Source organism: Amblyomma maculatum, chromosome 8 (genome assembly GCF_055883805.1).
Source record: "Amblyomma maculatum isolate TAMU_Amacu chromosome 8, ASM5588380v1, whole genome shotgun sequence".
Classification (NCBI taxonomy): Eukaryota; Metazoa; Arthropoda; class Arachnida; order Ixodida; family Ixodidae; genus Amblyomma; species Amblyomma maculatum.
Genome location: NC_139351.1, coordinates 104,589,813 through 104,693,687, shown reverse-complemented (window position 1 = coordinate 104,693,687; position 103,875 = coordinate 104,589,813). Strand labels below are relative to the sequence as shown.

At 45.5% G+C, this 103,875-nt stretch overlaps 3 protein-coding genes and 1 long non-coding RNA gene across 11 annotated transcripts; 2 read left to right on the top strand and 2 right to left on the bottom strand.

Moving 5' to 3' along the window:
- Positions 1 to 2,749: 2,749 nt before the first annotated feature.
- On the bottom strand, positions 2,750 to 24,815 carry Csp (Cysteine string protein). Of its 2 annotated transcripts, XM_084577083.1 has the most exons (7): positions 24,484 to 24,815; positions 23,990 to 24,071; positions 23,540 to 23,596; positions 19,961 to 20,113; positions 11,303 to 11,434; positions 6,924 to 6,965; positions 2,750 to 6,284 (listed from the first exon to the last, which is right to left on the bottom strand). In XM_084577083.1, exons 1-7 carry the CDS (start codon positions 24,507 to 24,509, stop codon positions 6,063 to 6,065), a joined length of 714 nt encoding a protein of 237 aa, XP_084433209.1. In that variant the 5' UTR covers positions 24,510 to 24,815; the 3' UTR covers positions 2,750 to 6,062. The 2 variants fall into 2 exon arrangements, with proteins under 2 accessions (XP_084433209.1, XP_084433210.1); XM_084577084.1 differs by lacking the exon at positions 6,924 to 6,965.
- Positions 24,816 to 41,479: 16,664 nt separating this feature from the next.
- On the bottom strand, positions 41,480 to 57,097 carry LOC146182086 (uncharacterized). 7 transcript variants are annotated; one of them, XM_084577079.1, is made up of 11 exons: positions 56,820 to 57,091; positions 52,694 to 53,591; positions 51,766 to 51,928; positions 51,251 to 51,404; positions 49,980 to 50,020; positions 49,786 to 49,879; positions 47,003 to 47,180; positions 45,246 to 45,298; positions 42,273 to 42,310; positions 42,139 to 42,182; positions 41,483 to 42,014 (listed from the first exon to the last, which is right to left on the bottom strand). In XM_084577079.1, exons 1-11 carry the CDS (start codon positions 56,823 to 56,825, stop codon positions 41,992 to 41,994), a joined length of 1,692 nt encoding a protein of 563 aa, XP_084433205.1. In that variant the 5' UTR covers positions 56,826 to 57,091; the 3' UTR covers positions 41,483 to 41,991. The 7 variants fall into 7 exon arrangements, 5 of the variants coding, with proteins under 5 accessions (XP_084433207.1, XP_084433205.1, XP_084433206.1 ...); XM_084577080.1 differs by having other exon boundaries at positions 41,862 to 42,014; positions 45,270 to 45,298; positions 56,820 to 57,089; XM_084577081.1 differs by lacking the exon at positions 45,246 to 45,298 and having other exon boundaries at positions 41,480 to 42,014.
- A 137-nt stretch (positions 57,098 to 57,234) lies between these two features.
- LOC146182085 (uncharacterized) lies at positions 57,235 to 66,792 on the top strand. The gene is made up of 3 exons (XR_014700334.1): positions 57,235 to 57,393; positions 58,106 to 58,213; positions 66,588 to 66,792. It is a non-coding gene; the product is annotated as an uncharacterized LOC146182085 (long non-coding RNA).
- A 12,568-nt stretch (positions 66,793 to 79,360) lies between these two features.
- LOC146182084 (protein KRI1 homolog) lies at positions 79,361 to 101,402 on the top strand. The gene is made up of 17 exons (XM_084577075.1): positions 79,361 to 79,523; positions 79,714 to 79,790; positions 79,862 to 79,967; positions 80,787 to 80,886; positions 84,459 to 84,554; positions 85,528 to 85,618; positions 86,503 to 86,583; positions 87,681 to 87,899; positions 89,300 to 89,395; positions 91,696 to 91,866; positions 93,623 to 93,701; positions 96,375 to 96,505; positions 98,580 to 98,673; positions 99,640 to 99,770; positions 99,847 to 99,911; positions 100,149 to 100,250; positions 100,643 to 101,402. The coding sequence occupies exons 1-17, from the start codon at positions 79,406 to 79,408 to the stop codon at positions 101,283 to 101,285; spliced, it is 2,400 nt and encodes a 799-aa protein (XP_084433201.1). The 5' UTR covers positions 79,361 to 79,405; the 3' UTR covers positions 101,286 to 101,402.
- The last annotated feature ends 2,473 nt before the right edge of the window (positions 101,403 to 103,875 follow it).

The following is a 103,875-nucleotide window of genomic DNA, read 5'->3' as shown; positions in this document are numbered from 1 at the left end:
AAAGAACATAAAGGTTCTAATGCAATGTTTTGCAGCAAGGAACCTGCTTGCTAGCTGTTTCTGTCTTAAGAAAACATCAAGTGCATTTTGTTTGTCATTTTACTCTCACTGCTATATTATGTCCAAGTCACCGTGCATTGCGGACTAAGTTAATGAAATGTGCCATTTTGTTCTAAAGTGCAGTCATACTGCCCACTAGTGCAAATCTTTAGCATGTATCTGAGGGCTCTTGTTACAGATTACTAGCAGTTCGCACATAGCAAATCTCCCTACCTTTATTATGTAGTGTGCAATTAAGGTTGTAGGGCCACATTCTGCAATATTGACTTCTGTCCACTTTTTGCAGTCTAAAGAACCAAAAGGCAGTGGTAGTGTAGTGGTAAGCCGCCGAACTACTATGCCGGTGTACCCGGGTTCGGATGGAGGCGAAACGAATAGGCATCCGTGTGCTGTGCGATGTCAGTGCACATTAAAGATCCCCAGGTGGTCGAAATTACTCTGTACTCTGCAGCCCTCCACTACGGCTCCTCTTTCTCTCTTTCCACTTTAACTCCCACCTTCCTCCCTTCCCTTGCAGGGTGGTTCAGGTGTCCACAGGAACAAGTGTGACCGATACTGCACCTTTCCTTTCCTGTGAACCAATTATTATTATTGTGCACAGTTACTTCACATTTGCAGGCATTGGAAACTGTGTCAAGTTCCTGCAAATATATGCTGGACATTTTCCTTGTTCGCAATCATCTTACAATAATGTGGCACTCATTATTTGCAACGTTGACACCATGAAGGTTTATTCAAACTATATTTTCAGCTTATCAAGTTATTGTTAACAAGAACAATTCACTAATATTTACAATGGAAACAAAAATGCCTCCAAGTTGGTTCATACTTCAGCCAGTGCAAACTGCCCAAAATAAGTGCATGGCTACTACACATTCTTTTAAATGCTTTCTTTCCTTTGTATGCTTTGGCACCATAGGTACCTGGATAGTACCCATGTCAGTCCAGGACAGTGTGTGTTCCAGTTTCATTTCAGCCTAATGTCAGGCAGCGTGCAATGTTCTTGTTCGCTACAAGGTTTCAGAACATAGCAGGTCGCTAAAGCTACCTGTGTGAGCACACACGAGCAGCACATACAATCTGCAGTGCTTGTTAGAAAAGTGGATGCAATGCAATGGACAGTGCACAGCCTGGCATTTGCTTTGGCTTGTTTTTGGTTTGGTGCTGACCCATGAGCAGCCTAATAAAGCCATTGTGATGGAATGGGGCCACCATCTAGTGCGTCAAGCCAAGTGTCCCGCCTAAAATGCAGATTTCACATTTACTGAGACAATGAAGAAAACAGAATCTTTCTGGACTGTATGTCCAGGCCCTAAAGATGTATTTGTGGTCATGGCTGTCTGCACTCAGTTGAAACTGTAGTGAAAGTTTTGTCTGCAATTTGTCTAATAAACTGTGGAGGAATGTATAGTCTCGGAGTGCAACACAGTTTGGTAAAATGGCTGCCACAAATGAAAGCGAGAACACGAGAAGCGAGCAGACTGCTGCAACTGCTGAAGTACTTTTGTCAGCAAGTTACACTTTCTATTACTAGCGTCTAGCCATGTGAGATTTAAATGTGCAAGCCAGAACAATTGCACTAGGTTTTGGATCAAATCAGTTCAATTGCCAGGCTTGAAGTCTAGCACACTTTTACCCAGTTAATACATATTCGCAAAATTGCCTGGTAGGAGCGCACTGTGCACAATTTATGTTCTGGCCATTTTCCCGCACCACTATGAATGATTAAGTGCGAACAACAAACACAACCTTGAGCACTATGCACTGCCCGCGCATCGTTACCTTCGGGATCACCAGTGGCACCGTGCTCACCACATGTGGTGAGCTGTGGTCAAGTGGCCATAGATTAACACCCTCAGCCATCAACAGACCAGTGAATGAATTTTCCATGCCTCTGCATACAGAGTATGCTTTGACACGAAGTTCCATACTGCTAGGATTTTTTTTTTCTCAAAGCAACAGGGCCATCTTACATATGTGTACTCATTTTCTCAAGATAATCCTCTTGCCTGCAACATTCAAGTGAAGGCACTGCAAAGTCAGTCACAAAATGGCCACCATGGTGGCTTGTGTCCAAGGTTTTTTTTCTGCATGGTGACACACAACGTTCAGGTCACCTTACTATTATGCCCAGTGCCATGGAATTTCCGTAAAAGGCCATGCAGTACCCTTGAGAACAGAACTGTTTACAACAAATGTGATGCTCTACAGCACCTAGTGGCTTTGAATTTCTTTGCATGGAGCCAAAAGGAAGCTTGCAGCTTCTGATAACAGTTCCCATATGGCACAGAATTACAAATCACTCATTTGCTCTACTTTGTTTCACAAGCTGTTTGCAGCACCACAAAGTACAAGGGCTATCTGGGCCAATCGGGATGGCACTTCAGGATACACTCCTCGATGGCAGGACGATCACCTAATGCATTCCATCCTAATTGGCCCAGATTAGCCTATTTGTAGAACTTTAAACAGCTCGCAAAACAGTTTAGACAGAGTCATGCTAAAAAAAAGTTGTGCATGCCTGCCGCATATGGCGGAACTGCACTACAGCAGCTACACATGCAGTTACTGTTGTCTTTGAAGCATCAAGCACCACTGTCAAGCAACTGCTTCTGTAATGGGTAAACAGTACTAAACCTGTGACCCATGAAAGAAACTGATCAAGTGAAAAAAGCTGACACAAGCACAATGCTAGCACCCAAGCACTTTTAATCTGCTACACAGTACTGGTCTTTAAGTACCACTGCACCACATGTGCACAAACAATGCCAAGGCAGCTCCAGAAGAAAAAGGTGTAGACCACGGCAGTAAGGGACTGGAGGACACTGCTCCAGTCCAACCCTTGTTCACTTCTAAGTGTGGCGTGGCCTTGTTGACAGCTTGCTTCATCGGAGCCCTGGTACAGGCAGTGTTTGGCTGACCAGCCAACATTCTAGGCAGGTGCTAAAACACTGAATGTGTCCCCGCACCTTCTGCTAGGTCACAGCCTGCACAGTGCAGGTGCCCTTGTGGTGCAGGTTCACCACCACAACTGTACAACCTACTCATGTAGCCACTTCACAACTTGAAACACCAAAAACATTTGGAACCCCCAACCCGCCAGCAGGCCCATGCCAGTGATTGCATTTCAAGACAGGCTGCTCGAACAGGACTACAGAGAATCAAACGGTGCAGTGAGCTTGTGAGGCCCATTCATCAAAGCCACAAGGGCCTGCCGGTCACGTTAGCTGCACTGCCTTCAGAGGCAGCACAGCTTCACGATTGCAGCCGACTGCGTACCAAGCAATTAGTCTGGGCCATGAGAAAAAGTGGCTTTGTTACAAGGCTAGAGTGTGCCACAGCATTGCAGCACTTCCAGTGGCAGTCCATGATGCTCGTAACGGGGCAGTGGCAATTGTGCCTGCACGCACTAGCATGCACATGCACTTTCTTAGTGTCATCATGCGAAATACAACCAGGAGATGAGACAGACACAATGCACGTTTACTGCAGTAACTTTCCCAATTTGTCCGTGACAATGGCTGAGAGTAAATCTGACTGACTGAAGCAGTACACTATGCAGCCGAATAGTGCAACAGGGTTCTCAAACATGCGGTCTGCACAGCTCCGTGATGTGGCCCCGCCAGCTTCAAAAATGCAAAAAAATTTCAGGCTTTGTTCCGAAAGTGTGTGTCAGCTTCAAGAGCACTTTACCACCACATTCGGTTAACCACTTCAGTCAAACCCCAAACGTACACGCTCTTTGTGGAAATAAACAGGCATTTGCCCCTTAATCTGCATACAGTTTGGACAGGCATAAACTGCCCTCAAGAGTGATGCCCTATACAAGCCAACCTCTCTTTCATCGCAGTCTGTATTTTTTTCTTTTAAGGATAAGCAAATGTGGCATCAGATGATGTACCTTTTCAGCACCTCTCTCCGAGCCAGTCTGAACTGGCACCCAGCCGGCATTTCTGTATACACTCGGCCCCTTTCTTTTTCAAGAACGTATGGCCTGGAAACGAAACATTTTGGTTTAGCTTTAGTTAAGAACTTTTAACTTGATCACTGTATGTTTTTTTTTCACCCCTGGCTCACATAAGATAGAATTTTGTAAATGCGGCGCGCACAGCTATAAGAGTTTGAGACTCCTACCTAGGGTGTGGGACATCAGTGTCACTTTTTGTTATAAGAGACTTCCAGGCATCATTAGAGCGCCAAATTTGCACACCGACACACTTGACAACATTCACTATTAGTTGCTGCACTTGCATGGTACCACTAAGAAAACCAAAGAACCCCTTCACCCCAAAATGCCCCTAATCTGCACACCATATGACTATGACCAGGCCATGGTGGTACATATGCACAAGAAATGTGGTGCAATCAAGCGGGTGGATTTAGAGGCAAGGCAGCAAGTGCCACCAAGACGCAAACTAAATGAGTGCCTGCAACGGTTAGGGTGCCGGTGGGGATGCATAGCAGCACAGAAGCCAGGCAGGAGGCCAGTGCGTGTAGGGGGAAGTGGAATGTCGCACTGAAACTCAGCATCAGGAACAAAAAGCATCAGCTTGGCAAAAAAAGTGTGGACAGCAACTGCCCATGTGTCATTCACACAGGCTGTCCTTGGTTGACTGGAGAACACATCTGTAGTTGCCAGCAGGGCAATCTGTCATCCACTCTGGTTGCAGTGCTGCTCCACTTCTGGGTTTGCAATAGCAGAGCTGCTGATGCGTGCCTTGTGTTGGATTCCAGGCGGCAGCTGGAAGCAGCAGCTTAGCACCACTACTGCAGAGGTGTATTGCCAGGTGGCAAGACACAGGTGAAGCGGCTTGGACCAAGAGCCTCAAGTCCACCAGCACTCAGATGCCGCTTGTTTACTAAGCTCTGGCGCAAGAAATCAGCCCTTCTGGTTAGCCAGTGTCTCAGTATATGACTAGCAACAGATGTACCTCACAGGCACTTGCCCCAAACGGACCCTGCATCAACAGCCTTGGCTCCAATTTTTCTGTGAAACATGTCTGTGCCATGCCACTGAGCAGAAACTACAATCACACTGGTTCACACGCATAGTTCAACAGAATTAACCCGAAAGACAGTAGTTGTCCGTTATGCAGCACATTACAGCCACTAGGGTTTCTGCAAGGCTAACGAGACAGTATATGGCAGGCTGCTTTTCACAGCTGACTTGGCATGCTGGTTCACTTGCAACGTTCACTGCTAGGCTAAATAGGGAGCTCATAGAAGAATGATACTAAGATGGCTGCCAGCAAGCCCCCAGAGACAGCATTATAGTGGGACCCACACAACCGTTTGTGACAAACTGCAAACACACAGGCTACGAGCCGAGAGGAAAAGAGACCAACACGTGCTTTCAGGCATGGTGCACAGGTTTATAGACTGAGAATGCGTGCACGCCTTTGGTGTGCGAGCTAGCAAACAACACTGAGAAAGACAGCTGCTCCGACATTCATGCGTTTGCCGAGTGATGGCCCGAAAATTAACAACTCCCAGATTGCTAACCCGCTATCGTGAAAAACTATTTTTTTACAATTAAAACAAGCATAACAACCACATACAGTATTAATAATTCGACCTGCACGTTACAAGAGAAACAGGCACAGGTCTCCTTTGATCAAATCAAAACAACGAACTTGTAGGCAGAACTGGAAAGATGACTGATAACAACCGGCATCGCGAGTACTAAGTTCGCACTCCGTTTTCTTCCAAGGAGATGAACAAAGAAAACGGGCAAGCCAACTGTACAAACAGCAAATAGGGATATATCATGCCTCCCACCATTTCCACAAAGTCATGCCAGTCGGCTAGCAAGCATGCCCTATAAGACAGTCATATGTGTTGTGCACACCACTGGCTCACATGAGAGAAGCCCTAGGAGGTGTTCTCATCAATGAGGACAGGTTTTAAAAAACGAAAACATATAAGAGTGGAGGAGACACAAGCACAGCCTTGGAGTCTCTTTGGAACGGAGATGCGCACAGCCCCTGCTCAGGGGTGCGCGTCTACTGCAGGTTGCTGGCAGGCAGGGGAATGGCGGTGGCTTCCTGTGGCTGTGTCATGTACGTGTTATGCTGGCTAGTGCTGAGGTTTGTCGTCTCGCTAAGGTTGCCCGCACCTGGCGGGGGAGGCATGGCCAAGGGCACTGAACCTGGGGCATCTATCTTGGCGCTCGCCGTTGGCTGCGTGGTCACAGGGCTCTGGCCTTCCTCACTGCTGTACTCCTCCTGAAAACAGAGATGCAATGGGAGCAAGTAGTATGTACTTGCTAAGTATGCAACCATGCTTCTGCCCACCAGCATTGCACAAGTCCACTACAAAACCAGGGCCCAAGCCCCAGTACTCGTAATGAATTGTCACATGCATTACTCATGGGAAGATTTACGTTTACTTCATTTTTTACACTATGATGAAACTGACCACTTGACATCAGAGGTCTAACACAATATCGATTAAACCATGAAGAGATGGGAAGTTTTTTGTGTGCAGGACAAATATTTTACTAGCACAATTTTTTTAGCATTTGGATTCGTTTTACATTCAAAGGGCGTGCACTAAAAGCTTTTGCTTCCTAGACATGGAGCTGAAGCTGTCTTGGCCCATAAGGTTGGACAAGACCATACTCTTACTTATCTCAATGCCCCCCGTAACAAAAGGCAAGGCTGCCAAGTATGGAAGGTGCTTGAATGAGCACACCTGACATTCTTCCCAATTGTGTGCTGCTACTACAGCTTGCTTGCCTTTCAACGCTACTCTACGCAGCAATACTGCTAGGCCTCACAGCCACCACGAACACCATCCGGTCGTTGGCACACGCAGAATTCAAAGCATACACACAGTTCAGTACACTGCAGCCAGCCTCTCACCTTGGGTGTGCTGCTAGGGTTTGCAGCTTTGCTCTGCCCTTCCTGGGCCGACAACACATGCAGGACACAAGGGCCGCAGGTCAGGAACATCATGCACCAACACGTGCAAGGGTTGGAAAGCAAAAAAAGAAAAAAGAAAAGAGGCCAGCGCTCAGAGGAAAGCAGTTAGTCCAGCTGCAAAGGCAGGAATGTGCAGTGACCACACACAGCATGCAACACATCCCGGGCTTCTCTGCCGTTTAATGGATTGGGACTTCTGTGAGCCAGTAGGTATCCATCTCACTGACGGCAGACTATACTTTCTTCCGAGACTGTCAAACGCAGCACTAATAACAAAACATTACAATTATGGCTGTGAAACACTCAGACGTTAGTACACTGCAATGCTAGTACGTATAGGGTCATTCCATGCGAAACGTCCCAGGCCCCAAAACCGACCATTCCCAATTCTCTTAAAAAAAAAATGGGGCAATTGCCGATCGTGTGAATACAGTATTGGTAAAATATTTTGGCGAAGAAAAAATTGTTTTTACGTAAGCGACTTTAGAAGTTTTCGCGAACACGCAAAAGTTGCTTGCAGTTAAATTTTTAAATCAGGTGAGAAATCAAATACAATAACAAATTCTATTTTATATTATCGCGTATATGTTGTTCCTTGATGTAACATCTTTACAGCCTCCATATAAGGCTATTCTGAGTCTCCTTCATTCAATAAAGAAGCAAAAAATTTTGCATTTTCAGTATTTTTTGGTTTGGTTTGTGGGGTTTAACGTATCATAAACTTCGTTCATGTTTCGGTCCCAATAAATTTTTACAGCATTCACCCTTTGGGAGAGTGTACGGCCTAATTTAAGTCTCAATTTAGCAAAAGTGTTGCTTTTTGCCAACTTTGGGAGTGATTTTCTAAAAACATGCTTGTTAAAGGTGAGCGCTGTAAAAATTTATCGTGACCAAAACATGAACAAAGTTTATGATAAAAAATACTGAAAACGCACAATTTTTGCTTCTTTATTGAATCAAGGAGATGCAGAATAGCCTTATATGGAGGTAGTAATGAAGTTCCATTATGGAACAACATATATGCAATAATATAAAATAGGATTTGTTATTGTATCTGCTTTCTCACCTGATTTAAAAACATTTAACTGCAAGCAACGTTTGAGCCTTCTTGAAAACTTCGAAAGTCGCTTATGTAAAAAAAACTTTTTTTCCTTCGCCAAAATATTGTTACCATTGCCATCGAGCATCTTCTCTCTGTCCTCTGTTCTGTTGTCATGGCTTGCCGCCGCGTTAAAATATTTTACCAAAACTGTATTCAAACAATCGACAATTGCCCCAATTTTTTTCAAGAGAATTGCGAATGGTCGGTTTTGGGGCCTGGGACGTTTTGCGTGGAATGACCCTATACTAAAACTAAAAACTCCAAGCAAGCACGCAGTGCTGCATTGTATGAAATGCACTGTTGACAGCGTGCGTCCATGTGTAAATGGCTCAGCATTTGGATGTTGGTACCCCAGTACACAAAAACTTAGCATGACAAGCCTCAGTGTGACAGAATTCACAACTGTGTAACAGACTGCCCAATGGTCTTATTGTTTCCTAACAAGATTTCAATTCTTCAATTTTGCACTGCAGATTGTTTTAGCAATATATTTACATGCATACCATGCATATGATTTACAGCTGTACAGCAAAAAGAACGACAGGGCGACCCCAGTGTTTTGAAATATTTTAGTAGGCACTACCATTACCATAGTGAGAGACCGGAAAGCGTGGCGTGGTATGGTCCATAGGGTCATGAAGAGTCTGACATGACTGAACGACTGAACTGAACTGAACTGAACCATTACATTCAATAGGGTTTCTCTCCAAAGCAAATTACGCCTTACATGGTAAATCATAGCCTAGCACTGTGCATCTTCATTTTATTCGCTGATGACTGCTTACTGTACATAGAAATGAAAGGCATGGATGATGTGCTTGTTCTGGAATAAATCCTAGAAAAATCAATGAATAGTGTATAAAATGGCATACGAGGCATATGTTACTGATTTTAATTAATGCTGCCTGCACGACACTTACCAAAAAAAAAAAATCCATATAGGAGCAGTTATTATCTAAATGATATATTATTAAATCACGTTTCAGAATAGTATAAATACTAAGGTGTTGACTTGATTACACTGCATCCAGAGCTGTGAAAAACTTTGGACCTTTTGAGTCAAAATGCCAAATCGTTTCAGTTACCAACGAAAGAATTATGTACAACACCACTCTTATGTTAATTCTTGAATATGCGCAATTCAGAACCCCCCCAGCAGTATGGGACAAGCCAAATTAGAAAGTGTTCAGAATTAGGCTGCTCGGTTATTGTCAAGGATTTATAGCAGAGGTAGTTCTGCCGAGACTTTGAAAGAAAGACAGCAAAGGCAGCACTTAGAAATCTGTTAGCATCTTAGTATAGCTCTGACCGCGTAGATCGCAGCGACAAAATATGGGAAACTGCCTCAAAGACTGATGTATTTCGATCATCTTTTTTTCCACAAAACAATATGCGAATGGAAGAAATTTCCTTCGGGCACTGCTTGTATTATGTCTAGTGATGTTTCCTTTTCTATGTTACACAGACCATTGCAGTTCTGTGGCACCGAGAATTTTTTTCTTCTCTTTACAATATTACGAGACGTTAAAAACCAACACACAGCTGTTATAAGTGCATAACTGTGGCCTAAGAGGGGCTGGCCATTTTCACTCTCGATCTCGCCAAATTGCTTAGCAGGCTGAAGGCCCCGTTTCATATAATTTCAGTGTATAAGGTGTTTTATAGTGTGTTGGCTTAAACAGCTACTCCTCTTTCATCCAATGCTTGAGTGCTGACAGGCTTTTAATCATACACTGACGAAGCTGGCAGCGCACAGGCGTGCTGAGCAGGCCATCAGTGCTCTTGTCAAGGGTGCACTGGGTGATGGCGCTTTGCCAAGCTTGCCGAGTGAGCCACCACCACAGGAGCTCTTTCCAAAAATTAAATGCGCCTTGATGTTATCAGCATGCAGAATCCGTGCACTGCCAAGTACTGCAGACTGGACCAACAATGGCATGAAACTGAAGAACATATATGTTTTGTAAACAAATTTTTAATGACAAAAGTGTAGGGAGGGTTTATAATATGAGAGAGTGCATTACATGAAGAAATACGGCATTTACCATTACAAAAGGAAATGAAAAAAAAAAAAAAAGTATAAACCAAACAAGAAATTAAATTTAGGCCAAAGACAGCATTTTCATAAAAGGGGAAGTACATGTTAATGAAACTTCCTAGAAGTGCCATTTAGTTCAAGCAGGCACTATGGAGTGCGTTCTACGCAGATGGTGACAGTCACCAGCTATGGTCTTAAATTTAAGAAGGCTTTGTACATTACATACTACAACCTACAAGATGCCTCTACTCTACCACACAGAGCAAAGCTGCACATACACACATACACAAATGTAAGCCCACATAGCTGCCAACAGAAGTAGGGGAGATTCCATTAAGCACATGCATGCAAATGTGTGCGTGTAGCATACGCTTACTGGCTCAGCTATGACGATGGGTGAAAGGGGCATCGGCAGCGTGAGAAATACGATATCCAAGAAGCTGATGATGGTTAGTCAACCTGTTACCTGGCAGCGGCACTGAGGGCATTACTGCACAGTGTCAAATTGCAGCTTGGCCCACCAAGAAGGCTTCAAAAGGCCCTCTCATCCGTTGTGAAGAAAAACACATACACATTTTAGTATTCAGAACACAAAGTATGCACAGTTTGTGGAAGCACACTATTGCCTTTCATTAAAAGTGCTCTTTAAATGACTCTTCCCAAAGACAAAATTTTCCTAAAGGACAAAATTGCATTTACCAATAACACAATGTCTTTATAAGATCAGTTTCCAAGCCCCTAATGCCTTTGTGCTATAAGCAGTAGGATGCTGCATTTAGATTACATGGTCTGGGTATTTTTCACCCCAAACTTCCACACCAACCATGCGCAAAACTCGACAGAGGAAGCGGACGATGACCTTCACTTCCATCCAGCACAATAACTGAAGAACTGATCTGAAAGTATAATAGCCCGAAACCTCCATGCAATTCACTCACTTCACTCACAGTGCATCACATCCTTTAAAAAAATGACCTACCACAGCAGGATGCTGCAGTTGTCCAGAGGAGCCAACACCACCGTGCAAAAGAAATGGTTAGTGCGAAACTCGAGCTGCTGGGAGCACTTGTCTCATCTTCTGGCAACTCTATCACCCTTCTCAGGGAAGGAAGCAGAGTGACATTTACAACGCAAACAGCCTGATCCAACTGCCTTCCCCTCTTCAGGGATGACTCAACTCACGTGCAAATTGGCGTAGTCGCCGGCCTCCTCGGGGGGCTTGGGCCGACACTTGCCGCAGCAGAAGTTGCAGCAGCAGCAGAAGCAGCAGCATAGGTAGCAGCCGGTTATAAGCCCGCAAAACACGAACAGTGCCTGCAAAAACAGACACCAACAGGTTTGTTCATGACATGGGCATTGCCAATAGATGCCAGCACTCCAGCACACCTCCCTGACACTGGCAATGAGATTCTCTTTTAGACGTAGCTGGCCCTAGCACCACCACTTTTCCGCGATGCAAGATACTAGTGACCACTTGGTACCATATTAAAGAAACTACCCAGCCAGCTTCACAACCTAGGTCGGAAAACAGCAATGCACCTTGAGCAATGTGCGGTGTTCTCTAGAACAAAGGTCTAATGTTTTTATTCAACTATCATGAGGGCATTAACAAAGAAACAATGAGATTCTTCTAACAGAAGGTAGCACTAAAAAAAAAAATTTCATTGAAGGGGGCAACTATGCCCCATGCCTTAGCTGCATGTAACCTTTTTAGGGGTCACAAGCTGTCGTGCACATATTGAAATGCCAGACCAGAAATTACTGAAAGCACAATTATTGAAAGTTGAGGAAATATGTACTACAGCTACACGATTAAGCCTACCTGCTTTGTAAATTGGAAAATAAAAAGTGTTAGGGGAGGCGGGATTATGGCATGGCCAATAAAGGTGACACAAACAAAATATCAGGGATGCGATGATGTGGCAGCAATTTTATGTTTTTCCCCAGGTGTTCCCATAGCATACAATCATAGACCTACATTCGTATGAGTACAGTATTTGTGTGCACCGATTTAATGTCCATGATTCCTCCCGATATGTGCTACACGAAACTTTTTTTAAATGTCTGCCACAAGGAACAAATTAAAATGCATGCCATTAGTTCCTGTTGCTGACATCAAGAATTAAAGGCATTGCTCTCCTTTATATAAGACTGGAGTAATAGTGTTTCAAGGCGACCATTTGAAGAAAAAAAAGAGAAGCCTCATATTTTATTTCCTGGGTAATATTTTAACACCCTTGTTGAAACTGCAAAGCACATTCCGCTCCTTATAAGAGTCCAGGCGAGAAAAACTTGGAAATAAAATATGGTGAGACGAAACCACACAGAAAACTTGCAAAAGGCAGAGTGTTTTGGTATCAAACCACTCCTGTAGCAAAGGAAGTGCCTCACTGCAAAAGCAAGTACTTTGGACAGCACTAGACAACTAATCTGCACCCTGTACCACTGGGGGGTCCAAAGGTTTCACTAATCGCAGATAAGATCAATGACTATGCATACATGTCGGTTTGTGCCTCCCATTTCAGTTGTATTCATCTCGGGTCTAGCAGCCTCTTTTTTGGTGCCTTGCTGTTTGTGGTACGTACTGGAAGTTAAAGCTTCAAAAATCTGTGTGTTACACTGCTGATAATTTAAGGTGTACTATGTTGATTATGGCACGCGCGTCTCATTTTTGACATTTCCAACACACCTATCAATGCTACAATCCCTCCACTTCTACTCCGCCATTTTTCAGAATGAAAATTTTTTTTAACATAGTGGCACACACACGCATCTCCGACCAATAGCAAGCACCGAGTCTGCTACATGATACAAAATGTGCAATGGCTAGCCTGTGTCTAGTTTTTGTTTGGGGCATTTTTGTTGTCTTACACACGCTTTGGCAGGAAAGAAAAAAAAACAGCTGGCGAGCAGCATTCAAAGAAAGGCAGAACTGACCACAACGCCTGCTTTTCAAATATGCATGCATGTATATTTGTGCCTGTGCTGAGTCACATTTTATTCACCAACATTTTAAAGAAAGGTAGATTCTCAGCTGTCAAACCTCACCTGCAAATAAAAAGGTAATTCGAGAATCTTATTACAGTTAAACCCGGTTATAATGAACCGCGTGATTTAACACGATATGTTCAATATATGAAGTAGTTCACTCTAACCAAACCCCTCTATTACGAACTTAAGCATCAAATTTGTTATGGATCATTTCAACTGCACCTAACAAATTTATCTTAAGCTCGTCATTCACCTACAATTTCACCCACAGGCACTCAATGATGCGCTTCCGGTAGCCTTGCTTCAATGCCCGTATGATTCCTTGATTAAGGGGCTGTATAACTGCTGTGGAGTTCGGTTATAAGGAGCAGAGCTCGAGGTTTTTGAGCGAGATGCCAGAATGGTGCAGTTGTCGAGGAGGAGGCAAATCTTGCATCCGCTTATTCAAAGTTCCTCATCCCAATCCCGCAGCCAAGCCTCAAATAACATCCTGGTCATCCTGGCCTTGGAATTCGACTTGTATGTCACTGGGAGCGATGTGAACCCTCGCAGGCACATTGGAGACTTGAACTTGCCTATGACAAGCAGGCGCAACTTTGCGGACCTGTACATGTTCATTGTGAGAAGAACAGTGACTCGGGCCTTATTCATTTTGCCTCCATGGCACTTCTCACTTTTGAGCACCTATGTCCTACTGGGCAGCAGCTGCCAAAATAAAAGCAGACTCATCGGTATTAAAAATGTTGCATGGCTTGTACCTCTCCTTCACACCACGCCATATGTCCTGCACACACATCTCAGCGCTTCCTGCATCCACGGCGTGGCTCTCACTTGCTACCACTTTTCCGGTGATAGAGTAGCGGTTGTTAAATCTTTGGAGCCAACCATTTCCAGCCCTACCCCTCGACATCAAGGATGCAGGGGAAATATTTTGCCTTCTGTTGCATCATGGGGCCAAAGACTTGTAGATTTCATGCGCAGATGTCCAAAAACCACTCGTATAGGGCTTTTTCCACTTTGTCGTAAGCCGGCTTGCGGAGGCGACGGCCATCCGCTTTTGAGCGGTCCCATGCACCGTCTCTGATGGCGAATTTGTTTTTCATGATGATGCTCAATGTGCTCCTTGGAATTTTGAAATGCACTGCACTTTTTTTCGCCACGCTCGACACAGCGAATTATCTCAAGCTTGTCGCAAAGCGGCAGAGCTTGCCGCTGCTCCATCGTCACCTTGCAGAAACGTCAACGCAGCTATGGCCGAAGTCGTATGGGCAGTACATCAGCACACTAGAGCGCACGTTAAGTCCCAAACACAAAGAAAGCGTGGACGACGCAGGCGACGCAGCGCGGAAAATTTTGTCTTCTCCTTCTCCCGTCATCCGAGGCGTGATAGGTCCGGAGCTGTTTGCACATACTTGATCACGTAGTAGGCAGCTGCCGAATAGGAATGCTGCAGAGCAAAGCTGGCAGAAGGTGTATTTAAAGCCAGTCCCACTCATGCCTTACAGGCCCCGTACATTACCTTTCATTTCTCCGATAGTCGCAACAACAAAGTTTCATGGAAGCACTGGCAGATAGTGCCGCAGCCCAGAGGCTACCCGGAGCCGGCCCTAAAGCGCAATGGTGAGCGTTTGGTGATCAATCGTGTGTGCTCAGAGTTCGCTATATCCAATGTTTAGTTCGTTATAAAAAATACATTTTACATAGATAATGTCAGAAGAGCTTAGAGTGTTCTCTATATGGCATAACTTGCTTTATCCGGGTTTGTTATATTCAGGTTCAACTGTATGATAAAACAGAATTATTTTTTGCCTAATTTTTTTTCACCATCACTCACTTGCACAAACATTAATTAGAAAAATAAACTGTTTTCTTCCATTAAAAATTAAGACTAAAAGGAGCTTGTGGGATTCGGGCTTGCTGCGGCTGCCCTTTGCGCGGCCGCCGCCCGCTTCCCAGTTGTTCTCCTCGTTCCCTTTCTCCCGCCTGAGGCGGCGGAGAGAGGCTCGGACGACTTGTCACTGTCGTTCGGGCCACAGCTCCGCCCTGGCGTCCCAGTGGCTGTTCCCATTGGCGACTTTTGGCGGGAACACGGCACCGCTTCGACAGCCGCGCTCGCGCGACTGTCCGAGCGGAGCCCAGAGGGAGAGACTCCTCCGAGACATCGCAAGGTGCGTACGTTACTGTTCTTGTCTGCCGGCCTTTGTCCGCGCAGACCAGTGTGTACTCGAGTTCGTCTGCTCCGGGTCTTACCTGAGAGCGAAGCTCGAGCCTGTCGATCGTGATCCAACGATCCGCGACAGGCGTACCTTGCGGTGGTTGCCCACACTCTCTCAAAGGAACCCTTTGGTCACTGCGAGAGAGATCACAGCACGCCCTTGCGTGCTTGCGGCGCGCACTCCGTGTCACTTGTGCGCGCAGGGGAGCCTTGCTCCTCGCGCGCTCCCTTGACACGGTGACTGTGTATGTGTGTGTGTGCGTTTGTAAATATGCGTATGTGCGTTTGTAAATATGTGTGTGTGTGCGTGTGTGTGTGTGCCGCTGGAGGATGGCGTTTCAATAAACGTCTCCTTTGTGAACTTGGAGGTTTGTGTCCCTGCAGCGCAGTGCTCTCCTCCCTGTGGAGGTTGAGTGCGCGCTGCAGTGTTTCAGTGCGCGCGCGGTGACGGCTGATCGGGGCTTCGGCTCGCGCGACGCTCGAACCCGCGGTGGTTGGTGGCCTATGTCCACGTTGAAACCACAACTGGCGCCCAACGTGAATTGTCCCTGGCTCCATGAGTCGTTGGACAGCACATCGGCCGAGCCGATCGCCTTGACGATCAAGCTCATGCGCCATGCCTGCCGCCCTCTGCGCGGCACTCGGCAAAGGCACTGAAACACGAACATGGTTCTTCGGACCACCCGGCGGTGGGACCGTTGACCATATGCCTCCGCTGTTTCAGCTTTACGCCGTTGCGGAAGCAATGTGCGCGACGCCGCCACTGCCGGCATCTCCGCACAACAGCACCCGTACCCCGCTTGCAGTCATTTCTGTTCGGGGAACGGCGAGGCGTCGGCCGGGCTCCCTCTGGAAACCGCACCGACAGCGCACTCAGTTGGCTGATGCGGCTCCGCGAGCTTGCGAGCCGGCTGGCGCGCCATTCTCTCTTGGTACAGCATTTCGACTTTTCGGTGCAGTATCTACAGGGGAGAACGAACGTGGTAGCTGACGCGCTATCCCGTGCCCCACTCGCCCGCGGCGGCGTCTTTACGGACGGCGGGCGAAGGGGGCGAAACAGCGGACGAGCCGCAGAGCGGCACGGAGGGGACGCCCGCAGACGGGTTCCCCATTCCGCTATCCGGGTAAGCAGCGCTTCGCAAAGCAGGCGAGGGTGAAAGCTCTTTGTGAGCACATCTGAAACGCCGATGCCAGCGGAAGTTTTGCTGCGAACCTGCGGGGGGACGAAACCAGGCTCTCCTTTGGGATGTCTGGGATCGTTTTCAGCCACGAAGAGCTACGACGGTCCAGCAAAATGACCCGTTTTGTCGCGATGTCAGCGACGGTCTCTGGGAGACGAAGCGCCGTTACGCTGCTTGTATTGCAGCGGGCGCAGCGCCGGTACGCTACTTGTATTGAGCGGGCGCAGGGGGGCACGAGCCAGCGTGTGTCGCGGCGTGCCCCGGGGATTCATATTTGCTGGGCCATGACGGGCTCGCGCTGAAATACATAGCCACGGATGATGAGTCCATGAACCATTTGAAGTGGCTATTCCCCAATGTCTGAGCGGCGCTCTGTTGCGTTTCTCTCATGACAAACCATTGGTTGGTCATCTGAGTGGCTCCAAGGTTTCAAGAAACTGAGTCAATCGGTGACTGCAGCCCGGCATGAAGCGCGACATTTTCCGCTGTTGCCGTTCCTGCCATGTCTGTCAAATGGATAAGTCAAGGGGTGGCAAGCCACCGGGCATGACGACACCCACTGACAGTGTGCGTCCATGGCAGATGGCCACCTGCGATTTCATGGGGCATTTCCTCAGTAACAAGCAGGGGCACATTGCTGGAGAATCCCCCTATGGGGAATGCCAGCCGTGCCTACATTGCAGACCTGAAGGCCTATGCGTAACGGTCTGACAAGCTTGCGCTGGTGCCCATTGTCTCCACAAGCAAGCGCCGAGGCACACCCGATGCGGTGGAACGCAGCCGTGCCCCGCACCGGTACAAGGTGAGGCGACGTTCACCTATGTGACTGATGCCGGACGGCGGGCCTTTTCCGCAACCGAAGGCATACCGCTTCACCGAGCGAGCTTGCTCGTTCAACCCTACCCGGAAGCAAGGTTGGTCTCTACCTTTTCTAGCTCGCTCAGTTCCAGCCTTTGTATTTTATTTTGTTTTTGTGTCTCTTTTCCCATTTTTCGCTTTCTTCTGTTTCCGTTCATGCTTCTTATCTTGTAAATATTGTACAGTGAGTGCCTTATTTTGTACAGCGTGTCTTCACTCATCTTTCTCCTTGAAATTGCGAGGGTTGCTCATTAGGCAGGCCCGACGCGCGGCTTTTCCGGTGTGTGTGGAGATGAAGTTGGGGCCGTTTGGGGACGGGGAACATGGACGATGCCCCTTTCACCCAAGGCCGCCGCGGTTGCGAAGGTGCTCGGCACAGGTTCGTCGCTGAAGGTCGGCATCACCCTTTGTTTGGTGTGTGAGTGGCTGTGCGTGTGCGTGCCTGGGCGTGGAGGCGACGACGTCACGCCATGTGTGTTTGCCGGCGTGTGCGGAGCGCGGTGGAAAGGAAGCCCCGCGCGGTCTTCCGTGCGCCTTGGATCGCCACGGAGTCACGGACTTTCCACACCCGGGGCCCCTTCCGCGTGTTCGCTGTCCCTGCACCTAACCTGTACCACCACCGACCGAGATCGTTTGCAGCCAAGGATGAACGTTGGCCACCCAGAAGTCAACGAGCGGTGAGTCACCGCAGGCTCCCTGAGCTGCACCGACGAACTTTGGAACTTCTGCACATAGTTGTGTTTGTACATAGTTGTGTTTGTACATAGTTATTCTGTACATAGTGGTGTTCTGTATATGATTGTGTTCTGTACATAGCCGTTGTTACTTAGCCTCCGGAACTTTGTACATTATTCTTCATGTCATCTTGTTCATTTTTTTTTGTGCGCCTTGTCTTTCTTGAGTGTCTGTCTTTTCGAGATCTTTCTTGCTGGAACTGAAGTGTAGTTGACTTGTTGCGTGAGGATAGCATTCTTTTCCTCATGCTGGGGACCTGCCGCGTGCTTTCACTGATGGGTAGGAGGGCAATTAAGGAGAGGAGGATGTGGGATTCGGGCTTGCTGCGGCTGCCCTTTGCGCGGCCGCCGCCCGCTTCCCAGTTGTTCTCCTCGTTCCCTTTCTCCCGCCTGAGGCGGCGGAGAGAGGCTCGGACGACTTGTCACTGTCGTTCGGGCCACAGCTCCGCCCTGGCGTCCCAGTGGCTGTTCCCATTGGCGACTTTTGGCGGGAACACGGCACCGCTTCGACAGCCGCGCTCGCGGAGCCCAGAGGGAGAGACTCCTCCGAGACATCGCAAGGTGCGTACGCTACTGTTCTTGTCTGCCGGCCTTTGTCCGCGCAGACCAGTGTGTACTCGAGTTCGTCTGCTCCGGGTCGTACCTGAGAGCGAAGCTCGAGCCTGTCGATCGTGATCCAACGATCCGCGACAGGCGTACCTTGCGGTGGTTGCCCACACTCTCTCAAAGGAACCCTTTGGTCACTGCGAGAGAGATCACAGCACGCCCTTGCGTGCTTGCGGCGCGCACTCCGTGTCACTTGTGCGCGCAGGGGAGCCTTGCTCCTCGCGCGCTCCCTTGACACGGTGACTGTGTATGTGTGTGTATGTGCGTTTGTAAATATGCGTATGTGTGTTTGTAAATATGTGTGTGTGCGTGTGTGTGTGTGCCGCTGGAGGATGGCGTTTCAATAAACGTCTCCTTTGTGAACTTGGAGGTTTGTGTCCCTGCAGCGCAGTGCTCTCCTCCCTGTGGAGGTTGAGTGCGTGCAGCGGTGTTTCAGTGCGCGCGCGGTGACGGCTGATCGGGGCTTCGGCTCGCGCGACGCTCGAACCCGCGGTGGTTGGTGGCTATGTCCAAGTAGAAACCACAAGCTCTAGTGGCACTGCAAGTAAAGCCAATGCCATATCTCTGTGACTGTTTTGCTTTATTTGCAATCTGCTATTGGGAAATGCCCCATGTAAACTGCTGCTACAAAAAGTAACTGCACTAGTAAATATCGTGCCTCACTAAGCCTAAAAGCAAAAACAAGAAAACAACTTCCTATACTATTCCTTCAGTCATGATTTCAGGCCCTGTCACAGGCACACTGACGGAAGGAATAATAGGTATGATGATGGCCCATCTCGGTGGCTCAGAGGTTAGGGCAGATTTCAAGGACGCCAATTCAATCCCAGCCATGGTAGCAGTTTTACAATGGCAACGGAAAACCAAGGTACCTGTGCATTGGGTGATGTCAATGCACATTAAAGAACACTAAATACAGAATCCTAGATGGTAAAAATTTACGGAGCCCTCCACTAAGGCGCGCTTCATAGCCCGGGTCACTTTGGGACGCTAAACCCCATAAACCAAACCAAACGAATTCAGTAGGCTAATGCCACGTCCACTTTACGTGCTTTCATCCGTATTTTTTGGTCTGGCATCCGCCAGGAACTACAACTACCAATGCCAGTGTAGAGTGTTTACTACCACTACTACTGGCATTGCCAGTATTGCAGAGGCAGTCAACAGGCTATGCTTTGGTGCCGGCAGTTTTAGTCTGGCTGGTAGACAACCCCATATTTCATCATCCCTCCACAAGAGCACAGAGTGCGCCTACCTTGCACCAGCCACTGGTGAGCACAAAGTAGGTGTTGACGTTTTCCTCGCCAAACTGCTCTGCCACGTACAGACCCAGGGAGCCATAGTTGTCATAGATGTTGCGCTTGGTTAGGTCCGTGAGAATAGAGTGCGCCCTGTTGATCTCCTTGAACTGCGCACACAACCATACAACACACTGCAGCAACTCCATTCACGCCAACGTCACAGGCCATGCTACCACTCTAGTCATCGTGCGTGCACACTGGGTTTACAGCAGCTCTGCAGTTGATTCTAACGAAAACGCTACAAAAGCACTTGCACTTCTTCCTCCACTTGTCAAATTTTGCCCTTGCCTTTTCCCTGTCTGGTAAACTTTCTTACAAGACGCGCTAGTCGACCAAAGAGACGTCAATTTCAACATGTTCTAGTGATGCAAGCTTCTGTAAACTACAAATGAAAGCTCAAAGAGCCGTCTCACAAAAGGCTGCTCGAAAGATGGCCAGAAAAGTGTTCTTGACTCTGCAATAGATGCTGGAGATGATTAGAGGCGAGCAGCACTAACAAAACTGTCAACAGGTAGTTAAATCTTCACTAACAAATACCCGCCTGCAATAGATGCTGGAGATGATTAGAGGAGAGCAGCACTAACAAAACTGTCAACAGGTAGTTAAATCTTCACTGACAAATAACCGCCTGCAGAACACGATCGTACCGCACACTCTTAAGGCATTCCTTAAAATCTAAAACGATAGAGTAACATGGCAATCGAGGAGCAGATGCAAAATGACAACTTCCCTGCTTTGTCTGCACAGCTGTGAAAACCGTTAGAGTAGTAGCACCCCAGATTTCATATACTCGCTGAGAGGAGTGATTGACATGGCTAGGCAGAAAATAAATGACACCAAAGCAGCAAGCACACACTAACAATGCACACATCTTGCAAATAGCATATGATGGCCTGTGGCTAAAGCCACATGTGCCATGTCAGACCCCTGCTTGTTCTTGCTCCTTTGCCAACGTCCCTACTTGCCGATATCCTTCAACTCTATTGCAAAGCAAAACAGCCAAGGCATCAGGCAACAAAATTTACAAAGCACAGTTTTGGACACGAAGAGGAGAGAGGGGAGGGACAGTTCCCGTAGCTTGCACACCAGCAAGAGAACATGCTTCTCAGCAGAAATGATGCCCACACTTCTCGTATGCACTGAGAACCACTACAGTAAGCATTTTAGCATGGCAAATGAGCCTACTGGTGAATGTGTTTAATGTGCAGAATGAATGCTTTTGAGCATCCATCTAAAGTATAACTCCTCGAAACAGAGCCAGCAATTTATGTTTATCTTTGAAACTATTTTTGCAATTCGCAGGCCAATTCGTCAGAGCATAATGGTGGTTATTGGAACTAATTTACTACAAAGTATATCACTATGGTTACGCCAAAGTGAGCAAAAGGCCACCAGAGGCTGCGTTTTCTGCAGCTATGACAGCTACAACATTGCAAACACATTTTCGATAGCTGCGAATAGTCTACCTGTGTTGCTGCGCGAGCCCCTCGTCATTATTCGTTGCTAATGAAGCTAGCTCAAGAATTCTTGCAGTGGAGTAATGGACGACTGAATGCCTATTGCTTGTCTGCATTACTTAATCGCAGCAATCACTCTTCCTGGTTCCCTTACTGGCTCTAGATCCTCTGCTCCAGAATAGTACAAGAAGAACTACCAAGACCCAGAAAATAATTCAGCCCAATGCTCTAGCTTGCAGAAGATAGGAGGGGGGCTGCTACAGTTACACATATCAAAAGAAAGGTTTTCCAGGCCTCTTCCTTTAAGTTGAAGTAAGAACACTGACCATGTTCACCACCTTTTTTGCGACACTACAAGTATTTAAAGCATGTGGCTTAAGGGCAACACACTACAGTCTTAATCCTAAAGCAGCAAGGTCCTAAGTAGGTGCACAAACATCTTGAGAATTTTTTTTTTCCCAGCTTACAATATAATGGCCACTAAACCAATCAGCAGCAACTAATGAGCCAGAGATGAAATTTGACATATACCAGAGGTAACAGTTTGAAGCCCGACTTATATATCAGTCCTCCAGTCAGCTACTCTGAACAAAATGAATATGTACTACTGCAAATGCTTCTGCACAATGCCCCAATCATTCATATTCTGTCCATAGTTACAGCGCAGCAGACAGGGCAAGAGATAAGGGTGCAACACAGTGCTGCTTGAAATATTTATCAGCAATCCAGCCAGTATAAATACCCTACTGGCATAAAAGAGACATGGTACAATTGATGCATAGGAAACAACGACCTTTAAAACACAGCTGGCATGTGTCAACATTTGCATTTGTGATAGGGCTCTTTCAGCTCTATCTGTGCTTTGATGATATCTCTTGCAAACTGTTTCTGCCTATCACAATACAACCCTGATAAAGTAGCTTCCGATGATTGTCATCACCACTCTTATCTTTCTTGTAGTCCCTGCAGTACTTAGGCTTTTTTTTTTTTTGCCCACACTTGCATGTCTATCAAACAGAGAAAAGGCATTAAAAGGCATTAAAAAAGGTCTGCACAAGTCTACAAGGTTGTATGCTGGTTATGATGACAACGCAAGTAAGGCATTTGCAAGCTGATGTGATCCTCAGAGCATGGGCAATGCTACTACACCCTATAAATCACTGCCAGCAAGTCAGTGTTGCCACATGGCAAAAAGTACATGAGCAAGCTTGCAAACTTTACTGCGTAACCAACCGCCAGCGGCGAAACTTTCCTTTACAAAATGCGCTCCAAGCTTGACGCACCTTCCATCTGAAGCATTCTCTGATAATGGCCCATTTTAACACCAGTTTCTACATAGCTAAGACTTTTCACTTGGAGGACCTTCTAAGGTTTGTCGTCAATGAACAGATATGTACTACATTACCTTATGTTTGCACGTTTCTGCTGCACACACACTGCAGTTGTGTTTACATAACAAGGAATAAGAGTGAATAAGTTGTCCGACATGTACAGTCTGTCAAAAATATATGGCTCAAGGGTTTCGCTTCTAAGCCCTGCAACACAGCGCCTGGCAACAATACTGGAATATGAATGTAAGCAACAGCAGAATGAGGACGAGCTTTGTCATTTATAAGATTTTGAACAGCAGTGTTGTGATAAGAGCCCAGTTACGGGGCAAAGAAGGAAAACCCCTGGTCCATATACTTTTGACAAAGACTGTACCTTTCATTGAGACAATGCATAAGCCTTGGATGTGGTTTTCTTCGACTGTACAAACTCGTATGTGCAATATGGAAGTTCCCATATCCTTGACCCAATGCAAATATATAATTCATAACACATTTTGTACTTGAAAACTTACATATACAAAACAATTAGCAAAAAATTGTGGGAGGCACTCAAGCTTCGCCTTTAAGGAGCAATAATGGTTATTGACGTTCTGAATACAAAATGATCAGTAAGCTCACGTGTTGCTCATGTGCTGGGTGAAAAAGCAACGCACCTGGAATGAAAGTACTGTACCGGATAACAAGAGCCATACTTCTCGAATGACTGAAATCATGTGCCAAGCATGACAGATCAGTGGTTACTCACTTTATCTGCTGCTTCTGGGTTGTCTGGATTCTTGTCAGGGTGATATTTGAGGGCTAACTGCAAGGAGAAAGATGGTCGGGAACAAATAAACCCAATTTTTTTCTAACCAATCTATTTTATTAATACCAACAAGGTCTGTGTCAAATCTGTCGGTAGCCTAAATGCTGTACTCTCAGGGCGATTTCGGCAAATATTTATTCCAGCTCCAAACTGTTCAGACGGTATATAGTTCTGAGGGTTTCTCTCTGGTCACCCGTAATCATGCAGCGAGGAATGCTCTGCTTAAAACGCGGTATATCGCGAGTCATTGCAGCTAGCTCACTACGAACGCGCCTTTATCAAACCGTCAAGACAGGTAGACAGATAGTACACACATGCCTTATCTGAAATGATTCAACCTGTCAGAGTAAACAGATTCGCGTTTCGTTGCGACAAAGAGAAGTGGCTTACCCGCCGATATGTCCTCTTGATATCGTCCGGCGTTGATGTTTTCGGCAGACCCAAAATTTCGTACAGGGAGTCTCCAGACGTGCTGTAGTCAACAAACACAAACCGCGTTTAATAACAGCATCGGCGCGCAAGTAATCCACGACAAACACAGAAAGGCTAGATAAACACCACATCGTTAGCGTGGTGTTGAATGCTGTCGCACTTTCACAATAAATTGAACGCAATAACCCCAAATCGACTGTTGCGGTGAACGGACACCAGCCGGGAGAACCGCACAGGGCCACCGCCGGGACCCCCGCCCCTCTGCAAACGACGTAGCAGCCACCGCCGTCTCAAGCGGATAGCATAAGCGCCGCTAGACACCCGAGGCCGCCGTGCCGGTAAAAAGAAAATAACCGAGGAACAGAATGTCGGGCGTAGGTCGTGGTCCGCTCCAGATGCCTGATGCAGTTAGGCTTATAACGAAGCAGCAGGGCCGAAACAGTTCTACTCACGATAGCTTTCGGCCGGGGTAGTCCATGTCGTAGAGTCCCAGTGAAGTCCCGGAGACGACGAGCGTGGAACGGCCGTGCCGCAGTACCTCAGTGTCGCTATCGCACAAGGCACTTTGCTCTGCTCATCGCCGACTGGGTTCCTACTTCCATATGACAGCCACAAGCTACCTCCGGCAGCTGCCTGACGCCTACCCGTCCGAATCTAACCAGTCACTACGCTACGGCTGTATAAAACGATAGTATTGCGAGCGAAGCGGCGAAGTTGCACCACAGAATCGGTGAGCCAGCGAACGCTACCACCCACTTCTCTACAGTAAGCTTCTGTTTCTAAAGTTTGTCGACAGGTAACGCAATATGCTGCCAGTGACTATTATTATCATCATCGTGCGCAAAAGGACGCGGCGGTAACGTGGCGCTGCAAGCGCCTTCTCTGTAAAGATCCTGCATGATGCGCCGTCGCGCCGTTGCCTTTGTGGTGGCTATTTTGCCTTCGTAGGATGCTTCGGCAAGGTAGGCCTCGATGCGCTCGTACACACGTTACTGCGTGCAGCTGTCGAGCGTCGTCATGCAGGCCGGGCCCACAGGCAATTCAGTGGTGTGGGTAGAGTGTACTATTCATCTACAACCCCAAAAATAAGAAAAATAAAACAGACATAAAAATAAATGTCGAAAACTACCCGGTCCACAAGTAGAGGAAATTAGAATCTTATGACTGGTCCAAGCAAGAGGGAGAACACAAACACCATCAAAAAGTTAAACTGTCCAACCCAAATGCACGGGCCTGCTACTGGCACTGTATCTGAGCCACGTACCTCTGCTGCCTCATGCGAACAGAAGATAAAATACAGAAGAAAAAGACGTGCGTCGCAACAGCCGTCGTCCACCACCGAGACGGCAGTGGGTGCAATGACGGCCTACAACAGATAAAAATGCGGTGGCTGGCTAACACCCGCCGCAAGCGGCAGTCCACCACCAGTCCTACCAGTCCAAGCCCCGTAGAGCCGGGAGCAGCTACCCCCACAGTGGTTTGGGCGCCCGTCTCGGCTGCGGGAGGTGGTCAGTTCGAAACCCGCCGCCGGACACCCACCGGTAAAATTGGGTACAAGCGTCCCTTTTTTTTTTTTTCAGCACGGCCTTTGCAGGCCATGGTTGTTCGAAACTAAGCCCCCGAAGGGGCACAGCAGGGTTAGCAGAGCCTCTTTCAAACGCACACCCCTAAAAGAGCCGGGCGCCGGGCCGGGGGACGCTTGTACCCAATTTTACCGGTGGGTGTCCGGCGGCGGTTTCGAACTGACCACCTCCCGCAGCCGAGACGGGCGCCCAAACCACTGTGGGGGTAGCTGCTCCCGGCTCTACGGGGCTTGGACTGGTAGGTCACGACTGCCGCTTGCGGCGGGTGTTAGCCAGCCACCGCATTTTTATCTGTTGTAGGCCGTCATTGCACCCACTGCCGTCTCGGTGGTGGACGACGGCTGTTGCGACGCACGTCTTTTTCTTCTGTATTTTATCTTCTGTTCGCATGAGGCAGCAGAGGTACGTGGCTCAGATACAGTACCAGTAGCAGGCCCGTGCATTTGGGTTGGACAGTTCTTTTTGATGGTGTTTGTGTTCTCTCTCTTGCTTGGACCAGTCATAAGATTCTAATTTCCTCTACTTGTGGACCGGGTAGTTTTCGACATTTATTTTTATGTCTGTTTTATTTTTCTTATTTTTGGGGTTGTAGATGAATAGTTCTGACGTTTGCGGTGAACAGGATCGACCGCGCGTTCCGCAGCGTACTCGCAACCACCTTATTTGCAGCAGCCTGGAGTTCGTTCTCTATATCTGCGTCGCTATACCTTTATTTATCCAGATTTATGTCATCTAGCGTACATGCTAAATTTTAAGTCCGGTATTTGCTTTGGTTGTGGGTAGCTCCCTCACCTCGTGTCGTTCCCTTAATTGCTACCCAAGGTGACTGTGGGTGATTTGGTGTTTTGGAAGTTCATGGTGACTTAATTGTGAGGAAGTCATATAGGTTCCGATTCCAATCTCTTGGAGACCTTCGAACGCTACCTTAGGCTCGACATTGTAGAAGGCTTTGGAGGTCTAGTCCGAGAATAGTCTTTGTGTCCGAAGATTCACGTGTTAATTATGATATCGTATCTCAATCTGAGCATCACGTCCTCTGTGTTTAGTCCCGGCCTGAAGCCCACCATTTCGTGTGGCGCCAGAGGTCCTCTTGTTCTATATGTATTTGGTAAGTCTCGTCCGAATAACAACGTGTTCCATTAGTTTGCCTACGCACGAGGTCAGCGATATGGGTCGTAGGTTTCTAGTTTTGGCGGCTACACCCCGGTTTGGGTACGAGGACTACCTGGCGTCCGGCCTGCTGCCCGGCGTCCGGAGCCCACCTTCCTTGGCGGACGCCCTCCTCTGGCAGCAGCAGCCGCCGCCGCCCCCCCCCCCCCCCCCCCTGGCCCGGCTCAGATGCCAAATCACCCGACCTCCGCTCCCCTCCGAACCTTTGCCAACCCAATCATGGCGCGATCCCCCAGAAATCTTAGTACTACACTGGCATTTTTCCATGCCTGCGGTAGTTTTCCAGTCTCCCATACCTTATCCATGAATTCTGTCAGGGCTGTGATTGACTCGTCGTCTAGATTTCTGAGAATCGTGTTCGTGGGGCCGATCTTGTTTTTAATCCAATAATCTCAGCTCGGACTTGAGCCCTGGACACCTGAACCGCACCGTAAGGGAAGGACGGAAGGTGGGAGTGAAAGTGGAAAGAGGAGCCGTAGTGGAGGGCTACGAAGTAATTTAGACCACTTGGGGATCTTTAACGTGCGCTGACATCGCACAGCACACGGACGCCGCGCGCTTCGTTTTGCCTCCATCGAAACGCAGCCGCCGCAGTCGGGATAGTGATGGGGGCGTCGAAGTCTAGGGCCCGTGTATTCCGAGTTTGCGTCGTTATCGCTATCTCCCAAACCTCGAGTCATCTGATTGGTGGAAACGCCGAAACATGATTTTTCCACCTCTTCCGGTTCCGTAGTGGCAACACGCCCGGTTCCGGCGTTTCGATCAATCAGATGACTCAAGGTCTCGTGAGATAGCGATATCGACACTTCGATAACAACGCAAACTCGGAATACGGGCCTAGGTTAGGTTTCCCCTCATATATGCTGGTAGCGTTTCTGTTTCCGCGTTTGTCCGATGTAGGTTTCGATTAATTTACTCATCAACTGTTCGTGCGAACCTTCGAATTAAGGCATGCTTAACTTTAGTTTGAGTCAGGTTGACTTGTGTTTTAGATTTGTCCGGATCGAGCATGTGTCGTAGAATGTCCCATGTTTTGGACAGGCTCATGCCTTGTTCCATTTCATCACATGTGCTACACCAGGGCCCGTATTCCGAGTTTGCGTCGTCATCGAAGTGTCGCTATCTCACGTGATCTCGAGCCATCTGACTGGTGGAAACGCCGGAACCGGGTGTTGCCACTACGGAGCCGGAATAGATATATGGCAACATCATGTTTCGGAGTCTCCACCAATCAGCTGATTCCAGGTCGGGGGAGATAGCGACACTTTCGATAACGACGCAAACCTACTGAAAAAACTGTAAGGGGCAATAACCTCACATTTTCTCGCACAATCTCACACAATTCACATAAGAAATCACGTACAAGTCGCATATAATTGCACAAGTTCTCATAGTTTCTTGTACATTATCATAAATTATGTACGATATTTTATGATAATGATGTGCACCGTATGAGACCCTATGCGATTAAATGAGATTTTATGAGGTTATTGCCCCGTAGAACTTTTGATTTTTCAGTAGGCTGTTTATTTAGTTTGATTAATTACGTGGGTGACGTCACGTCGCCCCATCGCGCGATGGAAACAGCCACATTAGTCTCCACATTAGTCTATGGGTATAAGAACGAGGAGCAACCGCGCCTCAATTCAAGGATGGAGAGGGGGTGGCATGCTCCTGGCCTTACGAGGCTGGGACTAGTAGGTCACATTTGACCACACCGGAAGAGAGGTGACCATCGGTCAAGACCAATAACTACATAGAAGATATGCAGAGGAAGTTGCAATCGTCTTTGCAGTTACTACCTAGCTAGCATCCCATTGGGACCAGTTGGTCCCCATTGAGGCCCTTACTGGGACCATTTACTGAGTCAATGGGGCCAGTTGATTCCCCATTGGTTTCGAATGGGGATCCATTGAAACCAGTTGATCCCAGTTAATCCCAGCTGCATTCCCCATTGAAGATTTTCACCAGGGTAACAACCAAGGAAGAAAACATGCATAATACTCAGCGATTCCCAAAAGGCCTGTCGTGCCTTCTTCCTGGGACGCGTATGCAAACAGGCCCACCAAAATGGAGCAGGAAAAAAAGATGGGCAACTTGAAGCACACAATCCTGTGGACCCCGGTACACGAGATCGACGGCAACGAGGCAGCCGACAGGATAGCATACTTTCCGGGCACCTGCGCCGGCTGCCCCCGAGCCTTCAACCCGTCTGACATACGGGGAACTGATGCAATACTTCAAAATAGGAAGAAAACGATACGCAGAATCGCACGAAGACCGCAGCTAGCAGACAGGAGGCAGTATAGCCTGGAGGAACATACAGGCTACATTCCCAAACCTAGCAATTAAAGTACCACACAATCTACCAAACACATTTTCTTTCCCTCGCAGTACTCTTCGATCTGCCAATCATGCGCCAGTACCAAACCAACACTATACCACTCCACATGGGCGTATCCAAAGCCGCAAGGCTTCCTGCCCATTCCCCACCTCACCCCACCGTCTCCTCTTGGGAAGCTTCTGTCTAGCTCACACCTGCAAGATCAGCAACGGCTGATCGAGCGGGCGCGTGGGATAGCAGCGGCTGCCGGCATCCTGGACTGAGGAGGCCGCCTGAAGAGGACACGATCACCTAATCACCAGTGCCTATGTTATTGGGTTTAAATAAAAATTCGAAAATAACACATGCACTGCATGCGGTGAAGTCTCGGATATCCTGCACATGATATGGAACTGCAAAGAGCGATTAGAGAAATATAAAACTCGAGCACTCAGCCAAGCGGAGTGGGAGGCAGAGATGGTAGCCTATACGGGTGTCTCTGAGCAGCGCAGCTTGCTCACCATGCAGGGCCCGCAGGAGGCAGCCCAAGCCAATGTATTCTGGACTAAGGAAATCACCCAAGCAATTCCGTTAACCAATTAAAGTTTGCTCTCTCTGCCCCGCCGAGGTGGCGCAGTGGTTACGGCGCTCGACTACTGTTCCCAATGACGCGGGATCGAATCCCGGCCTCGGAGGCAGCTTTTCGATGGAGGCGAAAAGCAACGCGCCCGTGTGCTGTGCGATGCCAGTGCACGTTAAAGAACCCCAGGTGGTCGAATTTTCCGGAGTCCTCCACTACGGCGTCTCTCATAGCCCGAGTTGCTTTGGGACGTTAAACCCCACAAACCAAACCACCTTTCCCTCTCTCACACGGCCGCTAGCGGCGGGGGTTAGCCTGCCGCCGCCTTTTTATTTGTTGTAGGCCGTCATTGAACCCGCTACCGTTTCGGAGGTGGACGACGGCTGTTGCGACGCGCGTCTTTCCCTCATTCTTTCTTCTCTATTTTCTCTTCTGTCCGCACGAGGCAGCGAAGGTGGCTCAGCTACAGAGCCAGTAGCAGGCCCGTGCATTTTATTTTCCTTCTTCCTTCAGTCTATATTCTAGTTCACTATACTTCAGTCGCAACAACTCAGGGAGTAGGGGTGGCTGCTCCCGGCCTTACGGGGCTGGGAAACAGGGGTTCGATCCCCACTGTATGCGGCGGGGCCTCGTTTACCACCGGCGTTTTTACCTGTTGTGCAGGCCGTTGTTGTTGTGGCCCGTAGGAAGAAAAGAAAACGCACGGGCCTGCTACTGGCGCTGTAGCTGAGTCACCTTGTGGCTGTAGGAAGGAAAAGAAAATGCACGGGCTTGCTACTGGCTCTGTAGCTGAGCCACCTCCGCTGCTTCGTGCGAACAGAAGAGAGAAAGTAGAGAAGGAAGAAAAGGTGGGAGAGAAAGATGCGCAGCTACTCCACATATCGAGTACAGAGATCAATTATTCACGTACAACGAGCTCACATAAGCACTTTTATCTAGGCAGACGAGCATTTCCCCTCCCGGATATGAAATTAACCCGCAGCCAATCAGTCACGTTACGCCTGCTCCAAACGAACTCATACCCCAACCCCTGGCGCATGAAGCACATCGACCCAGACTACGACGGACAACATGTGTGTGAACGGTGCAGTGACCATGTAGACTTAAACCATATGCTGTGTGGTTGTGCATCGAGCGACGCCTACGCCAAGAACAAGGAACATTGGGACAAAGTGTTAAAAAGTGCTTCACTACATGATCAGCTTCGGGCTGTCCAGGAGGCCCGCGCGGCGGCGGAGAGCTTCGGGCTCTCTGTTCCGACGTGGGAGCTGCCCTCTACACCTGGCGCCCAGCCGAGTGTCCTCCAGGACCCCTACTGTGGGAAATAAAGTTTTGCCAAACAAAACAGCCGTCGTCCACCACCTAAGCAGTGGCGGGTGCAATGAGGGCCTACAACAGATAAAAATTCGGTGGCTGGCTAGCCCCCGCCGCAAGCGGCGTTGACCTACCGTCCCAGCCTCTACCGTCCCAGGGCCGGGAACAGCCACCCTCAGCTGAGCCACCTGATTGATTGATATATAGGAAGGGAAAAGCGCGGTAACTGTCTCTCATGTTTTCTGTGGACACCTCAACTGCGCCGTAAGGGAAGGGAGGAAGGTGGGAGTGAAGGGGGACAGAGAGAAAGAGGAGCCGTAGTGGAGGGCTACGGGGTAATTTCGACCACCTGGAGGTCTTTAACGTGCGCTGACATCGCACAGCACACGGACACCTCTTCGTTTCGCCTCCATCGAAACGCAGCCGCCGAGGTCGGGTTCGAACCCGGGTACTCCGGCACAGTGATCGGGCGTCTTACCACTGCACCACCTCGGCGGGGCAGTTGAGCCACCTCCGCTGCCTCGTGCGGACAGAAGAGATAGAGAGAGTAGAGAAGAAAGAAAAAGAAGAGGGAGGAGAAAGACGCGCGCCGCAACAGCTGTCGTCCACCACCTAAGTGCATGATGGCGGGTGCAATGATAGCCCACAACAGATACAAATTCGGCGGGTGGCTTGGCTAGCCACCGCCGCAAGCGGCGTTGACATACCATCCCAGCTCCGTAGGACCAGGAACTGCCACCCTTCACCACCTCCACCCGCCGCCTACTGGCTGACGAGGGTCATGCGACTTCGCATCGCCACATCCCTTTCAAGCGTACGCGCGGAATACGTATTTGTGCCAACTGTGTTCAGTGCGGCACACGCAGACAAATCATGTCAGGCTGCTGTGTCTTTGCGTGTGGCAACAGGAAGTAGTCAGGATAGGCGTTTTCTCTGTTCTGGAAGGAAAAACTAATCTGCAACGGCAGTCTCCAGGGATTCAAAGAATCGGCCTGGATGGTGGTGGTGGTAGTTGTTATTTATTGTATATACAAAAGGAAAGAAAAGATGTTTGCCAGCCCCGGTATCTGCTATCTGAAGCACCTGAACTGGGGCGGCGGAAATAAAGGGATAGCGAGGAGAAGGTAGAGGAAATCAAAGAGGTGAGTGATAGGGAGAAAGAAAAGGGTAGGTAAAAATAAAATATATACGCCTGGAAAGATTCGTGCTTTTGTGCGATACGATGCATGGTTCACTGATTTCACATTTTAAGACGAAAACCTTTCTAGGCTCGCGGAGCAAAAATCTGTGCACAGGAGTTGTGCACGTGATCTGTGCGTCGCATCCAATGTTACTAGACTAGTCTACTAACATTGGTCGCATCTGTGCGCTGGTGTGTCGCTCCCAAATAGCGGACCTGTGAGGAGGGAGATTAAAAATATAAACAATTGGTGGTAATAGGTAATGAAAAAAATTGAGACATCAATAGAGTTAATGACTAATAATGACGATTAATATGACTAAAATGACATTGTAAAGACGAATATGTCAAACTATGACTTGTAATTACCGCAACTGATTGGAAATGAGTAAAAATGCTTAGCTATAGTGGTAATAACTGGGCACGACTCAGCATGACTACGAAACGACCAATATGTCAAATGACTTGAAATAGCTGCTATTGATTAGAAATGAGTAAAAATGGTTGAAAGTGGTAATGACTAAAGATTAGAGAGTTTCTTAGATGTCTCTTAAGAGGAGAATGACGAAAGCCTACCCTTTCTCTCCTAGCATTTGCCTCTCATTATTTGCCTTTTATCGGCGTTCGTTGCAGTGCTACATATAATTATAATTGGTTTACAGGAAAGGAAAGATGCAGTATCTGTCACACTTTCTCCGACAAGTGTGCATTTAGACGGTACACCATCGCTCCTGTCGCGTGGCGTTTTTTGGTCCGCATTCAAGTGTGGAATTGCCGATGGCAGGAACTCTAGAGACTAGACGAGACTTCTGGTTGGTCGCTTCGAATTTGGCGGCTAGTGACGTCACTTCTCTGTCGAGAAATCAGGTGCGCCGCTCGCGCGGACAGCTTTTTTCGATGACAGTGCCATTAAAGGCTTTCACCTTAAAATCACTAGTCATTACTCATCATGAGTACGAAACGACCAATGTGTCAAACGACGACTTACGATAACGGTAAGATAAAAACGATGAGGCAAATGATATAGGAGAAGGGTAGGCTTTCGCAGTTCTCTTAAGACCCACTAATTTTTGCAGTAGGATGACAAGTTGGGCTATGTTCATCTTGATAAAATATACAGCGCGAAAGGAAACGACGGACGAGAAGTGCACAACACAAGCGTCTCTCACAACAAAAGTTTATTCCACAGGAAGATACGTAAAACGCCCAGAAAAGCAGCGCATGTCTAGTGAACATAAGAGATCAACGCAGGATTACACTGTTTAAGGGGACATCTGCATGAAATAATGCACATCAAGTGTTTTCTAAGAGCCAGATCTCAGAATCATGCAATGCAATAGAGAGCCGACTGATGCACGTGCTTATGTTTTGTGGATGAAGAAAGCTTCCATAATCTCCCTTGTGCGCTTATCACGGTGCCGGTACAGGACCTCGGTTTTCTAAAAAATTTCCTTACATTCCCATTTTTCTTTCTTTCCGCATTCAGAGCAGTGTTTTGACGCATCTGACAATGGCTTCTGATGTTCTCTAAGGCGAATATTTAAACACCTTCAGGTTTGTACGATATACCTTTTGGCACGTGAGAGGGATCTGATACACCACAGACCGCACACAATCCACTAATCTTTATGCCGCACTGAATACTTGAAGGGTTGCACTTTATTTTTTCTTTCCTCGATATCTCTCCCTGTCTTGGCACACAGGCATTGAAGCTTTAGGGGTGCGCATACCACGTCAACATTGAAACGCCGAGCCTCATTTCTCAGATTATGCGCTATGTGATGCACCTAAGGAACGGCCACTGCTTTCCTTTGCCCTCGATCACTTGCTTTGGCAGTTCGGAGACCCCCGACGATAGCTCTCACATGTACGGTTTATAACAGAGAGCGGAGAACCTGCGGCTGTGAGCCATTGCACCTGCAGGGAAACACCTTTCATGAAGTAAGCATAGGACTTCTCTAGAGCAGATCGAAGGCAAGAGAGGGCTATGCCGTTTTTTACAAGTTTAGAATGCCTTGAAGCAAAATTTAACAATGGTTTTTTGGAGCATGGCTTGTTGACTCATCAAGTGTGGCCCTCCTGAAATCTTAAGCTGCGATCCAGAAACTGAAGTTCACAATTTTCTGGCATTTCAAATGTGAAGTTCAAACCCATAGCACTCTCTTTAAAAACATTCAACATATCAGTCACACGGCTAACATGTCCCCCTTATTAACTAGTACAAGATAGTCATCTACATATCTCCAGATTTTAAAAGCAAGACCGTTCAGGTTTTCACAAATTGCCACATCTACTTTTGCGAGAAAAATACTACTGAGAATTGGGGCTACTTAAGAACCGATGCAAAAATATAGTTCCCCTCCATTCTACAAATGTTGAGCACAAGTAAAAAGACAGCAATTCTAAGAAGGCTTCAACTGTGATACCACTGCGGCCTATAAAATCTGCTTCATCGTTCATTAGTGTGATGCAGTATTTCACGGTGGTCAAAAGCTTGCCATGGCGTAATATAAATCCTCAGCCTCAATGCTGAATCCAAACGAAGTCCCTGGGTTATTAACTTGCAAGAACTTGACGATGGACTCCGAGTTAGGAACTACAAATGGGTCAACCAATGCTAAGGCGCTAAGGTGCTTTTGTAGATATCCAGATACTGTATGCTGCCAAGTGTTGTGCTCCGAAATAATTGTGTGGAATGGGATGTCTGGCTTGTGTGTTTTTGCGATAAAAAACACTTCAGGACTTGAAGCAGGGGCTTTCTTTACACCAGAAGCAAACAACAAAAGGTTTTAGCATCTTGACTACACGATCCCTCATTTGTTCACATTTATTAATAATTTTAAGTTTTTATCAATTGCCGCTTTCGCCTCCCTAGAGTATATCGCTTCTGAGAGCACAACAAAAAACCCTTCCTTATCCGATACTAAAAGGCGCAAATAATTTGTTCTGAGAAACGCAGTGAACGGGCGCAAATCTTTAGAGTTCCGTGGCCTACCTAAGGATCTTTCGAACGCGTCGACGCACTCTGCAGCACAGTGATGACGGTCTTCCTCTGTAACTCCGTGGGTATTCCCCAGAGCCACCTTCTCCGGCGGTGACAAAACTGGTTCAAAGGAGTACTTGGGCCCAAGCTTCAGCAAATTCGTGTGGTGCTGCGGAACCTGGGCGTCAACTAGCACAAGAATGTCTTGGCTGGCCTTTGCTGTCCGATTCTTTTTAGGGAGGTGAGGGCAAACAGAAGCCCACAGAAACTCGATGGTTTGGCCTGCAGTCTTCATCCAGGACCTAAATGCTCTCGCTTGGCATCGACCATCACTTTCTGTGCCACAGGCGATGCGTATACACAAAACAAGCGCAGTGCACGTGATCGAAACAAGTGTTTACATTCCAAATCAGTGTACTGCAGCCGCGCAGGAATACACCGCTTCCATTTTGATTGTGGAGTTTCTCAAGAGCTACCATCTTAAGTATGAAAGAGCACTGAACAAGTGGGAAGCCTCAGTTCGCAGGTCGAACTGAGGCTTCCCCCCCCTCTACCCTAGTTCAGTGGTCTTTCATACCGTGTAAGCCGCCTTCCTCTCGTTCTACCTGCATCCCATTAAGTGAAATATATATCTTGCCGGCTGGTAAGAGATACATCTATATTCAGTTGTGCATAAATACTTACACCTTGCTCTTGCATGCGTCCAGTCGCATGCTCGTCTGCGGATTGATGTGCACCGCCTCCCTTCTTTTTGGATTTTTATTGCGAAAGCAATACTACTCTAGGTTTCGAGCCTTCAGCGTAGCACGGCCGGTAGCCACGTCTTACCCACGTGACGCTGTGACGTCACACCCCACATGACACTAGGGTGAAAGCTGGGCTACCAACTCAAGCGGTCGACAGGAGCTGCCAACTTGGGCCTCTCGTTTTACATGGGACGGTTATGTCAGAATCGGCCTGCTAGGACCCTGGCAGACGTTACCCCTATAGGCCACTCAGGTACGTTCATATGGCTTGGTTAATGCGGGGCTTTATATGTGGGCTGAGGAAGAAGAAAAAGAGAACGCTCAGTTACCCACAACTAACGCTTTCGCTCAATATTTGGTTCAGCAGCGTTGAACCCTTGTAATTTTTTTATTGCTAATATGAATGTACCTGAAATTTATATGTGAAGATTTATTACCTGTTTATCTATAGTTAACTGTCATTGCGGTTCTCAGGAGACTGTTACAGATTGCAATATAATGTTACATTGACTAGAATATCTGGCGCGAGATTTGTTGTGCCCTCCCAACTAGTAACTTTTGGCCAGTTTGTGTCAAGCACATATGAAAGCAACGTGCTATGTCGTACTTGTTTCTGACACCAGATAATCAGCGAGGTTCTAGCAAATGGACGGCACAAGGGGGATAGCAATGAAAGTGGTACCACCCATTAAACGAGAAGTGCAATATCTTCAAAACCGCGTGAAGAAAGATGATGTAGCAAACCTGATTTTGTTTGTTTTTTTCAGGATGAAAATAGGAGATCAGAGCGTTACCGTTACTTTCCTTTCACTTTATGACAGCACTGAAAAACATTTAAGGTCAGACAAAAAACTGTGTTTCAACAAGATAGCCCATTCTTAGAACAGCGAAAGCAATGCAAATGATACTGATACTTTCAAAGACATTACTACAATATATTTAGGGTTGTTTACGTTGTATCGGTGAACCTGCCTCACTTTGTGTTGCTTATATAATGCGAGTAATCGTTTTTGAGCGTAATGAAGTAATCAAATTTCACACCCCATCCTTGGTGTCTGGCGCAGCAGTGTCGACACACGTAATTCGTTCATGCGATCTTTGCGGACATGCTCTTTCACAAACAGTCACTTTATAATGTACCGTATTTACTCGCATAATGCTCGCACTCTCGTAATGCTCGCACCCCCAACATTGGGCGTCAAAAATTTAAATTTTTTTTCCTCGCATAATCATCGCACCACATATAGCAATGCAAGAAAAAAGTTTTGTTGCTGTGGTGTTTAAAACAACATCGGATATGAAGAGTTATTTAATGAGCTTACTGAATGATGAATCAGTGTAAATGGGTGTGTGCACTGCGAAAGGAAATGACCGAACAAGCACGAGTCGATTCAAAAAATTATTGTGAGTAATCACAGGAAGTTGTCACTTTAGTCTTAGTCACGCCCTTGAGAGAAGCCCCATCCCACCTTTACATGCAGAGAAAAAAAAGAAGCAACAGTATAATTTTACTGCTTGTAGAGGAAATTCGTGTAATTTCAAACTAGCACTGAACTGCAGCTTTAAAATATTGAAGGTATATCTACAGCACTGCAAAGGGTGTTAGAAAAATTAGCTGAGGCTTAACTTTAGTTGAGCCCGGTAGGTTGAGAAAGCAATAATAGCATGGCTACGCTATAGTTCTATTGCTGTTCCTCTTCTGTTTCCTGAACACGTCGTTGCCGCCCAGTTGCATTCCTAAGTTCTTGACTGCTGAGTGAACACATCGACAAAAAGTCTTCACTGTTCAAAGCGTCCATTACATTCCATTAGGAGTAGTCACCGGTTGAGGACGATTCAAGAGAAGCGCGGCGCGCTCATTAAGCTGCATCTTGAGCGCGCCTGTGAAGTTCTGTGAACTTTTGCGCCATTTCGTTTTTCGCACAGAGCGTACGAACCGAGGTAGATACTTTGAGATGAGCACACGTCCCCGGTCGAAGGGTTACCAAATTGGTGGAACCACGGACGCACGACGGAGGGCAGCTCTATTTTTGCCGGCGCAGAGTGCTCTTTCCCTTTGTGCAGTGTTCAGTGTTGAATGTCATATCGGGGACCAGCGGACGTTTTCTTTTGTATGCATTCTGGTATTGCTATGTGCGCGACTTTCCCTCTGCTCATGTGCATACAGCCTTTGTGGGGTAGCAGGTGTGCGGTGGCTGACCAGTGCGCGATGGGTCATTGAGCTGCAGGTGCTCAAGAAAAGGGCTTGGTCAAGTTGGAGTTTCCACGTAGTGTTTGAGCCCTCAGTGGCAGCTTTCTGTTTTTTTATAAAGAACTTCAGCTGTTGTTCACTCGGCAAACGTTGGTCCCGCATGCATGTGTGCGAAAAAACAAACAAGGGAAAGCAGAGGTTCAAAATGCAGTGACGTCAGTGCCATTCATATGTTAGCTTGGGGCCTCTCCTTTCCCAAGTGTTTGTTTTGTTAATATCCTTTCTCCAGTCTTTGATTGAAGACAAAAGTTGCCTGATTGCTTATTGGTTGCTGTCCCCGCCAAGGGCGGAGACAGATGGCTTAAAAGTAAGCGCTCTGGGTTAAATGAGGGCTGATTTCATCTGACCAACGAGTCAGTCGTGTAAATAGTTTTCTCCTTACTTGTGTCTTCTTGTTTTATTTATATGTAAATAAATAGTGAATATTTCTGTCATGCCATCAAGTAACGTGATTGTTGCGAGTCTGAATCTTAAAGTTATCAAGAACATCGATATCATCAAGTGTTTCACCTGGCCACCTGAAGGGGAAACTCAACAGCACCGTCGAGCGAGATGCTGTTCCCATTATTCATCTGTCTCTATAGCCCGCTGTCGTTTCCTGGCTTCATCGAGAAGGCGTGACTTTTTTTTCTGTTTATCAGGATGCATAGCTAGTGCCTCAGCTGAGCAAGCTCAAGCATTTATATACCCATCGTTTTCCTCCTCCTCTAAACTGCGAGAGGAGAGGTGACAGCAGCGCCTCCACTCGGTAGCAGCGCAGTTCCAGCTGCAGTGCGCCATGTCTACCGACCGCCACCACCCGACGACTTGACTTGGTAGCCCATCTCTCACAGCTGGCATGAAGTCACAGCCATCTGGGGTCATTAAAGATCAAACGTGCCTATCGACTGTGGCTACGCTAAGGGCTGAAAATGGTGGTAGCATTGCTTTTGCAATAATATACTTCCATTGAGAAATAAATGAGTGAGCAGCAGAATCCTTTATTGTGTTTGGTGGGAAATGAGCATTAGCATGCCTGGCTTCCCCTGGCCATCTTTTGTTGCATTTCATTTTGTATTGCTTCAACAGCAGAAACCATATTTGCAAGGAATGCACTTCAATATGTAAATTAGGAGCTCATATGCTTGTTTGGTAGCATATCTTGAGCTTATTGAGAAGATCATACCCGTTTGTGCTTGCCCACCTCGCAAACAAGCAGTTAACCTCACTCCAGGCAGGCGCTTCACGTGCAAGCCCATTGCAAGTCTGGAAGGCCTTGTAGACACCAATCTACACCCCCTTCTGAGCTCTTTCAGTGCTTATCGTTCAACTGCGATATTTCTTTTTTCTTTTTCTTGTCAGCTAACAAAGCTCGCAGCATGAGTTTTTTGCACCGCACGCTTAGTTATTTTGAAGCTGTTTCAATTTTGTTATCATCTTGCTTTTTGAATTTTTCTGCAGTTCTTAAGATGTCTCACCTCTTTGCATTAGCTATGAGTTAAAAGCCCCATGCACAATCTCGTTTGATTGACCTGCTTCAGAAGAGCTGCTACATAACCAATGCTCAATTCACCTGATATGAGTACTTATCACGCAACTTATAATAACTATTGCTGTGACAACCGCTCATCGATGACAAAAGTTTTCTTAACAACGAAATTTCCCCACCCTTATTGCTCGTCTGTTTCCTCATTGCGAAAATGCTCCAATTTCCATTGAATTGCTGGTATTGCGACGAACTCAAAATGATCCAGATTAAAATTCGTTTGTGCAACTCAGCTGTCCGGTTTGCACTACGTACTCTGATAGGCTCTAGGAATCTTGCAAGTTCTCCTCCGGCACTGCTATCGAAACACACGGGGCAGTGCGATTATTTGAGATTCTCTTCGGTCTAATGCCTTTTGCGTTTGAAATATGTGCTAGCAAGGAAATATAGAGCTTCGCTACACAAACTACATGACGAGCTAACTACTTCAATAGAGTTCCTCTTCTAAATGTAGATCAGAAATTGTTCACTTTGAAGTAAGTAATGGGTCTTTTCTGGGCAGAGTTTGTGCCCACCCTTTAACCTCGAGGGAGTTTATCAGTGACCCAAAGAAATGATGGACTGCCAAGTAATCATTTCAATAGGTGCTACTATCCCCCGGTACAAAGCATGCAGGCCAGCATGAGGAGGCGCAACGTTACAAAAAATATATAGGAGAATTCTTAAGCTTCATCTTAAGAGAGGACACGATAGCGCCTTTAACATCGTCACTTCATTCTATCAATTTTTTGCAAGAGGCTGGAACACAGTTTGGCAAAGCACTAAACGTCTATTTAGTTTGATTTCAAAGGAAAGACGCAGCATCTTCTCGGTGCACGCCCTACGTTCATAGTGAATGGCGTAGAAATATTGGAGGCACACAAGTCTGCGGTTTGAATCCCTGTCACAAACTAACCTCTACCTTGACTAGTAGATGGATGCTACATAAGAAGCAAAATTGCCTGGTACCACACCGAACGCTGTGCAATGAATGGCTACACCACAATTTAATACAAAATGACGTCCATATTTTTCGGATAAGTTTTTCTCAATTCTGGGTTACGGCGACAGCGACGCCTTTTCGCCTGAACGAGCTGCATATAATATCGCGTAATAAAAAGAAATGAAGCCGAGAAGCAGCCAACACGCAGTGACACATGCCCAACATTACTGGAACATTGGTGCTGGTAAGCAAGTCGACAGCGCTGTCACATTTGTTTCATGGCATTAGTAAGTGAATTTCTCATCACCTAAATGCATTCTCCAAGATAATACATGGTTTAGAAGTCAAAGCTATTGTAATGTAATTAGTATAATTTTACTGCAGTCATGTAAAGGCAACGGCAGCAAGCAACAGCTATGTGTGCCAGCCGCTCCATAATTCCGCGCCGCGTGTAACAGACGACACGCCCGGCAAGGAGTAAGAGTTGACTTCAGCGCCGTTAGCTCTCGTGACAGGCACCGAGAACAGCTCTCCGGGCAGAGCTGGAAAACATGTTGGTAGTAATAGTGGCCCCAACAACCACACGTAAAAAGAGGACCTCCAACCTTTGGGATTGCCGTCTCAGACAAAGATTTTGCCATTAGGGCCATGCAGCAAGGGCATATAGAATATCGATGAGAAGCAACTGCCACCTCCCAGCTACCTGCTCATATCTCTTTTGACTTGGAGGAAGGGCATGGAAGCCTTCACACTATCAAGCACATGCTGTTACTATTGCTGTGCTCACCGTACTTAGTTGAGTTCACAAGGTGCGTCATAAAATGAGGAAGCCAGCCATTTGGCACGAGGAATTCCCTGATTGTACAATTAAAATACACCATTACTTTTCCTAATAAGCACCATGGCACCTGCTTTTTAATAGAGTGCACTGTCCTATGACAGAAACACCACTGATGGACCAAAATTGTTACTCCGGTGTTCTGAACGTATTGTACAGAGGTGGAAACCCTGCAGGACACAGATTTGCATGCATGAAAAACAAAGTGCGCCATTGGCACCTTTCAATAGCCACCTTTCAGTCATGCTTTCGAAAGCCTATGTCCAGTTAGGGCCTCTAGGAAGACCCTGCTACTTACTATAATTACCAAAAAGACTTAGTCGATAGCCTTCTTCAGGGGCACACCTCACTACTATGTATACTGCTATCGTGCTAGAAGCACTGCCGTGCAGATCTGCCATGGATCATCACAGGACAAAGAAATGTCGAAAATACTTTGATATTTTTACACAAGGCACGTAGCAGGCAGACATTCTAAACGTAATGCTCATCACTGAAGCAGATGTCGAGCCAAACAATCTTCACCGGCAGGCCACGCCTGTTTCCTAAAAGGTCTCCTCGTAGATGGCTGCAAGGAACACAGGCTGCAGTCAGGGGCTGATCTGTACTGACAGCTGAAAGCAGCCAACCAAGTCCCGAAAGGACATGGCAGTAACCAGAATCGAGCACCAATGCACTAACAGTAAGCTTACCTTCTTCATCACTTTCATTCTGCACAGCGTCTCCTCCGTGCTTCCTAGGAAGGACAAAAGCAGAGCAAACATGTAGCTGCACACTTTGGAAACAAAGCTAAGGGGATGGCAAGAGGTGGGTGTTCAACACTCACCTTGCGTTTGTGCAAGGGCCCCTCTGAGATGTCATAACCTGTGCCAAAGGAAGACTTCATTTGGGGACACACTCTCTCCCAAGCACACACATACATGCGCTCACGCACGCACGCACACACACAAAGATACAGCCCAAGCAAGTGTGCCTGGGCAGCTCTACTCAGTGCAAAGCAAAAAGCAATACGGACAAAGTGTGCCGTCCTCAAAGGTGCTCATGCACGGCAAAGCGCGGAGTGCTTCGGGCAGTTTTCATTCACCATGCTAACACTTTGCCAGTCTCGTTGCCGGATGGCAGAGCTGCAAGCATTGTGAGGCACGAACTTACTTGAGCGGGTGCATAAACAATGAAACTGAATTGAATTTGGATTTCTAAAACTGCACTCGGAAATTAGGATTGGGCAAAAACAAATGAAAACACGAGTTAAGTAGTGTAGAACTCATAAGCATTTCTTTTGCAGCAGAGGTAGAGGCTGTGTTAGGCATTAATTGTGAAAGCACTGTGGTATTTTTACTGCCCCTATACAGACCTTACTTCCATAGTCGCACTAAATCTATAGTAGCGCACCAACTACATAGCAATAAAGTGCTAACTCATACTGAAGGAAATGTGCCTTTCTAGCAATCTGGGTAATCTCGGCTTCCTGCTTATGACATCGAGTAACCTCACGCCTTTGAAATTCCCGAAAGGGTCTTTAATCTTTCAGCCAATGTAGCCAAGCAAACTGCAGGGCCTGCTGTCCAAGAGAACATAGTCACTCCTCTTGTAAGAGCAATACAGAAAAGGATGAGAAGAGAAAAAAATTTTTTTTTTTTTTTCGCAATATAACTATAAAGAACAACAGACTCTAAATAGACTGTGAGGTATGTCTATCAACACCAGCATCACCTCCACTAGGCCTGCACCACTAACTTGTCCCAAGAACAAAAATGAGCTGGTAAGTACAGTGCATAATTTACCACAAATATACAAGCATAAAGACACTGCTTGACAACGAAGCCTCATTAAAAAAAACTACTAGCGTAAGGGATAAACCTGCAGGCTCCGATTCAAACTGTGTGAACATGATGCTGACAAATACAGCATGCACTGGACTCAAAAGTTAAATACCTAGGGATGATGCCTCTTCAGGTGAAGCAAAGGGCTATACTGGTTAACAAATTGCTATTTTTGTGATTATGAAAATGTGCTTTTGACAATGGAGTATGGTCAATCTGTGGCAACAAGTGGTAGCACCGATAGAGGTGCAGTCCAAGTGCATCATAGTAGGAACTTTTATGTAATCCAAATCAACAGCGGCAGTGCACGACGACCTGAGAGATTTACAAGTATGAGCTCACAAAGGAAAGCTCACCGTTCAGCAACTCACAATTAACTTTCATGCACCCCACCATTTTTTTTTTTTTTTCATCCCATCATTCTGCACACACCAAAAAGCACCCAGGCTCAGCCCAGTTCTACACTTGGGGCAAAATACCACCAAAAGAGCAGTGTGTCATGCAAAGCAAAAACGAATGGAGCAGTGCAGTCCAAGTATGCGTGGCATGGTGAACATGGACAGGGTGATCATCAATTTGTGCCCCCTACTGTTGGCTCGTAAGCAAGATGGAAAAGACAGAGGCACCTGCTTGTTGAGTGCCCAGGGCAAGAGGAGGCGGTGCCACATGTGTACTGCACGGCCAATGCTAAACATTCGGAAAAAGAAACACACCTCACAGTGGCCATTCGACAGCTCCAAGCTCTTGCCTCTACAGCCTAAGCACTGGCAGTTGCTGAGGCGGTGTTCATGAAGAATACAGCTGCCTGCCGTTGAAACATGCCTCCAGAGAGAGAGCCGTGAGCGCGTCTGGAGAGGTCAGTGGTGTTTTCATCAGCCTTAGTTAGTGACGAGAACTAAGAAATGACTGAATTTTTGTGCAACGCAAAGGCAGTGTTTTTCACACCATGTGCAGAGGTGCTCAATCTGGACCGTCCCACTGACCTCTCCCTGCACGGTTGTCACGGCTCGTTGCCAAGCCAGATGAAGAGAGTTCTCAGAAGCAGAGAGGAAGGGGGAGAAGTGACATTTAAAAAGGCAGAGCCAGCCATGTGGTGAGGGCCAAGCTAACTTGCCCGACACAGGTAGTCAATTTGGCCAACCAGTGGCACGGGCGATCGGGACTCCTGTCCAAGCTTGCTGAAGGCGCCTACAAGGGGGGTGACACGTACGCTCAGTCCTCTGCCAGCAAAGCGGGAGGGAGTTGCTCCCCTTCTACGCACTGGCAGCACACGCACCACAAGACATGAAGGTCACGGCGGTCATTCTCGCTGGCTGAAGGTCACAAACAGCTCTTTCACGACTTCGAGCATACCTCACTTTACCAATACGATTTGAAGAAATGTAAAGGTAACCAGCTGTGTCTCCACCAAATCAGATAAATGAAGCTTCATAGGTCTGATGATTCTGTCCACATATCTAAAGGCCACTGCATACAAGTTCAAGAAATAAAACCAAACTACAACAGCTCAAAACCACCTCCTCAATCCCGATTATAACAGTGATGGTGAAGTGATTCAGCTTGCAAAAGCTCACTGATGTCACTAGCAAGTTGTGACCACAGCAATGAGTTCTTACCACTCTTGTGCAGCAGTGCAACTATGGTTGGCACTTTTTTGTTACTACTAACTTTTGAACTAAAAACTGCTTTGCCCCTCACCTGTTAGAGGACTGACTGAAGCATATTTAACGTGACTCCAGCTCAGCGTCCTCTGTGTTTGCCAGTCCCAGTGCCCACACTGCTTTTCAGTTACATGCCAGTAAAAACTGTTGTGGCTATAACACACACCCGTATACCATAGCTTACTTCTATTCACTCAATTCTAGTCCACTCTATAGTTACATATCCATTCTCACGTGTGCATCTTTACAAAGAAGCCAGTAGGAAGCAATGCTGCAGAGGAAGGTAGGAAAATGCAGAGCAGCAAAAGCACTCACTAATTTGATGGAAGTGGGATCTACCTCAATGTTTGCCACGTCAGCATATCCCACTGCAAGTGAAAAAAAGAAAAGGAAAACAGAAGCTGAAACACAGCTGCACTGAGAGACAGAGCCAAGCCCCAAAACAGCCCTGTTAAGCAAATATGGGTGGCTGCTTACAGCAACAACAACAAGTGATACAAACACATGCAGATACACGAAAATAACAACAATACATGCACGTCTACACCTCAACACTGTAAATGGGTCAGAAATGAGAGGAGCTCAAATATGTTCACGATGGAGGATGCAGTACGTGCAAATATGTCGATCACTAAGCAATGAAGAAACAGAGAGGATCTTTCGGGCCCAAATTCCTGTACTTCTAGCACCAAGGAATGTCTGTGCGCATGCCCTCTGGTATAACACTGATTTCTGAGCTTCAATATAAATATCTCAAACTAAGTAACTGAGCAAACAACAGTAGGGAAATGTCTAGTTCGCTACGACATACATACCGAAGAAGTGTCAATCACTGAAACCAAGGAAAACATAGGGAAATGAGTTTTTTTTTTTGCCTCTGGTGATGAATGAGAAATTAGCAGCATATTAAATTATTTGACAATTCAACTAGAAAATAAAAAACGACCACATGCTGATAGTAGGATTTGAACCTAAAATTTCCGTGTACTAAACAGGATGCTCTACGAATTGAGCTGTCCAATTCTCTAGTCTAAATAATATGCTTTAACTGCTATTGTAGCCACAGTATCATAGGCTCGTCCTCATCTGATTGTCACACCTCACTCCACAACAGGAAATCTTTGAATTCAATAGTACCCCGCTCTTCTGCATTTTTTGAGAAACACATGACGATGCTGCATGCCTCCTCTCAGTTCAGTGCGACTTTGCACGCTGCTAGCTGTTAAAGACTTATAACTCCAAGTGAACTACATAGCGTGCACACCCTATGTGTGATGTTGCCCATATCAAAGAGTGTTGATGCTCTGTGTCTGCTCTTGTAGCCATAACACAACCAGGTAGGCGCCATGACACCATTGCAGCTGCATCAAATATACTAGGCCACTAACACTGAACAGAGCACTGAAGGAGAGAGACATCACATATGATGCCATCCTGCAAGCTCTTTCCTGGACATGAAAACCTTGATGCTTAAACTTGAAAGAAAAAAAAAAAAGAATAAAAATTTTCACCCCATGTATCTTTTTTTCTCCTTTTACCTTCACTTCAATAGCTGAGTAGACCGTGAGAGTGTCTCTGTCTGCCCTTAGCAGCTAAAGAATTCCAAGCACCCTCTTCTTCGGCTTCTTCTTTGAGACTGAAGGGTGAGAAGAATCAAACTCTTTAGTGCACTGGGATCTGGAGTCAGACATGCTACTTTTAGGCCCCACGGGCACAATCGTACAGCTTTGTTAAAAGAGGCTGTATATTATCCGTGGCGGGTGGTCCTTTACATAATGTGGTAGCTTAAGATTATGAGAATGAGTATGCATGAAGTAATGGAGGCACAAACCATGAATAGTGACTAAGCAAGTAGCAAAGCGCAGTTACATGAATGAGGACTCGCAAGGAAAGCCAGAGATGGGAGCCCATACATATCCCTGAAGCTTAAGTGCCTCCTATATTTTTTTTTAACGAATCTTTGCTAGCACCGTGGAGAGGCAGAGCGCCTATTTTGCAGGCACTCAAGAAATATGTGCTGTAGCCTTCCTCCAGTCTGTGCTATTGGCATCCTGCAGCATGAAAGCACTTGCCTTCCCATTGGCTGTTTCGGACGAGCCACTTCCCGGGCGGGTTGTGTTCCATGCGCAGCACATACACAGGTTCCCCCCGACGCAGAGGGAGGTCGAGACCCCTAGGCCCGCCACCACTGCTGCTGCCCCGTGCACGGCCCGCGTCCAGGGGTTGTTGCCGCTCCCAGCCACCCAGCAGCTGTGCAAATACCGCATAACGTCATCATCATCACCACCATCATCATCAGCCCATCTACACTTATACCTACGCAATTCGGCTAGGACATGTGCGGAAGTTTTTGTATGGATTACCCATTAAAAAGGGGAAACCCCCATATCCAAATCGAAATTCATAGCAGTACAAAGGTCTCACCCGCTAATCTCCAATGAACCCTGTCTATAATCGGCCGCACCAATAGTTACATCCACATATGGTCTGAGCATTGCAGAGGTTGCGCCGCCTTTCGTCCGCGCCACAAAACACATACGGGGCTTTCGATGGCCTTGCTCCTTGCGTTACTGTGCCGTTGAGCATTGTGACGTATGAAAAATGCAATCATTTGGATGTTTTGTTTCACGTATGACTTGGGTTGTGTCCAAAAATAGCAGTCGTATAGTGAGGTGTTCGAATAGGTGTGAAAGCTGCTCCGTAACATGTTTCTACAGTTTCCTGGCTGCCCTTACGAAAGGGAGCGAAACCAACAATGGCATTTCGAGAAAAAAATAGAGAGAAAGAGACAGCTACACATGTCTGGTTACTTTCGTAATATTTACTGCATCGCTTTACTGCGCTGCATTGTAGAATATCATTAGCCGTATTTGGTGCGGCCAGTTTAGCGCCGCTGGTGCATTTTGAATGTTGCTTTTACAGTTGTATGCGAAAGTAGCACACTTCTTTTACTCATCACAACTGATAAGTGCGGATCATTTTTGCGCTGCCAATTTATCAAAGTGAATGCAATATGAATCGCACCATGTTTCACACATGGCTTCGGATTGTTTGTGAACTCTTTGTGCACATCTGTGTTACATAGACAATGCACGAGCTGTGAAGTAATATAGTGTGTGCGTGCTACTTGTTCTAGGTTTTGCCCAGCTGGCTCTTAAGTTTTTAGTTAATTGTAGAATATCATTCCGTGTGTGCAACTGCCAAATGGGTATGCTGCAACATTCTTATTTGTGCAATAATGCTGTTTATAACAGGCATGGAGCTGGAACATTGCCAAACATGTAACACCTTTCTAATGGTTGAGTACTAACTCTATGTCCCAGAGACTTTTACTTAGGTCGACCTTAATTAATCTTCCCTTTTGTATGTAAACAGCAAGCTTTTGGTTGAAAAGTTATTTGGCAGTTGTGATATTACATTTGCTCATTTCATAACTACTAATAGCATCTTGCAGCTTGTTTGACGCACACTTGCTTTGCTTTTTCAAGTTCAGTAAAGATGGGAGTTGGTGGAAGCCAACAAAAACAGCAGAGTTTGCAGCCAGCATTTTGTTAATACTTAGCGACTAGAAAAATGACCCAAAGAAGCCAGCATACCTACCTACAATATTTAGAGCTTTTACATATGGTCTACAGTAGAAACACCTAAGTACTAACAAATATAAATTTATTTTTGGTGGTTTATTTCAACCTGGCTAATGCAAGTTAGGTAACTGCATGGCATGAAATTTTTAAAATGAAGCTTTTTACCTGCTACAGATGAGGCAAAAATCCTGTGATGCCAGCCTTCTAACAAAAAAAAAATAAAATAAAGCTGCACTTGAAATGCACACTTTAGCATGCAGGTTAAAGAGATCAAAACAATTACTGAATGAACAATAGCTGCCTTATTTCAGACCTGGCGTGACTTGTTATATGTACATGCTACGCGCATGGGTATAGCGAAAAATCATGCTAGTGTTGGGACTCTGTAGATAAGAAGGTACCTCTGAGCACAGCTGAGGCTGTCATACTAGCTTCTCAAGCTTACAGTAAAATATAGTGTTACAGCAGTGATTTCATGTGCGATTTTTATCCGTCGCGGTGGCGGTCCAGTTATGTGCAGCTTTCCACTATATTGTCCCTAATCTTGTGTTCCCTCCCGACTCTGCCATCCCAAGCTACATTTGCCTTCTTTCGGAATCCACCAGATTACCCGGAAGGACTATTGGGTACCTGTTCTATGCAAGACATGGCCTTCCTGCCAATGCTCATTTCTTCTTTGTCTTCTCAGAGAATGCTTGTTCCTTAACCAACTACACTCTGTTCTTTTCACCTAAAGGGCCCATGAAAAGCTATCTACTATATCTAGAAAAAGTGCACTAGCAATAGGTATCTATCAATCGTCTCTGGACCCAAAAATTTTGAAACTACCTTCATTAGCACCGATCATATGGGTGATCAAAAATAATGCTCCTCCTCTCCCCTTCAACTCAGCCACCACTAGTATGTAAGAAAAATAAGAAAACAGGTCATGGCATCACCCCACCCTGCCTCGTCACGCCCATATAACTTGGAATGTGGGCATGCCCAGTAGGTCCATGTGACCTCATGGGGAAAGATTGGGCGCAATGCGCACTGGGATGTGTCACTCAAATTGGTTACGAGCAGTCGCCAGGAGCATTTTAAAAAAATTATTTGTAAATTACAGACGCATGCAAACATTTCAAATTTCACTCAAATACTCACAAAGACCACCTGCATAGATTTCTTGCATTGGACTATTACTGCAAGTAGAATTTGAAAGGCCCTTTAATATTCCCCTATCATTTTCTTTTCTGCAATGCTCTCAGTTTATTTCCAATCTAACTGCTCACCCCAAATGCTTTGCACAGTCTATCATATTCCTGCTTGTCCTTCCTAGGAAGGCTGTCTCTGCCCATCAGTGGAGCTGGTGAAAGAGGCGGTGGTCTGCAAAAAGAAAAAAAAAAATGCAAAGAACAAAAAACAGACAGTAGAACAGTGGCTTAGCCCAGTAAGGGCCCTATCATTTCAAATGGCGGTCACTCACAGGTCATCTGTGGGCATCTCTTCGTACAGCTCTTCTAGAGTCTGGAACAGAGAATAAATTCACTTTTGTCAATTCATTTTGCAGCTGAACCCCTTCCAAGAAAACGCTGCCACCATTTTGCTGATCATGTACAGGAGCATCACTAGAGTAGCAATACTCAGTATAGGAAACCCAAGCTCAAGTTTCGGAGCGTGACTTCAGCACCACACCTCCCCTGGCGGCGAGCCGTCGAGGCTATTTGGGCTTGACTAAGAAAGAGCATAGCGGGTGCTGCCAGCCAGACACCGGTGGTAGCAGCAGTAGCTCACGCACGTACGCACCCTTCAGTCCAAGCGGAAAGTAGGAGAGGAGCGGCACTTCCATTCAAGAATGCTGGTCTCCTTGCCGGCTATGAAGGGTGAGATGAGTGGTGAACAGGCTAATGGTTCGTTCAAAAAGTGGAAGCAGCCCATTAAATTAAAAATGAACTGTTGCTCGCCGGAAAGCATTTCTCGTGGGTTCTGAATTGATCCATTGATTTTACCAAAGCACTGCATTTATAGCATGAATGTTTTTCCAACTCTCAGCAGAAGAGGTCAAAACCTTGAATATTGTCCCACTGGTGCACGAATTTACTTTGTAATAATTTAAATGAAGGCCATCACAGCTTCATTTTGAAATGAGCGTAAGTTCCAGCACTGCAATGGCATCTTCCATCTGCGCGGAGGTTTTGCCAAGAGGGTGCTGATGCACAGAGCAGCGCAGCGCCCTCTGGCCCAAGTTGTCTCCCTTATACTGAAACGGTCACTTTCGCACAGGTCGATGCGTGAAAGTTATGCGGATGCCTAAGGTGTAATAGGACAGCGCCATGAGTAACGTTGCTACTAGAGGTTTCTATCACTGCAGCTCAATTGAGATTCTTGTAGCATTTAATTTTTTTTTATTTTATCACTTATAGTGAATGATGGAGTCCACCATTCACTTATAGTGAATGGTGGAGTCCACCAAATGCCACTGCTCTTGGCTATGTGATGTGACCAGCACATCTGCCAGACGCCAATTGCCAGTGCACCTGCAAACTTGGCCATATCATGTGGCCTCATCAATTTAACACACCAGCAAACAATGAGCACTGTCATCAGCCATCTGCCAGAGCTTCTGCCAATGTTATATGACCACGTGATGTCATCAACCTCTAGACCAATCAGTGAATTTCCTGACACGAACGGGTTTTCCTGCTCGCGTGGAATCTACTGCTACTGCATTAAAGCGCTGAGCCGGCAGACACTCACGTCCTGATACAGCTCATCTTCTGTTGGCCGTGGAGGTGCTGGAGGGGTGCGGGCTGGAGGTAAGGAGGGAGGCTCATCGTCCAGCTCAGTGTCTGCGTACGGCTCATCGTCGCCACACCCACTGCCCAACTCTTCATCCTCCGTGTACTCCGGGCTGCAGCCACAATATGAATATACAAGCGCCACCCGGCTTTCAGCTAAGTAACACTTGGCACATCACAACGAAAGCAGTACCAGTGGAAACAGGGGACTTTTCTAAATTTCAAACAAATCTCGCAGCAACAGCAATGACCTACCCAACAACAATGATATGTGAGCACCAAGTACTACTTTAATTAGTGCCTGCACAACCACCTGCATTTGTTTTTTCATTGGTTGTGTGCTGCGCATTTCAGGTTCTTTAGTAAAATAAAGAAATAATTTAGAAGTCAACATCATACCAGAGTATTCCTTACTTTACCAAACCCTGCTTGCCGAGCACTCTTCCCATGTTGTGATGGAAGAGTATGACTCACATTGGGGAGGTTGGCTGCCTGGACTCTGAGGCAGCCTCATCTTCACGAGTTTCATTGGCTGATGTGACAGGCAATGCAGGCAGCGTTCGCGGTGGCTTGGGCACAGCAGGTCGTGGTGGTGGGGGCCGTGACGGGGGCACAGGAGGAGGACTCCGGCCAGGCACTGCACACACGTGCAATGACCTTCACTGCTCAGAGCAGTCTGCTTTTGCAGCAGAACATGCCACTGAGATCTCCAATTCCCTTTATGACAGGAAAGGGTTGGGACAAGTCACCTTCGTGACCCTCAGTTCTCTTGCTGATCGGCAAATGTGGAATTGCATCAACCTTTCGACCCTGAATTCTCTTCCTGATGAAAAAAAAAAAAATTGAAAATTAATCAATATCTTGACCTTCCTCTTCTAATGCGGAAAGTATGGATGAACCAGCTAGATGATTACCAAGGTATAGGTGCAAAACCTTTTTATCGAATTTAGCAGGCCCAGACATTTCAGGCCAGGTACCAAACTGAAATGCTTTTCACTCCTCAATTCACTACAGGCTGCTAAGTGGCTCCTAAGCTCTCTCAAGCAAGTGTCTTAAAGTAAGCTATAAATGGAGGACATGATAATGTAGTGCTTAAAAATTCAGGCGCATCATGCAGGAAGACATGTCACACTAATATCCAAACACCACACCATTGCATGACTCCCTATGCATTTTAAGAAACTACGCGTTGTACACTCGATCTTCACAAACAATACATGGTGCAGCAGTTAGGTAAGTCTCCATCCTATGCGGTCTTTTGAGGTTCTACATTGATCATGCTTTTAAAAAAAATAGAAAGGTTAGGGGTAGTCATTCATGCAGACAAGTAGAAGGTCTATATGAAATTGCAGTTAAATACGTCCATACAAGGTCTGTGCAAACACGGGGCACCAGTACATACGGGGAGGCCTATAAGGCTGTGCTGAAGTGCTTGGCGCGGGGTCTAGTGGACTAGATATGGATGGTAGGCACATGCCAGTGGGCCGGGATGGCTTGGGGGGGCAGCTACCAGTGACTGGAGACAGCTCGCGCCTCCGCCATCCGTGCATCACAGGGTAGCGCACCAGCTGTGGGGGAACATAAAGTGGTGGCTCGGGAAGCTTCGGCTTTTGCTTTGGTGAGGGTGCCGGGGACTTTGGCAGGCACGGTGGCACAAGAGACGGTAGCACAAGACATGGTGCCTCCTCGCTCTGCTGAGGTGATGCGATGCTCCCTTTCCGGCTAGACACCGGCGGTGCTTTGGACAAAGAAATGGGCGTCACATAGTCCTCCTCTTCTGAAAGAGAGGAAGCATCGCAGCTTGGCTGCTTAGAGGTGCCGTTCTCATCTTCTACGGCTGCAGCCTCAATCATGGGTGAAATTCTGTGAGCAGCAACAACGGCGATGTGTTTCTCTGAGGTGGGGCTCTTTTCTTCTGCCGCTTTGGCCTCGCGTTGCAAGACCAGCTGTCCAACACGTTGTGCTATAGCTTCCCTGTTGCGCTCGAATGAGGCCCTCCCAGAAGCGTTCCCTGCCCTGCGCAAATTCACGCTACTATCTTGAGCTGCTACACCTTGAGATTCCCCGACGGTGCTGCCGAGAGGAGACTTCTGCTGTACTTGAGCAGATATGCTGGGTTTGTTGGGTGGCTTTGGTGCGAGGCTGGGGCGGGGAATACGCACTTCGGCTGAGCCGTCTTGCTTTTTGAGGCTGCCAGCGCGGCCCCCAACCTGGAAATCCTTGTCATTAAACAGGTTACGGAGAGTCTGGACATTGGGTCTTGGAGTCGCCAACTCCAAGGCTCTAACCCTCGGCTCATCCTGCAAAAACAACCAGCCACAAGCAGGTTGCAAATCCGAGGACTGCTTGTAAATAGATGCACACTACTTCCTTTAAACGCTATGGCTGTTCCTGCCACATGATGACCATTCATTAGCAATCACTCAAGCATACATACAAGGAGTCAAGTGTCAAATATATGTGATTTTTAGCATTTGCTGTGGATTGAAAACTACTCACAACAACTCTCCTCTGCAAATGCGGGAACAGTCATACATTCAGCCTCACAAGCATCAGTGAACTGTACCTGTAGATCTCTCAAGCTAACATCATGCTACAGCTATGTCCATCAGAAGTACACATGTTGCCACATTCATGACGCTTAGCTGCATCCTCCAAAATGCAATAATAACAAAACTTCTCTACCACTCTCGACTGCCACTATGTGACAGCGTATGATTCGCTGTCATCCAACTATGCCACATGCAACATATGACAGGGGAAACAAAGGCGTGTTTAAAGTAACCAGCAGAAATTCAGGCTGCATTTCTTGGTAAACCTTATAAATACAAAAAAGGGATAGTATGGACAAAAAAGAACATGCAACATTTTGTGTGGTTATGAGCACTGCCACTTACATATTCCATCTCTTTTGTTTATGCAAATGCCTCTTGAAATTAACTACATAAATAATTCTCATTTCCAGGATTTTCTGCTCAGAGCATTACAAGAGTGCAATGCAGATTGCATTTAGGACCCCTCCTCATCAAAGCTGAACTAGGAAACAGCTTCAAGCATTGAAAGCATCTTGTGGGCCACAAGCACACAACAGCCGCTTTCTTTCAATTCCCGGGCTGCGCAAGTGGTTGCAATGCAAGACGGGGGGGCCACACAGTTCTTGGAAGATGTGAGTCTCCTCCCTCGTAGTTGACAGGAAGGGCCCTAATCACATCCAATTGAGCAGCCCTCCCCTCTCTCAGGACACTCATTGCATGAACTCCGCGCCTGCAAAGTGCTGCCTCACTTCATCTCTATTTTGCTCGTGTAAAGAAGCTGAGGCAGCCTCTGTTATTTAAGCAGGAAGGATAGTGCTTGAACTTTCCATGTATGCCCTTTAATGAACACAACAGATGTTTCCTCAGTCTGGAATTACCAAAATTATGTACAGTCATCCAATGCCGAAACCTCTAAGTAACAGTTGACAGTAGCAGAGTTTTACTCATAGCATCAACTTCAGTGCTGTGAGCAGTAACCAGAATGCTGCCATATATGCTTCAACTGCTCTCTTGTGTAATGTGGGCAGGCCTGCTCAGCAATTAAACCCTGGAGTATAATAGTTGTTTTCAGAGCTTTCATGCTACCTTCAATTGCTTCTGGTGTCATTAAGAACCACAGGTACACTCGTGGAAGTGTGGCTGCCCAGGATAAAAACTTCCGCTTTTAAAAGCACAGGCTCATATAAGGAACGAAAAGAAGCCTTGGTCTGGTTTGTAGGGTTTCATAGACTCAGGCTGAGAAAGAAACACTGCTAACTAAAAGTGTTTCATTATGCCCCGAATTCTCAACTTACGGACGGTTCTAGCTGGCATGTTTTTCACTTTTTGATGGCAAGTTTCGCTCGATGTAACAAAGTTGAGGGGAGCCGTGAATTATTTCGTTAAATCGAGAATTTCGGTAAATTGAGTGGGGCATTTCTCGGTCCTATAATTTGGTACATTCGATTATAAGGTGCGGCGGCACCCAAAAAGCTACCGCGGCATCATACTTGCGAAGCCTCCCAAAATGAAATGCACCCAGCGAAATTTACCGGCGCCGTTAGCGCACAAGAAACAAAAATTGTTGCTCATCAAGAAGTGCCCGAGAGGACTACAAATTTATTTTCCAGCAATCAAGTTGTTGATCATTGCCTGTGTGCGCCTTGTGAACAATGACCGCACCGATTTCGCGTAGAGGTCTAAAGGGCTATTATAGCACTGTAGGCCTAACAAGCTCAGCTTAAGAAAAGCATGCACTCAAAGGCACGGGGAAATATCCGCAGAAGCACAATCTCGATTGATTTCGTTATTTAGAGTTAGTCAAAGCATTGAATCCTATGGACGTCTGAGGGGGGATTACGATATCTTCGTTAAATCGGGACTTTCGTTAAATCGGGACTTTCGTTAAATCGGGTTTCGTTAAATCGAGTTTTAAATGCCATCAGTTAGAGCGAAGAAAGGCATCATAGTGATGTCATAGGTTCTATGCCCTCTGCCTGGGAACATCGCAAGTTGTTAGAGAGCGAATTCTGAATTCATAAACGTGAACTCAAAAAATAAAATTCCTTTCTTTGTGGGCAACCTAACTGTCCAGCGGCGGAACCATGACGCTCAACACTGGCTCGCTCATTCTTGCTTGCGCAGCGCGACCGGACCACCCGCGGCTTTACGCCACGGGACCCACGCAATTTCTCCGATGCGTCACACACGGGATGTGGCCCATGAATTCATCTTTTCCGTGCCGATTACGCACTGGAGCGATAACAGGCCGAACAAACGCGCAATAGAGAACACACGCACAGAGACAAAAAAAAGAATGCGCTGACGGATACGCGCGCAGGGCACGGACGCGCAGCTTTCCGCTCGGCATCCGCCGATAAACGCTCTGACCGGGGCAGGATGCCGCTCTCCGACGCCGTTCCGCCGGCCGGGCAGGCACAGCCGTGCTTCGAAAAACGAAACGAACCGGCCCGCCGCCACTACGGGCTGGGCGGCCTTCGCTCCAGCAATTAATTTTTGCTCTTTAGCCGGCGCTGCCCCGCCGCCGCGGAGAAAAAAAAATCGGGCGCTGTCGACGACGGCATCGACCCGCGCGGAGGCGAAACTTTCTCCGAAGAAAGTTAGCGCTGGGCCGGCTGGGCGCTGCTGGCGCCTACATGCGACGAGGAAGTTGATCCGCAGCACGCAATGCGACTTTGAACCTGCGCGAGACATTGCGCGCACAGCTGCGGTTCAGAGCATTTTGGCGTATTCAAGCAGTGTGTGCATACGACTGCACACGACAATCACGAAACTCGGCACGTTTCAAGTCGGCGGGCGTTCAACTGAGTCGGGGAAGGGGAGCAGATAGTAGAGCAGCTGCGGGCGGCTCTTTCGACTTACCGAAAGCACCGCCAGCCGCTAAAGCTCAATCATGCTACTGACACCTATGCCACAGTTGATTATTGACCCGAATAGCTCCGCAAACGCAGCGTGGCGCGTGAAAAAACAAGTGACTCATGAGCAAGAACTCACCTTCATCGGACACTACACACACTTGCACCTTGCGTGAAAGAGGAGACAACGAGAAGGAAAGAAACCAGTGTGAAACGCTATGACACAGTCACTGACTACACTGAAGTTACTAAAGAAGTTCGCGAAACCACAACTTGGAGTGTAACTTGCACAAACAACGATCAAAACGAACCGCCCACATCATACCCATGCACACGAGCAATCAACTGATGACAAACCAGCTAGAGCAGTCATTGGAGCAGTGACGAGCGAGACGAGGAGGAGACGCGTTCAGCACTCTCTCACAGTGAGAGAAAGGGAGAAAAAGAAAGAGAGAGAGAGAGGAGATGCAGTAGTAACGTAGTAATCCGGCGCCGTCTGCTGCGACCCGGTTGCAGTAGCGAAATGCTTCCTGCAACCGGGTTGCAGGAGCAAAATGCTTGCTGCAACCCATGACGTCTTATCCGGTTTAAGAAAAACGTCACGTCCGGCTATTGTTTTGTGGGTAGGTGGTTGTTTTTAGTAGCAGAATGGCTGGTCGTCGGAGCCGTGGGAGCTGCGTCGCCGTGCCAGCCGTGCGCTCTCGTGTTGTACGGTACGTAAGCAATTTTTTCTATTTTTTAGATATTTCAGTATGCATGTATTGAGTCATTGCCCGCTGTCTGGAACTCTACATTTAGTTTTCAACTTCCCTGCGCCCAAATGTTCTGTTGACGACCATTGAGCCTGCTTGGCCGGCAGTGGGCCCGAACGGCCCAAAGGTGTATTATAGAAAGTTTCAATCGAAAGCTCAACGTAGTTCTACACCAAGGAACATACGGTTAAATACCGTTTATTAGGCCAACCGCACGAAAGTCTCAGTCATGTAAAACACGCCTGACTACCAGTCTTGCGTGCGCCTAAAAAGGGCGGGAAACTTGGGTGAGCTTTCCTCAGCGGTCTGGATGAATATTTATTGATTGTAACGTCTTTGAGCTGATGGAGGGACTTAAGGAGATACTAGGACATGACAAAACAACGCGTAGAAGCAGGAAAGGCGAGGATCACACAGGCCTGTGTGGGAAGCTTTTGTTTCGGTGCACCACGACGTACTAACCATTTGTGCGACGTGACCCTTTGTGTGACCCGCATTGTAATGACGCGGTGTAGAATAATGATTTCATACCTCATTTTATGACTGCGCACTGTCAAGTGTATGCAGGGCCAGTTTCTAATTACGGTGAGGTAAGCGATTTCGCCTTGTACTTGTCTTAATTTCTTTTGTGTGTGTAAACATCGCTTAGCTGACGTCTAATATTTGTACGCAGGGACCTTCCTGATATGTGTTTTGGAGTCTAGCATGGGCTTGCTGGTTGCTGAGGCTGAACAAATGGGACTATGAAAGGCGGAGGCAGCATATGCTCCAACGCCACAAGGTGAGCCCTGTACTTAATTTCAAAACAATTGCTGTGCCACCGGGACTGGTCATTTGTTTTAATTTTTACATGGGGAACATGGCACAGGTCACCAGTTTGCATAGAGTGCATGAAGGATTCAAATAAGCAAGCATCCCTGCAGCTTGCTGCAGTTGCGGTGTCCAGCTTGTAGTTCGCAGCCTTTCTTTCTCGGCTGCAATTAATGCATCGCAAACAGTGTGCAATGTACCAGTTGATTCAGACTAAGAAAACCAGACTAGCTCCAAAAACAAACAAATGTTTGCACGAGATGGAAGATCAAACCACGCTATATTGTCTTCTCAATTCGCTGTGAGAAACTAGCAAAGCTGCCTTCTTTAACGAATGGTATTCCTACACAGATTGGTTGTGTCGCTTTTTTGTGCGTGTGACAAAGTTGCTGCAAGAACTTTATTTATTTATTTATTTGGTTACTATCAGGGCCGTTGAGCAGCTAAAAACAGTGACAGCTTCTCCGGGCACTGATATGCCTACCAGCCAATTGTGGCAGGGTTGCTTCACATTAATCAAAGCAGCCTAGCAAATGAGGCTCACTGTAGCAGCAAGAATTGTGAGCATGCCCTCGCACTCACGTGCTTTGTCATCTCCTGCATCTTCTGGCGCAGCAGCGCTGGGCAGTCTCTTTCCACTCATCAGAGATGATCCTTTTATGCCAGGGGTCTTAGAGCACGGCCAGCGAAGCTGCGTGATGCAGTCTGCCCAGCTCAATTTTTAGCCGACGTTTTGAAAGCATTACCACCAGCCCTAATTTCGAACTAAAATAAGCTCAGACTTAGTACCCAGTTAGTACACATTCATTTTTGATAAGGCGTTGACCACTTAATCAGCATGAACTTTCATTTGACATCACTATGCCTTCAAAAGCAAGGAGCCGGACATCCTGCCTTTTCTTTTATTTCCAAGTGTGCGTTTTTTTTTTTTCTTGCTGAGGATTATAAGTGTGGTATTTATTAACAGGTATGTCATTTCAGTACCTCTCTCCGAGTGATCCTGAAACTGCTTTTGTCCGGCATTCAAGCGGAAAGGAGCACACGTTGCTTTTCTTTTGCAATAATGGAAGGGCTTGGTCTGGAAAAAAAAAGTTTTGCTTATTTTTGTTCATTTTATCATTATTTATTGTACTTTGTTTCCTGTTGTTTTGTTTTCTGGCTCCTGGGTCATGACAGAAAAGGCTTTGTCAATGCGGCCCACGTAGCAATATGAGTTTGAGACCGCTGCTCTATGCCCATAATGGCTTGGCTATCAATGGATTTCATAATGAGTTTGTCTGAGGTAATTGTCAAGCAAAAAACTACCATATGCCACTGGTCGGCCCGGAAACACAACCTCCGCATCATGGTGTTAGAATAGAAGTGCGTGAGCGGGCTGCTCCACACCAAGCAGTAAGTGGCGATACCGATGCGCTGATTTCTGTAGGCTGCCGAGAGACTGCGTTGACTGTTGGTGGCCGCGGGTTCGCTGGTTGCCGCAAGGAATTGCAGTCAGTTCTCAACTTTCGCTGACGCCCCCGCTCCACGCCTTTCTTCGATCATGGTATATTCTAAGTTGTAATGTAATGTGGAAAAAACGTGCATTGTTCTCCACTGCGATACAGGCTACGTATTCTGCAATGAAAAATGTCAGCTTTTTTCGGTGCGAAAAGATGTCGAACAGCTTCAGCTATGGCGGCCGGCATACCAAGATAGGACCGAGCTATACAGTCACTCTTTGTGAGGGGCATTTGAAGCCCAGGTTTGTGTCCAAAACATGGATGACAGAGTTAAATGGGCATGTGCTACAAAGCGTTGCTCGTTGCTAGCAAAGGAAGCGGTCCCCACGATATTTTCTGCCGGCCTTGCCTACCTTTCAGACTTCGAAAAGTAGAAAGCGACCCACTGAAAGGCAGCCCCAGGAACCGAAAAAATAGAAGATCGTCAAACCTTGTGTAGAAGTGTCGGGTGAAGGTAGCACGTGCTTCACACGACACTGCGTGGGCATGGGCCGGCCCAAAAGCCGGGTGCGGCTCAGCCCACGGGTCGTCTGGGCCGACTCGTGAACATTTTTACTGGACCCGGGGTGGACTTAAACGTGCGGGCCCGAGCCGGATTCGGGCTTGTACACAGAGAGCTGATGTCCGATTTATAGTCACTTTGTCAGAGTAAAAATCCGCGGCGGCGCAGCAACAAAACGGATGAAATAACTGGTACGCTCCGAGAAAAAGGTTTAGTCTTCATAGCTTATTTATTTACTTATTACGGCACTGCGGTGGCTTAGTCATTAAAGCTCTCGAGTACTGAGCTGGGATACCCTAGTCTGATCCTAATTGGGAGACAGCATTTCGGTCGGAGCTGAAAGCATGGCAGGCATATGCTTATAGATGACAGTTTCATTGAAGAACCCCATGTGGCCGAAGTGATCCGAACGCCTGTGCTACAGCATCCTCATACCTTGAGCCGGTTGGGGACCATTACTCCAGACATAGCTCTCTTGTTTTTTTCATGTCATGTACACTTTTTTTTTTTTTCGTTGTGAGAAAATTCAAAACCAAACGTAGGTATGGTTTTCATTTTTAGCTGTTGATTGGAACGTCTCATAACAGAAATAGCCGCAAAGGCTTGATAGAGTTTAGAAATCTCCTTGACGTTGAAATAAGATAAATCTTGAATGAGCAATGTTTAAATGAGTCAATTAATGTTGTAAGCAATTAGATGTGCGCGGGCCACATTGAACGATTCAAACGAATATATGAAATTACTCCCCTCTGTGACTGAAGAGCAGCAGTCAGACACCGCTCTTGCATGTTTTAAAGCTTAAAATGCCATGTGCGGGTTACTCTAGTGTGGTGCAGCGTGGCATTCGCCTAATAAATTAGAATAGCGCTGGATGAGGCTGTTTCAGCTATCAGCGAGCACAGACAGTCTGGTCTGCGATAAGGTGCTTCCGCATATGATCAGTTTTGTATACCGCTGGAGACTAGGAACTGGAAACCTCATACAAACTACTGGGAAGGGCCAACGTCTGAACGCTTTATGAGGTTTGGCCTTTTCCAAGGTTGCTGTTCAACACTCGGGACGCCTCAGCCACAAATACAGTCTTGCTGCCGCAACGGCGCCATCTTTCTCGAAAGGGGAAATTGGAGGCGGGGGGGGCCCTTCTACATGCAGAATCAGCGAAGAGCATTGCAGCCAGAACACATGCCGGCCCTGGCGGCGGTGCGATAAATATAGCTATGATATAACAGCGCCTCTCGCACACCACAGGGCGGGCACGCCGCCTGAGCTTCTTGTCTTTCTTCTACCACCGTCGCCTCCAGTTCACAGATACACTAAATTGGGAAGAATATTGGTTTTCTCTTTCTTTGATGGAGGTGATACCTACGCTTGACTAACGGCCGTTTTGGCATGGCGTGAAGACTACATACACATGCAATTGGCTACCTTGCGTTTCCTCGAGATTTTAATGTTATATTTTGCTGCACGCGGTGTCTAAATATTAAAGCCTCCTCACAAGAAATCCGATTACTTTCTCTCTCTCTCTCTCTCTTTTTTTTTTTCTTCTTTTTTTTTTTTTTCGGGGCCCCCCTCGAAAGTTTAGACTTGGTGGGGAAGGAGGAAGCCGCTGTGGCAGTGTAAAGGGCAGCACACGAGGAGCTCACTGACTGCCGGCGTCTCACAGTCTGGCACACACCTGCGTCGATGTCGGGGGCACTCCCGCGTCGAACCATGTCGAACGCGCCACTGCGCGCTGTCGGCAAGACGAATTGGAGAAGCGTAGGGTAGATGGCTAGCGAGGACTTGGTCTGGGCCACACCGTCTGCGTCGCAAGGGCCTTTGCGCGCTGTCAGCCAGACGAAGGGGATGACCGCGTGGCCGGCTTGAGGGTACTGACCCAGGTGGGGAGACGCCGGGATGCACTTGAACCTTTTTGTTTCCCGATGGCCCGACTTGGGCTGCTGTCGCCGTCTGGCCAAACACCCCGCGTTCCTTTCCGGTGGGGAATTCTTGTCACAATAGTTGAAAGCGGCAGCTCTCGCGTTTGTCTCGTTGTCGCCATCCTTAACAGGGGATATGGCTCTTAAAACTATTTTTCCTACGTTTTTCAACAAATTGGATAAAACCTGGTATTCTGATTTAGTTTCTTGCACTGATTTCAAATATATAATTATGTTTCCAATTGGCCAATTAGTTCAAAAGATAAAATGAAATTGTTCATAATTTGCGGGAACAATGAAAAAATAACCGCACTACAAAAAATTCACGTGAACACTTTGCTAGGTACTAGAAAGCATAACAAATACAATGTTACGTGCACTTTTGTATAACAAATATTAGCGATGTTATAGCAGTTTAAAATTCACTGCTCCAAATGTGAGTGCCTTCCTGTCTGATTTAGAGCAAAATTGAAAACTTTGAACTGCTATAACATCGCTAATATTTGTTAAAAAAAAAAAAGAAATGCTCCTAACATTGTATTCATCATGCTTTCTAGTACCTAGCAAAGTGTCCATGTGAATTTTTTTGTAGTGCTGTTATTTTTTCATTGTTTCTGCAAATTATGAACAATTAATTTCATTATCTCTTGAACTAATTGGCCAGTTGGAAAAATGGTTGCATGTTTGAAATCAGTGCAAGAAACTGAATCAGAATGCCAGGTTTTATCAAATTTGGTCAAAAATTGGAAAATAATTTTAGGAGCCATGTCCCCCTTTAAGCAGAAGCGAAATGCAATACAGCTGACATATTTCGTGGTGTGTTTGGAGACTGTAAACGGCCTAAACTAATATATTCGTTTTCCGCTAATTTCTAACAGTCTAGAGTCATCATGGGAAGACAAAAGAGTCACACTGGCCGTACTGCCCGAATCCGTGGGTCTCACTGCCTGTCGGAGGTTGGGTACACTACGAGCAGTGGCGTGCCACGCCGGCGTGGCTCGTTCATACACAACCCTTCAGACACCACGCTTCACATCATGTTCTACTTGGCACTTGCTGTATTTCATTTTAAACCAGCCAAAAGACGAGACAGAGAATAGAAGCAAACGAGATGAGGCTGGCTTCTGTGTCTCGTCTTTTGGCTGGTTTAAAATGAATGATTACCAACTCGCCTAGTCGTTAACCTTATTGCTGTATTTACAGGGCATTCCCACGTCTGCTGCTGTGGTTTAGTTTAGCACTGATGAACTCTGTCTATGTTGGGATACATGCAACATAAATAGCTTGAAAGTAAAAGATTGCACAGCCATTATTGTAGCTAGTTTGTAAAGCATGGGATGCATAATGTGGAGGTCTCGGACCTCAACAGTGGCATGTTTCTTGTTTTTGTTTTGTTTTCCTAGTTTGTAATGAGTTATTTCTCATTTGAGAGTAGATACACTTCTAATTGCCATTCATCACCAATGCAGATTTTATTTTTATTAGTTAATTATATGCTTTCCTCAATTTTTTCCTTTTCTGCTAAATAGAAGAACATGAGCCTCTCATAGCCTGTGTTGCTTTGGGACATTAAATCCCATAAGCCAGACCGGCATGAGCCTCGTTTCTGGCAGTCATAGATCTATTTCATTGAACCTCTTTGTTAATAATAAGCTTGTCAAACATACGTCAGACAAAAACATACAGTATTATGGGTGTGACACCATGAAGGTGTCAATAATTAGAAATGTCACAAGTGTTGGGCAGGCATGGAGGGCCCATCATTAACATGTTAAAATTAAGGAAGCTCCGGTGCCACTCAAGCGAAAACATGAGAAGCCACTGACAGAAAGCCATGGAGTAGGGCATCTGGAGGAGGAAAGGGCTATCCTTGAGTGCAGTCTATCCTCACTGAAGTTATTACTGATCAGTGACTTGGAAATTTTATCAGAACAGGCATGGATAAAAAAAATTATATGCTCAAGATAGAGAGTGGAAATGTGCTGCTTATTGATGTGAACTCCGAACTAGTCTAGTGGTGCTTGAGCACATCTTAGTGGTATAGTCCACATTTCTCAAGCTAACAAGCATTGCATTTTCTACTAGTTTGTTCCAAATTGTTGCTAAGGTCATTTGTGTTATTTTAAACATCTATACATGTTTTGGCTGTTAGTCTTGCATTTTCAGCAATGCATTGATCTTTGAATAAAAAGGAATCAAAAAGGTTATTTTGGTATGTCAGGTATAAAAAATTCAGCTAATAAAATCTTTTGACTTTAGAAACGTGCTTCAAAACTCCCGTTTTATAGCTTCAAAGTGCTCGAGCCTGCTTCCACCTCTCCAAGTTGGTTTGTGGTTCAAGTCATTATTGACAATTCTGCATGACTGAATTGATGTCTTCAATTTGGAGTTTTGGGGGAGGGTTGCATCCATTGGGAAGAGTGAAAAATGCTAGCCGAAGATAAGGAACGCTGCATTATGAAAATTCCGATTGCTATTGGGCAACCATCTCATGGATGATGGCACTTGAAAGCGTTTTGACTCGAGGTACTCGCACTGCTTGGGCTAGGCCAGTGCAGCACTTCATCTTACAGGAGCATATGCACCTAATTTTGGTCGCATTTTGCTTGTTAACGACATGCAAAACATTACTCTGTACAGATCATCACCTGGCTTTTATCTTCAACTGCTAAATAATTTATAATTGAATTTTTGTCATCTGTTTCAGGGTGTCTATACTCCATTAACACACTGAATGTTAGTAGTGCTGCTACTGCACTTAAAATCAAGTGTTGGTCTCTGTTTGCAATATTTTTTAGCTGCTTTGAGAAGTATGATGCTCATGGACAGCCTCCTTAACAACATGAACTGGTGTATTTGTGATGAGGACCATATATCAGACAGCCAGAGGTTTTATGATGCTAGCATTGTAGCAACTGTTGTGGTGCTGTAGTTCGGTGAGGGATTTGGCCATCTTGTGGTTGTTGCCCGTTTGCTGTGGCCACCCTCAAAGTAAATAGCTATGGTCCTGTCACATAGTTTGAGAACTTCTTGTTACTTGTATGGAAATTACTGTTTGGCACAAAATGACTTATAGCTGCCATCATGTGCATTATAGAGGGCGAGCGACTACATTTCGGTGGAACAGTTCCTCATTCTTTTTCACAGCCCATAGGAAGAATTTCGCAAGTTTAGAAAAATGAAATGTTCACAGCTGAGTTAGTCGCAATTCTGGAATCATGCTGTGTAGTCGACAAACGCTACAATCCGAGAGCAACGCATGTCGTCTAATGAACAGTGCAAGCGAAACTTCTTGGATGCAGCAGCAAATGAAAATGTGCACACATGGTTTTCAAGATGTCTCAACGTTTATTTATATGCTTCACAACCTACCAAAGTACAATCAGCTGTCTGTTCTGATGTCTGCGGCCAGTGTTGATAAAGTTCTTTACCACCCATGGTGTCCATTTCTGCTGTGCATGTGCACTGCAGTGATACATTGTCACACGCATGCAGAGAGCACTAGTACTGGCCTTACTTAGGGTAACCTTTTCGCTGTTTTGGCTTTTCTCATTCTTGGGCTATGCTACAGGGTGCACACTTTTCTTCTTGTCTGGTTCCTTTGACGAGTCATGAATTCAGCATTTGTGCTTCTTTCCTTTTTGAGGGTGTAGTGACCATATGCTGGAAGTAGTAGGCGAATATGTCTACTTAGGACAGGTAGTAATCGCAGATCCGTACCATGAAAAGGAAATAACAAGAAGAATAAGATTGGGATGGAGCGCATTTGGCAAGCACTCGCAGATTATGACTAGCAGCTTACCGGTATCGCTCAAGAGAAAAGTATACAACAGTTGCATCTTGCCTGTACTCACCTATGGGGCTGAAACGTGGAGGCTAACTAAGAGAGTTCTACTTAAGTTGAGGACAACCCAGAGGGCTATGGAACGAAAAATGGTAGGGGTAACATTAAGAGATAAAAAGCGTGCAGAGTGGGTCAGAGAAATAACTCAAGTTACCGACATTCTAGTGGAAATTAAGAAGAAGAAATGGACATGGGCAGGACATGTAGTGCGAAGAGAGGATAACCGATGGTCGCTGAGGGTAACAAACTGGATTCCAAGGGAAGGAAAGCGTAGCAGGGGGCGGCAGAAAGTTAGGTGGGCGGATGAGATTAAGAAGTTCGCAGGGGTCAAGTGGATGCAGCTAGCACAGAACCGGGTTAAGTGGAGAAATATGGGAGAGGCCTTCGCCCTGCAGTGGGTATAATCAGGCTGATGATGATGATGAGTGACCATATGCAAATCCACTGTTAGAATATATGAGCTGCTGCATTAGCTGCAGTCCTGCTATCTTTTTATTTAAATTTGGTACATCTCTGAGTTTCTCTGGGTGTTTTGTTATTGTTCTGAGCTTGCATTCTTTTGTTTTTTCTCCCTATGACAGCCGATCCTGCACGGGACTGATACTAATCGAGAGATCACAACAGTTGCCCACCTTTCAAAGCATGGCATTCCCTGGCCCAAGTTGACTGCTCCCTGTGCTACTGGCTCAACAGTGTACTCACAAGTCTGCACTTCACTTACGAGCGTAATGGCAACACACACACGTTGGCCATAGCTTCTGTGTCAAAATAAAGTATTCCTACTTATGTGCCTTTTCATTCATTATTAACGCACATGATTGGAGTAATAAACACTCCAGTGCCAAAACACCATATTGACACACTCATTTATGTTTAGACTGCCTACCTTCTGCATTACTTCCCTTTTGTAACCCACCTAGAAAGGTAAGTATTTACTGTATGTGTCATAGAACCACATGTATTTGTTATTCCTTTTGAGACTGGAAATAATCCGCAAAACCAGTGAAGTAAGAAAAGTTCACAGATATGTTTCGTAGACAATTTTTAGAGGTAAGCCCAATGAAGATGTTTCGAACTGCAGGCAGGGACTGATGATAAAATGGCAAAGTGGGCGGCGTTTGTTGAATTTCATAAGATTGGTTTAATTCAGTATTTTGCAGATGAGCAGCAACTTAATTGCAATGCCCTTGTCTGTGGGATACGCCCATACTGTCACCTCATGTAATGCTCAAACATTTGGCAGTGCTAATCACTTTACTAAAATATTGTAATCTTGGCCCTTCAAAGTGAATTGTGTTCAATAGCGAGGTGACATGCTTGTAGCAATGAGATTCTAACCTTGGATACCCTCTCAATACGCTATTGCTGTGCCTCTATGCTACTGGGATGGTGAGGCAGCATACTAAAAGGGCATAAAAAAAAGCGTGTGCAGTGATTCTTGCCATGTAACAATAGTTGAAGCCCTCGCCTAATTTAATGTGATTGCATTAAAAGGGCCATATTTACCAAAAAAGGGAATTTGAGCGACAAGGATGACTGGCAGATGGTATGACCGGATGGATTGGTCTGGGTGATGTGGGGACCATGGTATGGTCCAGCTGCCTACCCAAGCAGCTCCTTTGACATGAGAAAAACTCATTCATTGCCTTTCAGAATCCCAAGTCAGATGTGTGAGTTGCGAGTTCATTCACATCATGTGATAATTAGTAAACTTACAAATTGGCATGTGTGATAAAAGCGCAAACTAAGATTGGTGAGTCAACAAGTAGCCAACTAAATGTACAGGGATGAGGATACAGGAGTCGTAAATGCTGTGGCATGTTTTCCTTAACAGCGGTGCAGAAGTGCCCCCGAAATATTTGTTGCATTTGCTCAATTTAGGTGTATTTCAGTTTCTGGTATAACCTTTCCCACACCTTTAACCTTTAGGCACAGTAATTGTAAGTAAAATCAGCAGTTAAAAAAATAGCATTGCCAAGATGACAGCGTTCCAAAAGATTGAGAAATAGTATTAAGGTACGTATAGCAGCAAAAGTTCAGCATGCACCTGTGATCCCAGCCATTTTTGGAACCATATTAACTTCAGTAGTTTATCAATTCAGTTTCGGACTATCCTCATGTTTGACAAGATTTTAATGATGAAACCTTCAGCTTAATGCCTCTAGTAGCCTGAGTATTCTGAAGCATAGCATTGTTGCCTTACTTAATTGCTTGGTACACTTTCCAATTTTGCAGTGAGAAATTTCTTAGCCTAAAAAAGTGAAAAATTTGGCAGTACTGTGTCAGGGACAAAGCAAGCTTTTGGAAAAGGAAAATAGAGTAGATGTCTCTGAGTGGACACCCCATGTGCACTGTGAATGAAACTAATGAGCAAAAAAAAAGCATATGCTTTCAAGCAAAGTATTGCAATGCTTAATATTACATAGAATTCCTCCTGGCACACATAGATTTCATATTTCAAGCTGCCAGTTTCCGTCATGTAAGGACGACATCTGCTAGTTTCTATACAGCACCTTCGTGCTTTCGCACTGGCAAGCCATGTTTTGCGAGAGGGTACCTTTCTAAGTGGACTCAGCTAGGCTTAACCTGATTTCCATGAAATATATATGGAAGGGTGCTTAAACCAGATGCTATCAGGCTTTACGTATACCTGCAGGTAAGGGCCCTGCCAACTACTATTTTTAATAAAGAAAATTTGATATATCTAGTCGTCACTTAGTGTTTGTCATATATACTTCCTCAAGCACAAATAATAGTGGTCTGATCGAGCTGCTTGGTTGATACTAAAAATGAAAACGCAGCACTGACACCAAACATGGACGGGCTACTGCTCAATTAAAACGCCTGGAGAGAGTGCAACGTAAGTCAACTTAATCGCTTTCACTTCTTTCTTGTCGACTGCGACGTAAAGTATCGGCAGCACTTGTGCAGTGGTCACCTTTACAAGCCAAGCATGCTATGCGTCTGGTCATCGACTGTCAGCTGTCGGCCGGCGCATCGTCGCCGTCGATTCTCCCAGCGACGCCACGCCCTCCGCGGCACGGATTCAACCCTCTTTCCAGTTTGGTTGCTAATGGACATCAATTTTCGCTGATTATTGTACTAAGCAGGTAAGCCCAGCTCTACTAATTGAGCACATAATTAAAATATTTTATCGAGTTCAGTTTATAGCGCAGCCCTATGGCAGTCGCGTAACCAGCGAAGCGAATAAAGAGCACATCAGAGGAAGAAAGTTCGGCGATGCACTCTGATGCATATCTTACGCATTGGATTTGTTAGAGACGACCATGGAATAATTTAAACAAATTGTTCGATATACACGGTCATTTGGCTGCTGGATGTACCATTGCTTCTAAATCCGGCCGCGCAAAATATATAGTAAAAAATTTTACTTATTTTTCCATATTTTATGTTCACAACAAACATATGCATAACCACGCACTGAGATCAAGTGCCACATGAAAATTCGCGCTTCCACTTCAGTTCGAATAATAGCTCTCGAGGTCAAATGTTCGAATGAGTCGCGTTACATATGCTGTGTATGCGAGGTGGGTACGTGGGGGACGAATTAAACTGCACTGCAAAAGATGGTTTGGTTTATGAGGTCCCGAAGCAACTCGATCAGGCTGTGAGATACGCCGTATATAGTGGAAGGCTCCGAGAATTTCGACCATCTGGCTGGGTTTTTACCGTACCGCGCAGTACACGCGGGCGCCTTGTTAGTATTCGCTCCCATTGAAAAGCAGTCACCCCAGTCAGGATTGAATCCCACACCCTTGGACACAGAAGTCGAGTACGTCAACTGCACCAGCACAGCGGGGGAGGGAGAAGACGTACACTGTTGCGTTGTTGGGTGCTTGGTTTTGCCCGCGGCTGCTACGTTTTTGTGACATGGCCATGCAGTCCCGTTCCACCTAGCTTCCACTGGGACATCACAATTCAATCTCGACTTCCTATAAAATCGCAACCATGCAATTCCTGGCACGAAGTCGCCTCCTGGTCGAATTAGCATGGCTTACCCTGCTCGAGTCGCCAGACAGTTCGTTTATACACGCTGGCCAACAAAGACGTACGGGATCTGTTGGCTCTTAAATGATCACAACGGTGCACTGCAATGCCGATCGACGCCACGTACACGCTTACGGGCGGCATGCAATTCGTTGCAGCCTCCGCTGCTGCGGGTGCGAGTTGTGAAAAAAGAAACTATGCCGGGACTGCGGGCATTGCAGAATTAACATGCAGTTTCACGGGTTGGTTTGGCTGGAGGCTTTTAATTGTGCCCGTGTATGCGCGGTGCGATAACAATTAATTAAGCAGGCGCTGGTATATAACTGATAATACTTTTTAACTAGTCATGCGCACTAGCGCCTCATTTACTAACAGCTATAGGTTTGCTGAGGTCGCAATTATAATATCTATATCAGCCTTTTAAATTTTGGAAACACCATTATCGTCCCCGCTTTTAGCACACGAATTTAGGCCGCGTATGGCAGAAAACGAAACCTCTCGGTCGAGGATAATTTAGTGCGCGCGGCATATATATGTACGGGTGCACGTTGTACGATCGCTTCGCTAGCCATTCCTCCCGGGCGCTCCCGAACATTATGAAAGGAGTGACACCCGCGGCCGTGCGTGGCGCGTATTGAATCGTAAAGATCAGCATGCATGACTAGCGTGGCGATTTGCGCTCACCCGCTGTATAGTTTCGGTTTCGCCTGTGTACGGCCGGAACTACCCCAGCAGGTAGCGTAGATGGCAGCGTACTGCTCCGAAGTTGTCACTTGCTCCTTCTTAGCACACAGGAGGGACGGCAAGCTTCGAGAGCAAGGTATACCCGCACATATGAAACGGGCTCATAGGAGAGCCAGGTCGAAAAAATAGAGAAGGTTATGGCCAGGTACGCGCTCGATCATCACAGTGGTTTCAATTTAGCCCGCGCATAAAAATTTCTTGCGTTAAATACACCAACAGAATTATGTTTTGGGAAAGTTTACACTGATATAGATACTGACATGGGCGTCGACATGACCCCCTGCATGGTGCCAACAGATTCTTATTCACTGAAATTGCATTGTCAGAACACTTAGTGACATAATTTGTTCATTCTAGAAGGACAAACTCGTGGAAGTTTAAATTTTGAGTCTTGTGCTATTAAATTAAGGAAAAAAGTATGGGAGATGGAATAAACCCCACCCTTTACAACCCCCTTTTACTGATACAAGGTTTGATTTGGTTGTTTAATCTGATGCAAAAATTCATAAGAATAGCAATAAATGGACAGCAGAAGACAATTAAGTAGTTCAGTTTGGTAGTTAAAATCTTAGGGGTCACTGTATCAAATGCTTTTTGAAGATTAAGAAAAGGTAGCTAATTTTATTTGAGTTGAACATGGCAATGCTTCTCATTTAGTGAATCAGTATATACAAAGCATTCCTCATCACCTGATGGGCCAGCCCATCAAGACACTTACAGTAATTGCTTAACTGTGGCTGCTTCCTCTTTGTATGAAATAAAAACTAACTTGATTTTGAGGCAAAAATTTCTAAGAAAGGAAAAGGCACGAGTACCGAGTCATCAAAAGTGCCTTAAAATTGAGATACTCGCTTAAAATCAAGAGACTTAGCTGCAGTATATGCAGCCAAAGAAGAAACAGAAAAAGGCTTTTGAAATGTCAAAACAAGTGATTTTAATAGCACCCCCAAAATTCAGCAAGAGTACTGGGCAATTTTAGAGTGTATGGTTAAAGCAGAATTCATTTTACCCAAATTTAATACTCAACTTGGCTGTTCTGCCAATGCCAAATTTTTCTAAAAAATTGCAACACTTAGAAGCACAAAAAAAGCCTAGCCCTGAAGGCTTTTGCTTTCTTTTCTAGAATGCATTCATACCTTCAGTTAGAAATGTTAAGGTATAGAAGCACGATCAAAAGCGACCATTCAGAGCTTCTTTGGAACTATCCAAAATATAAGTTATGAACTGCAAAATAAAATGACCCACGTTTAAGGTCTAATTGTGTTTTTTAAGTTTCGCTTTCAGCTATGCTGGTGCCTGTAGACCTTTCCTCAACTCTTTAAACTGTACTTCAAGACCTAGTAGAAGTAGTAGTAATAACTTTATTTGGCTACAAAAATGAGTGCCAAAGAGGTTTGCAACTTGTAGAACCAGGGCCATCTGTCACTTCGACATGGAGGACTCCAGCCAGGTACACCAATTAAAAGGAGGAGAGTCAAGATAAATGGGGGACTGAATGGCAATGGTGCAAAGGAAAAGCAGTGTTCTAGGTTAATGCAAATGAGAGATATAGTTGGGACAAGATGCTTTAGGTGGAAACGGTAACGAAAGAAATGCACTGGGAGAAGGAGGAAGAAACTTTAATGACACGGAGTATTAGGCACCGAGAATGTCCTGAGTACGGGTCACCAAGGCCAACCAGTCCGTCAGCTGATGCAAGACTAGTCAAGCCCACCAGGTCGGGAAACAAAAGTGAGGAAAATGAAATGTGCCGGGATGGTGAGAAAATTTGTTCCCATTTTACGTTTGACATGAGATTTAGTGACAGAAGAAAGGAAGAGGAGTCAAAAGAAGAATGAGATAATCTCGAAAATGCCTGGAAAGCAGCTTCATTCATCAAATTGACAGGTTGAAAGAAGCCGGCTATCCGGAACATGGTGTCATCTCAGTTGCTAAAGGAACCTATAAAAAAATGAAAACAAACAGCAAGGATGCTATGCCTAACACAGTGGACAGAATACAACAACAAAATCTGGTTGCAATACCTTATCTGCACAGCATATCGCATGATTTGAAATGAATAGGCAAAAAAGTAAATATCGAAGTAGTTTTTACAGCTTCGGAAAAGTTATCGAAGCTTTGTAGGATCACTCAAACTTGTGGTGTGCAGCGACGCGCATGTAGCATAGAACACCAGACTTTATTTGTACCCTGCAGCACAGGTGTGGTGTATGAGATCCCATTAAGCTGTGGGAAACGTTACATTGGACAAATGGGTAGATGCCTCAATGAACGGCTCTGAGAACACAATTATACCTATGAAAAACTTGCAAAAAAGAAACATCTGCAAAGGAAACGTTGCTTTGCACTGCAGCAGGTGCACAGGTTGTATGCCCTGGCTTCTACAGGGCTTAAAGCCAGGGGGTGTGTTAGAGACCCCCCCCCCCCCCATAATATTTAAGAGGGGTCCGAGATCCCCACAAGCTTGAATTCAAGCATGAGGACTGTAAGAATACAAACCAGGTAACCATTGTTTTGTTCTTGTCAGTGGTGTAATTGGAAGATTTTTTCTCTACCGTTTCAACAGTTTCACATTGAGTATTAATAAAAACCAGAGATGGAGAAAAGTAATGGTTTCTCCCCTTTGTATAAAACGATTTGCAAAACAGGCAACCAGCCACTTTCTCTCTTTATTTCCTTTTCCACCAATGCTCGAATCACTACAGACCCCCTCCGATTGAGCCAGACTTTAAGCACTGGGCTTCACAAAACAAAGATTATTGGTAGAAGCAACAAGCAAATTACAAGAGAGATTCTGGAGGCAAGAGTCATCAAATAGAAAAAGGGCTTGTGCGTCAGTGCACCTTCAATAATGCTCAGTGAAAAAGAACTTGAGATCCTGTAAGTAGCGTAGGCTTACTCAAAACGCTTAGTATGTTATATCTTTTCTTGTATGGCAGTTTTTGGTTCTATATCTGGTGGCTTTTAAGGCTAACGACACGACTTAATCCTGCTCATTCATACTTTACATTTTGACAACAGAAGCCCATATACAGCCCAACCTGGCTTTTTCATTTGTCTTCATCGAATGTTTAGCGGTGAGGTATGTGCTTGCTCATGGTGTATACTACTTCACTTGCGTTTTGGATTTTTGTGATTTCTTGTTTATTGTTACTTTTTTTTTTTTTTTTGTCAATGCTTTGTTAGGAGAGAAAACTGGTATACATGTATAAGACGTTTTGACTTCGGCTGAGTCACATGTTATGAAAATGTGCATAAATTCCTCCGTTTTCCAATAAACCTCAGTTGACAGTCAGTGCTGTGTTCATCTCCCTACCTCTGACCACATCTATCTCAATCTCAAAGACCTCATTCCAAAAGTAACATGCACAAGTATTGATACAGCCATAAATTTATTACAATGAATAAGACTTTGCTGTCAACCATGATGAACTTGACTTTCTGCAACATCTAATGTCAAAGTGAAAGTGATCGCTCCTTCTGCTTATATGCTTCGCTTATTATTAAGGAGATTATTAAGTTGGTTGACCTTAAGGCAGAATTTTAGTTTAAATAGTTTAGTCACACAAACAAAAAAACACGGAAAAGAAATTATAACCGAGCTTTTTCTTGGTTGAAGCGCCGTACAGAGGAAGAAAGTAATCATATTTACACAGGAGGAAGCAGGCTCAAGCATTTTAGAACAGCTCAGGGAGCAGTAATAAAGTAACTTCGGAGCAGCTTTGAAGCAATAAAACTAGAGTTTCGGAGCAATCACATTATGTCTTGGAGCAAGATTCTAGACTCTCTTTTAATAATAGAATTCTAGCTTCCTCACTTAACTCTTTGACTGTCGAATATTCCGGAAAAAAAAAAAATCACCTCCAGTGTCGAACATATTTGAAACGCTATGCGTTTAGCGCAATACCCGTACTGCAAAAACGCCGCGGGACAGCATGCAGCCGCAGCACCTGTACGGCAAAACCAGTCAAAAGGTTAAATAGCAGCAAATGGAATGCTGCCTTCTACACTTCATAATTGAAGATCGTTTAACTAAGAGATTTATACTGTTTTGTAAGATTCAAAGGTGGACTTTACAACTTTGATGCGCTCAAGTATTACCACTAGTTTGAAGTTCACATCAATGAACAGCACATTTCTGCTTTCTATATTGCGCATATTCTTTTTGATCCTGCGCCTGTGCTGATAAATTTCTGGATACTGGCCAGTAACGCCTTCAGGGAAGATAGGTGGCACTTTAAGTATAGCCTTTTTCCCCTTCAAATTCATTACTTTATGGCCTTCTGTGGCTGCTCAAATTATTGCTTGAGCTATCTTAGTTTCAACACACTGGCGATAGGCCCTGTATGACTTTCCAACACTTTTGAAAACACATTTAGTGACTGGCACCTAAGTGGCATCACCTCCATAAGAGTTCCAAGTGTGCTTTTGTCTGTCGTAGGCATGACAGGCTAGATGGTGAAGCACCTGCTTGTATTCACAGCAGAATCGCTACAAACAAATCGTGTAGTTCGTTGCAGCTGGACAAGTTTCTAATGGCTCGTAGTCATCATCGGCCCAACTATACCAACTGCAGGGTGAAGGCCTCTCCCATACTCCTCTACCTGTGCTAGCTGCATCCACTTTACTCCTGCAAACTTTTTAACCTCATCCACTCACCTAACTTTCTGCTGTCCCCTGCGGCGATTTGCTTCCCTTGGAATCGTTTAATACCCTAAGCAAACATCGGTTGTCCTCTCTACGCATTACATGCCCTGCCCATGCCCGCTTCATCTTCTTGATTTCCACTAGAATGTAATTAACTCAAGTTATTTCTCTAACTCACTCTATGTGCTTCCTATTTTTTAACGTTACACCTACCATTTTTCATTCCATAGTCATCTGCATTGTCCTCAACTTAAATAGAACCCTTTTCGTTAGCCTCCATGTTTCAGCTCCATAGGTAAGTGTAAGATGCAACTGCTGTAAACCTTCCTCTTGAGCAATACCGGTAAGATACTAGTCATAATCTGAGAATACTTACCAAATCCACTCCATCCCAATCTTATTCTTCTAGTTATTTCCCTTTCATGATCTAGATCTGCGGTTACTACCTGTCCTAAGTACACATACTCGTCTACCACTTCCAGTGCTTCGCTACCTCGTAGTAGTTTGGTGCGCCTGCTTCACTCGCTGATCTCATTTCTCTCACCACAGGCGATTCAAAAGGCCAGGAGTAGGTGCTATATCAAGTGCACAGAACATTTTCCGTAACGAATTCCTCAAATTTGCTTATAAGCAAACATTATGCTGCATACTAAAAGTAATATTAAAATTTTATACGTATTAGGCTCGGGTGAGATGCATTACACCTCTGCTACCAGTGTGCTGCCATTGTTTTGACTACACCAGCCACATACCCTGTATACAGAATTCATAACAGACCATTGCCCAGCTGCGCTTCTCATAGTCGCTTAACTTAATTGTCTCGGATTGCGGTTCTTGCTGCCAATACCAGTAATGGCCCACTGTGCGGCAAAACCGTGCTCGATTAAATTTAATGTCAGAACATTGATGCAGTCGAGTTGGAGCAATTTTGGAGGAGGGAAAGCAGGCTGGAGAAGAATGAAGCAGCACTTCCACCCCTGCATATAGGATGAATGCAAAGAAAGGAATACTGCAATCAAATTCTAAATTCTAAGTTCATTCTAAGTTCAAAAGGCAAGCCACCATGTCAGTGTTATCACTCAGTATCCTAATTTCTAAGTTTAATATCACAGGAAAGACAATTGTGCCAAGCTCAAGCTTAACACCGTTCAACATGATCCTGTTACATATATATATATATTCCTGCCGAACATAATCACAGTTCCCATATTGTAAGGAATCTTTATCAACCATGCTTTTATTTATGTGTTTATTGATACCTCAAAGGTCCTAATGCAAGACTTTACAGAAGGAATGGGCTTGTGCACAGTGATAAATGGCGACAGGCTAGTGGTATACATGGCTATGATTAGACAGGTTCTTCGATGGCAGTATTGAAGCTTACAGGATCACTGATGAGGGATGATTCCAGTTGTGAACAGTGCTTGCGAAGAATGACTCATGAAATGTAGTTGTGCGGGCATGCGGTGAAACGCCACTTTTACGATGACCTGTGCGAGGTGTTTTATACACAGGTTAGCCGAGACGACTGCCATGAGGTCTTGTATGAAAAGCTTGTGATAAAGGCAGGGGCATGAAGTACAGTGACAAGAACGGAGACTGTAACAGATTTCATGGCAGAGATGCTGAAGGAGTATTTGAGGGAATGAAACTGGTGGCATGGTTTTGAACAGGCTCATAAGGTTCAGTAAAGTTACAGTGGATCAACTATATCATTGGTATATTAAAGTTGTGATCACACAAGGGTTTTGTAATCTAGTAATTTTACACAAGGAGGTGCCAGCCATAGGTAGGTTACGATAGAGGTATCCAACAGTTCTATTAGAGTAATTAGTTACATGGCTTACAAGGCAAGACAATGTTAAGCCATTAGTGAGGTCAACACCAAGATACTTAAACAAATTCTTTGAAAAAGTAGTACTAGTGTTAATTTTGTAAGTAGGATGTGTTGTTTTGGCAGTGGTGAGAAGAAATCAACAGTCTAAAGCTTCTCAGGGACGGACGCCACATAGTACATCACTATTGTATGCGAATTAGATATAGATATAAGGCAGAAGCGTCGGACGAGTTGGTTACAGAGCAGCGAAGTACACAGTCAACTAAAATGTGGATGGTAGAAGTTACTGAAGGGAGATCGTTAAGAGTAAGGGACAGTGCTTTGTGGAACACATAGCTGAAAGAAAACTGAAAAAGAGGACTGGGTATTAGCAGTAACAAACCGCGAGCGGTCGGTCAGAAAGCCTTGGATCAAACTAGTGGATAGAGGTTTGTTCAATTCAGGCAGCTTCAGCAGAATGCGGGCAACGTGAAAAATGCGTGCACACAGACGACGCAACTTGGGAAAAGCGGTAAAAGAAAATCGAGTACCGAACCTGCTGGATATTTTTTTCGAAGTTAATATTGGGATATATTGAGGGCGAAAGGCACCATTTCGGCTCCATCTTAGTGCCTATACCCTGTGCGATTCAGGGAACGTAGGAACGGGTGAATGCTAAATATTTTTTACACACTCTTGTACACTACGCGAACGCGCACACCTCGTGAATAACGCGAAATAGAAGTGTCCCTTCGCTAAGGCAGTTTTGGGAGAACTGCTGGCAGCTTCGAAAAGACTCGTTTTATCTGGAGTGCCCGGCATTGCAAAAGAAAGAGCACATAAACACCCTTCCAGAATCAGCCAAGCGATCACATACGGTGATTACATAAACACCGCAACCTTCAAAACGAAAGCCAAGACCACCTACACGTTGAGAATATTCTTCTTCCATGGCAGCACAAACCTAATCACGATCCCCCTACACAGGCCTTTTACATACGCTCTTGGTTTCTAGTACTGTGCACCATTCATGCTTCAAAAATAAATCCAAGACGCCCTGTTCGTGAAGCAACACGCAAATATGATTTGTTGCAGAATGAACGGAGAGACCGACGGGGTTCGCAGGTAGGAGCACTCTTTCAACTTTCGTGGATGCACGAAGCCTCTACTGCGTCTATCGCCTCTGTCGTTACTAACGTAATCCATGAAGAAACTTCAAAATGAGCACTGAGGCACGAAATGTGCACGACGCAAAAATCGCGATTCACACGACCACACATTCCAAACGTCGTTTACAAACACACGACACGTGATCTGCCTTTGGCTATAGTGTTCTAGAACACTATACTTTGGCTTTCCTGCAAAAACCCCAATCCGAAAATAATAAACAAAGCCAAGCCAATCCATGGGTTGCAATAACGGTTTGCTTATTTTCACCCGGTTGCACCAAGCTTCTAGCTTATTCCAACCGGGTCGCAGCAACGCCGGCCTAGTAATCCCCATCCATGAGGAAGGAAAGCTAAACTTTTCGTCATCTCTCAATCAAAAAGAGATATATCGTTTGAACCGTGTGGACATCGATCTTTACTCCGTATATGCGTGAACTGAAGTATAAGTGATAAAGTGGGTGGTGCCTTCGAACTACCAACGGGGTTATCTGCCTATCAGACTTCGGTTCAACATGTACTGCATTTCTGAATATCTAAATTAAAACACTGTAACATACTGATACGCTTCAGATAATATTTGCAGTTTTATTGGCTCCATGGTTTTAAGTTGAGTAGGGAGTCTACATGTTGCGCCGCGGCTGTACGATCCCTAAAGTTGATCATTTGTGACTGTTCCTTTGTATAGTACCGCCATCTAGAAGCGAATGTAAAAGCTACAAGCATAAAAACCCCTTTTTTCTTTATTTGCCTCGTTTACCTTTCATTATCTATACGGCCTTATCAAAACTTCCTCCATGAGTTGAACAAATTACTATCTTCATGTTTTCGTAGTAGTAGTATTTTTTTTTTTTGGGTGGGGGGGGGGGGGGGGGGGTAGTGTTCCTGTATATGCTTCCGCATAAAAAAAAGGGGGGGGGGGCAATGCAGTCCCCCTAGCGGAGATCAGTAGCGCGTGTCCATGCCACCATGCTCGCAAGTCGCATGCGCGAACACATGCGGCAAGCATCTTGGAAGTATGGCTGATCTTTTCGGTGCCAGTGACAGCGATTCCAGCGATGTCGGTGAACTTAATCTGAATGAGGACTACGCCAAGAACTACAACAGATGGAGGGAGAAAGAAGAACTTCAGAAACGTTAGTGAACGAGCCTTCGTTACTCCTAAATGGCGTGGCTTACTTGGAAAACGCACATGTTTACGGTCACGCTTTTGCTTTGCAGCGAAACATGTGGCTTGTTGTCTTGGATACGCGTGGAAACTCTTCTGCGCGGCCGTTTATTTGGTCTGCAAACATTAATGAAGCCGTTTTATCTGTCTGTCTGCAGTGAAGGACAAATATGGGGATAATGTCACCTTGGATTCCTCGTCTAGTTCTTCAGAATCTGAGGATGAGGATGCCGAGGTGAGCGGATCGTGTTTGGTTTGGCCTTGTGATTGTCGCTGATCTGTAAATGTCTGTGTCGTTCTTGGCAGGAGCTCACTCCGGCCCTCGAGAAAAAGTTTCTGGAGACTCTCAGCGCACTTAAAAGTAAGGACCCGAAGATTTACGACAAGGATACGGTGTTTTTCGAGCCCACAGGTGAGAAGGCACATTTGCTTCGCGCTGTTGTGCAAGTTGTGTGTAACCGCCGAAACGCCTCTGTCGTTTGATCAAGAGTATCTTTGATCATATTGAGCCTCGAAATGGAGCCTACTTGCATCCGTGTGCGCTGTGGCATAGTGACTTGCCATTTTTATCACCACAGCCCACTTAGGTCACATATTGGCCACCAGGTTGTTGGTTCAGGAGTGTAATAAAATTTTGTTAATGGTATCCTGGTGTAAGCAATCTGTGGTGCACTGTCAGGGGTCTCTGAAGTCACACACAAGCAATCTATGCCCATTGCATTTTTGGGGCATTTTTATTAGTAGTTCTGTTTTTATATGCAGGATTTGCACACTTAGAGCAGGCCTATTTCAAGTGGGTCATGCATGGGAGAATTCTTTCTGGCTTCAGCACATGAATAGCTTGTGTAATGTACGGTCTTTGTCAAAAGTGTAGAGCCCAGGGGGTCTGCTTCTGAGCCACTTCATGCGACCTGTTCCGAATTTCTTCATGGTAAGAAGATTTTTTTGTCCTACCCTCTCCAATGGAAAAGACTTCCACTGTTGCTAAATCGGCGCCACTACACGGCTAAGAAGCAGACTCCCTGGGTTCTAAACCTTTGACAAAGGCTGTACCTGTTGCATATTTTCTTCAGCGCGAGTTATTCAATGCTTGACATCAAGCCGGGAGCTTGATTGGACTTTTAGTCATTTTAAAAATAAAGAGTAATGCAGTTTGAAGATGAATCAGCTGAAGTTGAATGCATGAATGCCTCTTCTCATCAGCTGCATTGTACGACTTTGAACTTTTCAGGAGAATCAAGTGAGCAAAAGAAGGAAAAGGAAAAAAACAAAAAGGTGAAACCCATGTTCCTGAAGGACTACGAGAGAAAAGTAATTGTAGAGAAACAGGGGTAAGCTTTTTGCATGGACCTTGGCAGTGCTGTTACCAATACCATGAGTTCCTGACGAGTTCTGGAGAGTAGACGACAGGAGGCATAAACACTGTCTACAATAGCTGCCTCATCTTTCAGTCTTGCCATAAAAATGTCAGTTTTGTTTTAAATGACTTCGAGTTCCCCTGACATAGGTAGAAGTTGCAGGCATCCGGAACTTAGCAATTCCTGGATATAGGTAGGGTTATTGATCATTGGGAACTACTTGAACTATGTCCGTACCAGTAATGAAACATTTATGCAAATTTAACCTTTGTTATTATTCAGCTGGATAGCTGCAACATATTTGAGAAACACTAATAATAGAACTTGCCGCTTTATTCAGCATAAGCACTCTTTCGTATTGAGGGTAATATGACCTAAAGAAACTAAATAATATGTAAGAGAGGGGATGAAGCTACACAGTTGATAAAGTGCTGAGGTTCATGAAATTCGAATGTTTCACTCTTTGGGCCAGGGCCCATATTCCGAGTTGGCGTCATTATCGAAGTGTCGCTATATCACGTGACCTCTAATCATCTGATTGTTCAAAACGTCGGGGCCGGGTGTTGCCACTACGGAACCGGAAGAGGTGGCGACATCATGTTCCGGCGTTTACACCAATCAGATGACTCGAGGTCACGTGAGAGAGCGACACTTCGATAACGACGCAGACAATTTCCTATGAAGACACCAGTGATTTTCGCACAATCGACGCCACACTGCGGACACACCGCGATCCCATTGCAAGCAGATTCACACTGCTGCTGGTGCTGCAAAGCAAACACTTAAGAAATGCTCTTCCTGGAGTGTCAAGATGAAAAGAAAGCTCAGCAGTACTGCTGGGTGCCTTTTTTATGCCAATGAGATGAAAGAGCTGGGAGATATCATACCGCTGCTTTCCTGCTGCCAGCCTCAAGGGACAGAATGCACTTGTGGGTGCACAGACTGCAGATTGTCAAGCCAGTCACAACGTCCATGTCCTTGTGTTCATGGTATTTTCAGTAAAACAGCTTGTTTCTTGCAAGGAAGGATTTGGTGCCATTATAGGTTTGTTTTTCTTTAATTCATTATAGCTGGTCAATTTTGGCCTCAGTGTAGGTGTAGTGCTCACAAAATTGTAGGCTGCAATTAAGGGGTCGGAATTCTATTTTTCTCTCTGTGTTTTTACTTTTGTGCTAGTGCTTGTTAATTCAAATGTGTTTGAAGGCGTACAGAAGTAATGAGCTGATTTGAAAAAGTACATAAAAGCCGGCGGACAAGAAACAAAATTTGAGCGGTGAAGCAGATCTAATTAACTTTCCAGAAAAGGTAAGTTTACACGCTAGACCCCATCTAGAAGTTTCATACCAAAAAGTTGGTTTACTGGCAAGTGGAAGGAAGAACAGAAGCCTATATGTCTAGTACTAGCATTGGCACTCTTCCAAGGGTGCACCTTGAGCTCATGTCGCAGTGTACAAACACGAGCAAACTTGTTTTGTGAATTGCTCGAGCCGCTCATTGCAGTGCAAACGCAACTCGGGTACCAGAATCCCTCTCTAAGCGAGGGTGACTTCACTCGCATCACGCCTTCGAGAAGCTGCGTGGCAACTCAGCTTCCGGTTTTGTGCCGCCGGCCGCATTTCCTGGCAAGGGGACATTTCAGTCGACCGGCACGAACAGTCCCCGAGTCCCCAAGAGGGAAGAAAAAATGCGTGGCAGGGTCCGAGTAGATAACATCTATCCCAATCCGGTCTTTTATATTCTACCCTTCTGCAGGACCCTTCTTTCGGACATTAGTTTATTTTATTTCACATGATTTTTTTTTTGCGCTGAACTTGCTGTCTCCCTTGTTTTGTTAAGGAGCAAAAAAATGTTAGTGGGCCAGAAATGGCTGTCTTGTGTACATCTCCTGTCATTCTGCTTGTGGCTGGAATCAGTGACATTGCTCTCGGCGACTCTCTTTTGCTCGTGTGAATGTGTGAGTTTGGAAGCAAGGACGAATTTGCATGACCCGTGAGATCGTATATCTCCTTTTCATATGCATCCTTGCTGGAATCCCCCGGATGAATACCGAAGACCCCTTAAGAGCTAGTTCTGCTGTAGTGTTTATTTCGCAGAGCACTGCCGATGACACAGGGCAAGAGAATGGCTTCTTCGGTGCCGGATTCGAGGTCAGAAGCTCCACTCGGTGGCGATGGCACACGCTCGTTGCGCCGCTTGGTCTTCAGAGCTGCTGGTAGACAGCATGCCACGGTGCTCGCCGCATGGCTGCAGCCGGCCACGCTTCCTTCTGGAGATGGGTGTGAAGTTGTCATTGTTATATCCCCTACATTGCAATGGAGACAGCAGGAATGCTATACTAGAAGAATTGTAGGTTTTTTACGTGCCCGGCACGGTATAGTTGGTTAGTGCGCTCGGATGGTGATCGGAGGGGTAGGAGTTAGATCCCCGGTGAAGGACGATTTTTTTCTTAAGGGTAGATGAAAGGGTAATGGATTTACTGCCTTGGATTAGGGACTATTGGTTGATGGTCTGGATTCTGGTTTGGCTTGTTACGTGACTTTTATTGGATTGACTTAGGATCATTCTTCGATGTTGGACAACTCCCGTGGATGACGCTCACGAGCCAAAAAAGACTCACTTTAAAATTGTACGCCAGATACCTTACTTAAAAGCCTGTGCTCATACTGAAGCTATACTCTCAAGCAATGAAAGCAAGGAACCAGCACATTACCTTAAACACAGCAATTTCGGGATAGAATAAGTTCTGCAACTCGCTGCTCAACCACCGAAAGGAGTCTGCTCATACATCTTCTGCAAGGACGTTGCTCGCTCGACTGAAGGGATAACCACACACAAACGGTATTGTGGTTCAGCTTCCTTAAGTCCAAGCAGACTATATTTGAAAGTACATTGCAAACCTTTCTTTAAACATTATGCAATTGATTTGCAAAGCCATGCTTACCTGTTGCAGCATAAAACACAATATCTGTGGCATTTTTTCTGACTCTCGATGTTCAGAGAGATTTTGACATCACTAGAAGCATCTTGGAAGCAAGTGACGATCGTGTGTGGTTTCGTTCTCGCGATAGGGTTGGCACACATACGCTGTTAATCTCCAATTCGTCACCAGTTCTTCTTTTTTTTTTTTAGGTCTATAACGCAAATTGTTTAGCTAAAACTAGGTGCCCGCCTTCAACGAAACATCGCAGTTCAATCATTCAATCAAGAAAACTCGTTAATGTGCCCAGGCTGATGTACACTGTGTTGCCATCTTGGCTTGACTGTGGCGTCGCCTATATGTAAAGATTGCTAATACTGTTTGCTTCAAAACAACAGGACTGCTGGAGGCTGTCTACGAATGATAGTGCTACGAAAAATTATGTTCAGCTTGCTCTCGAGTCTTTGCCAAAATTTTATTTACGTTGCTAAATAGTTTGGCTGTTGGTTGGTGGATAAATTTATATGACTTGCCTCTCACTTGGTCTTTTGTGCAAAGTGCATTGCGAGTAACTTCAAACGTTTCATGAACAAGTTTGAAGCATGGTTGCTCTTATCTCTTCACACAGAGTTTTGTCGGATGACGAAGACGATGGTGCAGGGTCAGCTCGGAACAAGAAGGAACAGTATGCTACTCCTGCTGAAGAAGAGCAGCTGAAAAGGAGGTTTGTGATTTCAAACATGAAAACAAACATTTTTTGCATCATAGGCCCTAAGAAAGGACTCCACAGGATGTAGGAGAGTTGTTTAGTGATTTAGTTGAAGTTATCTTGGTTACAATGCGTCGAATCGGTAGTGGAGAGATCATTGCAGTCTTCGGATGCTTGTGGCACCACAGCTGGTACATGGATAAACTAATTTGTCCCAGTTAGTGCGGAAAGAGTGAGTTGTGGAAGAACTGAGCTTGTGGGCAATTTGTGACAAGGAAAGGAGGGAAATTTGTGGCAAAAGACTTTGAAGACTGTTGTCCTTGTGCTTGCTTATTTAATAGCGTTCAGATTTTAGACAGTGCAGTCTTCGGGGTACTCGCTAAAGCTCCATTTTAGCAGTGTGAATCCAAAGTAAAGTATGTTTTTCTGCCAGTCCCGCAGCTTAAATTGTGATACGAAGAAGTCATTGGAGATACCTCACCCTATTGCTGCATTAAGTACAGTGGAAAACATTTCTTAGCAATTGCTTACAAGCTACTCATCTGCTGTGGCTGTGTCACAGGTTAAGTCAACCAAGCAGTGTTTCTAGGAAAGTGAAAATGCCCATCTCTTTTGGATTATAGTTGTTATAAAATTTATGGGGTCAATATTAATCAAAGCGTTCTGCTTCCTTTGCTGATTGTGCTGTATTTTTCATGCATTAAAAAACTAAAATTTTAAATGGTCATACTTCGTAGATATCTTTTTGTCTGTGTAGGTTCCTGGTAAAGCACTCTAGTAAGAATGATTCAAGGAAATAATGATGTGGAGCGATCCTTCCTGATAACTGCATTATCTGGTTTTACTTTTTGCAGCAGCCTTGTAAAAGCCTTCTGAAGGTAATTGTCCAAGAACAGTAGGATTAAGGCATGGATTTTAACGGAATTGAATATTCTTCTACAGTGATAATGATAGTTATATATATATTTTTTTAATCTCTAATATGCAGCTTCAAGGCAGCCCTTGCAGACTCTGATGATGATGATGAGGACAGTGGTGGATCTCTCCTGAAAACTACCAAGCAGACTAAAGAAAGGCAGGTAAGGAAAAGATCACAATTCAGAGAGGACTGACAGAATATGAACAGATATCATTAAGGCCACTAGTTTGGTGTACGGTTTCAGCACAAATGAGTCTCTGGTTTAGGTGGAAGACTTTGTCGAAACGGTTCCAATAAAGCTGAAGAACGCTGCATTTGGCTTATTTAAGCCTAATGGGCCTAGCTAAGCCTAAAGGCCTGTAAGGTCACATTACAGTACTAGTATGTGGCTGTCTAAACACTCATTGACCATAATTACAGCTTTCTAAGCCCGATTGAGCTAAGGTAATAGGCCTAGCTAAGTTTATTTAGTGCGAAGCACTTTTAGCTTTCGTGTGTAACTTGCACTTCAGTTCAGTTCAGTCGTTGAGTCGTGTGCGATTCTTCGTGACCCTATGGACCATATCACGCCACACTTTCCGGTCTCTCACTATCTTCCTAACATCACATAACTTCATCTGCAGCGCCTCAACGATGCCATCTAACCATCGTGTTCGCTGCCTACCCCTTCTCCGTTGACCCTCAACCTTAGCTGTGGCTAAACCGCTCTCATTTTCCTTTGTTTTTTCCACAAGCTTAAGCAAAGCGTGCAAAGTTTTATTGATGTCAAAGCCTTTGCATTGCCTCTTCGTATGAATGATTTGTCAGTCGGGAATGTTTTTTTTTTCTGTAGCTGTCGGGTCACTGTTTTCTTTCTTTGCGTGCACGGGCATAGGAGTTCAACATAGTCAAGTACAGGCATACCAATAGGAAGATATTTATGTGGTTCCAGTCGACAGTAGTCTTGTGGTTATTATAGGAAATGCTAGTATTTAATATATTAATTATACTTGTTTTTCTTCTATCATTGGTGCTTGATCTTAATGGATGTTTTTCTTTTTGAAGGATGCTGCTGACGAAGAATACAGGCTGTGGCTCAAGGGGGAAGTCAACAAGATTCAGCACTCGAAAGATGCCGAAAAGCTGGTATGTTTCAGTTACAGTAGTCACATTTTCATGATGTTTTGGTCAAATTATTTTATTGCTTACTTTGAATGCACATATAGTATTGTAGGCCACTATTCAGCTTGTTCAAAGGTGAGGTATCATCCTTTTAATTTAATCTGTCATTTAATTCAGACTCAGTTTATGGAGCACAATCCGAATTGGAAGGAACATTACTGTTAGTGCCAAGAGAGAACGCTACTTTACCAGGCACCTGAATAGTAGCTCGAAGGAACTTCAGTAAAACCGGTGAGCATTATCATCTGGTGAACATTCGTAATAGACAAACTAAGGAGAGTGGCAATAAAGAACTGCACAGTCCTAACATGGCTAAATCTAGTGTAAGGTGGGAAAGCATAAGTTTTTCATAGTTTTTGCTGTTTATCTTCAGTAAACGCATAAGCAAATTTAAGGTCAATTTGGTCAGTAATCCTGGAGAGCAGTAATACCTCGTGAGCATCGATAATAAGCAAACTAAAAAGAGTGCTTATATAAAGATAAATGTCAGCTTTCATGGGCCTCTGCAAAAACTACCAGTAAAGGTAAAAATAAACTTTCGCATACCTTAACGGTGGCCATGCAGAGAAACTGAAGCCACAAAAGCGCATTCCCATAAACTATGCGGCATAATGAAGACCAAAATCAGTTCTGTTTCTCTTGCTAGACAGTACCACAAACAACTTCACTAATGTTTCTTGTAAAGTCTAGAAGGTGGCAGCGCTTTTCTATGAGTATGTACAATCTTCAGTACATACCTAGTTTGCAAAATTTCAAACGGAGCATCGAGATAGCAGTTGGGGTTCCAAAGGAAGAAAAGTATGGCTGCCGAAAGTAAGTGGAGTAATGGGGTTTACACATGAGCTGATATAGAAGAAACTTCTGCTTTTCAGTGTCTTTAATCTACTCAACGTAAATAGTCATCATCATCCACTGTGACTGCTAGATCATCTGGCAGGTGTTCAGATGAAGCTAATGCGGTAGGCAGCTTTCAGAGGAGGTTTGTGCATGTGCATAGAACCCTTTTCATGCTGCTATTCAACCTTGGAATTGTGGTATACCATCCTCTTGCTTGCTTCCAGGGTTACCTCCGCAGCTACTGGAACAGCAGCAACTTGGAGAAGTCGGAAGAATTCCTCCGTGACTACATCCTCAATAAGCGCTACCTGGAGAAGAACAAGTTGGTTGCAGCCCAGCTGGACGACCAGGAAGATCTCAGCGCGGATGAGGCAACCCTAGAGGAACAGGAAGTGTTCGAGCACAAGTTCAACTACCGCTTCGAAGAGCCAGACTCTGAATTTGTGAGTCGCACATTCCATCGCTTAATGTCATGCAGTGTGTGGGGAGTATTTGGCTTGTCCTGAAGTGTTCGCGGTTGCAGCGATACAGCTGTTTTTTGCAGTGTTACTTCACTGTCTATCTTTTCGTGATGTTCAGGAAAAATGCTGCAGAGCAAGAATGTTTCATTTGGCAGTAGTTTAGCTGGGTTCAGAATTTGGAGTTCTTGTGGCCAGAAACTGCAGCCAAGTGTTACTTTATTTTGCGGACTAGTATGGAACTTCTTGTACACAGTCGTCCGCTTTTAGTTTGAGCATGCGAGCTAATGGCTATGCTGTTTGAAGTGCCACACTTGTTTGTCGCAGCTGTGCATCATAGCAAAGAGGCAGACGATGTGAAGTAGTAGCGCCAGGTCCCTCTACTCATAAGCCACTTTGCCTCGATTCATGGATGTGTTGGAGGTGCTAGCACTTCGAAGAGCACTGCCACAAGCTCGCATGTTCAGACTAAGAGTGGACACGACCTTGTAGATGCAAATTAGTTTTCATACTGAAGTTAGAGTACTGAAGATGAGACAAAAATACAGATGACATTCTAATATGAAGTCACAGCGATGTTACTACAACCACTCCCTTCATATTCCCTCAAATTGCCACTGGAAAAAGCATCACCAGTTCTTGATTGGCTGTCTAAAATTTGTAAAAACGTAATTCCTATTTACAAATTTTAGACAGCCAATCAAAAACTGGTGATGTTTTTTCCAGTGGCAATTTGAGGAAATATGAAGGGAGTGATTGTATTAACATCGCTGTGAAAGTATCCCTTTGTGTTGCTAAACCGCCTGCAAACAGAGAAAAAAAAATTGTTTCCGTTCCTAATGACTCAAAGAAACCTTGTCAGCCAATGAGTATAAAGTGTGCCCTTCCAGGTGTCTCAGATATGTAAAATGGCTGTGGTAAAGTTGCCTCCTTCGCTTTTGTGGTGGCGATGCAATGTCTAAGCCTGTCTGTAGTTGAATAAGAAGAACGGAGTGTTGGGTGAATGCTGGATATGATTCATCTTGGAAATAAACAGCGCACACGGACGACAACAAAAAGAGGCGCTCGTGTGTCCACTCGTCTTTGTTGCCATCCATGTGTGCTGAGTATTTCCAAAATGAACTGTAGTTGAATGACTGTTGTCTCTCTTGAGGCGCCCCCAGAATGCTCCTGCCATCTTATGCCCGTTTTTTTATGGCACAGTTATGCGCTATTAACATGTATGCTTGTGTCTGCTGGTTGAAGAAGAATCTTGCTATCATGGCCATGGGCTGTGCAGCCATTGAAAGGGAATTTGTGTGTACTTTAATGCAGCAGTTTAGGTATTTATCATTGATGCTTACAATCATTTTGACATTTGCCTTTGTGTCTTCTTTTGTTCACAGATAAAGAAATACCCCAGAACAATGCAGGACTCTATGAGGCGGAAAGATGACCGACGGAAAGTTAAGAGGCAGGAAGTGAGGGAGAGGAAACTGCAGGTAAGCTGTTGGTGGCCTCCTTAATTGGCTGTGTCATCAGTCCAGTAAAAGCTTGTTGATTCGAACCTTAGTAATTTGATTTTTCAATTAATTCGATCTACAGTGCTTTGTCCGGCCAAGCTCCCTAGAGGTCTGTGTACAAAAAAGCCCGTTAACTCGAATGCAAGTCTGTTCTGCTACGGATAATTTGAACAATGCGGTACCATGTCTGGGCGGCCTGGCACCAAGCACTTTGCCAAAGAAACACCCCCTCAATAAGGCGGCATATTGTATTTACCCAGTTTCAATGCACATTTTTTCGGCGAAAATGGATGCTAAAATCGCATGCGCGTTAGATTCAAGTACAAACTGAAACTGGCCTATAGCTGCTCATCGCCATAATGCGTGTGCGGTAGCTCACATGTGGTTTATAACCATAGCAGCATGTTGCTCATTGTTTTTAGCGTCGTAGGAGACATTTGCGATCAGTGCGGTGTTGCCGCTGTCCGATCCATAGGCTCTCTTGTCTGAAAATGAATTCTGTAGCAGCGACGAAGACACTTCGTGTTCACTGCAAGAACATTTTAAAGTGTGGAGTTATTCTATGTGCTGAAGAGAGCGGCAATAGGGAAGCAGCCCGTCATTTTGATGTGCCTGAGACTTGTGTCCGTGACTGGCGAAGACTGAAAAAGTCTATCTTTGAGATCAAGACATTAAGCAAAGGCCACCACGGTCCGCAAGCGGGGAGGTTACCAGACCTTGAAGATGAGCTCACGACCATCGCCCAAGTGCGCGTTAGGATCAGAGCTTCCAGTTGTTTTTCTCTTTTGGTCTTGTAAATTGAGTGCGCATCAGAATCGGGTCGCGTTAGACATGGGTAAATACGGTAGGGTAAATACGGCTGCGCACGCCCAAAACCAGCGCGGCGTCTGGCGGCACCAGGTAGTTGAGGGTGTGGCAGATATGGTGGCAGCTGCTGTTCCACGTGACCTTCGAGACTTGCAACTCCATGCTCGTTTATTCGGAAATATGGGTAAGCCTTTCTTTTAGCGCGGCCCCAACCGACGCCCATGTATGACCATGGCATTGGACGGGTGCTGCGAATCTCGCACTGGTTAGGTAATGCCCCGTCCGGTTACGATTGCATGTTACTTTAAGCGATCATCAAAATAGCACTCCTCAAATCTAAACTACATGTTGTGCAGTTCACTGCTAACCTCTGACGTGCATGCAATGGCAAATGTAACTACGTTTCAGTTTCGCTTTATGAGCTTTGCGCTGCCGTCCGCGCCAGCCCACGGCAGTGGCGTTCATTGGCCGTGCACTCGTCAGCTAACCGATCACAGTTGCATGGCGTTTCGGTTAGTGGATTTTTTATCTGCTTCCGTCGTGGTTCTTGCTCCCAAAATGTGCGCTCTTCAAGTGGCGTTCAGCGTGTCGTGCAGTGAAGCCTCACATGTGATGTAGGCTGCTGGTGAAGGGACACTCCCGCTACCACGTCAGACAGTGAAGGATGAGTGCCGGCGAAGAGTCAAGGGTAGAGTAACTCTGCTAAGTTCGCTCTCCTCCCCCAAATCACATCCCCTCCTTCCCCCACTTAAGGGGGAAGTGGCCTTTTGGGCAAAAAAATTGTGAAAAAAAATCGGTTTTTCAGAAATAAAATTTTCAAAATCTGCAGCAGCTTTTTTTAACCGCTAGACATCTGTACTGTGATGTCATCGCTGTGCAGCATATTGGTGTGCTGCCAAGAAATGAGTTGTGGGCTGCGACAGTGGCAGCGCAGAATGAAGGGACGTGTTAACGACTAACACTTTTTTTTTTTTTTTTTTTTTAGTTCTTATCAGCAAAAGTGGCGGTTGAGTTCATTATGCATCTGAATACATTACTCGAGTGACTACAGTAATTTTACAATAATGCAAATGGTTCTTGTTAGGCTTTTCGAGGCCATTTCATAATTTGAACATTAGGTAGTTCGAACTTTTTTACCAGTCCCGTGAATTAACGAGCTTTTACTGTATTGTAATGCCGGCCAACCTGATGGCTGTTATATTGCTTGAAACCTTTGCTGTGCTTTTGGCTGGGGTCCTTTTTGCAGTGTCTGGTGCGACTGGAGCCAGGTTAATTGAAATGTTTATAATGAATCCATTCTAGTGTGTGGGCTCTGTGTCGCCAGGCTGAGTACTGAAGCAACCTCAGTATACTGGGTATTGAATCTGCGCAGAAGCAAACAGCAATGTTTTGTATTGTACAGTGTGCCATGCTTTACCTGGTATTGTTTGTGAGTGTGCAGTATTTGGAGCAGTGTCTGCCTGTTTCTGCAGGAAAAGGAGCAGAAGAGAGAAGAAATCAATCGGCTGAAGGCGCTCAAGAAGAAGGAGATCCTTGAGAAGCTGGAGAGGCTGAAGGAGGTTACGGGAAATGATGAGGTTGGCTTTGCAGATGCCGACATTGAGGGAGACTTTGACCCACAGGAGCACGACCGACGCATGAATGTGAGTGCGTGGTACTTTCAGCTTTGGGCACTTATCAGGATTGTACTACAAGGTGCATATTCAAATGAACGACTGAAAAGTGACAGTGATTGGTAGCTGCATGCGACTATGCATTCTTGTGGTTCTGTCCCTTGTGCCAGAAGCATGTTGGTTTCATTGATGGTTATTACGGCTAGATAATGAGGCTGTGTTTGTCATAGTCGTCACCCATGCTACATAGTTGCAAAAAGATCTCGATAGGATTTGATATTTCATACTTTCTGAGGAGCTTCACTCTAAATAATTTATGAACAATAAAAAAATGGCTTATTTATTTATTTCAGCCTTTTCCTTTCATTAGGTTTTTGTTACTTCTGAAAAGCATTTCATGTCTCACGCTAAAGTGTTTTAGATGGCAGCTTGGTTTGGGGTAGTTATCACGCATTTCTTGCACACTCTTCACCCTCTTCAAAGTGACTTACAAGAAGCACGCAAGCCTGGATTCGCAAACACTTTCATGATCGGTCAGTGGGAGCATCCCCCACAGCTGCTGTCAGGGTGTGGGATTGAGGGAGCAGTTGGAGACTTTCCCTTTGCTAGCGAGTTGCCTGTTTCGGTCGTTGCGGCCGCTGCTGCCCGGGGAAACAGTGTGATGTGCAGTCACATTGCACATTCCATTGTTGGGGACACGAGATGGGCCTTGGACAACTGCTATACACAGGGGTGTGGCAAAGTCATGACTTGTTCATGATACCAGATGAATGCATTGCTTGCAGAGCAAAAATTAGAAAATGGCAAGATTAGTGTCTTTTGAAGCCATTTTTTTTTTCTTGGAAAATTATTTGTTTTGACATCAAGTACTTTTATTGCCGGGTTACAGAACCCGGTTAAGTGGAGAAATATGGGAGAGGCCTTCGCCCTGCAGTGGGTATAATCAGGCTGATGATGATGATGATGATGACTTTTATTGCGGAAGCAATACTACTCGCACTTTCAAGCCTTCGCGTGACCCGGCCGCAGTTACGTCTTACCCACGTGACGCTGTGACATCACAGCCCACGTGACACATGAGCTGGCAAGGAGCTGCCAACTTGGGTCTCTCGTTTCACATGGGACGGTTATGTCAGAATCAGCCTGCTAGGACCCTGGCATTCACGTTACCCCTATAGGCCACTAAGGCACGTTCATATGGGTTGGTTAAAGCGGGGCTTTATATGTGGGCTGAGGAAGAAGAAAAAGAGAACGTGCGGTCACCCGCAGCTAATGCTTTCGCTCAATATTTGGTTCAGCAGCGTTGAACCCTTGTAATTTTTTTTGGATATTCGGGCCTAGTGTGAAAAATCGTTCGGCAACTGGTGGTTTGTAGTTTGTGGGGTTTAACGTCCCAAAGCGACTCAGGCTATGAGAGACGCCGTAGTGGAGGACTCTGGAAATTTTGACCACCTGGCGTTCTTTGGGCAAACAGCTGCTTGCATTGCATGTCAGGAGAGAGTTTTTAAGTTGATAACACCATACTAGGTTGCCCACTTTGCTTGTCCCCCCCCCCCCTCCTTTTTTTCCATTTATTTATGAAGTACAGATACTGTCAAAAGTAAATGGAAGGCATTATCAGCAAAAAAAAAAAAATTATGCCTTCATTTCTTGCACCCTTTAAAAAATATGTGCCGCCTAATTGTAATTTTTGCGGTCACTGCACCAAAAAATCTCGAGCTGTGTTACACTATGGTTGTTGTTTATGCAAAAGCATTATTCTCATGCTTATTCTTCATGTGTTCAGGCTATCTTCAACAAAGAGTACTATGAGCAAGAAGCTGAAGACATGAAACCAGAGGACCCTGTGGATGAAGAACTCGGTTGTAAGTGAGCCATTATTCACCTGGATTCAGGTCTCTAATACATGGCCATCTTCATTCTCCTTTTGCAGCTGTTAATGAACTTGCACTGTAGTTATGCCTCATGCACAACTACAGGGCACAGAATGCCTTACGGAGGGCATGCATCAATTTTTAAAACGGGTAGCAATGCACTCAAGGTGTGATTTGGCAGAAAAGAAAAACGTGGACCATATGTTGACTCTCAGGACCTTAATAGTATGAGTTCTGATGGACAGCTAATTCATTCAGGCTGAAATGGCCTTCAAGGAACTGCTGTTTCCAATGTTTGCTGCTGTGGTAATTGTATTACAGTAAAATCTTGTTAATTCGAACTTGAAGGGACCAGAAAAAAGTTTAAATTAACCGAAAGTTGGAATTATCGAATGACCACAAAAAAATTGTGACAAAGTATTCAATTGTTGCAGATTTATTTGGAGAAAAACTTAGAAATAGGTGCCTGCCTTTGATGCGAAAACTGCACGTCAACTACAATTTTACGCAGTTCTGTGACGTGCTTCACTGTGCTAACATTCTCACGAGCGTTCACTGAGCCTCAAGGCAGAATGGTTCCAGAACGGCAAGAGCCTCCGCGGTCTCTCTCATTGTGCGGCGCGGTACTTATGGCAGCTCCTCACATGCGGTGTCGCCCTCCGAGGATTCGTCGTCCGAGACACCGAGCAAATCTTCGACAATCTCGTCCTCCGTTAATGACCCAGCGATGGCCACACCGGCGTCTATGTTGATATAGTCCTCAAGACGCGATTGTTTAGGAAACGAGCCTTCAAATTGATCGCCACCGGACAGTGCGTTGACGCACTCGTCAGTAGCGCGCATTGGTTTGTCTACACCGGACTGAACAAAGCCGCAGTGACAGAAACAGTTGGCGATCAGCTGTGGTGACGTACTGTCCCACTTATGAGCTAATATGTGCACGGCGCTGTGAAGCGACACTTCATACATTTTCATAGCCTCATTGTACAGGAGCGTCCTTTCCAGGAGGTGCCTCCTATACTTGATGAACTGAATAACCCCCTGGTCCATCGGCTGCAAAACAGCAGTAGTGTTTGGAGGAAAGAAGGCTAGCTTTATAGCCTGTAGTCCAGAAACGTTGCAGTGCGCGCTGCAATTATCAATTATCAACACCGTCTGGTCGTTCGCCTGAAACTGATGGTCCAGCTTGTGCAGCCATTCCCTAAATATCTCCGCGGTCATGGTCGGCCGACGTAGATCGGCCTAGTGTAAACGGGCCTTAACAGAACTGTGCTTGACAAGAATGGGCCGGCCAAATGATGCAAATGCGAAACCACACACAAAGAACAAAGCGAGACGAGCGCACAGACTCGGCACGAATAATGCGCGACAAGCGTGTACCCTTGGCGTGCTGGAGCACGAAACCACACGAACTCTCTGCCAACAAAACGCGCACATAAACCAGTCAGCGTCCGAAACCACCGACGGCTCGGCTCGGCTAGTTGACTGACCTGCAGCCAATAATCTCTGCCGGCTCTGATTGGCGGGCTTTCAGGAACCGAAACTAGCGTCCGGCAGCCCTGTAACCGCTGTCATGCTTACTAAATAAGTAGAGTGCGTTTCAGTAGATTCATCGTGCATTTCGGGCTCTGGAAGTATATCTTCGCGATTATTTGCCATAAAAGTTGTACTTCAGCACGCCTGCATCGCGGAAGTTGGGTTGAATTAACCGGCGCGAGAGAGTAGCAGCGTTCGAATTATTGAGCGCCTGACTCCGTATAGTTCTAGGAGTGCTAAATCCTGGTTGCAGATTTTTTTATGGTTATTGTTGGTGCTGTTTTGAACCATGAAATTTGAATGCAGCATTTCACTTCTAATGGAAGAAATTTTTTTTTTACAAGATGACAGGTTCACATGAGGGCCTACATACGGCATGAGGCCAAACAAAATGTATATGAACTACTACAGTCAAGGCCATGTGTAAGGAACCTAAAGGTTGCACTGCTTGTGTTCGTTATAATCGAAGTTTGTATTATGTGCATTTCCCGTATTACTGGCAGAAATAAAAAGTAAAGAGCAGAGTTCGTTTCTTAAAAAAGGAAGTTTGTTGTGTCCGTCTAGCAAGGCCTAATAACTTGGTAATAAGTAATCTGAGCATGGCTGTCGAGGTACATATTTGTGCTATAAGCAATCTCATAAGGGGTGCACAGTGCCAAACATTGGCAGCACTTGGCCTCTGCTTTCCTCAGGATCGGCAGCACGCCTCTGCTTGGCCAGACCGTCTTGCAGCAACCAACCGCAACTGCAGAATGAGTGTTATAGATTGTGCCACTTTTGCCCCCTTGCCTTTTTCTTCACTTCCCTCCTAGCACTCTCGCCTGCTTCCATTGTATCTACCTCTTCCAGTATCTCTTCACACTTTTTCTTATCCGAACCCCTTCTTTCTCCTCCTGCTGTAAACTCATGTCGCTTTTCTCCTCACATTGTCCTTGCTGCCTCCATGCATTGATACTCACTGTGCTCCTTGTTCGCTGTGCTGGTTGCATGCTGGGACACACTCCACTCGACCTACGTATCGGCGCCTAAGAGCTGTGCTCGAACAGTGACATGTGAAACATACTTCACTGTAGTGATGATTGGCTAAAGCACTCACAAATTGGTTTCCTTAATTTGGGTGTGTTGCAGTGGAAGACTGGGACCAGTGGCAGGGTGGAGAGGACGAAGGTGCTGAAGGCGATGGGGAAGGTGAACACGACTGGACAGAAAACGGCGATTCCTACCCTGGTGACCTTGGTGAAGCCTGTTACGATGAAGGAGTGAGTGCATACGATCTGGGACCTATTGAATCGGGATATATTGATTTATTGCGTATATAGAAGTCTCAGAATATCCTCTTGAAAATCCCACGTATAAATCAAAAATGATCATTTGTCGTTGTCGGAGGCCGATCTCGGAAACCCAGTCTTCCTTTTCACTCTCGTCCTCCCGGACGATTCGGAAGCCTTTGCGGCCAGGCCCATATTTAAAAATCGCCTCTCGCAACATCCACCACCCACGTAAGGTAGATTAGTAATGTCAAGCCGTCGAGCTGCTGCAGAATTTCTGATTCCTTCTGCTATCACAATAGCCTTTTTGAGGTGAGCGTTGTACCGTGCACAGTGCGTTGCCATCATGCGAAATGCGATAGCAATAGAAGTAACCATGCTAATCCACTGCGAAAGATGTGGCAAGCGTGAGATCAAGGGGACAGCGTGATTCTGAGCTCACGAAAAAAAGCGCAACGTTTTGACATTGGATGGATTGGGATTTGGCTGCTTTGGCTTCCCTGGTGCCCATGTTGCCAACATAACATCATAAAACCGCGGAAACCGTATGGTGGCGGATTCAGTATGGCTGCACCCCAGCGCCGCTTTAGCCAGCTGAATCGCAGTGTTCAATTATAACGCGAGAGTAAACTTTGAGAGCCAAAAATCATGAAAAAAACTTGCGTTACATTCGAGTAAATACTGTATGTCATTTGGTCAGAAATGTACTTGCAAGTAGCACAATGTATGAAATCAGAGGAGGTGTGGCTTCTCAGGCAACTCTTATGAGACAAAAGGACAGGCCTTTTCTTAAGTTTTAAGCTCTGTTTTGAAAGCATTTGAAGTTTTTTTAGGGGCTGCGAAAAACTGAGTGCCAGTTGGGTTGTCGCTTTCCTTCAGGGCACTGCCAGCATGCAGTGGTGGCAGTTGAAGCCTTAGCTAGGATGGCTTCTGGGCATTGCAGCTGTGGCATGGCTGAAATGGTGCGTCAGAGAGAAGGCTACTGCTGATTTCACCACACTTGTGACTGCTGATGTGAGCATGGAATGGTTATGGCAAGACCACAATCATCAGCACATAACTTCCAAGGTGCCGTCAACGGGTACGAAAAGCGTGAACATATGCCATTTGCCTGGCACGTGGTACCTACTTGGTTGCTAGAGGCGATTGTGAGGCAAACATGGCAGTACGAAAAAAAAAAAAATGCAAACCTTGGCATGGTCACCTGTGTAGTGCGGCAAAGCCTGCTGCCTGCCATCCTAGTGGACACCGCTTGGCACTGGGCAGTTTGAGACAATGTTAGTTTTACGGATGACCACATTTGATACATTGAGGGAAAACATGATAAGGGAATCCGCCTTTTTCACAAGGCCGCTCTGCGCATGCGCGCTCTCTCCTCTGGTTGAAAACAAACCACCAACCCCAGCTGCGTATGCGCAGTTCCTGGCCTCCGCGATCGGCGCAGTCGTAACTGATCTCGGAGGCCATGTGTAGTTAATATTTGTGACAGGCATATGCGACAGATGGCGGTAGCTGTCCAGAACACACACCGTCATTTCACTGGCGCCAAGGGCGTTTTCAACCAGTAGCAGACGAATTTTCAACCACTCCCAGAGGGTGCCACATTTTGTGAAAAAGGCAGATTGTTCACTCTAGCCAACAGTTCTTGGTACCTATATCCACTGAATTGAGGCTCGACTGGACAGTGAACTTGCACACCTATTTTGCCACTGCTGCAATTAGGCTGTATGTCACCGTGTGCATCTTAGTTAGTTGTAAAAATTTTCCCACTGTCTGGACTTGGCACAGCTATAGCCCATAACAAGCTCATGTTTACGAACTTCTGGGTCATCGTACACTGTCAGGCTAATTAATGCCTCTGAACAATTTCGTTTTTGTACTGTGCCCAAGGATGCGGGATTGAATCCTGGCTGTAGCAGTCACTTTTCGATGGAGGCGAAAAGCCAGGCACCTGTGTGCTGTAAATTGCATGTTAAATTTCCAGAGCCCTCCACTATGGTGTTTCTCATAGTCTGAGGCGCTTTCAAACGTTACAAACCCATAAACCATAATGCCATTTTTACAGGAATCTGAGTGCACAGATGAAATGAAAGGCAAGGGCCGGAAAAAGTCTCATTTTGCCAAGGTTGTCAGCAAAAAAAAACCAGTCTTCGATCCCTGTGAGCAATTTGAAACTTCTATTCATCTGCATGCCTATATATGTACGCTCTTGCATCCTCAGTGCCAGCTGTGTAACCTAAATTAACCATACAATAGGGCAGCTTACTCTGACTAAATCAGAAGAGCAGTGAAATTTGATTTGCTTTTATCCACTGGCTTCTGTTATTTTTTTTTGCTCTGTGCTTCATATCTGTGCTTGAATTGAGTATTCAAAAAATCCACCATTTTGCTTTGGGTCGTTTCGTGTGCCTAGATACTTGTGGGCTGCCTTCACACTGTCAGCATCTGTGCGTTGATTGCTTAGTGGCCCTGTTAATGTTCGATTAATATGCAGAAGTTGACGCAGACTAGTTGCTGTTACAACTCGCTTAACAAGGATTTATCAAACCGTAAGTAAATGAGCATAAACACACAAGATGCATTTCAAAGGCACATTTCTTTCAGGATTGCCTAATGCAAGGCACATTGGGCAAGAGTGTTTCTAGTGTTGTTTATAAGATAAGACATTTTTACATGAAAGTTATTCTCCTTTTTCTTCCTTTTTTTTGTGTGCTTCATGAGGCCTCCGAGGCAACTAGCAGGCCGTCCCAGAGAAAAAGAGCAGCCGAAAAATGAATTATGCAGTTAGGAAAACAAGAGAAAGGCACATAATTTGTTTTGTGCTTACAAGAACTGGGCATCACATGCTTGGTGTGCATGCAGACATCACGGTGTATAAAAGCTTGCATTCCAATGTGGCATTCTTCATTGTCTTGTGTGAGGGGGCTGGTGAATACGCAAATAGAATCAAGTTTTCTCAAGCAAGGACGGTGTATTCGTGTGTTCTTTTTCATTGTTGACCTCACTGTGACGAAAGACAGCTGATGACCTTTGACTGTAGAATGTCTTGCTTAGCTTTTTGCTGCTCTGCTTAGTAGCTGCTGAAATGAACACTGGACCCTGGTTTCTGTTTATTTTCCATCCAGCAAGCAAGTCATTTGAGGAGTATTTTGATGAGTATTACAAACTGGACTTCGAGGACATTGTTGGTGGAATGCCGACCCGTTTTCGGTACCGTTCTGTTGTGCCCAATGATTTTGGCCTGACTGTTGAAGAGGTAAGTGTTTTGTGATCATGCCGGGCATGCTTGCTGGGAAATGTAAACAAAAAGATGGCACAATTTTTTTGTTCAGATTCTTTCAGCCAAGGACAAGGAGCTCAATCGATGGTGTTCTGTGAAGAAAACATGCCAGTACAGGTGAGATAACGGCAGCATTGTTTACCGTAAAGTGGGCCTGTTCTTCTGTTTATTTATATTCCTTTTATGCTAATCCTGCTAACGTCAGTACGCAGCATTTCAACATTGTGACTCATTTGTTTGTTGTGGAAGTCTTGTATTCACATAAACCGTTGAAGATTTGCCTTTTACTTTTTTTATAAGAATCTTCTCGAGTCCATTTGACTTTGACCCTTATTTTTCTTCCTCTCTGGGCAGAACTGAAAACGAAGAAATGCAGGACTACCGTACGTTCCAGGCACGAGCTTCCAACTCGTATTTGAAGCGAAAGATCTTTCCCAGTTTGTATGGAGAAGAGATGTAAGTACTACAAGCCTGAAACTATCCATTATGCAGTCAAAATGTGACATGCTGGATAAGGTGTGCATATTTTCACAAAGTCAGACTTCACATTGTGAAAATGACAGAACTAAATTAATCTGGCCCATTTTTTTTCTTCTGAAGAATGCGTGCAGTGGCTACGTGTGCTGCAGAAGATAAACATGGCATCACAAGAAGGTGCTTTATCTCATAAATCAAGATGGCTGTTGTACATCATTGTTTAATATACTTTGTAACCTATGCTTACTAGCTCGTGTAACTGGAAGAGCCTTTCTTGTATCTTATTTTGCGGTTACTCCGTAATCATTGCAGTAATTTTAGTCTCTGCTGTGTAATGGCTTCAAATTAAATCCTCATAATTTCTTTTGCAGCGCTGAAACAAATCAAGCTGTATCGTCTAACGAACAGGAGAGTGGGAAGAAGAGGAGACGGAGAAAGAAGAAACAGGGACCGGCCAATGATCCCAATGAGAAACAGGCCAGGGAGAAGGCTTCTGAAAGCTTATCTGTTATAGAAACACCCAGCCTAGCCGTGTCAAACGCGACAGCCTCTGGCAGAAAGAAACGCAAGAGGAAGATTTCCACTCATGATGTATCAACGTCTAGTGTTAACTCACATCCTGAGACAAGCGTCGTCCACAGTGATGCCTCTGAACCTCCAAAGAAGTTGAGTGCAGTGAGCGAAAAGAATGCACTCAGCAACACGATGCAGAGTGTGAAGACAGATTCATCCGCCAAGCTCAGTCATAGTTCAGTATGTTTGGAGAAGTCCAGCATTGATGGTGAAGTAGATAAGGATGTGAATATGCAGACAGAAGTCAGCCCTGAATTGTCAGCGAGCAGAAAGAAGCGGAAAAAGAAGGCAAAAGGCGCACAGTCTTCTGGGCCTACCATTAAACGGAACACCCTTGCACCAGCCTTCAAGGTTTCTGCCAGCAGGCTCAAAGCCTATGGCCTCAACCCCAAGAAGGTCCAGAAGCAGCTGATATATGGCAAGAAGAAGACAGTCTCATAACAAAGCCCTGGAAAAGAAAATGTGGGCTGAACTTTTATCTGCGGGAATTGTGCTAAAGATTAATTTTATTGCTGGCTGTAAAACCTGTAAATATATCGTGCACATGACTGGCTTTTATTTTGGGCCTCCATTTTCTTTTTACACCACATTCTATGGATGTTACTGGTTCATAATACTCCATTCTTTATGCTATAGTAGTGGATTCTTGGGATCATATTTGCAGCCTTTTAAAGCCCTGCAAAGCCTAAAATGCTTTGACCTTATTTTTGTATCTCTTGGCTATATTTTTGGACATGATATATCTTTTATGCGCCCCTCTTTCACATTGAGACTTTTTTTTTTTTATTAGAGTATTGCTGCACTGGTTGCAGTGCTATATATGTTGAAGGGCACCTTTCAGACTGGTTGTAGTCCTTAAGCAACGGATGCTCGAACCTAGAGTTTTTATTTGAGCATGACAGCGAACCCTATTTTGAATTCCTTGTTAAAAGTCAAAGCTGATAAGGATAAATGTCTTGACACACAGATCGCAGTCTGGCATGCAGGTATCTGGAGTCATTCTATACCATAGTTGGAAGCTTGGTTCATTGATTTTCCTTAAAGGGTTTCTGTCTCTAGGTCCATTTTAAGGAGCCCTGAGGAGAGCTCCATTCGATTTTTATTCTTGGCAAAAGTGTATTCTGGTTCTCCTTGTGGCAGTGTCGGCACTTTTCTAGCACACATGTTGTTACTTATTGCTGAGAAAGTTGTGCATAATTATTTGCTTGCTGCTCAATTTAATCTCGAGATGTCTACATCATAAAGAAGTCTACGGTCTCAGTTTTGAAGTAAGGTACCATGTAGCCTGTGTGATGTCCACACCACAACTGTCTCCACACCGCAGCCTACTTGCAAGATTAGTCACTGATGCTAACACCTGTTGTACAACTTTTGGTCTTTTTTTTTTTATAAAATGTCTGTTTTCAGTGAAAGTAGGCGTTTGCCTATAGATTGCATTAATATATCCACACAGTGCAACTTCAGCTAAAATTTTTCCTAACCTTTAATTTCGGCAGGCTTGCACAGTTTTGTGAAACGTGCTTGGCATATAGGAACTGTTGGTTGTTCCGTTACTGGCAAGAAGTTTATGGTCATACTATCTAAATCTCTTGGTGTTAGAATTGTATGAGATGTTCTAGTACATATTTCACAAATGTCCTTGCAAACTTGTGCATAGAGTGTGCACTTCTAAAGTCTAGCAAACTGTCCACTCTTCGTCAAAAATATGCAGCTTAAGAGGATAATATCTTATTTAGTATCTTCAGTGATCATAATCTCGAATGTGGAAAGGCCTTATCTTCTTGACGCTCTCAAGCTTTGAACTGCCAGGTGTGCTAGGGAGCCCCACTAAAGCTTAGAAGCAGTCCCCTTGGGGTGTGCGCTTTTGACGGGGGCTGTACATCGGCAGTATTTTGTGCATGTTGTGATGGAAGGTGCATTATGCTTTGTGCGCATAAGGTTCAAAGGCTGCAGCTTCATTATATATTGATAGTGTAGAGCAGGCTGCAAGAGATCTGAAGAGGCAAAAATAAAATATCAGTAAGCACAGATAGGCTTGTACGGACTTCGTTTTAACGATTATGCAGCGGTGTTGCCCAAGTGCTTTGCGAAGCTGTGCAATACATGGTGTGTTCCAGCAAATACACTGAGAGATCAAGATTAAGAGCTGCAGTCTGTTGAAGGTTTACAATGCGTTGCCGACATCAATGGCAGTGTATCCTCTTCAGACCCAAGCAAAGTGTTCGATTGTTAGAGTGAATTCTAATAAGATTTCTTGGCCTTGCACACAAATTTGCAGCCATAAGTTTAGTGGTCTTCCCGTATGAGTTTTCCCTCCGGTTTCTACTGCGAGCCTCTGTGCCTTCAGAAATAAGTTTTTGTGACGCAACTTTAGTTGAAAGCATGCATGGAAGAGTGTGTGTGTGAATCGGATTACAAATAATCTCGTAAAGGACGAGAAGCTTGGGTGCTACTGAATCACTGGGAGGTGAAATCTGACTGACAGTGTGACTGGCTTGCAAGGCTGTTCAAAACATATCTGGAAAACCTAGTGTGTGGGAACATTGCGCATATTCTCTGACTTCCAGTAGTACTCGGGCCCAGATTTGACGCATTATTTAAACATTGTGCTAAGTACAAACGTGCATTTTAATGTACCTGAGGTCTGTCAACGCTGTGGAAGGAGAGACTGCAGTACATGTATGAATTTTCTGGCTGATAGGGAAAATGCAATACTTTTGAGAGTTTAGTGGAATGATGAAGTTATTGGAAGAGCCTTTGTCGTCCTACAAACTCTGCTGGTTATGATATCCAATGATTTTCTCGAGGAGGGGAACACATCCTCTCATTTTTTGGAGGCACCAGCTTAAATTTGAAGAAATGTCGTGTGTAAGGTCTTACTACTTTTATTTGGACATTTCGCATTTTTCCGTCCGGGGTATCTACATCACAAGATTAGCCATGTGAGGCCACGTAACAATGGTAGCCACCATGGCTAGGTATGTTGCGACGTCCTCACATATATCGCATGACTGTGGTAGCATGCATGTTA

Bases quoted from the DNA above. Each gene is read 5' to 3' on its own strand.
- Csp (XM_084577083.1), bottom strand. From the start codon at position 24,509: ATGGACTACCCCGGCCGAAAGCTATC. The intron at 20,114-23,539 runs GTGAGTAACCAC...TTGTGTGCGCAG, and splicing joins ACCCAGAAGCAGCAGATAAA to TTCAAGGAGATCAACAGGGC. The intron at 11,435-19,960 runs GTAGGCGCACTC...CTGTTTTTGCAG, and splicing joins TCACCAGTGGCTGGTGCAAG to GCACTGTTCGTGTTTTGCGG.
- LOC146182086 (XM_084577076.1), bottom strand. The intron at 50,021-51,250 runs GTGAGTGTCTGC...TCTCTGTTCCAG, and splicing joins AAGATGAGCTGTATCAGGAC to ACTCTAGAAGAGCTGTACGA. The intron at 47,181-49,785 runs GTGAGCAGTTAG...GTATTTGCACAG, and splicing joins GACTGTGCAAAGCATTTGGG to CTGCTGGGTGGCTGGGAGCG.
- LOC146182084 (XM_084577075.1), top strand. From the start codon at position 79,406: ATGGCTGATCTTTTCGGTGCCAGTGACAGCGATTCCAGCGATGTCGGT. The intron at 93,702-96,374 runs GTAAGTGAGCCA...GGTGTGTTGCAG, and splicing joins TGTGGATGAAGAACTCGGTT to TGGAAGACTGGGACCAGTGG. The intron at 96,506-98,579 runs GTGAGTGCATAC...CCATTTTTACAG, and splicing joins AAGCCTGTTACGATGAAGGA to GAATCTGAGTGCACAGATGA.